General features: G+C 42.8%; 5 protein-coding genes across 11 annotated transcripts in view; 3 read left to right on the forward strand and 2 right to left on the reverse strand.

Annotated features, from left to right (window-relative positions):
- The window catches only part of cldn2 (claudin 2), a 6630-nt gene extending 3798 nt beyond the window's left edge, over window positions 1-2832 (reverse strand). Inside the window, exons 1-3 of one of the 2 annotated variants that reach the window (XM_061056361.1) lie at window positions 2700-2832; window positions 562-959; window positions 162-303 (exon numbers count right to left, since the gene is read on the reverse strand). The gene's annotated coding sequence lies outside the window, so the exon portion shown is untranslated. Of the gene's footprint in view, window positions 1-161; window positions 307-497; window positions 960-2699 lie in introns of both variants that reach the window. The other variant, XM_061056362.1, reaches the window with a different exon arrangement.
- A 5259-nt stretch (window positions 2833-8091) lies between these two features.
- On the forward strand, window positions 8092-52061 carry clip2 (CAP-GLY domain containing linker protein 2). 3 transcript variants are annotated; one of them, XM_061056357.1, is made up of 18 exons: window positions 8092-8620; window positions 11581-11808; window positions 23259-23752; window positions 29732-29856; window positions 31081-31294; window positions 35096-35293; window positions 35383-35486; window positions 35711-35771; window positions 37156-37206; window positions 38969-39319; window positions 40756-41331; window positions 41416-41473; window positions 42358-42441; window positions 44207-44363; window positions 47277-47436; window positions 49359-49547; window positions 49667-49730; window positions 49827-52061. In XM_061056357.1, the coding sequence occupies exons 2-18, from the start codon at window positions 11694-11696 to the stop codon at window positions 49841-49843; spliced, it is 3018 nt and encodes a 1005-aa protein (XP_060912340.1). In that variant the 5' UTR covers window positions 8092-8620; window positions 11581-11693; the 3' UTR covers window positions 49844-52061. The 3 variants fall into 3 exon arrangements, with proteins under 3 accessions (XP_060912340.1, XP_060912341.1, XP_060912342.1); XM_061056358.1 differs by having other exon boundaries at window positions 49667-49726; XM_061056359.1 differs by lacking the exon at window positions 37156-37206.
- Window positions 52062-54227: 2166 nt separating this feature from the next.
- On the forward strand, window positions 54228-89212 carry gtf2ird1 (GTF2I repeat domain containing 1). Of its 3 annotated transcripts, none has more exons than XM_061056125.1 (27): window positions 54228-54610; window positions 61547-61677; window positions 61947-62088; window positions 63502-63678; window positions 63905-64088; window positions 65522-65829; window positions 65955-66050; window positions 68089-68172; window positions 69528-69711; window positions 71834-71859; window positions 73385-73511; window positions 75095-75138; window positions 75425-75505; window positions 76335-76460; window positions 78421-78474; window positions 79547-79627; window positions 80249-80432; window positions 80530-80591; window positions 81586-81657; window positions 81793-82084; window positions 82724-82752; window positions 82872-82919; window positions 83018-83095; window positions 84440-84632; window positions 85078-85115; window positions 85201-85307; window positions 86503-89212. In XM_061056125.1, the coding sequence occupies exons 2-27, from the start codon at window positions 61552-61554 to the stop codon at window positions 86569-86571; spliced, it is 3012 nt and encodes a 1003-aa protein (XP_060912108.1). In that variant the 5' UTR covers window positions 54228-54610; window positions 61547-61551; the 3' UTR covers window positions 86572-89212. The 3 variants fall into 3 exon arrangements, with proteins under 3 accessions (XP_060912108.1, XP_060912107.1, XP_060912109.1); XM_061056124.1 differs by having other exon boundaries at window positions 54235-54610; window positions 85198-85307; XM_061056126.1 differs by having other exon boundaries at window positions 54236-54610; window positions 81817-82084; window positions 85198-85307.
- Window positions 89213-91709: 2497 nt separating this feature from the next.
- On the reverse strand, window positions 91710-110774 carry dtx2 (deltex 2, E3 ubiquitin ligase). 2 transcript variants are annotated; one of them, XM_061056133.1, is made up of 9 exons: window positions 110201-110774; window positions 108067-108655; window positions 105316-105374; window positions 102497-102766; window positions 99404-99471; window positions 99010-99177; window positions 97828-97989; window positions 96692-96781; window positions 91710-94399 (listed from the first exon to the last, which is right to left on the reverse strand). In XM_061056133.1, exons 1-9 carry the CDS (start codon window positions 110508-110510, stop codon window positions 94118-94120), a joined length of 1998 nt encoding a protein of 665 aa, XP_060912116.1. In that variant the 5' UTR covers window positions 110511-110774; the 3' UTR covers window positions 91710-94117. The 2 variants fall into 2 exon arrangements, with proteins under 2 accessions (XP_060912116.1, XP_060912117.1); XM_061056134.1 differs by lacking the exon at window positions 102497-102766.
- Window positions 110775-137055: 26281 nt separating this feature from the next.
- The window catches only part of tmem132e (transmembrane protein 132E), a 476115-nt gene continuing 469325 nt past the window's right edge, over window positions 137056-143845 (forward strand). The window contains exon 1 of the mRNA XM_061056116.1: window positions 137056-138226. Within this exon, the coding sequence (XP_060912099.1) occupies window positions 138166-138226 (61 nt within the window). The 5' untranslated portion in view covers window positions 137056-138165. The remainder of the gene's footprint in view (window positions 138227-143845) is intronic.

Here is a 143845-nt window from a genome sequence, read left to right on the forward strand (position 1 = left end):
CTGATTACCAGATGCCAAAAACACCCAGCGTTCTTTAAGCTTTAATTCAAAGTGTTTGTTTCTACTTCTTACACGCAGAAACATTTCACATCCTCATGAGATGGAAATATGTGAAAATCTGACGCACACACACACACATGCAGCTGGCTTTCATGCATTACCTTAAAAATCCTGGAGAGGAGTCAGACGCTGGACAACGATTTTGAATCTTCGCTGCAGGAGCTGAAGTTGATGAGGATGAGGAGGTGGAGGATGAAGATCAGCTTGTATGGATATCCTGCACTGGTGAACCTGTTCCTATTTCTCCTGCACACACACACACACACACACACACACACACACACACACACACAGAAAAAAAGAAAAAGTGTCCCTGCTGTATCAGACTCAAACTGCCTCCTCAGACCTTGACATAATCACAGCTGTTGTTCAGGCACTTTAAAATCTGCTGGCTGCGTTTCAGACTAAAGCGAGCCAAAAAAAAAAAAAAAAAACACTTTTTAGAACAAATGCTTTTCAATCCTCTGAGTTTGATTCACCACTTGTTGCATAATAACCTACTTCTTACTTCTAACAACAATGCAGCAGAATAGACTCTGTTACAGGCGGAGGTCCTGCATGTCGTCTCTCGTCTCGTCCGTCTGTCTGACTCAGATGCTCGGCTGTCTTTGTTTAAGTGATCTCTGTCCCTCATTCAGACCTTCGCCTCCTGTCAGGTACACACACACACACTGGAACAGTCACAGTGACACACACACACACACACACACACACACACACACACACACACACACACACACAGGTTAATCATTCCCTCATCTCTCCTCATTTCACCAAAAAACAGATCATCTCTGCAGCAGCTGAGTCCAGAAAAACACACACACACACACACACACACACACACACACACACACACACACACACACACACACACACACACACCGTTCAGCAGCAGACTCCTGTGAGATAAATGAATATTCAGGATGTTAGTTTTCTGTTTTATTGAGAGAGAAAATGATTCATTCAGCAACTTTAAAAAAACAACAGAGGAGCTTAAAAGAGTTTCCCTTTTATGTTCAGAAACTAGAAACACTAAAAAAAAGTAGCTTGTGAGCATTTTTTTTTTGTATTTTTTAATTAAAATCAGTGATGGAATAAAACCGCCTGAAGCAAAGGAAGTGTGGACGGAGGAATAACTTACATGCTTTTTTTTTAATGCAATCTTTCTTTCTTTCACTGAAGCCTTCTGCCTAATTTTACAAAATAAAGTTCTGACTCTCGTGCCTGTTCTGTTTGTTCACAAATTAAACCAACTTTAAGTTTCTCAGAAAAATACAAAATCAGCAACGTTATGATGCTGCAGAGAAGCTGATATGAGACGCCATGTTGACTTTATTTCATCATTTTATGAACACAACATGGGGGGGGGGGGACGGCCTAGCGGTTATGTTGCCCCACATGTACGGAGGCTGTAAGTCCTCCAAGTTGGCAACCAGGGCTCAAATCCGGCCTGCGTCTCCTGTTCCGCATGCCTCTCTCTCTCTCCCTGATTTCCTGCTGCGTCCATTGTCGACTTAAATAAAGGCATACAGCACCCCGCCAAAATAAAATCTGTTTGAAATGCTATACTACTTTAAAAGCTATTTCTAAACCACCACTTGTAACTTTGTGGTCAGACTTAGACCACATTGACCAAGACCAGGACTCACCTGAGACCAGAGTGCTCAGAGGCCGAGACAAGGCCAAGACATTTAGGGATCAAGACCAAGTCAAGACCAGGACCTTTAATATCTCTGAAAAATCATCATCTTGTTCATTCAAAAAGAGACGGTTTCCTTCTTATCTTGGAAAAATAGCCTCTCAGTGGTGGTCTTGACCGGTCTTGATTTAAAATACAGAGTCCGCCCAGTCTGAGACCGAGACAAGACTTTCAGAAAGTGGTCTCCAGACCAGTCTTGAGACCAAGTTCGAGAACCACAACACTACAGGAAATGTTGGGAGGAGAGAGAGTGGAGGATGACCTGCAGCAGAGGACCGATGTCGGATTTGAACCCACGGCTGCTGCAACCAGGACTATCTCGACATGTGGGGGCGTGCAACATAACAGCGAGGCTATCCTGTGCCCCGGACGTGTTCAGCTAAATGTGACTTTTTTTGTTTTAAATCAAACGCAACAAAATAAACAAAAAAACCCAAAGGGGCATCTTCAAGGCCTTGAATTTGTGTGGCAATTTCCTTTTTATTAAGATATCTATCTCATGATTTAAAGAAAGGGGGGGGGGGGGGGGGGGGGGGGGATGTTGTGGGATGTTAGCATGTGTGGTTGTTTTGAGAAACCAATATTATGAAAATCAAGGAATCACAAAAAGATGATTTTATACATTTGATCATTTCCCACTTTTTCCAAAAAGTTTAATCAATTTTCTAAATAATTTTGAAAATTTGTCTTTTTATTTATAACAGTTGATAATAACTGAACAGTGTTCTTGTTTTTATGATTTTTTTGGTTGGCAAACTTCATAAACTCCATACTGGCTTCGTTTCCTCCTGCTGTTTCATATTTTGAATTTACCGTTTAATTAAGCTGACACCAAAGTTGGCCGCCTCCTTCACGTCCCCATCCGTCAGCTGTTTGACTGCTTGTCCATCTGGAGACTGCTGAGAGCCACAAAAACATCAAAACAAACAAACAAACTTACCATGTCGGTGTTTCCTCAGGTGACAGATAAAGACACGTGTCCTCTCAGGTCGGTGAGTCTCAGTGTCATCCACACTGATTACATGATCCATCTGTGTGTGTGTGTGTGTGTGTATCTGTTTTGGTAGTTATAGTCACACCGTTTGCCGTTGATCCGTTCCTGGAGCTCAAGCCGTTTGTTTCTAATCCTTCACATAGCAGCAGCAGCATCATAATGGGATTAGAGCGTAATCCAGTCACTTCCCCTACAAAGTGGACTGAGGGGGGGCAACGTCCACACACTCAGAAACACTGAGCCATTATTATAACCCACAGAGAGGCTTTATCTGAACAGGCCGCATATTAATGAGGCGGCTCAGGTCGGCTTGTGACCCCCCTTTGTTACACTGTTGTGACGGCCTACTGGTCAGATATTGTGAATGAAAGATCGGAAATGAGGATATAATGGTTCTTAATGCCAATCAAAACTTCACAACTTTTGGTATAAGTACTCAAAACGGGTCGATACCTCGCTATGGGCCTGGGACCACAAACATGGTGGTCCCCCCCTTTTGATTGTTCAACACGTCAGACACAAACTATTTGCACTGACCTGTTACCGTAAAGAGTCCTCTCTCTTCTGGGAACAGGATTATGGCAGTCAGAGTTTCACATTTTTCGCACATTATGTCAGAGCGATTAACATCGTTTAGAAATCAGAGATGACCGAACATCAGGATCAGAATCTGAATCAGAATCAGAATCTGGGTTTATTGCCAAGTACATTTACACATAAAGGAATTTGACTTGGTGTATTGGTGCTAAACAATTAACAAGGAAATAAAGCAGAACTAGCAACAACTTAAATAATACAGAAGAAGAAGATATTACAATATATAAAATAGAATTTAAAAATGTAAAATATAAAAAACACAAAATGTACAAAAGGTGTAACGTAGGAGCTGTGCAGTGGACTATGAGAAAAAAAATCTTAATGTGTGTAACTTTATTTTGTCATTGGATCATCTCTGCATAATCTCAGTTACTGACTACAACTTTTTGAGGCTTCTGGTGTTTTGCAGAGAAACAATCAATGATTCAAAACTGAACTTTTTAAAAAGTATTTTTTGGACATTTTTGTCTCTTATTAGATCGGACAGCTGAAGAGAGACAGGAAATGTTGGGAGGAGAGAGTGGGGGGACGACATGCAGCAAAGTACCAGGGCTGGATTTGAACTTTGAATTTGAAGTAGCATCTCCATGGCGTCTAACCAGAATCCTCCTATGGGATGTTTTCATTGGATTTTGGATCATTGCAGAAAATAATCTCTGTGTTAAACACACGTTTCTGAAGCGTAGGCGTTTTGTTCAGCAGGATAACCTTCACAGATGAACGCCATTTTTATGATGTTTGAAGCGTTAATGCGGCCGACAGAAGTAAAAAGCTAACGTTATGCTACAAGCTAACTACGCCACGGTCGGATGATTGTGACGTCACTAGCGTTACGCTTCAGACGATCTCCGATAAACTAATCCTCGTAGCTTAATAAATAGTTTACTAACATAATATTCACCTTAACCTAAAGATTAAACCTACAGGAGACATCTCCGACTAGTGAGAGAGTTCCCGCCCTCTGTGTCCGGCGTGATGACGTTTAATGTCCCCGACGACCGCTGTAGTCACATTTAGCCGCTTGTTAGCAACCGCCTTTTTAAAGACGAGTAAAAACTTCAAACTTCACAAGTGGAGGTATTACCTAACGTAGTTTATGTGGTCTAACAAAACACCAACATCTCTTCAGCTTGTGTTAACCACAGACCTTATTTCAGGCGTCTAACCACAAACACATTCAAAATCCCCGTTGACTTTTAGACGTTAGACCTCATGGCGCTCAAATGCTAACTCACTTCCTGGTTTTAGGACTCATTCCTGTGGCGCTCTATAGCCTCCACACATGGGGCGCAAAACATAACCACTAGGCTATCTGGCACCCCGATTCAAAACTGAACTTTGAAGCTAAACTATCAAACTTTCACTCGGACCGAACCATAACGATCATGTTTAATCGATCTTTTCACCCGTATGCGTTTAAGATATTAAATGATAAATGATTTGAATGATGAGACAGATGAATGTATGTTCAGGTAATGACTATGATGGAAGAGGAAGTTGTGAGTTTGCTGGACTGGGAGGATGGACTCACTGCAGGGCGGAGGGAGACTCAGGATGGGGATTCCCTCTCGTGCATAATTCAGCCCGAGATGATCCCGGCCCAGACTGTTCCTAAAGTTAGACAAACGAGATGAAGGGAGGAGGACGGAGGGTGGATGGAGGAGAGGAAGGGAAGGGAAGGGAGGGTGGGTCGAAGAACTGAGACAAACTGGGTGGAGTGGGATAGCTCGGTATAAGTCGGCTTGTCAGGTAATTGAAGGCGTGGTTTAGGCGTGGTCCTTGCTCCCAAACGTCCCAAAAGTTAATACATTAACTTCATTTTTTGAATCGATCTATCAATCTTTTTCTTTGGTGTCATGGTCTGGTCACAACAGCATGCTGCAGCAAACACAGGGAGTGAGCATGGCCGGCTGCTAGCCTCTTCATTACTCAGCTGTGGCGTGATGGATTCAAGGCAGGAAGTAGGCTTGAAAATGAAGTGGGATCTACAACACTGATTGTTAAATGGTCGAGTCAGCTGATTGGTCATTCACAGCTCTGCAGCGTTCCTGTTAGCGGATAGCTACCCGAAGCTTCTGAACAGGGGTTTTCAGCTTCCTCCCTTAGGACCAAGGTTTTTAGTCCCAAGGTGCAGAGAAAAGTCCAAAGGCTTACCAGTAAGTCTTAAAATATTTAAGAGAATGACTGAGTTTGTTGCAGAGAAATTGAGTTAAAAGAAAATATTTGAAAATGTATTTTTTTGAAGATTTTGAGCAGCTCTGAGGTTTTCATTTGAGGAGGATGTAGTTTGTAGCTCACACCACTAGATGGTGATAATGAGACAGAGGTTTTTCTCAACAGTTTGAACACAGGGTTCAAGGACTTTCTTGAGTTGATATCACAGGGTTTACATGCACATGATAGTTTTTAAAGGAATCAAGAGAAGAAGAAAGCTACAGGAGCCCGGATAGACACAATTAATAAAGAGACAAGGCTGAAACTTATATTGTATTTTAGTATTTTAAGATTTCCATCCATCCATCCATTTTCTTCCGCTTATCTGAGGTCGGGTCGCGGTGGCAGCAAGCGCTGTAAGTCAACCCAGACTTCCCCTCTCCTCAGCAACGTTTTCCAGCTCCTCCTTCCCTGCAGGCCAGAAGGGATATGTAATCCCTCCAGTGAGCTCTGGGTCTACCCCGGAGTCTCCTCCCAGTCGGACGTTCCAGGAAGACCTCCAGGAGGAATGATCTGAAGGATGTCAGACATTGAAGAACCGCTTCCTCTTTTCCCAACTGTATCAAACATTTACCTTTTTGAACCAAACCTTTATAATAATCTAATTTTACAATCACCATAAACCAAAAAATCACCCTAAAATAAGAGCTTGGATTTTGTCTCTTAAAGAAAGCGAGTCCCCACAAGGTGTCTGTGTTTCCAGATTAATGTCCCCATAAAATGCAAATCGACAATAAAGGCTTTCTGTTCTGTTCTAATGTTTTAAACTCATTCATGAAACTCTAGAGACATCTAGTGGCCGACTGAAGAACCTACAGTTACTCTCATTTAAAATCTCACTCTTCTAAAACCAGCTTGTTTAAAATGTTTTATATAGCGGTCTCATCATGTATATGACGTTTTGCTAATCTAAAGGTGCTGACAATTTATTATTAAAAAATGTGAAAATAAATCACAAAAGATAAATTCTTACCAATCCTGTTTTTCAGCTCTCACTCTAAAACAAACATTTGCTCATTCATTCAGACGTTTATTGTGTCCAACTCTTGTCTGCAGTATGAAATATATAACGACCACCTGCAGGGCTATAGGAGGATTTGAGACTCTGTAAGAAGACCTTTTTGTGTTTCACTGGCAGCCGAGTGGACTTGAGGGTGTGACCAGCCTGCTAAGTGCTGATTTGTGTTGTGTGGTTGATAAACACAACAGAGAGCATGAAAGGAGCTGCAATAGTGTGTGTGTGTTAGTGCTATACTAATAATGTAAAAAGACAAATCAACTTTATTTGTATAGCGTGTTTAAAACAGCCTCAGCTGCTTTACAAACAAGACATAATAAAACAGATAAAGACATTTTACAATGATGGAGATCATAGACAAACATAACAACACTCAAAGGAGCAAGTTTACATTCTGCTCCTGAATGCTCTGGATTTGTTTGGACCAGAGACGGTAGGCGGTTTTAAGGCGACCGGTGTTTTAACTGTAGCCTCGTGATTTGTTCAAATCTGACCTCTGGCTACTTTCCTCCATGTCATCACCACTTTTTCTCTCCCTGGTTTCTGACATCATTTAGTGTCCTATCTCTAAATAAATGCATACAAAGCCAAATGAACAAGTTCATATCTTGGTTTCACAGGATATATTATATTATGGGACTTCAGGGACTCCATATACATCATTAGTGCAGTGCATTAATAAACAGAAGTATTTCGCGGGTCAGCTGTCAAACTGGGACACTCCCAACAGCAGACAAGCTGGCCAATCCCAGTGTCCTCCCCAGTACCAACTTTGGGATCAGCTGACCAATCAGAACGTTTTAAAATCTAACCGGAAATAAACCCGACGATCAATATAAACGGCTTTGGCCCCGCCCACAATGTTGGAGAAATATGAGAATGGGTCGCCCACGCGCCTATATGAGTTCACGTGCTCTCAGTATCCATTGATATTAATCTGTTAGATTTAATTTTTATCACTTCTATTATCAGATATCTAAAATAAAACTGTAAACTTCCATCGGCTTGCCGGCTTGTATTTGGCCTTTACCAAACTGCATTCACATTTTATCTAATTTATATATTTTGACTTATTTTCGAAAATTTCTTGGGAATTTATGGGAATTCACATCATAAAGAAACCTTAGGGACTACTTTTGAATTCGGCTTACTCAAAATGTTACAAATAAAAATGTATTCGGGTATTTGTTTGTCATATCTCAGTGTTACACCAGCTGTTGTCCTGTCTGATTAACTGTAAAATGAGGAAAAAATAACACTAGGTGATGCTGTCATTACTTGGCTGTTAATTAGGAAAATTAAGTTTTTTTTACGGTTTAACTTAAGACGAATTATAGAGTAGAAGCAGCAAATTAAAGTAGTGATGACTCATGCTTTCATGAGTCATGTCTTTTGACCGATAAGAACTGGCCAAGTTAAATCCTCATACTCGTCAACGTAGATCGTCACGGGGATGCGCCAGACCTAGTTTTACAGTCATCACACCCCCAGGAGGCTCTGCTTCCCAGCCCCCTTTGTTCAGTCTAGCCGGTGGGTTGAGTCAGAGGGAAGGCTGTGCTTACCCAACAAACCCCACACCACTGTGGGAACACGGACAAGAGCGTAAAGAGACCACCGAGACTGTTTGCGTGATACATTTTGCAACCAAGACGAGCAGAAAAAAAAAGTTGGCTTTGAGTGTTGCTGATGCTGCATTTCGTTTTCGGAAACAGTCGGGGACGTGTGTGTGCTCAGTGATCGGCTGCTAAGACAGAGATACATGTCGAGGAGACATCGTCGCCCAGCTCTCATCCTGACAGAAATGAACCCATCACCGGTGCGCTCCTCCTGCTCCTCCTGCTCCTGCTCCGGCTGCTGACACTGTGCAGTTGTTGCCATCATCCGCTGATCCACGCTGACTCTCCCTTTCAGTTTCTGCTCAGCATCCATATTTGCATCCCAGGGAGTGGCAACCACTAATCCCCCCCTTTTCGCCTGGGAAGAAAATTGAAAGTTCACCGGCTTCATCGGACGCGCTATTTCCCCCCCACCCAGAAAGGTGAGCATTTTGTTATTGTGATAATGCGCCTTTTGTGGCATTTTTGTCTGCAAGGGGCTCCGTATTGAAGTGAAGGGCAGCCTTATGGACCACGTTGCCGCAGTAGAGCTACAACAATAGATCAAACTGGCGTTGTGTTACATTTTGTTTTGTGCGTGGAGGTTGCGCATTATCATCACAAAGCTTTTCATCCCGTTTCGAGTCAAAGAAAATAATCAAGGAGTCAATTTGAAGAATAAAATCCAGGCTTATTTGGAGGAAATCCTGCAGGCCAGAGGGAAACCACAGCTTAGGGGAGAAGGGGAAAGGGGGGGGGCCCTGAAATATCAAATTAACCACAATTCTCGCCTCCGTTAACAGGATCCTCTGCTCTAAAATAAAAAAAAACAGCCACCCTATTTGTTTAATGATGTAGCTGAGGGGTAAACATGACAGAAACAGATTAGGCCTAAAATCTGCTTGCTTTCTTTCCCTAATACACCCTGCCTAGTTTAAGAGCCTCCAGCAGATGTGTGTTGTTTATTGTAGGCTGTAACAGCATTACATCTTCTTAATGGGCTTTGGGCCGTGATTTGGAGCACGGCCTACATTGCCTGTGTGATGTTGTAACTCTGGTTAAATTGATAAATTGACTATGAAGGGAAATATGAGGCGATGAGGTGTTAGTAATAATGATTAATGCACGGTGACAGACGTAAGGAGTGGCTTTATTCTAATGAAATACCTTTAAATGTCACAGTGGGATAACAAAACTTAAAGACAGTTTTTCTTCTTCATGTGTTGAATACTTGTAACAGTAGTGTAGTAGTGGTATGACACTTTTGGAAGAGAGCCTGATACGTCTCATTAATTTTCAGGTTTTGTTGTAATAAGCAGCCAGCAGCTCAGACGAGAGCCAAAAATAGGAGCGCACAGTGACGCTTGGACGTTTTTCTGTCACTGTTACCTGTGAAGTCTCCCAGTGCCAGGCGGGAGTGGTATACTTCACACTCCCACAAATCCCCCAGCGATGATCCTTTTTGTTGCTTGTCATGTTTGCAGAGATTAAAGTAGAAAAAGACGACAGGGGGCTATAAAAAAAAAGGCAGTCACATTATTGTAACAAAGAAAAAAATCTCATTATAATGCAAAGATTTCTTGTTCTGAGTCGTCTTGTGATGGTTAGACACGAGTTAGAAGTTCAGCATCGACGTTTTCTTCTTTTGTTTCATTTGAAGGATTTAAAGGAAGAATGATCGACATGTTCCACATAAATAAATCATAAAGTCTGTCCTGTGTAAATGTGTCTCTGAGTCATGACTGTCTACAATGAGGGAGAAGCTCGAGTCCCGCTGGCTGTGTTGTTGTCAGAGCCGTGTTTACATGGACGGGACGGCCGGCTCCTCCCCTTGTGTATAAAAGCTGTTTTAGTCAAGAACTAGAGAGAAGAAGAAGAACATACTCACTGATTATTTGGATGTTAGTAAGAGTTTTTAGATCACAGTCATTGTGAAGTGAAATGTGAAGCTACGAGCTAACTAAAGAGCGCTAGCATTAGCATGCTAACACAACAATGTGAAGCTACGAGCTAACTACAGAGCGCTAACATTAGCATGCTAACACAACAATGAAGGACACAGGTGATCGCAGCTCGAGACGAAGGCAATTTTGTCCACACTTTGCGCTTAATGGTGTTTAATTACAGGACCTGTGAGCATGTTTTAGTGGAGAGATGTCAGAGTAGGGCTGAAGCTGTACAGGGTTCGGTGCCTTGCTCAAGGGCACCTAGGTAGTACTTGGGAAGGGACCTCTCCATCTACCAAACTTCAATTCTGGTGACCCTCCGTGTCCCTACAGACTGAGCTACTCGCTGACCCTTTATTTCAGGTCAAATGTTCCGATACCAAATGTTTTAAAATCTCTGTTGTTTGAGTTATCGATGGTATCAAAAAGAACTGCTGAAGCTTTAAAAACACTACATCTATTTTATTAGACAGATGCAGAGGAGATGCAAAACTTCTGCACACCAATGAAAGCAATCAGGAGTTTGCTTGTAATTTTCAATAATTGAAATCAAGAAATGACCCAATAGGACTCCTGTTTTTGTTGCTGTGGAATCAACCACCGTCTGGTTCATTCAAACAAGTCTGCAGGTTGGGTGACACATACATGTGCCTCTTTTAGATCGGTCTTCATCATGTATATTTATCAGTTATTTCTTGGGATGTACCGATTGTGGAAACCAGGACGGATACCGATCTTTAAAGTCTTTATCTGTGATTTTTCACACTTAAATATATAAATCAAGTATCTCCTCTGAAAATAACTCTGTGAGTCATGACTGTCTACAATGGGTGTAACACCCGAGTCCCACTGTCTGTGATGTTTTCAGAGTTTTCAGAGTCCTATCTTCACTTTGTTTACATCGCCAGGACGGCCGGCTGACTCCTCCCCTCGCGTATAAAAGTTGTTTAATTGAGGGACTAGAGAAAAGAAGAATAACATACTGTACTCACTGCTTAGCTGTGTTTCTAGATCACGCTCATTTCAGGTAAATTTACATGCAGTGTGAAGATACGAGCAGAATAAAGATTGCTAGCATTAGCATGCTAACACAACAATGCAGCGCGAGTTGTTTTGGTTTCATGCTGGTGCTCAAGGGCGACATCTGCTGGATCAAAAAATCACATAGAAAGACTTTAACACAACAATTTAGCTGATTCTGATGTTTTTTTCAGTCTCCCACCATGCTGACATTTTCTCTCATGTATGACCATGAAAACAGAGTTTGTTCAACAGGTGATTTCTTCTTTCCTCTCTGAAGCAGCAGTTATAGATGTGCTATTATCAGCATTAAAAAGATTTGAAACAACAGATAAACATCGACTACTGACGTCTGTTCATACCACAGTATTTCCAGATTTCTCTTTAATTCTTCTCTTTCTAATCACCGCCCTCTTCTTCCTCTCTTCTTCCCTCAGCTGAACATGGAGAGTGACAGCTGCCACTCCCACATCTAGTGCCTGATCCAGACGCCTTCATCACCCGGGGAGGAGCTCTCAGGTCCTGGCCGTCTTCCCCTGCCTCTCTGAGAATGAATATGCTGAAGTCCAGTGGACTGAAGATCCCCGGCCGGGGGCCCAAACATTCCAGCCCAGTGGGAAGGACCTCAGCGGGCGGGACGTCCAGCCCTGTGGTCCCTAAAGACAGTGAGTTATACACTTCCTGCTTCTGAAAAATACGAGGAATTTCTTTCTTCCAGTTATCCTGTCTCGTCACCGGAAGTTTCTCAGGCCGTTACTCTGTGTCATGACTCAGCCAACCACAGCTGCTTTACATTAAACACACACACACACACACACACACACACACACACACACACACACGGTTTAACTAGTGCATTTTTTTCTCTTGGGTTGGCACAATTTCTCACAGATGGACCGGGATGTATACCTTAGTTTGTTAGCTTGATGCTAATACATACTGGAAATTGCCATTAACTGGCTAACTGAATTAGCATTGGGATCATTTTAGAGAACAATCTACTTAAACAATCATACTCATCAAACAACATCATATACACTCTCTGGAGACAAACGTAAAAAAAAGTGCTGACTCATGCTGGTCTGCTCTGATCCAGCGACGCTACACGACTCGCTCTTTATGTCTCAGTTCATGGGACGTACCTCTCTGCTGCCCCCTTTGGGTGGTGGTTGGTAACGCGTTCATGGATGCATTTAATCCCGCCCCCATTGTAGCTCCTGTCTCTTGTTTTAAAGAGGAGGAGTTGAGCATGTGCAACTTGTAATGATATTCAATGGAGAGGGTTCAGGCCTACCAGAGCACTGAAGACAGCGACGTAAACAGAGAAAAGCATGCAGCTATCCAATACCAAGATGGAATCTGTGAATCTCTAAGACATGGTACACTATGAGCAGTGTTCACAAGCTGTAGTTTTATGTTCACACTTGAAAGAAGCGTTATAATCAAAATCAGTTTTGTTCACAAGACCGGACTCGAGACCACTTTTTGAAGGTCTCGTCTCAGAAACAAAATCATTTTTAACTCGGTCTTGTCTCGGTCTCAGACTGGACAGATTTTAAATCAAGACCGGTCAAGACAGGCTGTTTACCCACGTCATGACTTTGATAAGAAGGGAAACACCTCTTTCTAAAAGAACAAATAACTACAATTCATTTGTAACCTAGTTTGATTTTTATCCCCTGCAACCTTCCCAGTGTTGCGGTCTAAGATGGACACACCCCCTGCGCACAAGATGATGATTTTTCTGGGATATTTATGGTCTTGTCTCGGTCTCGATCCCTAAATGTCTCAGTCTTGTCTCCGTCTCTGAGCCCTCTGGTCTCTGTTAATGTGGTCTTGACTACATCACTACTTGAAAAGCATCATCGACCTCTCGTATGGAAGTCTAAAATGACAATACAGTTTTTAGAATAACCGAGATTAAAAGATGATGTGGTAAATAAAACCTTTAAAGGATCAATCTGAGGATGTTCTTTGTGTCAAAAATTACAATTTTAAAAAACAAAACCGCTGATGAATCACCCCCACTGAGAAGGATTTTCTCTGAATTCAAGGATACAAGCTGAAATCCCAAAAACATCTCGATGAGCACACGTTTCTTTAAAATGGAAACTTCTTTTTTGTGTCTATGTGTGATTTCTTGACGATTTAATGAACGTATCAGAAACCCTGACGTGAAAAAGGCGACATATTGTGGACAAACCGGTGACCTGGCAACTGCTGAAAATCCGACTGCTGTGCTTACCCAAAAAATAAAACATCTGTGTAAAACATCCGAATGAAAATGACAATCCCCCTCTCTGCAGAAAAGTAATCACAGATGTCCTCGGACCTTTAAAAGCAGCCGCTGTGTTTATCCCTCTGCAGGTTTTTTTTAGCTCACATGACAGAAACATCCCACCGGCCTCACACGCACATGTGAGATCTGCCTCCGCTAAAATTACAGCTTCACAAGCAGCTCTTTGCAAAACACAGCAGAGTAATAGTCAGGCTGCTTTGTCTGTGTGTGTGTGTGTGTGTGTGTGTGTGTGTGTGTGTTTATCAGAGGCTTCATGTTGAGGGAGAAAAAACAACACAGCTGAAGTTTTAAACAGGATGTGCTTCCTTTAGTCCAACCTACACTCTTTCTAATGACTTCTGTGCCATGCCAGTTTGGTTTTCTATAATTAGATTTTCTTCATTTGACGACCAATTTCAGAGGCTAACCTCAGGAACAAAGATGATGTCATTCAGCTAGTTTCGGCCTTTTTAAAGACATTTCAGTATCTTTGGTTATTTGTTGCACCTATATGAACTGATGTAGTTTGTTTTTAAGCTCCAATGGTTGTCAAATTTGTCAATACTTTTTTGATACCATGTGTTTTTAAGCGACACACTCTTAAACTGTTTTCACATCTGCACTCCTGAAAATATCTAGATCATTTCAGGAGGACTGCTCCAGATATTCTCCTGACCTGGCTGTTCACATATAAACCGTTCACGTTTCTCAAGTCCTTTTGGCGTCTCATAAAGATGTAACAGTTACATTGATGTGTCTTAAAAACAGAGCAGGAGAGCAGTGACACTGTCGAGATTGCATGAATACAATTGCAACCATTTGGTTCCAAAATGTTCCCAGTGACGATGTGCAATCTTTTGGGAATAAATCACTGGAAATGCCCGACATGAGTGCCTATGTATATATATATATATATATATATATATATATATATATATATATATATATATATATACATATATATATATATATATATATATATATATATATATATATATATATATATACATATATATATATATATATATATATATATACATATATATATACATATATATATATATATATATATACATATATATATATATATATACATATATATATATATATATATATACATATATATATATATATATATGTATATATATATATTCTGTGGAAACAGAACAGGTATCACTATTGTTTAACTTCTACTTAAATCATATTTAAGTTTAACCAACCTTTAAATCAACATTAAAATAAAAAGTTATCGTGCAAAAAGAATCCTCCCTTCTTCAGATGAATCATATCCCAAACATAATATCTTTAAAGAATCATGCAGCCCGTCTTTGTGTATTAAGAGAACTTTTTCATGCCCACTCAAAATACTCAAAAGCTGCAGCATCACTTTTCTAAAATGAGAAAGTTTGGCTCTACTTCAGCCGTCATACGATATGTTTATCTGTGAGCCATCCTGCGTGCGACCTCCTCCCTCTATCCGAGTTATTGTTTGTGTTTTCTTTCTCTTCCGAGCGGAGGGCAGAGCGGCTCAAATGGAGTCTGAAATCGTCCTGAACTCGAGCGTTACGAGCTCAAAAAGCTAATCCCTTAATGTTTCATGCAGGACTGAACCTTTTAGCCCGTCAGCTGTGAGGTAGCTGCTGTCCTTATGTGAGGAGGAGAGCTCATCTCAGACTCTTTCTGCTGCTCATTACTTTACTCACATCCTGTTTATCCACCAAACACAACACACAGGCATGATGAACGGAGCTTTGACTTTCCCTGATGTTCCTTTTTTCTGCATCAAACATCCTTAAAGCTTCCTAAAATCTGCATAGTCATCGTCATGTTTTCAATAGGAAGATTGATAACCTGAGCATAGCATAAAGTCAGAGAGCAGGGGAAAACCAAGTGACAATCTCAGGTGTTGAAAACCTTGAAGTCAATGCTGAAGTGCAAAATCTGCAGTTCCTTTAGTGTCCACTTGAGGCAGGCTGCAAAAGCAAAGGAAACCCCACTAGGTCCCATAAAAAAGGCTGATTTTTACACAGAAATAAACATGTTTCCATCCTGGTTAAAAAAGTTGATTGGGTTTTTTAATACCAAGCTATCGGCAAAAACATTAAAGGGGTATTTTATTTTATTTTTAAGATTTATTTTTGGGCTTTTTGGGCCTTTTATTGGAGAGATAGGACAGTGGATAGAGTTGGAAATAACTGAGAGAGAGAGAGTGGAGAATGACATGCAGGAAAATGAGCCACAGGCCGGATTTGAACCTGGGCCGCCCGCTTGGAGGACTACAGCCTCCACACATGGGGCGCGCACTAACCACTGTTCCACCAGCGCCCCAGTGGTAGTTTTTTTTAACACTTTTGTTTTGATTATATTAAGACTAATAGTTTGGCACAGTTAGGCATAGGGGCGTGGCTAAATTGACTGACAGGCGAGTTTGCCAGAAAGATAGTCTTCACTTTAGCTTAATCTCGTTTTTGACCTCAAACTGTCTGATATGTTTTTTTTTCATCCTTTGGAATAAAGCTGGATGATGAGCTTGATGAGCTAGTTGGGTGTTTTTGGTGACCACCATCGTTTATGCTTCATATTGCTTCTTCAGAAACCAATGGGTGACGTAATGAAGACTATTTCTGTTTCATACAGTCTGTGGTGAACACCAGGCTTTGTCCAATGGCAGTAGCTCTAATCTGACCCCGTTCCTTTAGGTCAAGAGTTTATTAGTCATAAAAACAATGCAGATAACCATGTTGTCTTTAAGTTGTCACATTTGTTGCAGTATACTATCCGAGTGAAATCCTAATGTTTTGGGGCGATCCATCAGTGTGCACTTCAGAAATCAGAAACAGGTCTGTCGAATAATCAACGAGCTCTTGATCTCGTCTCGTCTCTGAGTCTTTGTGAAGCGACCTGAAGTGTTTCAGTTTCTCTTGATGGCCTTGAAGACGAGGTTAACATGATGCATTCCTTCTGTTCTCTAAGGTATCCTGTTTGTTGCTCCAGGTTGTCTTTAAAACACCAATAAGAAACCATTAGGACGATACTGAAGCCTCAGTGAGTGGATACAGAGATTAGTTTCCTGCCCCTGATCGTCTTTAACCCTGACCTGGCCTCGTTGTTTGTTGGTTTTTTTACAAGGAAGATTGTGAGAAGGGGCCACCGCGTCGGAAGCTGGCAGAGTTTACTTTACAGAAGTGTTTCCAAAGAAAGCCGTAGTCAATGAGCGAGAAAGGGGGAGGAGTATCTGAGCCTTCCTCCGAGCTCCTTCTTTTTGAAGTGAAAATAGCCGAGCTGTCGCTGTGCCACGTCTCCTGTGACCTTGGAAGTGAGTTTCTCAGCAGAAATATCTCAGTCTCTGTCGGAGGCTGCTGGTTACAGCTTCCTGCAGAATCTACACTCCTCACACATGCTTTCACATTCTGCACACCAAACGCTGCTTCTCTGTCATCCTATGTTTTAGACCTGCACAGTCGTTTTATTCTTTATGATGACTCAACAAGATAAAACCACATCATTGGCAGGTTTTACAGATTTGTTACCCTCAGAAGTTACTCCCCAATGATGAGAAAAGTCCATCCTCTCCGTCTTCTGCCTGCTCCACTTTTCAGAAAATGTGTGCTCAAACAGGCCGTTTGGAGATTTTCCCTTCATGACATCACAAAGGGCAGTAGCCCCTCCCCCAGGTGGGTGACACTCCCACAGCTAGGTGTTTGTTCTGCCCTCTGAGTCTGCCTTCTCACCGTAAACAATAGGACATGGACACCCGAGCCCTTCCAGAGAGGGGGCGTGGTCAGACACAGCTCATTTACATATTTAAAGGTACAGACACAGAAACAGCCTGTTCTGAGCAGGGCTGAAATAGAGGGGTTTATAGGCATCATCAAATACAGGATCAGAGTGGATTTAGAACAAGAAACTTCACACACATGTTTTGAGGAGCTCTGAGACTTATTTAAACTGAAGAAGAAGAGGAGGAGAATATGTCACCTTTAAGGTACAAGGTTTCTACCTCGACTTAGAAAGTTTAGTTAACTAATCCAGTAACTTAAACTGGACAAATGAAGGGATTTCATCACATTAATGCGTCGGCCATGAAAATCTCACACTGATACATCGTCAACCCGTCCTGCAAGACAGCAAGCAAATTTTAAAAGGAGAGCAACGTAATCTGAAAAACCTCAAATCCACAAAAGGACCACTCTGATGTTTTCAGCATTTCGTCATAGTCATTTCACATTCGATGTTTGATGCTGGATTACCTTGTGAGAATGCGTTCTTTATCTGCAGATTATATCACATACAACGGCCTCAGTGGTTGTGTAACTCGTGACCAACATAAGGATGTAGGTTTGCATAAAGGGGGCGGTTCAGTTCTTCTAAATAACGTTACAAAAGGCAAATTCAGCTGTTTGCTTCACGTACTGCTCAGGTGACAGAAAAGTCATTAAAAGGATAGTTTGGTAACTTGTATGAGGTACTTGTCAGTGGTGAGTTTATGGGCCACAGGATAAAATGGTCAACTTTAAGTAGAGACCGGTTGGAGAGCAGGCAAGCGGCAACCTCCCGTGTTGACAAACAAAGTTCAAAATCCTTCAGTTTGGCGAGTGTCCACTAGAGGCTGGCTGCAGAAGCACAGGAAGTCACATACACACCCATTCTAAAAATGTTCATTTACAGCATAAATTTTCATGTTTACAGCCTGGTACAAAAAAGAAATAGGTCTGATTAGTTATTGTCATGAATGATTGAACGATTAGTGTTAGCCATCGTTAGGCGAGTAACTTTATATTTTGACAACAAAACTCATTAAAAATGCCCGACGCGCAGGCCTCCATTAATTCCAGGTAATGGACACCTCGTTGGGGATTAACCCTTACTCTTATTGAGTCATTTTGCTGTATCATATCAGACCGCATCGTGCCATATTGTCACATATCATATTGTATGATGTATATTTAGGTAGCGCCTCTTAACACCTGTATGTGGTCACAGATAAAAACCTAAATGCATGAATGTATTACCTCAAAAGAAGGGCAAGACACCTGATAAACCCTTCAAACAGAGGACACTTAACAGAAACTGTTCAAAGTCAGAAACATTGAAGCTCAGCCCCCTCCATCTGTCTCACTCGGCCTCGCACAGCTGCTACGACGGCGGCACAATATGAGCCCTGACTAACCGATAAACCCAATTTAAAACAAAAAAGAACAAGTTGGAGGGCGAAAATGAGTGTCATTGTGGAGAATGATCATAAAAAAAGCAGAAGATAAAGAGGCCACAGAAAGAGGTGTGTGTGTAACAGAGGCAGAAGAGAGATGGGGGGATAATTGGGGGAGGGGGGGGAGGAAGCTGTGGAGGTCTCATTGTGCCGAGCTGATGAATAGTGGGATTCAGATGGTGGTGGGAGGTGGCCAAGCACAATGGTGAAAGTAAGGGCTGTGTTTTCCAGTCTTCCTTCTGCCGAGGATCCTTTTACCCTCGCCTGCCTGTTGCTGCGGCAACCCAAATCATGGGGTTAGCTCAGGTTTTTTAAAGACCGGCTTCTGGTCGGCTGGCCCGGGGTCACATGTTGCAGTGGTTGATCCAGCGTTTCATCACAAATAATAATTATTGTACTGTAGGTCTCCTTCTGCCCTGGCTGGGCAAGACGCTGATCACACACTTAAAAATAAATGTTAAGGACGAACAGGAGAAGTCGTAAAGCTGCAGAAACATTACTGAACAACAAATCAAAAAAGTTATTCTATTCATAACTTGTGGTAAAAAGGAATCGTTAATATGTCAAATTAGCTACACCGTGCTTTAGGCTTTTTGGACTTATGATTGTGTAAAAGTCGTGGTTAAATATCAGCTCGCACGACCAAAGCTCACGAGTTATGTTCTCACATTGTACTTACTGTCAAGCACAAACACCCAGCTCAGAGAGAGAGAGAGAGAGAGAGAGGGAGAGAGAGAGAGAGAGAAAGAGAGAGAGAGAGAGGGATAGAGAAAGAGAGAAAGAAGAGAGAGAGAGAGAAAGAGAGAGAGGGATAGAGAGAGAGAGGGAGAGAGAGAGAGAGAAAGAGAGAGAGAGAGAAAGAAGAGAGAGAGAGAGAGAGAGAGGGAGAGAGAGAGAGAGAGAGAGAGAAAGAGAGAGAGAGAGAGAGGGATAGAGAAAGAGAGAAAGAAGAGAGAGAGAGAAAGAGAGAGAGGGATAGAGAGAGAGAGGGAGAGAGAGAGAGAGAAAGAGAGAGAGAGAGAAAGAAGAGAGAGAGAGAGAAGAAGAGGAGAAAGACAGAGCACTTTTTTTTCCAGTTTATGAAATTGTCACTAAATTTGAGATTTTTTGAATCGTTTCCCAAATCGTTCAGGCCTTCTCTACAAGTTCCCACTTTGTGTACTAAAATTGTTCATCATGATGTAACTTTAATTATCAGCAGTGTTTATCTTTAAGAAAGCATCATTTAATGATCATCATTTGATCATGTGACTTCATCAGAGACTCCTTTGAGGTCTGAGATGGTAAACAGGTTAGCCTCAAATAATGAAAAAAATATTTTAGATTAACGAGATTACTCTGTATCATTCCATCATATTGACCCTTAGTCTTTAGCAACGGTGTCATTAGCATGCGGGTCCCTCAGGTACTTTCCTGAACTCTTTCTGGTGCTCTTCAAGGTTTTTCACCGTCCAGCTGTGAGTCCAGCTGCTGAGTGTGAAACATTGTGGGTCAAACACACAGAGACAGAGCTGATGGTGATGCTGCATGACAGCCTGCCCCCCCCCCCCGGGCCACTCTCAGTCTGACACGTTAATGAAGGACCTGAGCACTCCTGTGGTCTCTGAACGTCAATATCTCGTATTATTTATGTATTTATTTAAGTTATTAGGGGGGTAGGGTTCTTAGAAAATAAAGACAAGACCCGAAACAAATCTAAAAACATTCAAGATATCGTACACATCAAGAAATAAAGAATCAATACAGATATTTATTTATTCTTTAACAGAATAAAAATGATTCACTTAATGCAGACAAGAGCAACTGTGCTGCAGCTTTTAAAGGGATAGTTCTGTATTTTTCCTGTTGTTGTTGTTGTTGTTGTGGATTGAGTCTGAAACTGGGGGGAGAGAGAGAGAGAGAGTGGGGAACGACCTGCAGGAAAGGAGCCACGAGTCGCCCTCTTGAAGGACCTCTGTACATGGGCCGCTCCCTCACTGCGAGGCCATCTCCGCCCTGATAGTTCAGTATTTTTGACTTTGGTTTGGATACGGTACAAAGAGGACTTGCTGATGTTTCATCCCTTTCTTTGATAATCCGGTCTGAGTGCCGGCACAGAAGCTGGTTCTCTACATCGGGGTCTTTCTTACCACTGGCACTACAAGTCAACCTGAAACTGATTGATGATGTCAGTTTGTGATATTACTGCATCCCAATTTTCTAGCAACAACTGTTCAAAGATTAAACGTCTTGACTCAGCAGACTCAGAGTGATGGCTGTAGTGTTTGTTATTCCAGCTCAGTCTTCCTCTTTAATAACGGACACACAGCGTATTTTAATCAAGTCAAAGAGCAGACCGGGGGAGGGGGGGTCGGTCTGGACGCTCATCATGATGCAATAAAGAAACAAACAGTGCAAGCTGAAAATGTACTCTGAAGAAAAGTTCCCGGTGAGACATGCAGACTGCAGGTGTGTGAGCCGCTGGGATCCTCTGATCCTGATTGATTGAAGTCCCGCCCACTGGGTTCATGGTCATGAGCTCACAGTTTACAAACAGGCATCAGCTGGTCACCCGGGATCTCTCCTGTCCTGGTGGTGAAGTGTAGCGCTGAAAATTCCTCAAAATACTTAAATAGTCATCGATATCTGGGTTTGTTTTTCTGAAAATGAGCTACATGACGTGGTAGAAACAACCCCACCTGCAGCCTCCATGCAGGCACTGACCGCCATGTCCTTACTCACTATAGACAAATACCTCGTGCAACCGTACATACTTGAAATGTCTGGCCTTAAACTCTGCAGTAAAGTTCACATCATGTTGAAGATAATCAGTGTGAGAAACTTTCCCCCCGAGCTGAACATCTTCCCCCAGACTTTATCATGAAGTGCAAACCCTTTGAAGTTTAGCTCATTAGCATCTCTGCTAAATGTGACTCAACAACATCACAACATATGGGAGCAACTGAAGCGTAGAGCAACAACCACTGGGTGCTCACAAAAACAACACCACCCCCCCCCCCCCCGGGCCCTCTCTCAGGGTGTCGGGGGAGACAGACAGCGCTGGCACCGACTCTTCCTGCACACACACACACACACATGTACACACACACACACACACATGTACACACACACACAGATAAACACAGACTTTCACTGGCAGTGCGGTGCAGCAGACCGCGTGCTAATGCTGCCCTGCTCGGTTTACAGACGGCTGTGGAATAAAAAAAAATAAAAAAAATCCAGCTCATGTGCGTCTAACAGGCGATATCACATCGCTGCATGACGGGGTTAATCACCGGCACATCACAGATACCGACTCTCTCTGACCCACTTTTCAGGAGGAATTAGAGTAACGCCTAATCGTGCACAAAACGCACTGTCGAGCTGCATGATGCCACACAAGCAGGTTTTTTTTTTTCTTTGCTGGCATGACTACTGGACTGTGAACGAGGGTGCTGTCACAATGTATGCAGTGTTTAAGACTCTCTCTCTCTCTTTGTATCACTCTATAGCGTCATTTCTGACATCTTTTTTGTTTTGTTCTGTCCTCACTTGTCGCTGTCACAAAGTGGCTGAAAGTGAAGAGACAAAGAAGGGAATCACACATGAAACATTTTTTTTTAAAGGAAAACACTTAAAACAATCAGAATTATGTAAATCTGTCAAATCAGTCATGAATGTGATGTATGGATGAGTGAAGTGCAAACAAAAGCAAAACCAGCTGCTGGAGGTCTGGGAGGAAAGAGAGGAGAGAGTCCTGATGGACTCAGGTGAACCCATACACTGTAAATATTAATAGATGAAGCCTTAAATGTTTATTTACAGTTTTTTTATTTGGTTATTTCTTGGCTGATGGTTTTGGTTAATCTGTTCCCATTATTTTTGTTGTTGTTTTGTCTAAAAACTTAATTTGTTTTTGACAACAAGTCCACCATCATTCACTCATTGATGAAAACATTTAGATTTTTCTCTGAATAATGTATGAGTAGGACCAGAAAAGTTTTTAACTTATTCATATCCCTTTTGAACATGAACTTTATTATTTGAGTTATTTATTTGTTGAGGATCCAGTTGTTGTTTTTTTTCCTTTTTATTTTGTGTTTGTATTTTCTTAACATGTTCAATAAATTGACTAATAATAATAAATAAAATAAATTAGAATTTATGCTGTAAAAACGGCTTTTTTGCCAGTCATGTGTATGTGACTTCCTGTGTTCCTGGAGCCAGCCTCTAGTGGACACTCGACGAACTGCAGGATTTTTGCACTTCCGCATTGGCTTCATTTTTCAAGTTTGGCCGCTTGGATGTTCCCCGTGAACTAATGGCCTTCCTGACTCCGCCTACTGTCTGCCAAGCCAGGAAGCCAAACACACCAAACACATGCAGACAGACAGAGAGCAGGACGTCACATCACTCTTTTTATTTATTAAACCTCCTCTTCCTTTTCTCTTACTGAGTCATCTGTTGTGCTTTTTCTATCGCTGTGTCTCCTTTTTTTTTAAATGTAAGACTATCTATCCCCCTCTCTTTCTTTGTCTGCAGGTTTTATCTGTGTTATGTTCTTCATATCTTCACCCTGAGTTTGATCTTCCTCTTATCATCTCTCTGCAGCATTATAAATAACATGTAACACGTTTTCTGTCCTCCAGACTGTCCACTGAAGCCCACCACACCGACTAAACTAACCGAAGAGGGCGACGATGTTTTGGGGGACTACACGGTGGGCGAGCAGGTCTGGGTCAACGGGGTCAAACCAGGAGTCATCGCCTACCTCGGGGAGACCCAGTTCGCCCCGGGACAGTGGGCCGGCGTGATCCTGAACGACCTAGTTGGCAAGAACGACGGATCAGTGGGCGGCGTGCGCTACTTCGAGTGCCAGCCGCTGCAGGGCATCTTCACGCGGCCCTCCAAGCTCAACCGACAGCCGGTCGGGGAGGGGAGCGACAGCCTCTCCACCGAGTCGCTCTCTGCTCTGAATCTGTCTCATCTGGGCGGCGGCCCCCAGAGGGTGGTGGTACCGCTCAGAGAGGGGCTGCTTAACAGTGCAGTGAAGACCGGAAACGAGTCTGGGTCCAACATGTCCGACAGCGGCTCTGTGAAGAAAGGAGGGGATAAGGATTTACGAATCGGAGATCGAGTTTTGGTGAGTAATTTAGTTTGTATTTGAATCAGTGGATTATAAAACAGTGAATATCTTAAAGGAAGAATGATCGACTCATCAATAAATCATAAAGTCTGTCCTGTGTAAATGTGTCTCTGAGTCATGACTGTCTACAATGAGGGAGAAGCTCGAGTCCCGCTGGCTGTGTTGTTGTCAGAGCCGTGTTTACATGGACGGGACGGCCGGCTCCTCCCCTTGTGTATAAAAGCTGTTTTAGTCAAGAACTAGAGAGAAGAAGAAGAACATACTCACTGATTATTTGGATGTTAGTAAGAGTTTTTAGATCACGCTCATTCTGTGTCAGTTTACATGAAATGTGAAGCTACGAGCTAACTAAAGAGCGCTAACATTAGCATGCTAACACAACAATGTGAAGCTACGAGCTAACTAAAGAGCACTAACATTAGCATGCTAACACAACAATGTGAAGCTACGAGCTAACTAAAGACCGCTAACATTAGCATGCTAACACAACAATGTGAAGCTACGAGTTAACTAAAGAGCACTAACATTAGCATGCTAACACAACAATGCAGGACACAGCTAATGTGAAGCTACGAGCTAACTAAAGAGCGCTAACATTAGCATGCTAACACAACAATGTGAAGCTACGAGCTAACTAAAGAGCGCTAACATTAGAATGCTAACACAACAATGTGAAGCTACGAGCTAACCAAAGAGTGCTAACATTAGCATGCTAACACAACAATGTGAAGCTACGAGCTAACTAAAGAGCACTAACATTAGCATGCTAACACAACAATGCAGGACACAGCTAATGTGGAGCTACGAGCTAACTAAAGAGCGCTAACATTAGCATGCTAACACAACAATGCAGGACACAGCTAATGTGAAGCTACGAGCTAACTAAAGAGCGCTAACATTAGCATGCTAACACAACAATGCAGGACACAGCTAATGTGAAGCTACGAGCTAACTAAAGAGCGCTAACATTAGCATGCTAACACAACAATGCAGGACACAGCTAATGTGAAGCTACGAGCTAACTAAAGAGCGCTAACATTAGCATGCTAACACAACAATGCAGGACACAGGTGATTGCAGCTCGAGACGAGGGCAATTTTGTCCGCACTTTGCTCTTAATGGTGTTTAATTATGGTGCGTTCTAACTGATAATTCCTTCATGTGAATGTGAGTGTAGAGGGGTTGGAGGTGTGTCTCTGGAGGAGAGCTGAGGCTTCAGTATGGTGGAGGCGTGGCCTAACAGCAGTTTGTTTTGGTTTCATGCTGGAGCTCAAGGGCGACATCTACTGGATCAAAAAGTCGCTCATTCTTCCTCCCGTCCCGTCCATGTAAACACGGCTCTGACAACAACACAGCCAGCGGGACTCGAGCTTCTCCCTCATTGTCTAACACTTATCATTACCAACACAGAATATGGTTAATTTCTCCACCCATGCAGATCTTGGAGTCACAATTCTTTTAACGCCTTGATTGATTATTTAACAATGTATTTGCGACTAAAAGCAACGAGTTGATCATCTTAAAAGTCCCAGTGGAAGATGAACGACTGTTTTATGATGCCCTAAGTAAAGACGGATTCATGCGGTGTAATGTGATACGCGGTCGATCCCCAGAGGAAAACTCTGCGTCTCTCTCTCTTCTGTCCATCACTGAAAGTCTGCCTTCACACATCTTCTGTTGTATTTTTATCCTCTTGTGCAACCTGGTGGAAAAAAAAAAAGAAAGGTTATTACATAATGAGTAAAAATAACTCGCTTGGCTGAGATCATTCTTTTATCGGCTTTATCCTCATTTTCCCATTGACCCTTATTAGTGTACACAGGAATTATTGGCCCTGGGTCAGATTGCTTTTCCATTAACTGATGGGCACAGGGGATCGTAACATCAGATCCTGTGCAGCTGCACACGGGGGCAGCCCGAGAAGCCTTCCTCCTGCTCAATATTTGTAAATCACTCCGGATTACTTTCAGCACTTAAGAGAGCAGAGACGATGCTGACACATTGATCAGTGGATCCATCTATTTCCTTAAGCGTCTCCCGTGTAATCTATCTCACTGCTGCGGGGGCAGCCATGCAGTTGTGTTACGCCCCCTCCTCCGCTGCTGGAAACGCAACACCGCCATCACATTTTTGGTGAAATTAGCACAAATTGCGGACTCAGATTACGCTTCATGGGCAGAAAACAAATTTTTCTCCTACTAGGTATTGAATTATGTGTATAGTAGCAGGAGTAAGACACACTTTTTGGTTGAAATAAAGAAACTGCAGGTTCCACAAGCGGGCTTGCATAATATCCTAGGGGGGTTAAACGTGCACTATGAGCTCTTTAAAGTCTTTATCTGTGATTTTTCACACTTGTAAATGTAGAAATCAAGTATATCCTCTGAAAATAACTCTGTGAGTCATGACTGTCTACAATGGGTGTAACACCCGAGTCCCACTGTCTGTGATGTTTTCAGAGTTTTCAGAGTCCTATCTTCACTTTGTTTACATCGCCTGGACGGCCGGCTGACTCCTCCCCTCACGTATAAAAGTTGTTTAATTGAGGGACTAGAGAAAAGAAGAATAACATACTGTACTCACTGCTTAACTGTGTTTCTAGATCACGCTCATTTCAGGTAAATTTACATGCAGTGTGAAGATACGAGCATAATAAAGATTGCTAGCATTAGCATGCTAACATAACAATGCAGCGCAAGTTGTTTTGGTTTCATGCTGGTGCTCAAGGGCGACATCTGCTGGATCAAAAAATTACATATAAAGCCTTTAAGGTATGATGGTTACCGACTGCTAAGAGCTGTGATGAGAAAAAGGATTAAGGTTAAAATAAAGTTCCAAAACTGTCTGTTGGCGACTAAACAGCAGCCACCTAGAGGTTCGCTTCAAGAGGTTGTTACTCTGAATATTTAAAAAAATAAAAAAAGAGCTGCCTAAATGTTTCCAGATGGAGAGACAACCTCAGCGGCTAAACACATGATTACTGTCACCGCTCGCCTCCTGATGTCTGAGCAGACCTGCCTCTCTGCTGCTCAGTATGTAACCAGAGTGCTAACGGAGTCTTTTGGAAAGGTTAAAGGAATGTTTTCTGTCACTTGTTTTTGCACGTGATATGGTTCATTTTTATATTTTCAAAGCTGCTCAAAGGTGCAGTATGTAACTCTGACACCTAGTGTTTAAAATGGGTACTGCAGTCTAAATTCTAAACATCATAGAGAGCTGTCCCCCCCCCCCTCTCTAGAGTCCATGCTCACTCAGGTCACCATGTGGTGGACTCTGAAGCTTCAGTGTTTATCCAGCTCTGCATGGGTCTGTAAACCTTTCTGTGTTCTAACCTCTCTCCATTTTTCAAAAGCATCTCCAATATTGATCCTAGTTTGAGCACGTTTCTGCTCGTGGAGCTTATTAGAAACATGCAGAGGCTTTTTAGGTCGGGTACAATCACTTCTATCTGAACCACTTCTCTTGCTTCCATCGCTGCAACACCTGTTGGTTTGACCTGCAGTATAAGTGAGGCACTTAAAACAACAATATAGACTGAATTTAGTGGATGCTCTTTGATCGAGCACTGCTGCCTCCAAGGACTTTTATATTGCCATCACAGCCTGGTGATTGGCTGCCAGCTGGGGCGATCTGTGGACCAATTCCAAATTTCTTTGTACCTGCAAGTCATTTAGACCAAAGATTTTAAATGAAAATGGCAACAACAGGAGCCAAGACGGGGCGTGTGCGGACTTTGACGCTGAGTCACTGAGACATGCCACAGTCAGGCTGACGGCTCACCGTCTCAGTGTAATGTCTTGTGACACCAGAGTATTTTCTTGCCACGGTTTCTTCCTTGGCGTCAGTGGGTTTTGAGACGAACAAGTCGGAGGAGTGGACCACAGAGAGCTGAAGAGTGACTCACACAAGCTAAACCCAGCAGTCTGTAGTGTTATATACGGGACCTGTTTGCACACACATGAGAACCTTCTTCTCCAGGTCATGGTTCTTAAATGTCAACAAATGTGAAGATTTTTTTGAATGTTAAAGGACCAATCTGTAAGATATCTACTGAATGAGATGATAAAGGTATCTTACTATCTGATCATTAAGGAAACATGTTGAAGTGCTGGCTTCTCTGACAACAATGCAGCAGCCAGTATGTCCTCCTAAGTTTAGATTAGTTTTAGACGCCCCTCAGTTTGCCAGATATGAGAGCAGTTATCAGGTCAACAGGTGTTGCAGCGATGGAAGCGGGCAAGAGAAGTGGTTCAGATAGAAGTGATTGTACCCGACCTAAAAAGCCTCTGCATGTTTCTAATAAGGAATAAGCACTTTTTTAAAAACTTAATTTGAGTGAAACATTTTGTGCTCAGCGATTGTCTGGTTGTAGTTTGTTGTTCTTGTTTTGGTATTTAGTTCCTGCCATGCTTGGTGTTTCTCTTTGATGATTAAGAAAAACCACTCGGAATTTTTTGCAAGTCTTGAAGATTTTTTGTGTCTCATCCACACGTGTTCACCATGTGAGAGTGACACACAGAAGCTGGACTGCTGAGATCATTATAACAGATGCTGTCATGTTTTCTGACTGCAGAGAGCTGCAACATGAGACCATGTGGCAGTCTCGGAAAACAGATACTTCTCTGCATTTCATTGGAAAATATTGGGTTTGATTTTATTTGGATGCATATCTATCAGTGGGGAAAAACCTGCAAGACACAAAGTGAAACAAATAACCTCAAAGAAAAGCTTTTCAAATTAAGATTTTATTTTTGTAACCAGCTGAAGCGGATAAGAGAACACGTTTTGGTTTGTTGGCTAGAAATATCCACAGGCTGAACACAGATTTCTTTTTTAGGCGCCCTGGTGCTCTGGCAGTAATTGGGGTAAAATAATCAACCTAAAAAAGCATGAAATGAAGCAATTAGAGCGTCGCCTCTACAGGGCAACAGAAGTGTGTTTTAAAATCCCTTTTCTCTGCTTCCATAGACTAAATATTTGAGTGTCTGTTTCAGGAGGAAAAGTGAACAAGTGAAGGGGAAAGATATTTCAAACACAGCCCTGAGGAGAAGGTTAAATCAGCACTGAGGCGCACCAGCGACGTGTGAGCTCAGATGTCACCCAGTTTAAGAGTTTATACATTTAAAGGCAGGGTTGGTGATTTCCTCCAGATCCACTTTTTAAGATTTTGGTGTAAATTGTCTTTAGATCCTGACAGACATTAATAACTCATGTTCTCTGAAAAAGGAACAAAGAAAATCCATCATCTGTATCAGTTTGTAAGTCTGTAAAAACTTTGACCAATGTCTGCCACGAGGTACCAATCTGATGAACCAATCACACGCCTCCCTGTCTCCCTGCTCGCTCTCTACCTCTTGCGTACTCTAGCTCACACTCAGAGCTCGTCACCGATGACTTTAGGAGTTTATACTGTGAGTTTACTGACCGCTGAATGAGACATGAGACAACGTAGTTTCTACACAATGACAGAGACGACCTGAGGTCCACTTCTGGAGCTAACGCTCGTGCATGTAAGTGAGGGGGCGTGGCTTTAGAGGGAGCACAGAGGGGAGAGGGGCGGGGTGCAGACGGAGCACTGAGGGAATGCTACTTTCAAAATCATGCTAGTTTTTTCGATAGATTACCAACCGTGCCTTTAATTTGTTGTAGTTCAAAAGCAAAATAAACCCAAATGCTCGACTCAGATCAGTAGCGGAGGTCTTAACTCACAAGGAATCACAAGGATACAAATCCAGGGAAGGAAAACCGACTTAAAGGGGTCAGACTGAGGCTAAAATCCATGCTAGGCCACATGTTTCCGCTTGTGTCCATTGTTTATGCTAAGCTCACCAGCTACTGCCTCACAGTTTAACTTAAGGCTTACTTTATTCCAAATAAACCACAACATCCAGTTTCAATGATGGTGCTTAAAGGGTTAAATAGGATCAGCTAGCAGTGGGAACTTTAATCACAACCTTTCCTCCTCTGTTGCTGCAGGTGGGCGGCTCTAAGATGGGAGTCATACGCTACATCGGGGAGACAGACTTTGCCAAGGGGGAGTGGTGTGGGGTCGAGCTGGACGAGCCCCTGGGGAAGAACGACGGAGCAGTAGCTGGTACAAGGTATACACACACACACACACACACACACACACACACACACACACACACACACACACACACACACACAAACACACACACACACACACACACATTGTGTATGCTTCAGGCTCCCTAAATTCCTCTGCTTTTCCCCCTAAAAGGAAACGGAGCGGAGGACTGTGGCTCCATCTGTTCACTCTGTTTGTTCTTTGTCCTCTCGTGTGTTTGTCCATGAAATCACAGCGACTGACCGTCCAGCCCACCGCTGCTCTCTGCCGCTCACTCAGCCGGATTTTATACTTTATATTCATTGAGCTTCTTCTCATCCAAAGATCCCACAGAGATTTTACTACTTAATAAAATGTTTAAAATGGTCACAGACTTTTAAGCAAATTTTTAAAGCCGACAAGAATTCAGAAGCACGTTCATTTATTTTTTACCGAAGTTTGGTTCAAAGATTTGACTTTATTGTGAAATTTTCACCAAATGTTATCAGAATTAGGGCGGGCAAACGATTCAAATTTGTAACCGCCTTTAATCCCTGAATTTTAGTAGTTAATTATGATCAATTGCATGTTTGAAATTTCATTATTTTGCATTTAAAAATAAAAATGGTTAGGCTTTTAGAAGTTTTTAAGTTTTAAAATGTCTTAAGCTGAGAGAACTTTACTTGCTGTGTGCTTTTATTTTGAAACAAGAAATCACGACCCCAAATTTCTAAAAATCTTCAGAAAACTTTCAGCTCTTTAGAGTTATTGAATTAAAATGGTGGACAAGTTTAGACCTCAGATGGAAGAAAACAAATATTTAAAAAAAAAGTGAATCTCAGACTTTTTGCAGCATTTCTTTTTTTTTTCATTCACAAATTGGCGACCCACTGGAAATGGCTCCACGACCCACTTTTGGGTCCCGACCCACCAGTTGAGGACCACTGCTATAGTGTGTCTTCGGAGGACAGGACAGTGGTAGAGTCAGAAATCAGAGAAAGAGAGAGAGAGAGAGAGAGAGAGAGAGAGAGAGTGGGGAATGACATGCAGGAAAGGAGTCACAGGTTGGACTCGGGCCGTCCACTTGGAGGACTTTAGTATCCATACACGGCGTGGGCACCAACCACTCGGCTACCCCTCAGAGCCAGAATAATTTGCACCTGTCAGGACTTTATTTAACCTGCTTGTATTGCGGTACGTAACTGTAAAGTTGTTTTTTAAAACCCTCTCCTCTTCTCCCTCCTTCCTCTTCATGCAGATATTTTCAGTGTCTTCAGAAGTTCGGCCTGTTCGCTCCGATCCACAAAGTGATCCGCATCGGCTTCCCGTCCACCAGCCCGGCCAAGGCCAAGAAGAGCAAGCGGATGGCCATGGGGGTCTCCTCTCTGGCCCACAGCCCCAGCAGCTCCTCCATCAGCTCCGTCAGCTCGGTGGCCTCCTCCGTGGGCGGACGCCCGAGCCGGACCGGACTGGTAAGAACGCGGCTGTGAAGATGTTTTTTTTGGTTGTTCACATGCGACAAAACAGTTTAGGAAACATGTTGACGATTCATTTAGAGCTGCATGTTTTCTATTTTACAAGACACTATCTGTGGGCGGCAAAACTACAGTACAGGGAATATCGAACATTTTGAAAAGAGTGCCGGTGACGTCAACAGCGCCTTTCTGAAAAGTTTACTTTTTTTTTTTTTTTTTTTTATTTTAAATTTTTTTTTTATTATGTGCAATAGAGTGACAAACTGGTGACATATACAGAACAAAAAACAAACAGACAAGGTCAGGACAACAACTCCAAAACACAGTAAAAAAAAATAAATAAAGAGATTTGAAAATCAAATCAAAAAGTTGGAAAGTTTAAATATTTTCAAACTTGAGCGTTCGGCCGCTCTCTGCTGGGAACGCTCTCTCCTTGTTGGGAACCATGGAAAAAAGACGCTGGCGTCGATCAGGACTATGAACGGGTTCACTGTCTGACTTCTCTCCTTTATCTGCTGATCTGTTAATAATTCTCCTTTTGACTCTCTGACTTTGCATTCTGCTCGTCTCTGAAGAACGTGCAGAGCGCTGTACCTTTAAGACAGACAAACATCCCGAGGAGTTATTGGCAACGGTCTATACAGAGGAGACTTTCGGGGTATCTCACATCGATTTTTAGCTGCTGGTCAGGAGCCAGATCTGGGATGGAGGACACTCCCTTTACTCTCCTTAATTGTTGGCAGCAGTTTGAGACAGCAGTAAGAGAAGAGACTCTTAAATCATGAAGCAGAGCACGCTGCACCAAACGGCCCCGACTTCTTACTGTCATGTCTTTAAAGACTCAGACTGCAGGGGCCTCATTCACCGACACCTTCCAGCGTTTTTTCTTAAATTTGTTCTGAAGAAGATCGCAAAAAAAAATGTCTTCAGCAGCCGACTTGTCACATCTGTGTTCTTAAATCGATGAATGCTACGTCCTCATATACTGGAAGTTCCTGCATCTTTTTCCTTATCAGCATAGAAAAAAACGCCTCCTCCACAAACGGCTCCAAACGGGAAACATTAGAAAGAAAAGAGCGGCAGATACGTCGAGCAGCTAAAAGTGAAGTCGACGACAGTGAACCCAGCACGAGTGCAAGAGGCGACGTTAGCGCGCCCGCTAGCAATAAACGACGGAAAACTGTCGGAAAATATGACTGGAGGGACGTCCAGTTTGGATTCTTGTTATTCTCTTGGCGCAGAGAAGGAGCCCAAGCCGCAGTGCGTGCAATTAAGGAAATAAATAATATGCATATCAGGCTCCTGTGTAAACTGTAGATGTATGCTTCTGTATTTCAACATGGCTGTAACGGTGCTACATGGAGATCCAGATGTTCTCTGTGGTGGTCCATCACTCACTCACTGTGAGAAGTTTGAGATCCACTACAAAAGACAGTCTGAGTGTGTAGCCTAACACGCTAACGCTAGCTAGCTGACTGGTATTAAAAGTGACATTTTGAAGTCTCACTTCCTGCTCCTGCTGGAGAAAAGACAAACCCATGTTGACAGCGTCTAACACCTTTCCTCTCAGACTTGTTAAGCACTCTTCTTCTTCTTCTTCTTCTTGTTTTGTGTTTTCTCGCTCGTTGTTGTTGCACCACATCTGTTTATCTGTCTGTGTGAAGTCATGTGAGGAAACACTCCTCTCCGTCTCACTCGCTCATCATGATCTTAATGCTAACCTGTGTTTTGAGTTTCACATCGATTAAACCTCGATGATTTAGTTTTATAGATCCTGTCTTTCTTCTCTCGTTTCATGGTTTGGTAATCTGTCTTTTAAAAACAAAAACGCTCTTAGGGCGGTCACACTGGCCATCTGTACCGTGCTGTACTCAAACACGATAATCAAATCGTCAAACGGGCGAGCAAACTTATCACTGAGTCTCAATCCGACCTGTCAGATCCAGACTCTTTCCGAGCTCTTAACTCCACGACTGTTCTCATCCTTTAAACGAGGAGGTTCGGCTTGTTCCAGGTTCAGGCTGTTGGTTTGTTTCTCCTCCTCAGAGGAAAACAAAACGCTACAGGAACGTTTTTGTACCAGCAGCTGGAGCACATGCTGAACAAAGCTAGCACAAGATGATGCACTTCAGGATGTTTTAAACTGTTGAGTGGATGTCTGTGTGAGGACTTCTCTATGACCTGATGTAATCGACCGTGCTTGTTTTGATGTATCCTGTCTGCTCTTGTATGTAGCTATTGGGACGCTGACTCTCAATAAAGAAACCTGAACCTTGTACCTTAAGAGCAGGATGCAGATTTATTTTAAAGAAAAGTTTAGAGTCATAGCTTGGATTTAAACTCCCCTTCCTGAAGACATTAGGTGGACACTACCTGTTTTGAAATCTTTGCATAAACACTTTTATAAGAAGGCCTTTTGAAATGATTGATGGGTAATCCATCACAGTTTTTGTTCCTGATGTGATTCATTCATTCTGGCTGATTTTTTAAATGTTTTCATGTTGTATCTCTGAACCTCCATGGAGAATAAAAAAAGTGTTGAACTGGTCTCGAAGATCAGGGAGAAATCCTGTCACAGAGCACCCTCTAGTGGTCAAAGAAAATATTGCACCATTAGCCGGGGTGAAAGTAGACATTAGTAGACTCTCCTTGGCTTCAGGCCTCCTTAAAAAACACTCAGCATCATCTTTCATACGTGTTTATTTACAGGACTTCATCCACAGGACTTTACATCTCTGTCTTTTCTTTTAAACATTTGATTTTTGTTTTCTGTGTTTAATGCTGGAAGTGCGACCGTGTCTGGTTTTTTTTCCCAAAATCTTTTTATTAGTTTGCACAGATGATAAGAAAACATACAGTTGACATTGTACTGTGGTCATCTTTTGTAAACTCCATTCCTGCCTTCTCCCGCCGCCCATCCCAGTTAACCCCGTACCCACCCGCCGAGTCAGGAATCCTACTCCCACTCCGGAGGGATAGCCTGTTTTCACAGTAGCCTACCCAGGAGTCTCATTCCACTCATGCATACTAGGACAAGGAGCAAGAAGAGAGAGGAAATAATAAATGAGTAAAGTAAATGAAGAAAAAACCATTAGAAACTAAACTTCAAGATAGTTTGTGTCTGGTTTTGAATTTTGGTTCTGGCAGGCAGCTGCTGCCTGCTCTTTCTGGTGACTGAATCTGTTAGTGGTACAGAGTACCGGACCGTACCGGCCTACTCTCCCCCCTGACCTTTAGAGACGTTAACTCTGGGCGCCAAAACTCTAGACAAACTCTAGACAAACTCTAGACAAAGGGGCGTTTGAAGGCTGTAAGTGTTGCTTAAAGTGTACTGAACTTTTCCTGTAACATACCACATGTTGAGTCCTGACTGAAGACTGGAGGTTTGATTCCAGCTCAAGCCGTACGTTTCATCCTCTATCTCTCCTTCAGTCACAGAAAAAAAAAAAAATGCCTGTAAATTATACAACAATGATTAAAAATACAAAGGCGTAGCTAATCTTCAAGGTGGCTGAATTCATTTCAGTGTTTTCAGAAGATCTTCAGCTCCCGTATTTGGAAAGTTGAAACACACCTCAGACCGAGACTTTGACTTTTCATGATCAAATATTTAATGTGTTCTAACTTTAAAGCAGTCTGCATGTCAAGGTCACAAACACTTCTTCCCCGTCTGTGTTTTTGAAGATGTTTTTTTTCCACAGTAATACTTTTAAATATTTTAATCTCAGGCAGATTGTGATCTTGAGGGGTTCGAGTGTGAGTCTGTAACTCGTGTTTGACCTCGTCTGTCCTCTCCAGCTGACGGAGACGTCGTCGCGTTACGCCCGTAAGATCTCGGGCACCACGGCCCTGCAGGAGGCGCTGAAGGAGAAGCAGCAGCACATCGAGCAGCTGCTGGCCGAGAGGGACCTGGAGCGAGCCGAGATGGCCAAAGCGACGAGCCGCATCAGTGAGGTGGAGAAGGAGCTGAACATCTTCAAGGCGCAGCACGTGCAGGTGCTAACACAGAAACCCTTTTTTTTTTAAAAATCTGTTCTCTGAAGTACTGCATGTGTCTTTAACAGCCTTCCTTTAACTTTCCACAGTACATGACGGAGAATGAAAGCACCCTGCAGCAGGTCAAAGCCATGATGGCCTCCACACAGAAAGACAAACTGGAGCTGGCCAATCAGCTGGAGGAAGAGAAAAGGTGACATCACAGCTGTTTTCATTAGCATCATTAGCCGTTTTAGCATTTGCACTCCTGAAAAATTCTAGAGGATTTCAGGAGGAGTGCTTCTGACAAACAACCAGATAACAGTGTCACATGTTTAGTTTAGAAAGAATGAGTAAGAGAGTGAGAGAGTAACCTTTTTGCACACTCAGACAATCCAAACATGTTTATTTGAGGGATCCTCTGTGTCCGCTTTACAGGAAAGTGGAGGATCTCCAGTTCAGAGTGGAGGAGGAATCCATCACCAAAGGAGACCTGGAGGTAATTATCTGCATTATAAACACATAACAACTCTTCTTCTTCTGTTTACTATAACCAGCGTGTCTTTAAATATCATCGAGGGAGACAGAAGATATACCGGACGTTAAGGTTTGATGTGAGAGTGTTTCCTTCAGTGCACAAAGATTTTAAAATATATTCAGATCAGAGACGAGGAGTTTAGAGACACTTCAGGAGGGAGACGATGATCTGGACTTGAACCCTTCCTTAACAGATTGACAGCTTCCCCAGACACTGACCTCAGAAAAAAACACATATTTTACTAAGCTCTCAGCTGGAGGAGAATTTTGGGGCAAAAGTCGGGGAAAAATACGGAGATTTAAAGAAGTGTGAATAAATGGTTTATTCAGCGGAGGTAATGTGACCTGAATCCAAATTTTGAAGGTTTGCAGAAAAATCTATGAGATATGATATCAGTCCTCTCACCTCGGTGTGCTACGTCCAAACCAGAAAGTTAAACATGTAGACATTTCTCTGGTTTTTATTCAAAGTTTGGACTCAAGAAGAAGCAGAGATGCAGACCTGAATTCATATTAATAAATAAAATATCTGTCAGGTCACCTATCCTCCTCTTCAACCAGTTTAAATAAGTCTGAGAGCTCCTCAAAACATGTGTGTGAAGTTTCTTGTTCTAAATCCACTCTGATCCTGTATTTGATCATGTCTATAAACCCCTCTATTTCAGCCCTGCTCAGAACAGACTGTTTCTGTTTCTGTACCTTTAAATATGTAAATGAGCTGTGTCTGACCACGCCCCCTCTCTGGAAGGACTTGGGTGTCTCGGTGCTTTCTCGCTCCATGTCCTATTGTTTACGGTGAGAAGGCAGACTCAGAGGGCAGAACAAACACCTAGCTGTGGGAGTGTCACCCACCTGGGGGAGGGGCTACTGCCCTTTGTGATGTCATGAAGGGGAAAATCTCCAAACGGCCTGTTTGAGCACACATTTTCTGAAAAGTGGAGCAGGAAGAAGATGGAGAGGATGGACTTTTCTCATGATTGGGGGGTTTGTAGACGGACTAGAGACACATGTTAGTTTTCTTAAAGTTTGCATCATGTGTGACCTTTAAGTGTCTTTTTATGAGATGTACTAAATGAGTAAAGAATATAAGATGTTCATCTGGACTTGTCAGGTGGGTGTGGTTTACGATAAGAATAGAAATCAGACAAATAGACTTGCTGAGTGAAATCAGTCGGTCTTTCTTATTTTATGGTAACAAGACAAATCTTTCTATTGAGAGTGGAAAACAAGATGGCCTCCTTTAATTTAGGGTTCAGTCATGTCTTTAAGTCGTCAGGCACCAAAAGACAAAAAACAAAACTCTTGATTCATATACAACATGCAGTAAGGTCTGCTTCTGCCAACAGGGAAGATGCTCTCATGATGCAGCATCCTTGAGGTTGGGTAAGAGAACCAAGGTGATGACAAAGGGACTTGATCTTTTTTCTACCTTTTGATCCGCCGCCGAGCTATCTCAATTCCTGACTTCAAATCGAAAAAAACTTCAGACGCTGTCAAGGACGTCGTTAACCTTGCATAGACTCTCTTTACTCTTTCTCTCCTCTGTGTGTGTGCTGCTGAAATCTGAATGCTGCTCAGAGGAGATGACACCTGGGGCACCGTGCAGCGGGTTCCTCTCTCTTAATCTCTCTTTTTGTTTTGATTGGGTACGAGTGTGTGTGTGAGGATGTTTCCAGCCGTGTGTGTGTGTGTGTGTGTGTGTGTGTGTGTGTGTGTGTGTGTGTGTGTGAACGGAGTGTGTTTGGCTGCTTCTAGATGATCAGAGAATGGCCGTGCTCTCGTCTCATCTTTTCATCCTTTTCTGCACCAATGTTTGGACGGTGACACATTGATTCTCCGGCTCCTTTATTTAATAACTCTCGATGGATTGGTTTGGTTAGATGGTTTGAGATGAACTTTCAATCATTCATAAATAAAAAAACAAACAAACTGTAGTTTAGTTTTGCTTGGAATTGCTGGATCAGGGCACAACATGTAAATAGTCCTAAATGACTTGTCTGCAGTCCTGCATGCATCCTAACCCTGAAGACATTCAGTGGATGAAACAAAGTTAAGAGGGAGCAGGAGGCTGAAAAGTTAGGGACCAATTTTCAACATTTCAAAAACTAAACTTGTCTGTAGTTGAGCATGATGCACAGATGTTTGTCAGTGTTGGATTTTGAGTTTCCAACATTTACAGTTTTTACGCAGCAAGAACAACTGCTGAGGTAGGGATCTTAATATGAACTCAAAACTTCTTAAGCCTCGTCCACACGTAGGCGGGAATTTAAAATAATCCCGTCCACACACAATCAGTTCTCAAAGACATCTTCGTCCTCTTGAAAACGTAAAACACACTGTTATGGCACGCCAATGTGACATTCGAAAACAGTCCTCTGCAACAACCATTTCATTTTACAAAGTCGTCCAATCAGGCGTCTCTGCTCGTCGACATGGTGGGAGAGTAACTGTGCATGTGTAGTTAGCAACGTTAGCACCAGCGCTAGCTTGGTGACGTCTGTCATTGCACTTATCTCATGAAAACAAAAGTGAAATCGCAGGAGAAACAAAACTACACATAAATTCCCTAAAATTAAAAAAAAAAAAAACATAAATACCCTAAACGGAGTTTCTGAACATCTTCACCTGCCTGGAAGGAGTTTTACAAAGTGACTTAAAACGCAGATTGCGTGTGTTTGAAAGGTTGAACTCTTCCTGCGTCCAATGAACAGATCAGACCTTTCTCTTACAGAAACAATGGCGTGCTGAAAAGGGTTCTGATATGTAACAGCGAGAGTCTAATGAGTAATTCAGGACTCTTAAAGTCCATAAATAAAACGTTTATGTTTAAAGTGTAAAATAATCTCTTATCTTAGGAGCGAAGCAGGTCGGACAATGTGTCACTGTTTGCAAATGTCTTGTGATTCATTGGTACTGTATATTTACTGGAATGCACTTGGATTTTCTTTCATTTTTGCAAAGACCTTTCAGGAGTTTCCTTTGATTTTCCTTTTTTCCTGAGGCCTGATTTCTGCTCCCCCTTTTCTCTGGAATGACCTCGTTCTGTTGCAGGTGTTTTCCACCTGTTACTGCAATTCAAAATGTGACATATTCCTTCTGCGATCAGAGAACAAACTTCCAGCAGATTTGATGGATTTTTGTTTCGTTTTTTCTCCTCAGCAAACCACGGTTGAGGAGCAGAGTCGTATCGTGCAGCTGGAGGAGGAGCTCGGCCTGCGGCGGGCCGAGATCGAGAACCTGCAGACCAAACTGAGAGGAGCCGATGCAAACTCGACGAACGGCGGTGAACTCGCCCCGGGGTCGGACGCCCAGCCGGAGACCCTCCACCAGCTGGCGTCGGAGAGCAGCGAGCTCAAAGAGAAGTATGAGACGGCGGCGGCGGCAGCGAGCCGGCAGGAGGTAGAGGCGCTGAAGGCGGTGGTGGAGAATAAGAACCAGGAGCTCAGTGAGATGAAGCTGAAAGTCCAACAGGCCACCAAAGAGAACATGGACATGATGGACACCTGGAAGGTATTCTGATGATTCCTTTTTTTAAAAACGTCACAAACTATTTAAAAAACTTTAGCAGAAGCTGGAGGGTCACTTCAGTGAGCTCTGAGTCGTAAAAAGTATGCATGCAGAAGAGGCAAAAGGTTGAAAGTCAGAGAGCAGTATGTTCTAATTAATTTCTTTCAGAGTTTTATTAGCTGAAAATTAATGTGAGCGTTGTGTTTCTAAAAACAGCTGACGGCTACAAGTGTAAAAAAAACCTCAGTGTTAGGTGGAGGCTAAGCGAGGTGAGAAACCAGATGCAGAATCCAGACAATGAAGAAGGTCACAAAAAGTGCTATGAATTAAAGTGAGAGTCTCGAGGTCAGGGGGAGGGGAGGGTCTGAGCGGTGTGCCAGGGAAGAGGAGCAGAGCAGGTCAGACAAATAGCCTGAGGAAGGCTGACGAGCCTGAGTCCAGAGATCCACGGGATGAGAGGTGAACCAAGTCCAGAGATCCAGAGAGGGAGTGATGATCCAGAGTGGACGCAGGAGTTCAGCTGCAGGCAGAGAAAAAACAGGTGTAAGTGAAAAGATACAGAAGTTAGAAGAGACTTTGCACGAGATCGTCTGGTGAACAGAGTCGACGATCTGGGCAGAAGGGGGGCAGAGGGGGGGCAGGTGAAGTCCAGTATTTGGAGCAGAGTTGATTGTAGATGATGTGCAGCTGCAGCCCAACTCCTGCACACCTGACCACAAACACACACACACACACACACACACACACACACACACACACACACACACACACACACAAACACACGGTTGTGACTGGTGCATGTTGTTCTCTTGGGTTGGCACAATTTCTCACAAATGGACCGGGATGTATATTATATAGTTTGTTAGCTTGATGCTAACACATACAGGAAATTGCCATTAACTGGCTAACTGAATTAGCATTTGGGATAATTTTAGACTTTTTATACATTCATGCCTCCTCACAAAGCTGACATGCTCTGAACTCCGGGTTTCATCACTGATGTTAAATCCTCGTCACTGTTTCTTGTATGTCTATCTCCATCAGTCAGATGAGTTCAGGGACCTTTGACCTTAGTACCTAACTTGAGGCAGAGGGCATTGTCTGTCGTTGCGAATATGAGTGTGGCTGGTTGTCTGTCTCTGTTTGTCAGCTCTGTGATTGGCTGGTGAACAGTCCAGGGTGTAACCCCGCCTCTCGCCCAATCACAGCTGGGATCGGCTCCAGACCCTGAAGTGGAAAAGCGTAGTAGATAATGGATGGATGGATGGCATTTTAATTGTATTCAACAGGTTATCTGCCACTTAAATTCTCAGGATCTTTTGTTTCTCAGAGTTTGGGAAATTGATCACCAGATTTTTTGTTTTCCTTCCTCTTGGATCTTCTTCAAATCTGAGATCGGCTGACGCAGTCCAGTAACTCTTCCCTCTTCCCCTGTTCAGGCTAAATTTGACACTTTGGTGAGCGACCACCAGCGCTCCCTGGAGGAGCTGAAGGCCACGCTGAGCAGCGACCGTGCGGCTCCAGAAGGTCAGGAGCAGGATGCCCAGGAGCTGAGGACCGCTCTGGAGAGCCTGAAGATGGAGCACCAGCTGGAGGTGGAGAACCTCAAGGCCAAGCACAAGATCGAAGCCGCCATTCTCACCAAGGAGCGCGAAGACTTCTGCTCTCGACTGCAGGACGCCAAAGAGCAGCTGGCAGAGGGGAACCAGGCGTCGAGGGCCGAGCAGGAGGCCAAAGGCGGCAAACAGGCGCTGGACGTGGCCGCGGATAAGCTGCAAAAGGCGGAGCAGAGGCTGGCGGAGATGGAGAAGCGTCAGCTGGAGCGGGACAGGAGCACAGAGGAGCTGAGAGAGAGGCTGGAGCTGTCGGAGAAGAAGATGAAGGACTACCAGGCTCTGCAGAAAGCTCAGGCCGAGAGCCAGGAGGAGATCCAGAAACTGGAGGAGAAGCTGAGGGTGACGGCCAACCAGCTCCAGGCCATCCAGGCCGACCGCTACACGTCCAACGATGCAAATGTGAGAGGATGAAGAGAAGTCAAGACGTTTCTGATGTGCACACAACTTTAATTTAACTCGTGTCACTGCTCTATCTTTTTACAGGTGATCGAAGATAATGAAATATCAGACGAGAAGATGAAGCTAAAACAAAACATCGAAGGTAACAAAAGTATTTTTTTTTTTTGGACTGTCAAATGGTTCAAACATTGTTTTGCATGTCCACACCACACACCAGACTCTGCACCTATAGAGACAGAGCCTTTGGTGTACGAGCCACCCACCCTCTTGAACACCCTCCCTGACCTGTCCCCATTACATTTGTTTGTTCTCTTCACCATGAAAAAAATCCTGCGGTCCTTTGAAAGTCACTACATAAAATCAAAAACAATCAAAGCATGATGTTGACATAATACAAACAGTTAAAGGTGACGTATCCTCCTCTTCTTCTTCTTCAGTGTAAATAAGTGTCAGAGCTCCTCAAAACATGTGTGTGAAGTTTCTTGTTCTAAATCCACTCTGATCCTGTATTTGATCATGTCTATAAACCCCTCTATTTCAGCCCTGCTCAGAACAGGCTGTTTCTGTGTCTGTACCTTTAAATATGTAAATGAGCTGTGTCTGACCACGCCCCCTCTCTGGAAGGGCTTGGGTGTCTTTCTCGCTCCATGCCCTATTGTTTACGGTGAGAAGGCAGACTCAGAGGGCAGAACAAACACCTAGCTGTGGGAGTGTCACCCACCTGGGGGAGGGGCTACTGCCCTTTGTGATGTCATGAAGGGAAACTCTCCAAACGGCCTGTTTGAGCATACATTTTCTGAAAAGTGGAGCAGGCAGAAGACGGAGAGGATGGACTTTTCTCATCATTGGGGGGTTTGTAGACGGACTAGAGACACATGTTAGAGTTAGAGGAACATGGTGAAGTGTGTTTAGCATCAAATGTGACCTTTAAGAACAATGGAAAGGAAGAAGGGTTAAAAAAGTGCATTCTTTGTGCATTCATCCTGGTTTTCTTGAACTCTGATTGTTGTTTTTGTCTTTCTGCAGAAACGATGGAGAAGTTGTTGAAAAGAGAAAAAGAAGTCTCCACTCTCACGTCCCAAGTCGAAGGCCTCAAATCCCAGATCGGAGGTAAATGTCGAGGAGCGTTCGGACACCTTTTCACAGCTCTGTCACCTGATACACTGACATTTTTTATCTCAGAATGTTTGAGTGTCTGTGGAAAGATCACATCTTTTCAAACCCAGCAACAGAACCAATAAAAATAAGAACTTTTAAAGTGTAGCCTGCAGGGGAGCTCACACGTCTCGTCCTTCATCTCATTCATGTTCTGGTCCTGTGGAAATCTTCATTTTCTTAGTTGAGCCGTGCGACCGACCCCCCTTCATGTCTCACTACTTCTGCTCTCACTTAATTTTTTCCGTCAGTCACAGCGAGGACACCGCTCCGTCTAACGCGCTTTGATCATCGCTGTGAAATCTGTCGATGAGCTGATTCTTACAAACTCCCGTTGCATCAAAAGGACCTGAAAGAGTCCTCAGTTAGCTCTTAAAACCACACTGACACACTTTGAAGAAAACATGAATCGGTTGAAAAATGGAGATGAACAATGAAGCAGACAGAGGAAGAGTTTCATCATTCCAGAGTGGGGCTCCTTTTTTAACACGACTTCATCAGCTCGGTTTGAATCCTCGACAGGCAAAGTTTAGTAGATATTTAAGCTGGACATTAGAGCAAAATACTTTCACAGTGCGGTGTATGGCAAACATTAAAGTCTTTATATGTGATTTTTCACACTTAAATGTAGAAATCAAGTATCTCCTCTGAAAATAACTCTGTGAGTCATGACTGTCTCCAATGGGTGTAACACCCGAGTCCCACTGTCTGTGATGTTTTCAGAGTTTTCAGAGTCCTATCTTCACTTTGTTTACATCGCCGGGACGGCCGGCTGACTCCTCCCCTCGCGTATAAAAGTTGTTTAATTGAGGGACTAGAGAAAAGAAGAATAACATACTGTACTCACTGCTTAACTGTGTTTCTAGATCACGCTCATTTCAGGTAAATTTACATCTGCTGGATCAAAAAATTACATATAAAGCCTTTAACGCACAGATCTTTATAAAGGGATGCATTAGTCGTATTTGGTTACCTGAGCCTCGTTTCCACCGAGCGGTTCAGTTCAGTCCGGTTCACATTTATTTGTGTTTCAACTGTCAAAAGTTTTGAATTGTACAAAAACGAACTGAACCGTACCGTCCTACTTTCTTGCTTCCCTTCTGTTGGGGTGCCAAGCGTACCGATCCGACCCTAAAGGCGGTACCTAGACACACTGCGGTCTGCTGATTGGTCAAAAGAATCCTCACTCCCCGTGTGACAGCATCTGTAAAACACAACGCACACGATCTTTAAATATCCTGTGGATTTTGAGAGAGTAATGTCAAGGTTGTTTTTTTGGGGGGGTTTTTGTAACTAAAGTCAGCGTGTAGCTCCGCCCCCATGTACGACCTCAGAGGTGCTGCTCTTTGTTGAACGCCATTCTTGCCCTTTGTTTATGGCGTCACGTTCTTCTTCTGTACACACAAACACCACTCCTCTCCTGCTCGTGTTTTGACAGATTAGGTGGGAAAATATCTCAGATTTTGAGTGTTGGATATCCCCTCATAACAATCAAAACGTGTGTGTCGTCAGTGTTTTAACAATCAGAGATCTATTTATCGCCCGCTGTCTCATCAAAGGAGGTCATGGCTGATTTTTCATCACATCATTTAGTTAACATAAGTTCCCGCACTTCCCTTCATTGAAAACGATGTAAACACTTTTTAAATAAACAACAACATCCCGGCTGATTCTTTTGGAAACATCACAAACCTCCTCCTTTTCTTTTCTCTCTCTCCAGCGCTGGAGAGCAAAGTCCGCTCGGGGGATAAGAAATCTGAGGCGCTGGCCCGGGAGAATCTGCGCGTGGAGGCAGAGCTGGAGTCCATGACCAAGAAGTCCCATGATGCATCTGGGCAGCTGGTCCACATCAGCCAGGAGCTGCTGAAGAAAGAGAGGTAACGGCAGACAGCGGTTTAATCGATTGAACAAACTCGCCTCGGCAGGGAGTGACAAACGATGCATGAAAATACATCACATGATCAATTTGATAATGGACGCCAACTCGGACGCCACGGGCTTCATTGTTTGAATTATGATATTTAATCTGGTGATGTTTCATCGGGGTTAAAAAGTCTATAGTGCTTATCAGCTGCGCCAGGAGTCACATTACAATCAGAGCTTTTGTTTCCCACTGCAGCCGGCCGTGCAGTTAATAAACACGCTCTCTTCGTTTATCATTACAAGTGTTTAAAACTTGTGAGCAACTTTTAATGCAGTTTCACCGTCCCGACACCCGAGCTAACGAGAACACGGGGACTTCTTTCTCCTCTCCTCACTTTTTAATCTAAAAGTTCCTCGTCCCTCTGGGGAAATATTTCCTGCATTCTGGCTTTATGGTGAGTATGAACACGTAATAAAAAAGTTAAACAGAGAGCAATTAAGATCATAAATAAATATATTCTTCTGTGGAATAAGACGAGCTCAGCGAGGAGATGCCTCGATGTTTAACTTCAAACCCTCGTTGTTGTTTATTCCCCTCACACTCTTCTTGTGTGATTGTTTATTTAAAAGCATTTGGACTGAAGATCTGTTCAGTCTCATGATTATTAAAAATCATTAAATACACTTTAATAAACTGAGGGGGTCTGATGAGTTGAACTGAGCAGATTTTAAATATTTTGGATTTTAAATACTGATCAAATGTGAAAGTTGAGATGTGCGATCTCGTTGTCGAGGGTTTCCAAACTAAATCACAGCATCACAAGTTTATTATGACGATGAAATGAATACATGAAGTAGTTATTAACACACAGACAGACATCAGAAAAAAACATGTTAGTAAGAGAAATTAAAAAAATTAGAGAATTGAAAAAAGACCAAGTACTTTGAGTTTTCTGTTGTATCTTTCATCACAAGAAGTTCACTGTTTTACATTTTAAGATGAGAAAATGTTTGAATGCTTTGAACTGCCTGTCTTGTATGAAAAGTGTTGCCGTCTGCAGGCTTCATATTTTGTGTGTTCACATTTTTTTCACCTCAAGAGATAAAAAAAAAACACAGACTTCCAAAAACAATTCCTTTAAAATCTCTGCTAACTGAAGCAGCCATTATTTATCCACCGGGGTGTAACAGAGACGTTGTCACAGGTAGTTCTTCATGCAACAGGAGGATCCCACCCTCACACACACGTTCACACACTGCGCTGGAGGAACTCACACACTAATGCTCTAATTGAATTACACTCTTGGCTATCGTGCTGCACCTCGTCCATTATTGATGCTTATGACGGTAGTAAATGCTAAAAGGCACTTAAAAATAAGCGCCTCAGGCCATATAATGTTTTTTATCTCTGCATCATCTCGACAGCAGTTATGTTCAATAAAGGTATAGAGCGTTAGTGCTTTAGGATGAGGATAACATTAGCTCTCTCTTTATGCTCCTGCTGCGTCTTCAGGCTGTAAGGGAAACAAACCAGAACATCGCCTCGAGCCTCGAGATGATCAATGTCAAAAACTCTGTCGCTCATTTCTATCCGTCTTTAGAGTCTCAGATACCGACCATGACGCAGACCGTGGGCTTCTGATGCTCCCGCACTGTACAAAACTCAAATCTTGGAAAGTCAATCTGTTTCATTTCAAGTCAAAATATCTCACTGCTGGGGCGCTGGTGGTGCAGTGGTTAGTGCGCACCCCCCCATGTATGGAAGCTGTGGTCCTCCAAGCGGGCGGCCCAGGTTCAAATCCAACCTGTGGCTCCTTTATTCTCTCTCTCTCTCTCTCTCTCTCTACCCGGTTTCTGACTCTACCCACTGTCCTGTCTCTAAAGTAAAGGCATAAAATCCACAAAATAAACCTTAAAGTCTTTATGTGTGATTTTTCACACTTAAATGTAGAAATCAAGTATATCCTCTGAAAATAACTCTCTGAGTCATGACTGTCTACAATGGGTGTAACACCCGAGTCCCACTGTCTGTGATGTTTTCAGAGTTTTCAGAGTCCTATCTTCACTTTGTTTACATCGCCGGGACGGCCGGCTGACTCCTCCCCTCACGTATAAAAGTTGTTTAATTGAGGGACTAGAGAAAAGAAGAATAACATACTGTACTCACTGCTTAACTGTGTTTCTAGATCACGCTCATTTCAGGTAAATTTACATGCAGTGTGAAGATACGAGCATAATAAAGATCACTAGCATTAGCATGCTAACACAACAATGCAGCACGAGTTGTTTTGGTTTCATGCTGGTGCTCAAGGGCGACATCTGCTGGATCAAAAAATCACATATAAAGCCTTTAAAAAAAACCCAAATAAATCTGACTACATCATTTACATATATATAAAAAAACATTTTAAATGGAGCCCTCTTAAAGGATGCTTTAAATAATTCCAGTGTAATGAAGGCCGGATGTTAAAGGAGCTAGCCTCTCTTGGCTACTTGTGGATTCTAGTTCACAGGAAACGACTGCTGGATGTATGTACGGTTCACCAAAATCTGCATGCAGGCAAACAGCCAGAATAAGAGTTTACACTAACTCAGCACGGAGAGTTTGACTGAGTCAAAGGACATCCATCCATCCAGCAGCCAGTATGACGTGTTCAGAGACGAGGGCCGCCTCCACAATCCCCACCGGCCACGCTGGCTCACATTCTCCTAACAAACTGGATCGGTAAGCGTTTAAATAATAACGACCTCAGAGCGAGGTCTGAGCAGATGTACGGCTCGACAGATAAACACATCGCTTCTCTAATATTACTGCAAGTCAATGCCGTCCCGCAGGTCAGGAGGAGCTCTTGTGGGAAATTGGTTCTATCTATTTTCAGTTTTATGAAATGCACATGCTTTATTCATGTTTTTCCTCTGTTCCTCAGGAGTCTGAACGAGCTGAGAGTCTTACTCCTGGAATCACATCGTCACTCCCGAGACATGGAGAAAGATCTGACCCGAGAGGTGCACAAGGCCGAGTGGAAGGTCAAAGAGCAGAAACTTCAGGACGACATCAAGACCCTGCGTGACAAACTGCTGCTCCTGGTGAGAAAAAAAAAAACACTGATGGAGCTAACTCTGCTTCCAGCTACTGTCCCCCTTTTTTAAACACATTTCCTCTATTTCCTTCTGCGTTCTTCACATTGAACAAAATCTGAATGAAATATAACTCCAGGAAAACAGGCGATAAAAGCTTAGTCGTCACAGACAAAACCCAGCGTTTGACATTTTATCTGATCATGACCATGAATTGGTTGAGATTTTGGGAGACGTTCTAACAGAGCTCAGCAGTGACTGCCCGCTTTTTCCACGCCCTGGTTCCTCCATTGACGTTTGGAGGAAATCCTTTTATCTATATTTTTTAATCCTGGAACCATGGCAACCAGCTACCCGAATACTCTGGGCAATAAATCTGTTTTTCCCTATGCTGGGGAAAACAGAGAAAAGGGCAAAAGGTACAAGACTGAGAGCATCATTATTTCTGGGAGTAAAGGGAATACGTATCCGTTGACATTACGGCTGATGTGATCTCTACTTGTGGTACTACATTGTTTAGCCCTATAACAAAACTAAAGAACCTTCTTGTTTCAGGACAGATCTTCTTATTTAACTTTGGTCAAGAAAGAGAATTTCTCAAACTTTACATCTGACCTAAACCTGTGATATATATTATTTATACATTTATTTATAAAGCACATTTAAAAACAGCAACAGCTGACCAAAGTGCTGTACAATACATTAAAGAAACAACATGAGATCACAACATCCACAGGAAAGAGAGAAATATATATGTATACATACATATATAAAGAAAGAATATATATAAAAATAAAGAAAGCAACAAAGGAAACTGAAATAAACTATCTATTCAGGACCAGAGGACTCAAATGCTAAAATGTAAAAATATGTCTTGAGACGGGACATAAAAGAGTCAACCGAGGGTGCAGACCTGATGGGATGATGCATATATATATATATATATAGATAAGGATGATTATTGAACATTCAAAAAGTGACCTACATCTTGACACAAGTTAAAACATTCACCATCCAAATCAGTGCAACAGAGGCAAAGATAACCTGACTTCAAGTGTTTGTTAAAAACTCAGAATGTTGGATCCTGCAGTTCTCAAAAATGACTACCATGATTTAAAAACATCCAATCTCATAGCTCTCTTAAAAAACCTGTGCTTCTCCACACTGACCTACAGGAGTGTTCTGGTGCTGCTAGCTTAGCGCACACTGCTGTGAAGGCAGCTGCTGCTTAATATGTGCACTCTGATGATCCCTGAGAGAAAAACTGCTGATGTTAAATGTGCTCAAATAATCATCTTTTATATTCCAGATGTTTTGCTCACACACACTGAAGCATGAAGGAATGATTACAAAATGAGTTGCTTACAAGATTAGTTTACAAAAGATGTTTGTTTTTAGCTCGGAAGATGAAGAGCATAGAAGAAATTTTTATTTTCAGCATCAGTTTACGAGGACAACTTTAAAACAGAAGTGTATTTCTGTAATTGGAATTAAATTGTGGAATTCTTTAATTAATGATTTGAAGGGTTGTGTTCAGATATTTCAGTTTAAGAACAAAGTTATCAGACTGTATGAAATTGGCAGTTAGTGTGTTTTGTTTGTGTTTTCCGTCTTATTTCTGAGGAAGTGAAGACTGAATTGTCAGATTTGGTTTATGTTGGCATGATATTCATTCAGACCATCCAGACATTTATTGTTTGCTTTTTGAGTAAGGGGGCCGGCAAAACAAGATTTATTCTTCTCCCTGCTCCTTTCCGTACATGGGATAAAGTGTGAATTGTTTTTTCTTTTTTTTTTCTGTCGTGTGTTTTGACATGTAGGGAGCAAATTAAAAAAATAAAATGAAAAATGAAAAATGAAAAATGAAAAATGAAAAATGAAATGAAATGATTAAACAGCCGTTATCCTCCCGCCTTGTGTGTGTGTTTCAGGGTCGTGAACGGTCCTCCCCAGACCACCGGCGGTACTCCATGCTCGACCCCTCCGCCCTGGACTCGGAGGTGAGCCGCCTCCGCCAGCGGCTGCTCAACACCGAGGACGCCCTGAGGAACGCGCTGGAACACAACCAGCAGGTCGACCAGCTGGTGCTGGCCATGCGCAAGCATCCAGAGAAAAGCCCGGTAAAAAAAAAAAAACTGCAAAGACTTTACTTTCTCTCAGATGGTAGAAAACGGGGTGAGCTGGGTTTTTAGTCTGTGATGGGACGTCTTTCACAACCGTTGTCTGTGGTTTTTTTTAGGCGCACGGTGCAAATTCAGCCAATGGGATTCATCATCAGGAGGCGGACGGCACTCGAGATGTTGGTACTCTTTCTTTAAATTATCATCTATAAACATGGATATCACTGAAGCTCTCCTGAACTAAATCACTGATCCTTTGATTTTTTTTTTGCTTTTCAGGGTCAACACTGATATGAGCAGAAGAGACGAGAATAAACCGGGACACGCAGAGACTCTCACGACGACGTTTCTCCTGATTCTGATGCAAAACGGACAACCTGAAGAAAAAAATTCCCGTTTACACTTAAAAAACCAAAACAGCGACATCTCTATCCTGAGTGAATTTATGTGTTGTTGCAGAACGCTTTCTATTAGCCAATCATGAAGACCGCTTAAAGTACTATACAAATACAAACAAGGACATGGACATGAAGATTTATTATCGGTACAGCTCCTGCAGAGAAAAACAAAATGGCGACTTGTGATGCTTTACACTAGTTAGAAAGACCAAGCTGCCGGGAACTCTTGAGACAATTCTGAAATTTGGATCCGAAGACTAAACACGACCGATGGACAACGAGCTGGAGAAACTGGGTCTTTTCTCGTCTTTGTTTTTATTTATTACTTTTTTTTTTTTTTTTGCTCCTCAGCTTTTGTAACGATACTTTATGGATGAGCTGTGTCGGCCTGTGATACTCTGAGCGACTCTTTGAGGATGATACTGACGAGTTTTTTAACAGGGGGTTTGTCTCATTGGTCACCTTTAATAACACCTGATCAGAGAATTAGTGATGAAGCCTTTAAGGCCCTGACACACCAAGGAGGTCGTCGGTGCAGTCGGTGAGATGAATCTCTCTGATTGGCTGTTGGGAGGTTTCATTTCTCTCCAGCTCTCCTCACAGGTTCAGGTTCTCCCCTTGAGCATGTCTCTGTAGTCTCCATGCTTTCACCCATTAGTGCGGTTTCTCCTTATTTGTCTCCTCCTCCTCTTCTTTTCTTTTTCCCACTAAAAGACCAAGAACTGACAACGCCAGCGCCATTTTCTACTTTTTATCAGACATTATTCTCCATTAGTAGACGACCTATAATACGAGTGGTGACCGACAGCGGTGTGAAAATGGTCTTCTCGTATCATAACAACGGACTACCGCCCCCTGCTGGCACGGAGAGGTATTTCCTCTCACTGCATGAGCAGAACGTACGTGGTGGTTGGCCGTCGGCTGTAGTCTTTGCGGTGTGTTCAAGTGCAACTTTTTTGGCCACTAGTTCGTTGCTGTCTGCTTGGTGTGTCAGGGCCTTTACAGTTAGCTCAGACCAGGGTTCAAGGTCCTGGTAAAATGACCATCCAGTATTTATACCAATTTTCCCGTTTGGGGTCTCATGGGGCTGGAGTTGATCCCAGCTGTCATTGGGCGAGAGGCGGGGTTACACCCTGGACTGCTCACCAGTCAATCACAGGGCACCAGGAAAATATGTGGTAGTCAACGATCCAGCCTGAGAGCTCATTCAGTTCTCAATTATATACCAACAACTGCTCGACATATTGTTCACAAAATCCTCCACTAGCAGAGAGTCACAAGCTTTGACATTTCATCCACTAAATCCTCTCTTCAGGTGTTGGAAAAGGTGACTGTCAGACCAAGCTCCTTAAGAAAACAGTCAGTCTTCAGCCTTTGCACATCAGTGGACTCCCTGCTGGAGATTATTCCCTGGGAGGGAGGGGGGAGGGGCTGCTGAATCAGCTCTATGTCATGTTACTGTATGTTTATAGGATGAATATAGTGAATCATTCCAGACTTTTTTTGTGTTCTCTTTAAACCGTCTGACCCTCTACCGACACACCTCTTTACTCCATCAGCTGTTTTTATTTACAGTGTAACATGACAGACTTTGATGCACCAGTATTAATTCATTAATTCACATAAGATACAAACAACCGCAGCCCCCGCTTTGAGCCCATTTTCATGCTGTATGATAACGTCCTCTCTGACCTTTTTGTCGAGCTACTGAAGGGCTGTCACAGGAGCTAAAAAAAAAAGCCAAACTATGGATGTAAGATGTTACGCTCAACATCTGGATTTTCCCATTTATACTGTAAGTCTTCCAAATATTTTTTTCTCCATGTGTCTAAACGAGGACTTCCTGTTTGCAGATTCTTTTGCTTTACAGGAGACATCGCACCCGGGAGGTGAGCGGTGAGCGGCGGGGGAAATATGGGGTCTCCTGAGCAGAACATGCAGGGGCTCGAGCTAAGATAAAGCCTGCTTCTTCTTCTTTTTTTTCTTTTTTTTTTCTTTCCCCCACATTGGATATTGTACATGGCCTTTTTTCAGCTGGAGGGGGGTCGTACCCTTTGGATTATTGCTGCAATGGTTTCGGAGATTGAGTCATTAAATATTAACAATGTTGGCGAGGGCTTGGTGGTGTTTTATTTCATTCTCGTGTCCCTTCTGTGTGTTTGGTTTTTTTTTGAGGGCAAAGGCACCAGGAGATCAGAACGCTTTTTAAAGAGCGGTGTTAGATTTCACCACACTAAAAAGGTTGGTGGGGGGATTTTCTCTTATTATTTCTCCATTCCCTGAGCTGCTATCTCGTAAGGGCTTACACTTGTAAATCCTGCCCTCGTCTTGGGTAAATATTTGCTGGATGACGCCCAGAAGAGGAGACAGTAATTTATTTATTCCCCCCCCAAAAAATGGTTCCAAGCACTTTGATTGCTCAGATGAAACATGAAGACGTGACATGTTTATTTACAATCTTTTCATTTCTAACCTCCAGACGTATCTGCAAATGTCAGGTCTGATCCACACGTCCCCCGTTTCTTTGCCAGAGGGGCAGAGCGGTTATGCGGCTGACATTTGGATAAAGAAGTGATTAATTATTCACAGAATCAGAGGAAGAAGTGCGAGGCAGAGAGGCTCCTATAAATCACAGTTTGACTTCATATCTGATGATGTTTTAGAGATAAATTAAGGGTCAGATTCCAGATTCATTTAGTCACATATTTTAGAACAGGGGTTCCCAAACCTTTCAGCTTGTGACCCTCCAAAATAAGGGTCCCAGAGACCCCTACTGACCCTGGAGGGGAGGTGGTTAACATATATAACGCACACACAATAATGGGCCGATAAAACAACAATAGAATTCAATAATTTAGTCAATTATTGTAAGAATGGTTTGAAGAAGATTACAAGTGATTCTAATGTTTAGACTTTAACACTGAGTGGACGCAGCAAACGTAATAACCAGACACTCAGGTGTGTTCATGTTTATGTGTAAAGAGCAGCAGACGCCTGCTCTGTTGCCGTCATGTGCAAACTTAAATTTTAGGTGTTTGAACAGTTTTCATGTCACTTGATGGTTTGGTTTTTATTCAAAATTTAATTATTTTTTGTGTGTTTTTTTTTACAGTAATGGTTCAAATATACAATTTCAAATGATTTTAATTTTTTTATTTGTTTTTTTTGGAAAGCAACTCTTAACCCCCTCGGAAGGGTCCCAACCCCCCTTTTAGGGACCACTGATATAGAGGAGTATACATGTCAAATGATTATTATAAATGAGTTATTACACATTTATTAAACAATGTCCTTTTCTCAGGATTTGAACTTTAACCTAAATTTACTTTTTTAAGAGATGACAAGAAGTACGGATGAGGATAAGGGTCAAGTATGAGAAATAAAAAAAGAGAAGACAATATTTCATCAAGCTCTTTGATCTAAAACGTTTAAATGTCAAGAATACATTTTTAACACAATCGACTCACAAAATAGTTTTTTGACTTTTTCTCAATATTTCACGACATTTCGGTTTTATTCTCAAAATAGTTTTTTTTTACTTTTTTACTTATTCTTAAAGAAATATTTTGACCTTATTTTCAACATTTTTTTCAATATTTCGACTTTATTCTCTGAGAAGTATTTTCAACTTTACTGTCAACATTTTGACTATTCTAAAAATTGCAAATTTTTTCAAAAAATGTAAACTTTTTTCTTGACTTTTTCTCAATATTTCAACTTTATTTATATAAAATTGTATTTGGACTTTATGCTCAGCATTTCAGCTTCATTTCTTGACATTTTGACTTTATTCTCAAAATATTTTTTTAGCTTTATTCCCGACATTTCGATTTTTTTCTTCTTTACATTTTTGCTTAAATTCAAATTTGTATTTTAACTTTTTTTTCCGCAACATTTTGACTTTATTGATTATTATTCTTGAAGTTGTATTTCAACTTTATTCTCGACCTTTTGACTTTTTTCTCTACATTTAAAAAAAAAAAATCTTCCTCCTATCAATAATTATTTCTCATGTCTGGCCCTAATCATCTTCCGTACAAGATGGCAAAGTTGTAATAGCAATAAAATCCAAGCAACAGCAATAAATCAACTTTGAATAAACCTTTAAAAATAATCTGTAACTCTTCCTGCAAACTGCTTCCTGCAGTCTGAGGGATTTCTCAGAAAGTGTGAAGTTGCATCCAAGTGGCAGACAGAGATGACAACAGGCTCAGTCCTGATAATAATATAAGAATAAATTACATTCAGAATATTTCCCCGGCTGTGTAAATGTTGATCCCTGAGGCTCTGTTTTTTTTCCTCCGTTAATCCTGTATGTAAATCGCAGCCAATAGATGCTGTTGTTGAGTTGGGCTGGGATTAGCAGGAGGCGAATGAGTTTCAATTTTACTGGATTACAGAACAAAGAAAGGGGAAAGGGACACCCTGCTCTGTGAAGGGGGACACAAAAAGAGAAATAAACTTGGAATAAATACACAAATAAGACACCACAAAACGTGCCGTCGAGGTGGACAGTGTGATGATCCGGATTATGATGTTTTAGCAGAAACTGCGGCGACATTGTGGATGTGAATTGTGAGCGATTCTGATGGATTAAAACGGGGGAATAATAAAACCTATTCCGGGATTGACAGCAGCAACAAGGCTATTTAATCGCTAATTAAGGTGAGATTTCGCTGCCTCTTTTTATATTCATCAACATTATTACAGTTTGGTTGAAATCGGAGTGTCGGTTTGTGTGTGTGTGCTGTTAGAAATTACAGATTATAACCTCATTTTCTGGGCTGGGGGAGGGAGATGAAAGGAAAAGTGCTAACGCTAGTTAGCAAGAGAGAGGCTAACGCTGGGGAGCTAGTTAGCTCTGGCGCTAGTTAGCACAGGAGCTAACTAGCTCAGGAGCTAGCCTGCCCAATGTTATTGTGAGCCCGTTAGCTAATTATCAAACGGTGATTAGTTTAGACAGACGTTAATTAACGAGTGAAGAAAGGTCATGTTAGCGGAGAGGGGAAGCCTCCCTGTAACCTTTGCGAGTGGACATTTAGTCTGTGTTTTATTATTATTAGGATTCAGCTAAATTAACCTCTCATGTGTAATGCTAATCACTGATAAGGTTATCGAGCAACAAAAGCTAAAGAGCTAAAGTGTAAACAACGAAGCTAACAACAACAACAACAACACATTTAAACTTATTAAAACTGCCTTTTGTAGTTAATTACAGCCTTGTTACACCTTATTAAGAAGCTACAAACATACATAAGATATATAACTGTCCATTTAGAACAAGAGTGAGTTTAATAATGAATAATCTTATCTGGTTTAGTGAGTTTTATTAGAAATATAATCACAATTTAAACTCCAGTTAACTTTACAGTAAACTGTCTTTTTTATTTATTTAGGATAGACAAGGTTACTCTTCTCCACAGGCATCAGAGGGTCGTTTTTGTTGCCCCCCCCCCCCCCCCCCACAACCAGAGCTGGTTAAATTAATAATGGAGGCATGGAAATAATAATAACCAAGTTTTCACCAAACAGTTTCTATGTATGATACAACAACACTTTACATTAAGGTCACCATCTCTTCATATCTTCACTGACAATATTTCATCAGTTAGAAGACATTAATACACATTTATAACATTCATAACAAACAAACACAAACTCGAAAAGTGTCTGACACAAACAGCAGCTCGACATAAATATTTATCTTCGAGTAGTTGAGAAAAATAAAAAAAAAGTACCTGCAGCAACGAGATCAGAAGAAAAACATAGATTTATACCTCTGAATCCATTTCATATTTAAAGACCATCTAAAATATCACAAACACTTTCAATTAAGGGCCACAATATTCACCATTAACTAGTTGATTATTAGAATGCTAATTAGCATATTGGCTGCTTATTAATCATTATTAAGCGCTTATTAGTACCTTTTGCTATATGACCATATTCTATAGCTCATAGGTCATTGACTTAGAGTTTTCCCTCCTTATTACTGCTTATTCATGGTAAGTTAGGATGTGTAATGTGCTTTTGCTTCGTCTAATTTATAAGGGGATTCGACTTACAGCACTCTGTTTTACTTTTATTCTCCCCTTCTCTCTCTCTCTCTCTCTCTCCCTCCAAAAAAAACGGTCACCCTGCCTCTCAGCAGCGTGCTTTGAGGTGAAATAGCACAAACCAATTTTCTTGTAGCACGTTCCACATGTCTCACTGAACAGTCCTGCTATCAGGGATGCACAGATGTGTCGGTTCAACATCAGTATCGGTTTCATTTTCAAACATGGGAGAACATTTTAGTCATTCCGGGAGTCTTGCAACTAGAAGTCATAAACCAAATTTCGCTGTCCGAAATCGACAATGTGGATAAATTACTTCAAACATCTGTATCGTCATCATCATTTTCCCAATCATCTCTTGAAACAAATAAGAGGTAAAGAGTTATAAACAAGTTTAAGGATCAAAAAAAGAAGCTGCAGTTTGACTCTTTGCTCTCTGATAGAAGTCATTTCAAAACCTGCCGCCTATAAAACTTTGTCCGTTGTAACTCTTCAGATTAAATCCACAACACTCAGACGGATTTGTACACACGCTCGTTTCCTTTTGGCAGAACAGACCTCGATGTAATTTATTGAGCCTGTGCAGGTTTCTTATCCTCTGTGGTTCCAAGACGAGTCCTGCTTTTTAAAGGAGTTTCTCGCCTCTCTCATGTGATGTGAACTTTAGAGTGATTCTTTTTCAGGGACCAGAAGCTTTCATCTCATTAATTTTTTTACAGCTCATGACCATAAAAACATGAGCACACAATAATAACAAAGTAATAGTGCACGGCATGGTGGAAATACAACAGACACTACTTAAACGACAGCGGGACATTCTCTGCAGGCTTATTGTCACTGAAAACGTTTTTAAAACATACTATGCTGTCCATCCCAACATATGAAAGTAGATAAAAAGAAGAAAAAGAAAGACACTCTGAAATTCTGCATGGAGGTTAGGCCATCAAAGTCTCTGTTTGTCACCACAGAGCCATGTATGTGCATTTTTAAAGCCTTCAAACTGTCTGTGTCTTTATGAAAATGAGCACTGTGTGTTTATCACTCTTCAAAAAGGCGCAGATTTTACAGATGACTTTTGGCATCTCTGATTTTAACAACAATAATAATGTATAGATAAAAGGGGCAGTTCATAGGTTCCTCTCTCTGTCGTTCATGACACTCACATCCATCCATTATCTATACCACTTTTCCCGTTTTGGGTCGCGGGAGACTTGAGCCGATCCCAGCTGTCATTGGGCGAGACTGGACCCTGGATTGGTTGAAAGTCAATCACAGGGTTGACCACAGAAAACTCCTGATATTTCCAGGAGGGGTGCATGTGTCAACGCAAAACTGAACTTTTTCACTCGGTCTTCCCCTGGAGTTTCTTCTTCCAGACCCCTGGTATTTGTCCCGTGCTCAACTCTCCTGCTATTCAATGTGTAGTCTGCCATGACGACTCTCTGATCATAAACAGTGTCACATCAAATGGATTAAAAACATTCCAGTGTCAGGTTATCATGTAAGTACAAGACAGGCTAAAAATGTCCTTTAAATAATAATAATGTATTATCATAAAAAATATCCACTCTGCGCTCGTCTTTCTGCACGACAGCAATTGAAGCTTTTATTCTTCGTATGTTGAGCGTGATCTCTCTGGTCTGTTCTTGACCATTGAATGCTTCCTGGCATTGCAGCAGTTAAAAATCAGAACAGCAGTGATGAGGACATTCCCTAAATGTCGCAGCCTGCAGGCTCCGGGTGTAAACAAAGGCGTGATGTTGTTGTTTGCTTTGGTGAGAAGTTAGATTTTGTGCTGTCACACCACTCCCTCCCTGTCTCACTGTGACGCTACTCGTTATTGTAAAAATATCAGATATATGAAGTGAAGGAAACTGCGTATTTAATGTACAGATGCAAACTTTTAGCGATGCAAACAACTGAAAACAGTTCTCAAACCTCTAAAAGGTTGCAGAGGTCACATCTCAGTGACACCGCTCTTAAACTCTTGTTCCTTTTTTTGCACTCAGCAGGAGAAACAGAGAAGTTGCACTTTTGTGAGTAGGCTGCAGAAAACACCTGTAACAGTTTGAGTTTCAGACGATTCATTTCAGCACTCAAAACATCCGGTAGAACTTGTGATGATGACCTGAAATGTATGAAAATAAAACACAGATAACTAAACACATTCTCTGCAGGGTCATTGTCACTCTAAACATATTCACACATACTACACCGTCCATGCCAATATATGAAAGTACTTAAAAAGAAGAAAAAGAAAGACACTCTGTGTGAAGTTCTGCATGGAGGTTAGGTCATCTGTTAAGTCTGTGTTTGTCAGCAGAGAGCCATGTATGTGCATTTTTAAAGCCTTCAAACTGTCTGTGTCCTGATGAAAATGTAGCACTGTGTGTTTATCGACTCGTTGTATCACCTGAAGTTCAGTGGAAGAGTCAGAAATGGTCTGCAGGAATGTGAAATGTGTTTTAAGAATCCATGATCTCCTCCTCTACACACCACTAACTCCTAATTTCTACATGCTCCATCAGCACCGTGCACTATGCCGCTGTTCACTGCCACACTAGTCAATACTCCTTTTTCCACAGCGAGCGCAGCGGTCCAATCTCTGGAGCGTGTCAGCAGTGCCGCTACACTCTGCGAGTCTATTTTTCGACGTAGGACGCTGCAGGCATTCGTCAAGATGGACAGAATAGAACAACCCGGACAGGAAGTCAGACAAAGAAACTCACAGCGCGTTCGGTCAATTTAAAAATAAAACACAACATACAGACTCCTGATCGTATTTTTCATCACTTCATCAACATGACGTCAAAACAGGCACCGAGTGAACAACAAATCAGCAACATGTTGTTTTGATGTTTTTCTCTCTTTATTCCAGCGTGATCTTGTAGTTCTCCTGTGATCTTGTAGTTCTCCTGTGATCTTGTAGTTCTCTTGTGATCTTGTAGTTCTCCTGTGATCTTGTAGTTTTCTTGTGATCTTGTAGTTTTCTTGTGATCTTGTAGTTCTCCTGTGATCTTGTAGTTCTCCTGTGATCTTGTAGTTCTCCTCTGATCTTGTAGTTCTCTTGTGATCTTGTAGTTCTCCTGTGATCTTGTAGTTCTCCTGTGATCTTGTAGTTCTCCTGTGATCTTGTAGTTCTCCTGTGATCTTGTAGTTCTTCTGTGATCTTGTAGTTCTCCTGTGATCTTGTAGTTCTCTTGTGATCTTGTAGTTCTTCTGTGATCTTGAAAATTGGGAGTAAGAGTTGTCAAAAACTCCTTGTAGTGCTTTTCCAAGCTTACCACAGCACCTGCTTTACCTGCTACAGATTGAACAGCACATGCATCAGCCAAATGCAGTGCAGCCATTTGTTTTTTGTTCCTGGAGTGTGTGACCGTGACCTCCACCTGTTTTTAGATTTGCTCTGCTCAGATTCAACCCAAGCAGAGGTATAATTAGCCTGAATGGGAGAAAACAGCTGTGTAGGTGTGTTCAAGGTGTATTATAAAAAACCTTGTAAAAAACCTTGTCAATTTTTCTTTTTCAAGATAAACAGCAGGGTCTGAATTAAAATGTTTAAAATCATGCAAGAAAAATCATCCAACCAGAGCAGCTGGTCGGGCTGTGATCAGCCGTCTTGCCGCAGGACTAAAAACACGTGATTGGAAATTCAGCCTGACTTCAAAATTTAGTCGTACAAATCAAAAAGTCGAGGCTAAATCGGGCTGAAGTTGTTCAGTGTAACGTCTGCAACACTCTTAAAGTCTTGCAAAATGCATGACATCTCTGTAAGTGGTCATTTTTCTTAAGATTCTTATCAAGGAGGCAGTAAAATCTAGCTAACGGTCTCGACTGAGGGAAGCAGAAGTTACATTTCTTAACCTACAGAAACATTGTCAATGGACACAGGCTCCTAAAGCTCCAACTAACCTCAGTTCCCAGCTGTTTTTTTAGTGCAGCAGCTCAAAGAAAAACTGAACTTTATTCTAAGTGACGGTTTTGGCATGCCTTCAAAGTTTATGTCTCGACTGTCCAGACTGCATCTAAAAGATTCTTGATTTATTAAATTAGTTTCACACAAGAACGTTTTCTGAGATGAACTATAACAGGGCTGCAAAATGATCCCAAAGCTTCCTCTGGCTCACAGCGTTATCCTGAGCTGACTGTTTATCCCCACCTTCCTCCTCCTCCTCCTCCTCCTCTCTTCTCTCTCTTCTTCCTCCTCTCTCCTCTCCTCTTCCCCCTCCTCCTCCTCCTCTCTTCTTCTTCGTCTCCCTTTTAAACATGCGAGGGGAAAGAGGCCGGCTATTTCCAGGCTGTAATAATTTAGGAGGGGGCTAATGTTTGCTGTGGCCTCAGGGGAGGCAGATTTAGACGGCCAATAGACTTGGCACAGCCAGACTGTTGCAGCTGAACCCCACCACAACACAAACACACACACACACACACACACACACACACACACACACACACACACACGCCCGCCCTCCTCTTTCTCTCGCTGCCTCTGCCTATCTCTCTCCGCCTCTCTGTGTCCTCTCTCTATTGAGTCAGTGGTTTCGGGCTTGCCAGAGGCGAGTATAATGGTTCCCAGTGTCTGCAGAGATTAAAGGCCAGGGCTGCATTGTTCAAATGCCCCGAGATTAGTTTCCAAGGAGACGGGTTTCAGTTGCCATGAGAACATAGTGCCTGGCTTTAGCCGAGCCGTTTTTCCCTTTTAACTCTTCCTATCCGTTTACCACTATGGACATCGTAGTTTGTGGGATTTGGAGGTTTTTGGTATGAAATTTCAGTTTAATATGCAGAATTTTTATGTCATTTTAATGCAGTTTTTCCATCCAGGTCCAGTCGTCTCTTACTTTAATACCTCTCCGACAACAGCAAAATCAAATAAATCTGCACATTGTTTGATAAAAAATCTCATTAATGACATTTAAGACAACATGTCTAATCTTAGGGTGGTTTCACATTAGGGACCCGGGCCCTGAACCGAGTACACTTGACCCCAAAGTCCGGTTCATTTGATCAGTCTGACTCTGAACACAAACGTAATCGTACCGTACTCGGGTACTGTGCCAGAGTCCGCTTGAAGAGGTGGTCATCGTTGCATTTTGTATTTGTATCATGTTGAAGTTTAAAACCCGATCAGTGAACCGTCTCAACAACTACTGGATTAATGTCATATAATTCCAACATTCTTGTCCCCCTCCCCATAAATTGTAAGACGTTTTGTTATCCCGTCTTTTCCCCTCCTTGAGAGCTAAGTAGTAAAAGCTGTCATGTCTTTCTGAGTTGTTAGTGTGGCTGCAGAATCTGCCGTGTGAGTGAATCCTACAAGGTGAATAAGAAGCCTCTCCTCTGTTTTACATCCTTCTGACTGTCCTCTTGATTGCACGCTAACATTTGCTTAAAGTCAAACTAAATGTGCCCCTCAGCAGAAACTGCTTTGAATGCAGCCTCGTCGTTGCAGCGTGCGTTCAGGGCTCACACACACTGGTTTCTGCCCGTGTGTGTCGCGCTGTGGCCCGTCTGTCTAAACTGTGTTTCATCTGGTTCCCCGCAGAGGCCATGGCTCAGATGAGGAAGCTGGCATGCGACGGCATCAGGGCCAACTCCCGGGGCGAGCTGCAGGTCCCGCTGGTGTCTGCCAGACAGGAGATCCTCACCAGCCTGGTGTCTGCGCTCGACTCAGTGGTATGTCCCGGATCATGCAATGTTTTAAAGATCTTACCCTGTTGACTCAGGATGAGGAAAAGTCCAACTGAAAACATGCTAATACACAGCTTTGTTATATTTCTGTTTCTTGTTTATAATGATAAGCATCAAACTGAACAGGGTAACAGAGAGGGGAATCTAAAATCCAGTTCTTCTAGTTCTTCTTTTGAATTCATCTCTTGCATGCCTTCCTGAAACATTCTAGTATTGACTTGTGAATAAACGATTTCTGTGTCTCTGTTCTGCAGTGCATGGCGATGTCTAAGCTCAACGCAGAGGTTGCGTGCGTCACGATACACGAGGACAGCGTGATCGCAGTCGGCACGGAAAAGGGCAGAGTGTTCCTGAACTCCAGGAGGGAAATCCAGACAGACTTCTACAAGTTTTGCCGTAAGTTTTTTGCTGATCCCCTATCATTGAAGCTGCAGCAGGAACGAGGCGAGTTACGTCAGATCATCAGACGCCATCTGTGTCATTGTCAGGCTTGTTCTCCCTGCAGGATTTTGCAGATTTTGTGATCGCACACATGCAGAATCAGCCACAATAATGCAGCATGTCTGCAGTCAAAACAGGAGCACTTTCACCATTTTTATCTTCAAACACACAGTATGCATATTCTAGAAAAAAAGGATTCAAAATAAAATCTAAGGAGGTAGATTTATGCTAATGTTGCAACTCTTGCTCGTCATTTAGAGAGGTTAAACCAAAGGTCATAGAGGAGTTAAAGGTCACGCTGCATTCAGGAACATTCAGGATCTATTGTTAACTTCAACCTCAAGTTCGGACTTGAGGCTCAGTATTCCTTCCTGTGCTTTGTGAGAAAGTATTCCAGTCTTAATCAAAGTGAAAATCTCCGTCTATCAGCCTTCATTTCTTTTAAACAAACTAGTATGCAAGTTAGTAAGCTGAGCCACCTGTTGACCTCGAGTGGAAATGTAAAAACGGCCGATCATTTTCTGAGACTCACTTTAGAGTTCAGCTTAAAGGAAGAATGTGCAGCATGTTCCACATAAATAAATCATAAAGTCTGTCCTGTGTAGATGTGTCTCTGAGTCATGACTGTCTACAATGAGGGAGAAGCTCGAGTCCCGCTGGCTGTGTTGTTGTCAGAGCCGTGTTTACATGGACGGGACGGCCGGCTCCTCCCCTTGTGTATAAAAGCTGTTTTAGTCAAGAACTAGAGAGAAGAAGAAGAACATACTCACTGATTATTTGGATGTTAGTAAGAGTTTTTAGATCACGCTCATTCTGTGTCAGTTTACATGAAATGTGAAGCTACGAGCTAACTAAAGAGCGCTAACATTAGCATGCTAACACAACAATGCAGGACACAGCTGATGTGAAGCTACGAGCTAACTAAAGAGCGCTAACATTAGCATGCTAACACAACAATGCAGGACACAGCTGATGTGAAGCTACGAGCTAACTAAAGACCGCTAACATGCAGCTCGCGCAAAGGACAATTTTGGACCACCAATTGCGCTTAATGGTGCTTAATTATGGTGCGCTCTGATTGATAACTCCTTCTTGGAATTGCGAGTGGAGAGGGGGTTGGAGGTGTGTCTCTGGAGGAGAGCGGAGGCTTCAGTATGGAGGAGGCATGGCCAAACAGCAGTTTGTTTTGGTTTCATGCTGGAGCTCAAGGGCGACATCTACTGGATCAAAAAGTCGCACATTCTTCCTTTAAGCTACTGCGACTTCAGTATTGCAAATCATTTAGCTTAAGTTTCTGTGCACGTTCTTTAAATGTTTTTATTTCACTGGATTTTGAATGTTGTCGTGCACTCTGTCATCTGGCTTCAGGGGCGCCATGTCTTCAAAGTCTGACCACATCCAACGCCCATACCAAAGACCAGGAAGGCGATCACAGCAAACCGAGTAAGGACGGTGATCACGGGAAACCGAGAGCTCCATCGGACGCTCAGTCCAACGTCTTTGTTCTGAGGAAGATGGTGGAGGAAGTCTTCACTGTACTTTACAGTAAGGAGTCATATCGTTTAACCTCTGATCTCCTTTTTATGCCTCAAAACGCTTTCATTCCGTTCATCGTTGACACGTGCTTCAGAATTACCTGGATAGAAATACATTCTTTCCAAATAATCAAAATAAAAGACCAAATAAAATGTTTTTTTTGTTATTCAGGAGCTGAGAAAAAGCTGTTTTTATTGAGATTTACTTGCATATTTATTTCTGGTGCGTCGTGCAGGTGAGGCTGTGGGGAAGAGCAGCCTGGTCCCTGTGCCTTATGAGTGGATCCAGAAGGACCCCGGCTGCGTGGTGGCTAACGGTTTGCCCGACGGAGTCACCCTGAAGAAACCCTCGGAGTACGACACCAAGACCCTGATGAAGATCCTGGAGCAGAGCCACAGAATCCACTTCACAGTCAAACGGTACGGCCTGCACACTAAGAGGTCTTTGTTGCTGCTTTTAATCAGATTATGAGAAGCAGCTGTTTCACATCCGGTCGCTCTGATATGGAAACAAAAATTGAGTTTGGGAGTCTCTAATGCTTTGCAGAGATATACACGTTTGTGTGATGGGGGGGACCGAGCTGTGTTTGCAGCTGGTTAGTGGTAGCAGACAGGCTCTGGTGCATTAGTGAGGGATTGTCTAGGTTTTCATTCAGCTGTAAGAAAACTACTTTTTCATGTTTTGCACTCCTCTGAATCTCTAGAACATTTCAGGCAGACTGTTCCTGAAATCTTCCTTTACTTATCTGCTCATAAAACGATCGTTTCACTCTCAGGTAGCTCGTGGTCAGTCTACCTCTGGATGGTTATGACATCATGACTAATAATCAAATCCCCTATGGAGAAACTGTTGCGCTCCATGCCTTTGTTTTCATATCAATGCTACATGTAGATCAGCATATTCAAGGTATCAGCAACAGATTGGAGAAGAAATGCATCATCTTCTCTTGCACTTGCGGTACATTTTTCCTGAATATTTCCTGCTGCATTCTCACATCATCTCACCCCGATTTCATGCGGAAAAATAACTAGGGGGCTGTTCAGGAACATTTGGCTTTTTTGCGTTCACACATGCAGCTCAACCGGAAAAATTTCAGGACGTTTTCAGCTGTTTTTTGAAAAAAGCTCAAGTCTCATATTCGCTCCTTTTACTAAATCTGGTAAGATCTGAACAGCTCCCCTTTTGTTGAAGCCTGTTAATAAGCTGTCTGAGGAAGCTGGTTAAATCCATGGAGACCTAATCTGAGGCGTCTGTCAGGAATACGACGCTCATCCTGACTGGAGTTCATCAAAATAAATCAAGAGCCCCGGAGTTACTCAGTGACTTTAAAAACTCTTTCAGACAATTAACACTGAAGGAATCCCGTAAAAAAAAAAAAAACAGCATCTTGGAAGAAGCTGAGCAAACAGTAGTGGCAGCTCTTCTGGCAGACGCTCCTGATGTCCGATTTTGGCTGAGGAGGAACTATTGACGCCCCTCCTGTGAACGATTGCAATGCCTCCTCTTACTGTCTAATCTGGACACTATGCTATTGTTCTATGTATGCGTTAAGAGATTTTAAGTTGACATTTATATCCTCTGTCACATCCACAGTTACAGTTTCAGTTTGTGAGAAACACTGATTGATTTAAAATGAAACTTAACCAGTTGTTGGCGGCATCAAACCAAAGTGCAAATGTTTAGTTTTTTAAGATAAAGAGAACTAAACTGAAGGGAAGAAAGTGAAGAAGCTACAGATAAACATCGTCAAGGAGATGTCAAAACAAACACACAGATTTGTTTTTGACAGACACTCTGATGGATCCTCAAAATGACCTTTTTCTTCTTCTTGATTTTGTGTGTCTGTCCGCAGGCCGGCAGAGGATTTGTCTCGAGAATCCAAGCCCAGCTCGGACGTCAATCACAATTCCGCCTCCGCCGTCATGACGCCCGGCGGCCACAGCGCGGGGAAGACCTCTGCGCCGGGGGTCGCGCCATCGAGCCCCGCCACGTCCAGTAACTCTGTCCTGTCGAGCTTCCTGTACGGCATGCCCATGTCCTCCAAACCTCACCCCGATGGGAAGCTGGATTTTAAACCCATGTCCCTCCTCAACCTGGGCAAGGACAGAGCGGCCAACTGGAGCGCAGGGGCCGAGAAGATGTGCACGTCCATCAAGGACGGTGAGAGTTTCATGATTGGTTTACGGGGTATGACTAGGAATCTACTTTTGAGCAGGGGAGACGGTTTGCTCCATAACACCTGTTCACATTTCTGGCTGAAATTCAAGTGAATTTTTCATTTTCAGATGAGACCGCGAGGCTAACCGGTGAGCAGGGTCAGAGCCCTCCTGGTATCCACATCTCGAAGAGGCTTCTCTTTTCTATCGTTCACGAAAAGTCAGGTAAGATTGACGTCTAACCGCCGACATGTCATGCCTTTTGTAACCATCTGTGGTGCAGACACTGACACAGCAGGAACAAACATGTGCACAGCCTGGTTTAAAAAATGATCTCCATCTCTCTGCGCACATTAAATGAAGGCTTAATGTTCTGCATATTTGCATATTTAGGGGCGGGGCTGAGTTGACTGACACGTTGTTGCATTGTAGATGCATTGTAGTCCCGCCTCTTTGCCTGTTACTATGGTGATTAAAAGTAAGTTCAGCTCAGCGTTTTCAATATAGACCTGCAGTCATGGGGTCCAAAATGGCTTCTCAGAAATCAGTGTGGGCATGGTATATTTATCTTTATCTTACAAATAAAGTCTGTAAATAAATATAACTCTATCATAGATTATTATTATAATCGGACCCCGATTCATACAGAAAAAATGGAGACCAGGAAAATACAGGATGTCACACAGATTTTTACCCAGAGCTTTATTTGTGGTAAATACCCCCCATGAAAATAATTAAAGGTTAATAATAAAACAAACAAAAGAAAAGGGGCCGACCTCGCAATGGGTCGTCTCTCTCTCTGCACCTCCCCCCTAAAACTACCTAATGAAAACAGCTAATGTAGAGAAAACAAAAACGCTGTAAAACAGGACTCCCAGTGGTCTCCTAAAATAACAAAACTCAGCAATCTAAACATGCAAAGGTAGGAAAACAAATATCTGAGAAAACATGGAGAGCAAAGAGCTCCTCACCTTCTGCTGCTCAGAGTGTGCCAGCCTGAGACTCTGCACCTCCTGCCACCCTGTACCACCTCCTCCTACGTGCTGCAAGCACAGGGAGGAGGGAGAGGGAGAGAGAGAGGGGGGGAGAGATGGAGAGAGAGAGAGAGAGAGAGAGGGAGACCAGTGAGCGAGCGAGCCCATAGAGAGGGAGAGATGGAGACCAGAGAGACAGAGAGAGGGAGACCAGAGAGAGAGACCAGAGAGAGAGAGAGAGAGGGAGACCAGCGAGCGAGCGAGACCATAGAGAGAGAGAGAGAGAGATAGCGAGACCAGAGAGGGAGACCAGCGAGCGAGCGAGCCCATAGAGAGGGAGAGATGGAGACCAGAGAGAGAGAGAGAGAGGGAGAGAGAGAGAGAGGGAGGGAGAGAGAGAGAGAGAGGGAGACCAGAGAGAGAGAGAGAGAGAGAGAGAAAGAGAGAGAGAGAGAGAGGGAGAGAGAGAGAGAGGGAGGGAGAGAGAGAGAGAGAGGGAGACCAGAGAGAGAGAGGGAGGGAGAGAGAGAGAGAGAGGGAGACCAGCGAGCGAGACCATAGAGAGAGAGAGAGAGAGATAGCGAGACCAGAGAGAGAGGGAGACCAGCGAGCGAGCGAGCCCAGAGAGAGAGAGAGAGAGAGGGAGAGATGGAGACCAGCGAGCGAGCGAGACCATAGAGAGAGAGAGAGACAGAGAGAGAGAGGGAGACCAGCGAGCGAGACCATAGAGAGAGAGAGAGACAGAGAGAGAGAGAGAGAGATGGAGACCAGAGAGAGATGGAGACCAGAGACCAGAGAGACAGAGAGAGAGAGGGAGAGAGGGAGACCAGGACGATATATGACGTCGTAATAATTCTGCATCTCTCAGTTTTTCAGTCTTACATCTCAACTAAAGTCAACAAAAATGTCGTATTGTTAGAGCTCTGATACGTCGTCCTCCCTGACATAATAACAGAAGTGAACGTCTGCTCTCCCAGACGAGGATTTGTGCACTTAATTTAGCGTCCCTCCTGTGTTCTCCTGCTGAATGTGCAGGCTCACGCAGAAAGCCAAGTGTTGTTTACCGAACAAAAGAGCTTAACGAACGCTAACGCTCAAACATTAAGGGGTAAGCTGCTAATATGTCAAGAATAAGCCCATAAGAAGATTGCACTTTCCCCAAGTTGATACTGAGTAGATGAAGAAGATTAATGTTGGATTGTTTTGCCTAACCACATTGAAATAAAGCCTTTAAAAATCAGCGGGCCTCTTGGGTTTTGAACGGAGTTGTTTTTTGGGTTTTTTTGCAGAAAAATGGGATTCTTTCATCCGGGAAACTGAAGACATCAACACGCTGAGGGAATGTGTCCAGATCTTGTTCAACAGCAGATACGGTAAGGGAAGCCTCGCTCGATTTTGCATATTTTAATTTTTATTTTGGACATGTTGTACATGAATATCTCTCTGCCTCCTCAAAGCTTTTTGTTGAAGCACAGCACAGAGATGATGCTGCTGTGTGTATCTGTGGATGTTGAAGGATTGGGGTCAGTGTTTTTGGTTTGATCATCTTTTCCTCCCTGATATTCAGGACCCTAAAATAGAAAAAAACAAGATGGTTTCCAAATGAGGCGAGATCACTTCCTGAAATTTTTGCATTGTTTGTGTATTTAAACGTATTCAAAAGACTGCACTGAACCATTAGATACCGTGTGTGTGTGTTTGTGTGTTTGTGAGAGTGTGTGTGTCTCTACAGGCAGTTTCCACAAATTAAGGAAAAAAAACCCACATATCCACATTGCGGCTCGTGGGATCTGTTTCCAGACTTTTTGATCCCGGCCCACAGCGCCGATTATCTTCCCCTTAAAGTTGACTTTCTTCTTTCGCTGGAATTATCCTCCCTCCTACAAACCTTTCCATGGGGGTGTGCACGCCACTGGAGGCTGATTTTCCTCATGCAAATTCATCCCAATGACACACTGTGGTTCTGTAGCATCATCCCGCCTCCTCAGCACTGCAATAATATATATAAAAACATTTGAGTTCTTTTCGTCTTTATTGGAAGTCTAAAGTCGAAGTGCAACTTTCCTGGATGGAACAACTCAGGGCGCTCTCACAAGAGGAAGAGTCCAGTTTGTTTGACTAGTTAGAGCTTGCATGACGTTCTGTACAAGAGGTCACCGTGCTCAGGCCCGGTTAGTTCTGGAGCAGTGTGAGTGCAGGCCAGCGGGGGAATGGGCTTCAGTACAGTACGGAGGAACTTAGCCTCGTGTGAGAGCGCCCTAAGAGGATTTTAACTGCAGTTTTTAACAGTTCAGAGAGGCGCAGCTTTCCTGCTGGTGGGCGTGGTCCCGGCACATTCAACCGACACGCCCACAACATCAAAGAGCAGAGAGATTAGTTATTTTTCATCATTTTGAAATGTAATTTTTTTAATTAAATTTTTATTTTTTTTAATTTTTAAGATTTATTTTTGGGCTTTTTGTGCCTTTAATGTAGAGATAGGACAGTGGATAGAGTTGGAAACCAGGGAGAGAGAGTGGGGAATGACATGCGGGAAAGGAGCCACAGGCCGGATTCAAACCCGGGCCGCCCGCTTGGAAGACTACAGCCTCCATACATGGGGTGCGCGCACTAACCACTGCGCCACCAGTGCCCCAAATTTTTTCACTTTCAATGCAAATATTTTGTTGCTTTTAAAATACTTGTTTTCTATAAAAAAATGTTCGATCCCTGTGTCCTCTCCCTCCAGCTGAGGCTCTGGGTCTCGATCACATGGTGCCTGTTCCCTACCGTAAAATAGCCTGCGACCCCGGGGCCGTGGAGATCATCGGCATCCCTGACCAGATCCCCTTCAAGAGACCCTGCACCTACGGAGTCCCCAAACTCAAACGCATCCTGGACGAGCGCCACGGCATCCGCTTCATCGTCAAAAGGTGATCGACGCTTAGCATGCTAAACTTAGCTTGTGGTTAGAATTTATAGATGTTATAGGAATCAGTTCTGCCTCAAGATGTTTCCAGAGGGAGCACATGAACGCCTTCTTTCTTCTTCTCTAATTAAATTAGCCACTCGGCGCAGATTATAGTTCACTCACTCGGAGCTTCATCGCCGTCCAGCTCCTCTCCAGAAAACTCCAGCGTGGCATCTCCTCTGAATCATTTAATAAGCAGCGAGCGAGCCGGCCTAAGCCATCTGTCCGTTTAACGCCTGTTTTCCTTCAGCACACCGAGTACCCGCTGACTGCTTCACCGTCTCCTCTCGCGTCCCTGATGACTCTCCCTCAGTCGCCAGCATATTGCCGCTGCTCGGCTCATCCGTTTGTTTGAGCTAATTTAAACGAGCCGCCATGCCCTGTTGTCAGATAACGAATCCAGCAGGCAGCTCATTACTGTAATACAATTAGGGAAAGATGGGAAATGTGATTAATGTAGAATTGCATCAGGTTGGCATTGTCACCGAGAGATGTTCCAGATGTGGGGGCTTGATGTTCTCGTCTCGTGACAGCCCGTTTTCAAATCTTAATTAACCGATCATTTATCCTAATCGTCGGCAGCTTTAACTGAAACCTGAAGTTTGTTTTCATTTAAAGCTGAAACTCTCTTATTCATCGTTTTTTTAAGTTGCAACCCGTTCAAGGACAAAACCACTCTCCTCTCTCAGGGCCAGACCATCAGCAGCAGCCATGACTGCGTCCGTCCTCGGCCACTGGCTCGGCCTCTCGATCTGCCCGGTCCTCTCCCTGACAGCATCTTCAGTATTTGAGTACACTGTAAAGTAGAGTACACTAAACATCTTATTTAAAGGTTATTTTGCACGGAAACAAGACGTTAATGATTTTGATGATGCCCTGATTTTTTATATCAAATTACGGTAACTTTAGTTAGAGTTTACATCATCAAAAGAATCCTGAAAACATTAATGACTAACTTCCCCAGGTGTGTTTTAGGTGTAACTATAACATCCTGTTGGCAAGGTATTCATAGTTAGGCATGTGTCTGACATTATTCTAAGCTGGGCGCGTTGTAACGGAGGTTTAAAGTTAGACTGAGACAGCATTTCCAACATGGCGGCGGCTGTCACCAATGGGCTTTCTATGAATATGTACAGCGTATGGGCAGAACGCTGCAGGGCTACCAGGGGAGGGCTGCTCTCCAGTGCTGGGAGAAGAGAGTCTATGTAAGAGATTTCAGCGCCTTACAAAGCCGTCTGGTGAAATTCTTGGTTTCATATCGGGGAGCTGTCGCCTGATTTACAGGACAAGCCGCTTAGCGCCCTCTGCAGACTCATCCTGGGATTACTCCAACACACGTTTACCTCATGAGCTAAAACTTTGCCCTCGTTTAGTCTGAGCATCCAGTTTTAAAAAGGGGTATCATCAGAATCGGCTTCATATTTCTTTGTCCTTTTCAATTGTGGAAAAACCACTAAAATAATTATAAAATATTAGTCATAGACGATGATTGAACATATTTAAAACCCTGTTGGGAGAGGGACTGTAAAAGTTTCCCCGTGCTACTTAAAAAAAGAAGTCACAGTAACAGCTGCAGACCATCAGTCTTATTCACCAATGACCTCGATATGTAAAATTAGGTCATGTGGCTTAAGAAAGGAAGATAGTGAAGTAATTATAGATACTCCCATAAACTCAAAGAACGATAAAAAGGAAACACATTTCCTCTCTCCCGTCAAAACGTTTAAGGTCTGAAGTGAATAGTTTCACAAACGAACGTAAATAAAGGAGACTTTAGACTGAAGATTAGGATCGCAGCAGGAGAGGAATGTCTCTGACAGGCTGAGCAGAAACATGTGCCAGGAGGAGGAGGAGGAGGAGGAGGAAGTCCAGAGAAAAATTCCCATCCACAGATGTATTTTTAGTCGGAGGGATTGAGTGATAAGAGAGGAATGAGTCAGTGGCTCGATTGTTTCCCTCAGACTGATTAGTGAATGTGCTCAAAGAGCTCTCCACATGTTCTCTCTTTGCATCATCATTTCTACCCCGAGAGCTCAAACCCTCCCTCAAACTAAAAACTTCTCCCTCTTCTTTTTGTGTTGCAGGATGTTTGATGAAAGGATTTTCACAGGTAAGACTGTGGTTAATCATCTTAACTTGAATATGAGCTGTGGTTTCCTCTCATTAATAAAACAACGTTTGCTGTTTTTTCTTTTTTTTTGCCTCTGTGTGACGTCTCATGCCAATGTCTCTAATTAAACTGGAAAATATGCCACTTTATCTCGAACAGCGGGGAAGAAGTGTGCCAGCAGAGTGGGAGGAGGATTTCTAATTGAGTTATATATTTCCTGAGACTGAAGGCTTTTGGCTTTGTGTCCTCCAAAAGCTTCAAACATGAATGTTTCCTTTAGCTTACAGTATCAACCTGCGGCAACTCTGCAGACTTATCTCTGCAGGCTGTCTTCATCAGTGGCCATTTTAAAGTATGTCCATGTAGCTAAAACTAGTGTAGAGCAGCGTAAAGTAGAGCTGCATGAAGTAGTTACTCCTTTAAATGTTTTCATAATGAATCCTGTTTGAGTTACATTTTGATTCAGGTGAAACATGTTGCACTCTTAAGGCCTCGTGTCCACCTAGCGTTTTTTTCTGGGTTGAAAAGCGCTGGCTGTGCGCTCGGTAGTGTTTGCATGATGCGTTGAGAAAAGAGCTGCACGTCCGTCCTGTCTCTATGACAACAGTCTGTTGACAACGGACGATGTACGATTTTTAACTGAATCTTTTTTTATTTGAGATCGTTTATTTCCCCGATCAGACACAGAGTGAGGAGGATGTGGGTACAAGACACGATCTGTAAGCGGCTAAACTACGGGGAATATCGTACATTTGGGAAAGACAGCCGGTGACGTCAATAGCGCCGTTCTGAAAAGTTGAAAGATTTTCAACCTGAGCGCTCAGAGCGACCGCACAAAAAAGGTCAGAGTGATCGGAAAAAAGATGCTGGGCGCTGCGCTCTTTCTCCAGGAGGCCACCAGCTGCAAACTCTCTCGACTCCTTGAAAACAATTGAAAGAAGACGCTGGGTAGACTGGGTGATAGGTGTGATATAAAACATGAAGAACAACAGATAGACATGAAATCTCATATCCTGCATACCAGTTTCACTCAGGACGGTGAACATGTGTGGTCACTGTTGCATCCAAAAAAACTGAACATTCAAGCCTTCAGAGCAGTTCAGTTACTGCAGACTTTTAAGGCTCTGACCCCCCCCCCCCCCAGCACACTGACAGCTGACTGTAGGAGATAACAGTCATTTGTTCCACCAGCTGATTGGTGTGCACAAACCTCGACTTTTTCAATTCAAAGAATAAACAAAAACAAAAAATGGGAGCTAATTTGGCTCCTCGCCTGAGTGGAGTCTGCGTTTCATGACACTGAGAATGATCTTTTCAAAGGGAAACTTTCAGCCAAATGTAATTATTTTGGTACGAGTCCATGTGCGCCTTTGTGGAACTACCATATTTGTCATTTTTGTTTGCAATTAATTAGAGTAAGCGGGCGAAACAGAAAAGTGCCCTGTCAAGTATTTATATTTAGGCGTTGTGTGGGCGAGTGGGATGAAGGAATTTGTTTATCTCCTGTGTCTCGTTTTGTCGAAAGCTGCTGGCAAGATTGCAAGAGAGGAGGGCAAGCATGACCTGGGCTCCACGCTCGAAGACGGCTTCCCCGACGGTCTGAGCATCCCGCCCACTGCCGCCGAGCTGGTCAGCAATCCTCACAGCAGCAGGTCAGAGGTTCAGCCCACACACACACACACACACACACACACACACACACACACACACACACACACACACACACACACACCTACACACACAGACACTCGATAGCAACCCTGAGGACTTTGTGTTTTCAAGAGGGAGGAAATATGAAATGCTCTCAAACATCCGGCTTTAGTCTTAATCTGGACTGAATTAGAGTTTAAAAATGGTTTTACTGAATTTATTTACATTTCCTACACAGGTGCAAGCTGTGATTTGCTTAATTCTTGCGACAGCCCTTCATTCATATTTTGATTTGGCCTCATTTTAGGGCGCCTTTTTAAAAATATCCTTTTTATTCCTGCTCTGCCAGGCTTTAGTGAGAGTAGGCCGGCGAAAGAAACAGAATCACATTCATCCACAAATGTAACTGACAAGGATGAAAATCTTTTAAATCCTTGTGCAAGTTCACTAAATATTCATCAGGCCTCAAAGCCTCTTTGGACTCACTTTGTAGAGACTTTTAAAAAAAAAACCTCTCATATCCTGGCACCTTCTGTACACTTGAAGACTTTGAAAGGTTAACATTAAAGGTCACATATGAAGCAAAATCCACTTCACCATGTTCCTCTGACTCTAACATGTGTCTCTAGTCCGTCTACAAACCCTCCAATGATGAGAAAAGTCCATCCTCTCCGTCTTCTGCCTGCTCCACTTTTCAGAAAATGTGTGCTCAAACAGGCCGTTTGTAGATTTTCCCTTCATGACATCACAAAGGGTAGTAGCCCCTCCCCCAGGTGGGTGACACTCCCACAGCTAGGTGTTTGTTCTGCCCTCTGAGTCTGCCTTCTCACTGTAAACAATAGGACATGGAGCGAGAAAGCACCGAGTACACCCGAGCCCTTCCAGAGAGGGGGCGTGGTCAGACACGCTCATTTACATATTTAAAGGTACAGACACAGAAACAGCCTGTTCTGAGCAGGGCTGAAATAGAGGGGTTTATAGACATGATCAAATACAGGATCAGAGTGGATTTAGAACAAGAAACTTCACACACATGTTGAAGAGGAGCTCTGAGACTTATTTAAACTGGTTGAAAAAAGGATGATGATATGTGACCTTTAAAAGAATACAACCGGTTTGAAAGCAGTTTTGTGAACCTCATTGTGTAGTGTGCACTTCTATATACTCAATTCTTTCAGCTCCCACAAACTGGCAATCCCTTTTATGATATAACGAGAGGTGAGAGATATTCACCACCAGGCTCTTCTGGAAATACTGTTCTGTTTACAAGGTTTTCTGCTTCTTCCGGTATGATGCTGCAGAATTGGTCTTTCCTGTCCGATGCACTAAGATCATTTTAAACTCGTATGACTCTGAAGGAGACTGACTTAAACTGCTCGGGCTAAGTTTTATGACACAACAGAGACTCGAGATTTTGAGAACACCACAACTCGAGGAGAACCTTTAAGATTTGTTTCTGATATTGGACTAATGTCTGCCCCAGTGAAAAGCTTGAAAAGTCTTTTGATGTGGTGTTACTGGCATACGTTTGACCTGTAAGTAATTTTTTTGGGGTCACCTGAGTTTGTTTTCTTCAATTTCACAGATCAACAAGTGCATGTGTGAGCCCCCTGGCTGACTGTGAAGCAGGTATGTGCAAATAAAAAGCAATAATACACCATAAATCCCCCTTTTTTGTTAGGCTGTGCTGTAAGAAGTTCAAGCCCCCAAAGTATCAAATTAAAGTTCTCAAGCGATGTTAACAATCCCTGGAAGCCTCTCAAGAACATTTCCCATCATGTTTTAGCAGTCAAGTCACTTCAAACACATTCTATCGCCTACTTAAATCTGTTTAACACTGCCATAAAACACAGTGCCCCACACACACACACACACACACACACACCGATGGGAACGCTCTGTTCAATCCCCGCAGGTCCTTCAGGAGATTGCATTCCTTTGAAACGGATTAAAACGGAGCCTCCAGACGGGGAAATCGTTCAAGTGATGGTGCCAGGTAAGTGTGTACACGCTCGACAGCCATTCTGCTCCTTAAACTACAAAAAAGTATCAGGTGATGAAGTGTTGTTAGATTATCACTGACATATTACAGGTCTCTGATACAATGCCAGGAGTCCAAAATATGAAAACCTTGATGTCAAGGGATTTGAAATAAGTTCATAACATAACATATAACCTATGTTTTTAGGTATTTATCAAAACAGCTGATTGAATATATACAGCACAGAGTCAGAATTAGGGATTAAAGCTCAAAGATATCTACTGAGTGCTTTTAAGGCACCCCCCCCCCCCCCCCACACGGCTGTTTTGGACGCCCCTCGGTTTGCCAGATATGAGAGCAGTTATCAGGTCAACAGGTGTTGCAGTGATGGAAGCGGGCAAGAGAAGTGGTTCAGATAGAAGTGATTGTACCCGACCTAAAAAGCCTCTGCATGTTTCTAATAAGCTCCACGAGCAGAAACGTGCTCAAACTAGGATCAATATTGGAGATGCTTTTGAAAAATGGAGAGAGGTTAGAACACAGAAAGGTTTACAGACCCATGCAGAGCTGGATAAACACTGAAGCTTCAGAGTCCACCACATGGTGACCTGTGTGAGCATTCACTCTAGAGAGGGGGGGGGGAGACAGCTCTCTACAATGTTTTGAATTTAGACTGCAGTACCCATTTTAAACACTAGGGTCAGAGTTATATTTTGCTTTCCTTGGGGACTGGCAGAAAAAATTACCAGGTAAAGTCGGGGTGAGAAGTTCACCTGCAGCTCACCTCAAAAACTGTGAGAAGTTTTCAGGAGTTTTGTTGAAGTGTGAAACTTTGCTTCTCCAGAGCCGACGATGAGCGAGGAGGAGCCGAACGAGCCTGTGGCCGAGTCGCTCGCAGCCGCAGCGTGTCCACCTACCGCCTCGCCCCCTGCACCCTCTGCTCCCCTCCACTCGATGGAAAACCATGCAGGTAAGCTCAACCCCGTCACCCCCCCACCTCCTTATACCCCTACCTTCTTCTCACTGCAGCTTCTGGACTACCAGTGACACCCACCCAGCGCCCACCCATGCACACCCTGGCTGTTTTTTTTAGCCAGCTAAATAAGCTGCCACACGTATGAAAACACTTTCCTCACTTTTTTTTTCTTCCCCCCCAACCTCCCCTCCCACTTTAAAAACTCCTCAGCCACTAGTAACTACAACCCCAACCCCACCCTTAAGAATCCCCCCTCCCCAACTCTGGCCTGTAGCTCTTCTCTGCTCCCTCTCCTACAGGTACTCTCATCTGTAAAAGGCAGAGTGCATCAATTGTAGCATTTTTCCTTGACTCTGTGATGTCAGATTGCAAACTTTTACCTTTGCAACAAAAGTTATTAACCCAGAACTTCCACCAGATACGTGTGCATTGCGTCTCCGCTCCGTTACAGCTCCTTGCTCCCTCGTCCGTCAACACCCACAGTCTACGTTCTCAGTGCGCAGCCGGACAGCTGGAGTATCGAAACAAAGGAATTCCTGCAGTAATTTAACAGATTCACTTGCGACAGCGCTAGATAATACGATGTATCTATATCTATGTATCTATTTTATGTTGTTTCGGTGTCTGACTTCCTGTTTCACTTGATCTTTTCTGTGCTAAATTGATGCGCCGTGCTTCGACATTCTGCAAAAACAAAAGCCTAGTGTATCTGCTACAGAGCGCTCTGGACTGACGGAGCTGAGACGCAGCACAGCCAGAGGAAGCACACACATTGAAGAAAGTGAAAATCACCTCCGCTGCCATAACAGAGCAGAGACGGACCGAACACACATCTGGTGGAATTTAATCTTAAGACTGATGCATGATGCATTTTTTACAGATCTGGAGTCACACCGTCCTCTAGTCCTGCTGCCCCGACTGATTAGAGTTAGTTCTTATGTTAGAGAGCCAAAACTGCTCCTGAAAGATCCTCCCTCCCTCCCTCCCACACACACACAACAGAGGAGACTTAGACCAAGTGATCTGAGTAGACTTTACTCTCTTTCTTAAGCTCCCTGGCATCATTAGCTAACTCTTTCATATGAGTGATTAATGCATAAAACTGCAGATTGTAGAATGAGTGAAGCGCTTTGTTTGAAGGCTGGAAGTTAAGCTTTCATTTTCTGGATACAGAAACAAAACAAACAAATGTGCTGCCAATCAAAAAAACAGCTTTTAATGAACCAAATCACAAAATGCACACGAGGCATTTCTCAGAGGTGAATAAACAAGAAGAATGTGGAGTCTACTCAAAGTGATCTTGGGGGCGTAGCATTACGACGCTTTCAGGAGGCGTTTTGTTTTGCTTGATTTCATTTCATTGTGCTTTATTTAAGTTTCTTTTTCTTTCACAATTCACCTCTAAAGGAGACGGAACGAAGGTAAGAGCAGCAAATATCACATGTAGCTTTATTTGCTGATTCAGATTTTCTTTTGTGTCTGTTTTTGCATCGTGTGTGATGAAGAAATATGGGAGCGGTTGAACAAAAAGCAGAACTCGGAATAAAAGGCTGTCGGGCGCTGCTCTTTCTCTGAGCCGACGCCTGCTGCTGCAAACGCTCTCTACTCTTTGAAAACAATTTAAATAAAAGAAGCTAGCGTTCAGAAACACTAGATGGACACAGGGCCTTACACTGGACTGAACTTTTTTTGTTTTGATTAGATTTGATAGGAACGATGCAACACAGCATAGCTCCATCAGAGAGCATCGAACTGATGTGTTGCACAGAGAGTTTGTAGCTTCTGCTAGTTTTCTTCACAGAGGGATCAAATAAGCAGCATTCAGAGACGTTAAACCACATATACAACTTTAGTTTCCTCTTAAACATTTAAAACCTGAATGATAAAAACACACATGTGAGTAAACAGCTGTTGGTTTGTTTGCTCCTCTCATGTATCTTCTTTCATCCTGCAGCTGAAGCTCTGTCTCCGAGTACGACCTCCCAGAGCATAAGAAGGTCCTCCGAAGGTACGCTGAGCCGACTCTTCTTCTCTGAGCTAAATGTGCTCAATCTTTTGCTTCATGACCGTCTCATTCATAACTTTAACGTGACATCACACACCTTTGGATCAGCCCACCTGGCGGGCAAGAAAAGGCTTCATACTGTTGCTTGTTACAGTTGTCATCCAAGTGTTTTAAATGAAGAATGTGCGACTTTTTGATCCAGTAGATGTCGCCCTTGAGCTCCAGCATGAAACCAAAACAAACTTCTGTTTGGCCACGCCTCCTCCATACTGAAGCCTCCACTCTCCTCCAGAGACACACCTCCAACCCACTTGCAGGCGGCGGACAAAATTGTCCTTGGCTCGAGCTGCAATCCCCTGCGTCCTGCATTGTTGTGTTAGCATGCTAATGTTAGCGCTCTTCAGTTAGCTCGTAGCTTCACATTGTTGTGTTAGCATGCTAATGTTAGCGCTCTTTAGTTAGCTCGTAGCTTCACATTGTTGTGTTAGCATGCTAATGTTAGCGCTCTTTAGTTAGCTCGTAGCTTCACATTTCATGTAAACTGACACAGAATGAGCGTGATCTAAAAACTCTTACTAACATCCAAATAATCAGTGAGTATGTTCTTCTTCTTCTCTCTAGTTCTTGACTAAAACAGCTTTTATACACAAGGGGAGGAGCCGGCCGTCCCGTCCATGTGAACACGGCTCTGACAACAACACAGCCAGTGGGACTCGAGCTTCTCCCTCATTGTAGACAGTCATGACTCAGAGACACATTTACACAGGACAGACTGGATTTCTGCTGTTAAATGTCGCACATTCTTCCTTTAACCAGTTTTATTTTTATATGAAATACAGTTGTTGTTGAATGTGATGCACTAGTGGACAGGGAGACGCGCCTGGGTTTCTGTTTAGGGAGGCAGACAGCAACAAACCTTCACTGTTCTTCCTCTCTGTGTGGATTTATTTTTTCTGTCTTACACACCACTCGGTGCTCGTTATGGTCAGGAAGGAAGTTTGAAAGACTCTTCAATGACCCCACTTAAAAAGCTGCTCATTGTGTAAATGTCTTTTCCTCTGTTTGACTCTCTCAGCGGGCAGTTTGGTCGAGGACATCGGTGAAATGATCCTGCAGCTCCGGAGACAAGTGGAGAGCCTCTTCAGCATTAAGTTTTGTAAGCTACTCACGTTCACAGCGGGGGCGTCGGGCACTAAAAAGATCTTAATTTCTCCCACATGTACAGCAAGTGAAACGTTACAGCTTTTATGGTCTTTTCCAATATTAATATTATCACTTTTAACTTTTCTTTAATAATTGAACATATAAGAGTTAGTCGGCTCAGCATGGGGCAAATCTGAGGGGAGGAAGAAGGCGGGGGAGCAAAGAGATTTAAAGCATCACTTTCAGTCCCGACCTATTCTCTCTACAAACCCCCCAATGATGAGAAAAGTCCATCCTCTCCGTCTTCTGCCTGCTCCACTTTTCAGAAAATGTGTGCTCAAACAGGCCGTTTGGAGATTTTCCCTTCATGACATCACAAAGGGCAGTAGCCCCTCCCCCAGGTGGGTGACACTCCCACAGCTAGGTGTTTGTTCTGTCCTCTGAGTCTGCCTTCTCACCGTAAACAATAGGACATGGAGCGAGAAAGACACCCAAGCCCTTCCAGAGAGGGGGCGTGGTCAGACATTTACATATTTAAAGGTACAGACACAGAAACAGCCTGTTCTGAGCAGGGCAGGGGTTTATAGGCATTCATAAGTTTGGTGCTTCTTTTTTACGATCTCCTCTCCCTCAGCCGAAGCTCTGGGCCTTCCTGAACCAGCCAAGGTGCCGTACTCAAAGTTCCAGATGTACCCGGAGGATCTGTACGTCACCGGGCTGCCGGAGGGAATCTCTCTGCGCAGGCCAAACTGTTTCGGAGCGGCTAAATTACGCAAGATCCTGGGTGTGAGCAGTCACATCCAGTTCGTCATCAAAAGGTGAGAGGTCATGTTAGCAGAGCTTCTGAGAAGGATGTGACAGTTTTGATTCTCTGCTTTTGTAAATGTTTTAAATCATCTTCTCGTGTGTTTACAGACCTGAGCTGTTAACTGAGCAAGTCAAACAAGAGATGCCTTCCATCCCCGTCTGTGAGCCAGGTACCATGCTCTTAGATTTGTATCGTTTTTTTAATTTAATTTTTCAATACAAGAAACTGAAAGTTTAATTTCATGAACGCGACTTCACTTACTGTAAAACTTAAAATATAAGCCCGGGCTTGTATCTCTTTCAAGCTATGAAATGACCCTGCCTTTATCTGGCACCGGCCATAGTCATCAAATACGTCTTGACTGTTTTTTTTTTGTTTTTTTTTCCAAAAAAAGCAGATTTTACTTTAAGGTCCACGTCCTGTTAATAAAATCTAATCAAACGTCTTTGCTCCCTTCATCCTCGTCTGTCATAACCTCAGGTGTTCTTACTCCAGCTGTGTGTTTCTTAAATCTATAGAGTGTGAAAAGCAGGTCATTTGTTATAGCTGAGCTCAAAAAAAAAGAATCTGTACTCACAACACTACATTTCCCCTGATGCTTTGAGGTTTAAAGGTGTGATTCTCAGTAATTCTAGCACGTCTTTTCTCTTTTTGAAGGTTTCTTTGCACCAATATATTTTTCCTGAAAGAGCAGAAACTCTTCCCGGAGGTCGAGATTATGAGATTTAATTACTTTCCCAGTATCTGCGCTCTCAGTTTTTTTTCTATCCAGCGAGTCATTTTTCATTCCTATTCCAATAGCAGAATACATTTTTTAAGGATATATGCATCATGCAATATTTTCTCTGCAGATAAAGTGGTATCTTGGCAGTCAGGAGGAGGCCTGTGTGGAGAAAATCCTCCCATCTGGTCTCACATAATGCCGGGTTTAAAGATGCTGTTTGCACTGTCCTCTGCATGCTTGAAACGACGAGGTCAAATTGAGTCCATGTGCTATTTTTGAAACGGCTCTTCAGAGGGAAAAAGGAAAAAGTCCTTGTAGGGATTTCCTTCGGCTTTCGCTACCTTTTTATTTGTGACAAAGCTGAGCCGCTCTGAAGGTTTGTTGTCTTCAGTAAATCTTTCTCTTAACCTTTGAATGTTTTTTTTTTTTTTTTTCAAAGAGCTGGACACCAAGGACACAACACTGCTAACAGAGGACGCTGCAGCTCTATCCAAGAGACCTGGATTCTCAGGTGGGTTCAGAGTTCTCCTCTTGAAGCCGAGATTTGAACATAAAATCAGCTTCTTTGTGTTGACATTCATCACCCTCTCACTTTTAAAAAACACTTTTGTTTGAATGAACATTTCAACTGGTTTTAACTTCAAAGTGCCGTCGGGTCTCTCGTCTCCAGAGTGCCTGGAGTCCAAGCTGTCCAGGATTGACCTGGCCAACACGCTGCGAGAGCAGGTCCAGGATCTGTTCAACAGGAAGTACGGCGAGGCATTGGGCATCAAGTACCCGGTCCAAGTGCCTTACAAGAGGATCAAAAACAACCCCGACTCGGTCATCATCGAGGGCCTTCCCCCCGGCATCCCCTTCAGGAAGCCCTGCACCTTCGGCTCCCAGAACCTGGAGAGGATCTTGGCGGTCGCTGACAAGATCAATTTCACCATCACCAGGTGGGAATCGACCTCACGAGATCACTGAGACATCAGAGACTTAATCTCTGTGTTCCCAGGTGACACTGTCAGGTTCATGGTAATCTGTCTGTGGTGTGTGTGTTCATTTTTAAATATTCTACAGCTTAGACACAGAACAACAAACATTACTGATGATGTCATAACTTCAGAGAGTCGATCGGCCTGTTCAGACCGCCGTTTCAAGCTGAGATATTTACGCCCCTATGACCTTTTGCCTTCATCTGATTGTCACAGAGGTGTAAAATACTCCCCCATCTTTAACTTCTAAGGAGGTAGTTACAGAGGAGAGCAGCGCTGTGTGTGTGTGTGTGTGTGTGTGTGTGTGTGTGTGTGTGTGTGTGTGTGTGTGTGTGTGTGTGTGTGTGTGTGTGTGTGTGTGTGTGTGTGTGTGTGTGTGTGTGTGTGTGTGTGTGTGTGTGTGTGTGTGTGTGTGTGTGTGTGTGTGTGTGTGTGTGTGTGTGTGTGTGTGTGTGTGTGGAGCTCCTGAATCGGTGAAACACAATGTGAACTCAGAGACTGGGACACCCCGTATAAAGACTTGATGACGGCTGATCTATTGTAAAATGTTGTATGTGAAGACGACGAGCTGCTCTCATCACCTTCTTTCTGTCTCTGCAGACCTTTTCAAGGACTCATTCCAAAACCAGGTCAGAGCAGGATTTGTGTTTTTTTTTTTCCAACATCAAATCTCAAACCACAGAAATGAAGCTCAGACCACAAATCTAAATGTTGTGAAATATTAACTTTTATTCTCTGTTTTTATCAGCACCTCGACGCGTCACTTTACTAAAGAAAGCCTACGCCTCGATTAGCGGTGAGTACAACGACTGTTTGGGACATCTTTACTGCTGTTACCTCATGAAGAACTTTTATCTAAACCACGATCCATCCATCCATCTTCTCACCCGACAGACGACGACGACATCAACCGCATGGGGGAGAAAGTCGTCCTCCGAGAGCAAGTCAAAGAACTGTTCAACAAGAAATACGGTAAGGAGACCGGGGGGCTGGTGTGTGAGTTCTTGTCTCCTGATAATTATTTATAAAGATTTCAATAGAGAGAGTATGAACTGAAGTTTCTAGAATCCAATACAATCCAACAAAAATAAAACAAAAACAAAATCAAAAAGCAGATGAACTCTAAAGCATTTTTAACATTTGATTAATTTGCATTTTAAGGTTTTTTTGACTAACTGCACAATTTAAACTCATCACTCAGGCTGAGGCGCATCAGTGTTTCATGTTGATTCTCGCTTTGCATGTTACAAACAAACATGACCCTCTTAAATTATAATTACCTTCCCTTAATTTAAAAAAAAATGTTGAATACCAAAAGGAAGACTTTTATTTTTAAATACCCGATATCTACAAATGTAAGGGTAGAAGACCTTATGAACAATGGATTAGTAGAATAAGGTCTGTATCAGTAGAGAGAGTATGAAGTGAAGGCGACCACGCCCTCTCCTCTCCTCTCCTCTCCTCTCCTCTCCTCTCCTCCTTCCTCTCCTCAATAAAAGAGTCAAACGGACAAATATCCTCTTAAACTCGGGACATTTGGACTCAGCATAGATCTCTACAGTTAACTGAAGACACAGTGGAGTGTGGACTTTGATATGAGGCACGAAATCTGGTTGTCCTGGTAGCGCTGATAGCTTAGCGCTGATGTTGTGCGTCCCATGTACAGAGGCTAAAGTCCTCGTCACAGCGGCTGTGGGTCGGGACGTTTATTGCCTGCCTATAAAAATGAGAAATTAAAATTATAATATTCAGAAAATAAGCACCTAAGGGGCGCTGGTGGTGTATGGAGGCTGTGGTCCTCCAAGTGGGCGGCCCAGGTTCGAATCCCACCTGTGGCTCCTTACCTGCAGGTCATTCCCTGCAGGTCATTCCCTACTCTCTCTCTCCCTGATTTCCAACTATATCCTCTGTCCTATCTCTCCATTAAAGGCACAAAAAAAGCCCCAACATAAATTTTCTAAAAAAAAAAATATATATATATATATATATATATATGTGCAACTAAATGCAGCAAAATCGAAGAATATGTTAAATATGTTCACTTCATTTTGTCTCAGGAACGACTTCCTGTTCGCTGCTTCATTCATAAAAATAAAAAGGAAACCCTGTTAGCTCAAATGTTGTTTTTTTTTAATGCAGCTGACGTTAAATCTGTGCATGCATGAATCACTTATTTTTAGCAGAGGTGACAGAAAAACAGCCTCCATCTGTCCCCCGTGTTTGACGATCAACAAGCTTAACCTCTGTCTTAGTGTGTGTGTGTGTGTGTGTGTGTGTGTGTGTTTGATCTTTTTTTTGCTCTTGCTGTGTGTTCAGGCGAGGCTCTGGGCTTAGACCGCTCCGTCGTGGTCCCGTACAAACTAATCCGGGGCAGTCCAGAGTCTGTCGACGTCAGTGGCCTTCCAGACGACATCCCCTTCAGAAACCCCAACACCTACGACATCGTGTGCCTGGAGAAAATCCTTCAAGCTGCCGACGACGTAACGTTCAACATCAAGAGCCAGCTCCAGTGAGTGCAGAGAGAGAGAGAGAGAGAGAGAGAGAGAGAGAGAGAGAGAGAGAGAGAGAGAGAGAGAGAGAGAGAGAGAGAGAGAGAGAGAGAGAGAGAGAGAGAGAGAGAGAGAGAGAGAGAGAGAGAGAGAGAGAGAGAGAGAGAGAGAGAGAGAGAGAGAGAGAGAGGGGCACCTGAATATTCAGCAGCTGGATTCATTTCAGTGGTTAAGCTCATTATGGTTTTATTTATGCTTTTGGCTTTAAATCCAACCTCTGAGAAGTGGCAGGATAAACCCTCGGCTGCAAAACGATATATTTGACGCTGAAGCAGTTAAGCTCTGATGATAGAATTTATTTTCCTTCAAAGGTTTTAATTAATTCTCTTTCTGTTTTTTTTTTCTTGTCACAAAGAATGAAATGAAGTGAATTTCATGTCCTGCTGTTTTCTGTCTCCCCCACAGACCGTTTGCAGAAATCTGTAGCCAAGCTTGTAACACAGGTGAGAGTTTGAACGTTTCTTCAGGTTAAACGTGCCGTCAGGGTCAAAGGTCAAAAACAAACGTCTGCTTTTGTGTCCGCAGTAGGAACGAACGCCTCCACCAATCGACGGAAGCGCAAGAGAGTCCAGGAGAGCAGCCGAGCACCCGTCTCCTCTGACCTGGGGATATCGACCAATCAGATTCCAGTGATGGTAAGAGACAAAGTCAGGAGTTCTTATGAGGGCGTCGCTTAAAGCCGTTTACGACGCGCGACCACAAAACGATTTATGTGCTCACTGTCTGAGTCAAGACGGTTGATTCCAGTCGTCTCTGAAGTTAAAAATAAATGTTCAGGGGGCGCTGGTGGTGCAGTGGTTAGAGCGTGTGCCCCATGTATGGAGGCCTTGGTCAGTCAAGCGGGCGGCCCAGGTTCGAATCCCACCTGTGGCTCCTTTCCTGCATGTCATTCCCTACTCTCTCTCTCTCTCTCTCTCTCTGATTTCCAGCTCTATTCTCTGTCCTATCTCTCCGATAAAGGCACAAAAAGCCCAAAACTAATTCTTTAAAAAAAAAAGAAATGTTCAACTTGGGCGCAGCGCTGCATGATGTCACCTCGGCGTGTCCAATAGGAGGGAAGATCAGGTCACAACAGACGGTGTCCCACGTCCCTGAGCTCTAGATTAAAGACCGACCAGGACATCGGAGAAACCTGTTGTGCCCTTAGAATCTCATGAGACCGGGACCAGGCTACTTCTCCTTTGCAGAAGAAAGAACAGGGTTTAACCTTCCCGAGCTGTAGACCATCGTTTCGGTTACCTAGCAACCATCGATCCTATATCACATCCTTAACCCGTCTCTACCTTCCCTGTCTTCTTTCTAACACCTCTCAACTAACTCTCTCTTTCTCTTTTCTCTGGTGGGTATGACGGGCGGGGCGAGCGAGCACAAAGGGGATTTTACCTCTGAGACACAGAAACTGTCCAGCAAGTCCAGTTTCCTGTGAGACATTTCTCACGAGATGACCTCAGCGCGCCGCACTTTTGGCTTTTCTTCTCAGCGCTCAAACGCTTTGTGCAGCCCCCTCCCGAGAGCACACAGCCAGCGCTTATTTGCCCGAAAAACAACGCTAGGTCGACACGGGGGCCTTAAACTCCCCTATTACAGTCGAATCATCACGTCTGCACAGTGCGGTCTTTTACTTTAACTAACAGCTGAATGTTCAAACTGCGTTCTGAGGCAAGGTCGTCCACCTCTTTGTGCTAATGAAAGCTTCTCCACCGATATGTCTCTGACATTTGTCTCTTCTTGTCTGTGTGTGTGTGTGTGTGTGTGTGTGTGTGTGTGTGTGTGTGTGTGTGTGTGTGTGTGTGTGTGTGTGTGTGTGTGTGTGTGTGTGTGCGCCTGCAGCAGTGGCCCATGTACATGGTGGACTACAGCGGAGTGAATGTGCAGGTTCCCGGGAAGGTCAACTACTGAAGGTCGTCAAACCTGGACTGCAGCTACGGGATTAAAGGAGGAGGAGTCTGTCGGGACTCCCATCACACGCGACACTAACACTTTTATCTACGGAGTGCTACGACTAAAACAATCTCTCCAGACTTGAGTGCAGAGAGCTGAAGGCTTGACGCTGTGAATGACCAAGAAACAACAAAGAATGTATGTGGATGAAAATGTCGCAGGGCTAAAAAAAAAAAAACAGCGCGGCTCGTTTTCTGTCTCCTGCCTCCTCACAGTGCCAGCAGGACAGCGATCACTTTTTTAAGTTTCCTGTTCGAGCTGATAAACGGCAGTCATATTTGTTTTTTTTGTTTTTTTTAACCGAGCTGAATGCCCTCGCATTACTGAAATGTCTATCCACTGAGTCGTGTTGTTGGATCCAGCACTTGGTTGAAATGTATTACTGACTAAAAAAAAACAAAAAACTGTCTTTGATAACAATCTGGTTCCATAACATTCAGATATTTGTACTTTTTATTTATTATATTTATTGAAATATAACATTACGTGCAGGGATGTAAAATACATTATTCTGTTTCACAGCTCCTCGAGGAGCCATCACGACGCTAACACACACACGCTACCAGTCACTCGCTAACCGCGCGTTAGCCGCTGATATCAAACAGCGGCCATGAAGTGTCTTCATTTACATGTCGGCTTTTTGTCCTCTGACGTCGTCGTGTGCAGGGTGGGAAGCTTTTTTAAATCCTGTTTTAATGCTGTCCAAGGGCTGGGAAATATGCAGATATACGGAGATATTAGGGTGAGACAATATCGTTTTTATCCACGTCGTTTGTTGAGTTAAAGTGACGCCTCTCTCTCTCTGAGCCAAACTCAAAACCCGCCTTCTTAACAAACTACACAGCTGTGTGTGATGTAATTATTTATTTTATCATATTTAAGGAGCATTTTCTATGTATTATTATTTTATATTTCACTAATAGCTCGTTTATTTTTATGTCATTTTTCATGTGTGACGTTCGGCTCGTGTGGATTTGACCGAGGACCGATACTATCGTGTATCGCCACTCAGCTAAAAAAACAATATGGAGATATGATTGTAGGTGCGTATCGCCCAGCCCTTTGCTTTACTGCCGTGTTCCTGTTTGCAAAATCTAAAACAAAGAATCATCGTAGTTTAATTCAAAGCCTGATCCAAAGGTAGCTGGACGGGTTGATGCTCTTCAAGACGTTTCACCTCTCCTCCTCCGAAAGGATTCTTCAGTTTTAAACTTTCTGGTCGGACGGAGCGAGAAACTTAAGCCTCTGTGGATCGTTAGCATGCTAATGATCATTAGCTGAGTCGTTAACCTAGAGTCGTCATCACCCCCAGTCGTCTGTGAGTCGGAGTCGCATCATAGTTTAGCTAATTCTCAACCGATCATGAACTGGGAAAGCTAAAGTTAGCATTGGACCAATCGTTTGATCATTCATTAGGTAGCGATGGCACCAGTCCAAACAGCTAACGTTAGCATTGAACCCATCCTAGGCTAACTACTCGTTTAGCTCGCTATCATTAATGCTATGACTTCACACCTCTTCTACGCTATCATGTTTCACCATGAGCAAACATAATGTGTTTCAGAGCTAACGTTAGCTGTTAGCAATTTTACGCTGCGTTCCATTGTACTCGAAACTCGGGGAAAGAAACGACCTCCGACTCGGGAAAAGTGCAATGGAACGGCAAATTCAAGTCGGACCTAGTCGGTAGAGGTGACGTCACAGCAATATGGCCGTCCCCTTGAAACAGGACTTGGAGAGGATGTAACTGTCGTGATTTGACGTATTTCAAACTAAAAAGGGATTGAACCAATCACAAGATAGAGGACGGGACAAAACGTATATGGATGAATTTGATTGGCTTGTTAGCTTCGACAGAGATTTTTAAATCGGTCGAAAAAATTATTTATAAATGAAAAAAAAAAGTTTTTAATTGAAACATTTAAGCTAGTCCTTGCGCACATCATTTAGCTAGCTAACGTTATGAGTTTACGGGAAATTGTAGAAAGCTTTACATAACAGCCATGCATTGTATCATCATTTACTAGCTAACGGTACTTTGCAAGCTAGCGTTACTATTGGCGACGAGTTTTCCTAGCTGTTATAACTGTCGAGCTGTAATGCTAGCTTCTAAGTGCTTGAAAACTTGCGTTAGCTGAAACCAATTGTAGCTTTCAAACATTCCTTACGTACATTACTGTAAGCTAGCTTATTACCGTTAGCTACATGTAGCTTAACTTTGAATACAAATTGCAAACCTGCTACACGCGGTAAAACAGCATTTCAGCTTCCCACCTCGAGCGCGACGCCAAAAGGAAATTAGCCGCTGAGTGAAAACGGCGGATTGGGTTTTGTGGCAACGTGCAAGCCATCGGAAATTAAAGTGAAAACTGAACCGTCTGCAGTAATCACAAGACCTTCAGCAAACGGCCTCTTCTATGTTAGCAACCACAGAAACGACGTGTAAAATATCTCATTAAAAGTCAGCCTGAATGTAACATGTAAAGGAAAGAATGGTATGTTATTCTGCGATGACTGTCTCTGGACTAACGATATTTAATATGCTGTACCTTAACGCCAATTAGGCCTTTGAAATAAAATGTGTTGCCTTGCACTTTCATTTGGTTGGTGTTTATTTGTGAATTAAAAAAACTTCACCACAGAGGTTTTTTGTCTGGAATCCAAAAAGTCAAGCCAGAAGATGTTTTAGTCATTTATTCATTTTAGAAAATGTTCAAGAAAAGAATGTGAAGAAAGCTGCTAATCAAGAAGTGGAGCCTCATTAGGACTTTAATTCAGCCTGCATTCTTTCTAATGACCAGCAGGGGGCGTCTCCACTGGTTGCAAAAAGAAGTCAAATAGTATTTAAAGGGATACTTCACCCATTTGCATTAAGCTTTGTATCATTAGAAACCTGGTAGTATTTTTGAATGGTCGTGCATCCCGCCTTAATTTCCCCCTGAGACGGGTAAGCTCCGTCTCAGATGACGCAAAAATCAGCATTTTGCGTCATCGGTGGTGAAACTACAACGCTAGTTCCTCGTGTTTTCATCACCACTGAAGCTACAGACCTATCACAGATCAGTGGGTGGGACCTCACTCCCAGAATCTAAAAGACACGTCCGCCATCTTGCTTGGAAGCTATGCTAACAGGCTCTATGGAGAAAGCTGAGAAGAACCGACAATGGCGGAATTTCTATTAATATGCTGTTAAATATTTTAATTAAGATCCCACTTAAAGTCTTTATATGTGATGTTTCAAACTTAAATATAATATAAATTAAGTATATCCTCTGAAAATAACTCTGTGAGTCATGACTGTCTACAATGGGTGTAACACCCGAGTCCCACTGTCTGTGATGTTTTCAGAGTTTTCAGAGTCCTATCTTCACTTTGTTTACATCGCCAGGACGGCCGGCTGACTCCTCCCCTCGTGTATAAAAGTTGTTTAATTGAGGGACTAGAGAAAAGAAGAATAACATACTGTACTCACTGCTTAACTGTGTTTCTAGATCACGCTCATTTCAGGTAAATTTACATGCAGTGTGAAGATACAAGCAGAATAAAGATCGCTAGCATTAGCATGCTAACACAACAATGCAGTGCAGGTTTTTTTTAGTTTCATGCTGGTGCTCAAGGGCGACATCTGCTGGATGAAAAATATAAAGATCGCATATAAAACCTTTAAATGAAGAATGTGTGACTTTTTGATCCAGTAGATGTCGCCCTTGAGCTCCAGCATGAAACCAAAACAAACTGCTGTTAGGCCACGCCTCCTCCATACTGAAGCCTCCGCTCTCCTCCAGAGACACACCTCCAACCCCTCTCCACTCGAGTTCACATGAAGGAGTTATAATTAGAACGCACCATAATTAAGCCATAAGCGCAACCGAACCAATTTTTTTTAATGGTTATTCCATCATGTTATGGTCGAGTGTTTGTCTGTTGAGTTGCATAAATCACAACTTGAAGGCTCTTGAGACGACTTCGACTTCTCTTGTTTCATCTTCTGTTTTGTATTTTTCTAATGTGTAATGGTTTTAATGTTCTCTGGAGGTCGGGTACCTCTCAGCAGGACGATGGTTAATCTATAACGCCGCAGGGCAGCCATTAGCTCACCTCTGAACGCTCACACAACAGCCGAGTAATAAAACGACCACACAGAGAAACCGGGGTCGACCTGAGGGTTTACACGATTACAATATCGACCTCGGCGCTCGAGGATCATTTAGCTCTCTCTTCATGATCACTGCAGCATCATTGGATGTTACCTCTAAACCAATCACAGAACACAAACGGCAATCATTGTCTGATTGATGATCTGTGATTCCTGTCTACACCCCCTCCCCTCTGTGCTCCCTCTTAAGCCACGCCCCCTCACTAACATGCAGGAAGTTTACCTCAGCTCGTCTCTGTCATTGTGTAGAATGTCGTCTCATGTCTCATTCAGCGGTCAGTAAACTCACAGTATAAACTCCTAAAGTCATCGGAGACGAGCTCTGAGTGTGAGCTAGAGCACGCAAGAGGTAGAGAGCGAGCAGGGAGACAGGGAGGCGTGTGATTGGTTCATCAGATTGGTACCTCGTGGCAGACATTGGTTGAAGTTTTTACAGACTTACAAACTGATACAGATGATGGATTTTCTTTGTTCCTTTTTCAGTGAACCTGAGTTATTAATTTCTGTCAGGACCTAAAGACAATTTACACCAACATCTTAAAAAGTGGATCTGGAGGAAATTAACAACCCTGAATTCAAGCAACTTTCAGGCAAGACCTCCTCTGTCTGTCCGAGTTTAGCGCCCGTTCATCTCTATCGAACTGTAAAATGTTAGCTGAGCTGCAGCTTCACTCGGGGTCATTTCACTCGTTTGAGCATGAAAAAGAAAACGATTTTAATTTGGTTTTCTTGCAATTTATCACTAAATAACTCTCTCACTCTATCCACTGTCCTATCTCTAAATAAAAAGCATAAAAATACAAAAAAAAAAGAAAGATTTGGGAATCCAGCTGGCGTTTGTCCCAGTTTAATCCGAAAGATGAACTTTATCCGCTTGCTTGGAGATGTATTTAAGAAAAAGAATTCTCGACGTCAGATGAAACCAAAGCCAGAGACGGAGTCAGGATTCATTTCTTTATTGCAGACTTTTTTTTTTTTTTTTTTCCAGTTTTGCTTGTATACATGTCAGACTGAGTTCAGCGCCTGTACTGCAGTACTGTGAGCAGATTAATGCGTGTGGATACAGGAGGTGAGTTTGGAGCCGGTGGGGGGGCGTCGGCTTCACGTGTCTTGTTGAATCAAGACGAGTTCCTTGATTGTCACACTGTGTAAATGTTCCTAACCAGAGCTGCTGCTGCTTCTTCTTCCTGTCTGTTTGGACAGAAGAGTCGAGGTCGTCAGAGAGATTTTCCTTTTTCCCTTCTCACAAACTAACAAGTGACACAAATCATATCTGAAGAAAACGCCTGTGGGCTCATTTTCTGCAGTTTTCAAAAAACAGGACAAATCTAAATGGAAGTGCACGAGTACGGAAGCCCTGAGAGGACACACATCCATACATTTTATTCAACTCCGCTCTCCGGTAATAACCAGTCAATTTAGATTTTTCTGAGATCTGGACTTATTTATCTTTATATCGGGGGTAACAACGCTGGGTTTCTTACTGACCGGTCTCTAAACTAAGCGTTATCTTGAGACGACTTAAAAAAGCAGAGATGAAAAAGATGACAGCTGATCCGTTCAGATCCCACCCCCTTCGGTTCACGATCAAAAGCAAACCTCTAAAATTCAAATAAATGCACTACTAATGGGGACGCAGATGGCCTAGTGGTTAGGTCTCGCCTCGTGTATGGAGGCTTTAGTCCCCCAAACGAGCAGCCCGGGTTCTAGACTGTTATTCCCCACTCTCTCTCTGTCTCTCTGGTTTCCTACTCTATCCACTCTCTCTCTCTAAAAAAGACAAAATGCCTAAAAATAAATCTTTAAAAAAATAAAGGACTGCGGTTAAATCCCCGGGGAGTCTCTGTGAAAATAAAAGTCGTATCTGCTTTTCAAGTAGGTACGGTTACTTTGATTTGATCGCTGCCTCGGCTCTTCTCCGTTTCATCTCACGGTGTGTTTATGGTTCAGGTATCAGCTGGTGACTGCGTCTTAACACCAAATCACAAACTTAAAGTCAGAAACTTAGTAACGGGCTGTTTCTAGTCTGTGCTTGATGAAGATTTAGTCCCTTACAAATGTCCTGACTGTCTGGTTCACACATCACGCTCTGCAGACACACACACACATCCGCTTAATGGTGTGTGTGTGTGTGTGTGTGTGTGTAGATTACAGCCAACTCGTGATGGAAGGATTTCTATTTAGTGTTTGTAAAAGATGACGGTAACATACCGTTATTGAACTGATGCAGCTTCTTAAAATCAGACTGTTCCTCTCAGATTCCTAAAAACACTTTTTAAACCCAAACAGAGTTCAGCTTCATCCACCAGCCTGTGTGATGATTATTATGATTATTATTGGAATGAGAGCGATGTGTGTAGCCTACAGTGAAGGATGTGATACATCATTAACATTCATGGAGACGTGTTTTGATCTGTAGTGCTTTTGAAGTCGAGAAGTTAAGATTGTAAATATCTTCTTTTTTTTTTCCACAGATACTAAAAACTGATCCGATCCGAGCCGGGAGATTTGTGATCTGCTGTCTCACTTATAAAATGTATAGAAGTATGTCCCTGTCGGGCTTCCGTAGCTTAGACATCAAATCAGTTTGGGGATTAAAATCACTAAAATTAAAAACAAAGAGGTGTTAAATGTGTTAAAAGAAACGGTTCTCCTCCTCCTGGACACAACTTGTTTTTCTTTTTACAATATTTTCGTTTCTTGTTTTTATTTATTTACATCATTTCAGTTATTCCCCTCCCCCCCGTCTCGTGGAATCGGCTGATATATACTCCCTCTGCTACGAGAAGTTTCAGCGTCTTTGTGCCGAACACAAAAAAAAAAACGTTTCCACTTCGATTGCATAACTTTCCCAATTCTGAAAACAAGTTAACTGCCCTTTAAAACAAAAAGAAATCACACATCATGTCAGCTAAATGCACGGTCACAACTAAAGTGCTTAATGAGATTTTTGATCCCCGATGAAAGCTGCCATCGTCATGGAAACTAGACGAGGGGGATACAGACGAGGCGTTCGATGAAGAAACAAGAACGAACACAAAGAAATCTCCAGTGTGTGTGTGTGTGTGTGGAGGGGCCGATGAAAAGAGGCTCGGGGGGGTTAAGAGGAGCCTCAGAGTTCAGTCTCCTGGAATATGTGAGGAGCAGGAATGTAGTGGAGCATGAAGCACTCTGCGTTCTGCTCGCGTTTTCCCCCGTACGTCCACTCGATGAGGTTTTGGACAGATGTTGACTTTAACGTTATAACAGCGGAGGGGGGGAGTGGAGGTTGCAGGAGGTCCACCCGGGCCGCAGAGGGTGGAATATGAAGGGTTAATTCAGCAGCGAGGAGGAGTGTGGAGCTGTGACCTAGCTGCTGCTGCCGCCGCCCCCGCCACTGCCACCGCCGCCACTGCCACCGCCGCCCGGAGCTTTGAGGCAGTCCTCGTTAACGCCCTGAGAGGCCAGCTCCGACAACACATTGTCCAGGTAGTTGGGGTCGGGGTAGCCGTGGCCCGACAGGTTGGACATCATCTCCGTTTTGTGGTGGATGCCGTTCCACACCACCGTGTCGGGCTCGCCGGTGGTGCTGGAGGTTCCCACGGTGAAGATGAGGCGCCGCATCCACGCCACCTTCAGCATCTCGAGCACCTTGGACAGAGAGAGAGAAAACATCAGAGGAAAACCTACAAAGACAACGCTAATTAGAAAACACCCGTAACATGCTTTTTTTCTCTTTCAGTTTTGAAGTTACTCTGACGGACTAATCAAACTCTTTAAAGGTTACTGATTATTCAAAACACACTTCTCCATGTTCCTCTAACTCTAACATGTGTCTCTAGTCCGTCTACAAACCCCCCAATGATGAGAAAAGTCCATCCTCTTCGTCTTCTGCCTGCTCCACTTTTCAGAAAATGTGTGCTCAAACAGGCCGTTTGTAGATTTTCCCTTCATGACATCACAAAGGGCAGTAGCCCCTCCCCCAGGTGGGTGACACTCCCACAGCTAGGTGTTTGTTCTGCCCTCTAAGTCTGCCTTCTCACCGTAAACAATAGGACATGGAGCGAGAAAGCACCGAGTACACCCAAGCCCTTCCAGAGAGGGGGCGTGGTCAGACACCGCTCATTTACATATTTAAAGGTACAGACACAGAAACAGCCTGCTGGAAATGCTGTCTTAGCCTAACTTTTCAGGGCGCACTCACACTAGCAAAGTTGTCCCAGACTGAGATCATTAATGGTGGAAGTGAGGATAATAACTTTAAATTAGTCATAAATCTAAAAGAAGAAAGTAAAGTATTCTGCTGAGGTTTTTTTTAGACTAATAAACACTTTTATGAGTTTTTAATGAAAAATGTCCCTCATTCATATTTGATTCTTTAACCCTGATGTGATAACAAAAAGTGTCACTGTGTTTCACTTTCCTATGAGTTAGTGAACTCGGCTGTAAAGAGAAAACAGCCTTCATTGTCTTTTTAAATCGGTCGTTAAAGAATCCCTTAAAGATGGATGTGCCAGTTTTCTGCGTCTCTGGAGTGAAACACACTCAGCGCTCAAGTCTGTAAACAAACACTGAAGCTTTCAAGAGGATGATGTAATGTCTGTTGATGAAGGAAAACAAAGCCGTCTAACTGATGGAAATGAACCGAGCATCTTAACACTTAAGTCTGATTTTAACTGACGAACTCCTCGCGCTGTTTTTACGACCCTGACACCACTCCGAGATGTTCCCGTCGTGTTTCCTGTTGAGGTGGGAGTGTCTGAGGAACGACACGGGGGGGGGGGGGGGGGGGGGGGGGGGGGGAACAAAAAAAACACTACAACTGGAATAATTTGATCCAATTCTCCTTTAGTGGATTACATCAGAGATTATTTATAGAAGTGTGCAGCTGCAGAGAACCAGCGTGCGAGGAAATGAGCCACTTAATCGCCATGGAAACAAAAGACAACTTTCATAACGAGTGTTTCTTCATATAATCACAGAGAAACGCTGCAGGTCCTGGTGGAGCTGATGGAGCTCGGCCTCTCTGGGACAATATGTGAATGAACGAATCAGAGGTTAGGGTAAAGCATGAAGAATAATCGATCCCCGCCTCCTTCATCTGGAAATCCCGGAGTGTTCTGTTTGTATCCGAAATGACTCAAATTCAAAGTCGGTAAAGTAACTCTCATGTTCTCTGATGAGTGGATGCAGTCTGAGCTTTCCTTTTTTTTCCCCATCTATTGTTTTTTTTGAGTCCTCCTGTCTTGTCATGCATGTGTTGCATTATGACATTATGTTCTAGAGGTAACCGTGCTGAGGCCCGGTTAGTCCTGGAGCAGTGTGAGTGCAGGCCAGCAGGGGTGAAAGGGGAGGGGGGGGGGGTAAGCATGCTTCAGTGGGATATGGAGCAACTTCTCCTAGTGTGAGTGCGCCCTCAGTCTCATGTATAGAGGCGCCGAGGTACAAACGAAGAAGAGAGCAGATTTATAAAATCTGGCCAGGGACAACAGATGAAAATTAGCCTTTTCGCTAACTCTGGCATATTTACTGAAATGTTTATCCCTGTAAATGTCCCTGTAAAATAAAATAAATAAAATAAATAAAATAAATAAAATAAATAAAATAAATAAAATAAATAAAATTCAAAACAACTCCTCAGAGAAAACTATGATGTAGCAATCAGGGAGAAAACATGAATTAAACCGCTAAACCAAATAAAATCAACTCGATCTGAAATTTAAACTTTAACTTTGAATTGTCTCGTTGTTGTTTATTTGGTCGGCTTAAGTTTTTAGCTGCAGCAAAGTCAAAGTGTTTCCGGTAAAGTTTGAGAGAGAAGTTGAGAGAAGTTTGCTCCATGAATTCTCTTGTGTGTAGTGCAGCAGTGTTGAGAGTTTGAGGCGTGTCTGTGGAGCAGATGTGGTCACAGCTGTGTGTCTGAGTCGGGATCCGTTTCCTCACCTTCCTGCCCTTGTCGTTGTCCGGGAGGAAACAGAAGCGAGGGAAGCCTCTGCAGGTGAACGGCTGCCCGGGGTTTGGATGCTCTGGACCCTGGAGGAGAAAAAAGGACTGAGTAAAAAAAAACAAAGTTCTGATGAATGGAAACATTAAAGGTTTGATATTAGAGGTCTGATCTGATAATAACCGAGCTCTGGATTAACAGTCGACAAAGGGCTCGATACTAATCTGATCTTTTGACTTTAAGTCAGTGACACATGAAGCTCTTCGTTAGAAAGTTTCCCCAGAAGGACAAAAACAAAAAAGAGAGAGCGTCACAGAAACCTTGACAACAAGAAAACAAGTCCTGAACTTTTGGAATAAAACTGGAGTTCAAACTTTTTAATGCAGTGTCTCTATTTCAAACATCTCCTCATCTGTCATATCGACCAGAACACCAGAAGAAACTCTTCATTTGTTGGAGAAAAGAGGATTATTTTAAAGGAAGTCCAAAGAGAAGGGAGTCCTTAAACTTAAAGCCTTTCCGCCTGTAAAAACTGTAACAGGAAATCCTTCAATTAAGAACTCAAAGCGACATGTCTCACTCACATGGAAGAAGTTTCAGTGTTTTTTTGGCTCACTTTTTTATTTTTAAAGTTTTTTGAGGAGCTTTTTAAGCCTTTATTTAGAGAGCGTGGGGAATGACATGCAGAAAACGAGACACAGGTCGGATTTGAACCCAAGTCGCCTGCCTTGAGGAACATAGCCTCTGTACACGGCGCCCGCGCACTAACTTTTTTCCATAGAGAAGAGGGGAAGTTAAGACAGTTGGACAGTATTCAGAGGGCAGGTATTCAACAAAAAAGAAAATCAAAGAAAGGAGGAACATTTCAAGATGGTGGCGAGTAAGAATGAGAGGCGGTGTATGAATATGTTTCTATGGATGGGTAGGTTTGTGTGCATGTATTTTTTTTGGCTGCTATCATTTTTTTGCGCACTAACCACTCAGCTCCTGGCATCCCGGCTCCTACTGATTTTTTCATGCAGTAACCATCGTCTCCCCAAAACATCTCGCCGTATGAAAACCTCCTTTTGGGGCCAGATTTCGAACTGAAAGTTTGACCCCACCCAGAGCTGTCCCCCGTAGCGTTCAGGCGTACCTGTAAGCCCGGCGGTATGCTGTAGATGATCTGGATGGTCCCACAGTCCGGGTGTCCCGGCAGCGACTGGGCCACGCTGTAGATCTCCATCTTTCCTTTGGGCTGCGTGCCGGTCTTCTCTCCGTAGATTGTCTTACACGAGGGGCACTGCAGGCTGCCGTCCTGACGAGGAAACACACCACAGGAGAGATGTTTAGAACCGCTCTCATCAATACAGACTTTCAGAGAGCTGACTGTGGGTAACATGTGGATCATGATGTAACTGTGATGATCGTCGCACATGAAACTTGATGTAATCATGTGACTGACTCAGACAGGAAAGAGACATAATGAATCAATAAATACAGGAATCTGTGTGTGTTTGTTAGTCGAGTTTGTTGGGCGTCAGACTTGGCGAGTGTGTTGCTGTGGAGTGAGTGCCGTGCTGATTGTGAAGTTTACATGAGCTCATATTGTTGCTTTAAGAAATTTCAAATAGTTTTGCTGTGGCGCAATACGATGGAATCAAAACCAACCGGAGACAAAGTGGAAACACGCGCAGGAGGAGACTCACCCAAGGCGATGTTATTTAGGTCGCTGAGAGTACTGGACGGGACACACCCGATAGTGCAACATAACTTTACCGTTTCATTTTGCCAAATGGAGGCTAAAACACTCGAGCTAACGTGGGGATTCAAGGCAGACTATTCAGATCAACACACACAAGACTCTGCCAGGTATTTCTGAACTTAGTAACATCTCAGCTAACATGTACAGAATGTTTTAATATCTGTATATTGTTCTACGTCTTTCTTCTCTCTTCTGAAATGTGTATGAGCGTCTGTGTGTGTGTGTGTGTATGACTGGTTGATTAGCTAGTTAGCTAAATCTGGTACAAATCATCTCTTCTCTTCTGAGACTAATGTTGTCTTTTTGTACACTGTCCCTGATTCAGCGTTGTCGTCTGTTTTCTCACTCGATTTAAGCGACTTTGGGAGCCATCCTCAACAATAAAATCTACTGAAAAAGACTGTTGTGTTGCTCAGAAAATTGCAGAGGGTTGTCGAGTAGTCATATGCAGGTGGGGTGAACTTTGAAATAATTATTATGGGAGCTCAAGGTAAACGTGTCTCTACTCCATGTGCGCTAAACCGCACTGTCCCTGATTCAAATAAACGAATAAACTGTCTGCAGTCTGCGTACCTTTGTTCCGTTGTTGTACATGGCCAGCATGCAGAGCATGTGCAGGGTGTGTCCACATTTGATGAATTTGCCCACAGTGTCGGGCAGGATGCTCTGACCCCCCTCTTCTGAGACCGCTGTCTCGTAGCCGGACGCATTGGACAGTTGATCCATGCAGATGATGCAGTCCTGAGGGGGACACGGGGAAAGTTTGATTAATGTCACACATGCAGTTTTATTTAATACAGTTTTTAAATGTCTCTTTTCACCTTTTTTTCCACCACTGTCAGGTAACAATTGACCCTAAAAAATCTGTGTCAGAGCAGTCCAGTAATATTCAGGAGTGCATGTGTGGAAACGTCTAAACACTTTCTTTTTTTTTGGTTGATGTCTGTGTTGACTGTCAGACGTTTACCTCATCAGGTACTCCGGCCACCACCTCCATGTACCGCTGAATCACTTCTTCAGGTCGCTGAGAGGAGGCTGAACGAGGGAGAAAAGAAAGAAAAGACAAAATGATGAATGAGCAGAAACAGGACAAAAAAAAACAAAGTCCAACAAGCTGCCACATGAAGAGAGAAACTTGGTTTTCTTAACACTTTGAAACATGACCCTTATACTCAGGATTTCTACACATCATGTCTCTGCTACAAAGTCCAGGTTGCTGCTAAAAAAATCAAGCAATGGACTTTAGACAGGAAACAAAAACATGCAAACAGGTGAAGCCACAGAAGCAGTCTGAGTGTATGATGACAGAGTGAATGTGATGAACAACATGAGCGATGGAGACATTTAGTTCAGGTCATTCTCTCAAACACACACACGAGCGTCAAGTCTGTTTAGGAGACAAACTTTCCATCTGAAGCTAACCCAACGCTCTTCATCGAGTGAGTTTTTAGGTGAATAACACGGAGAGACAGCGACGCGTCTTTTGACTCCACATTCTGAAGGTGTTGGAGCTCAGCTTGTTGAGAAATCAGATCAAATAAAAAGTACTAACTGAGACGTTTCAGGACATTTTGTTTTCCTGTTTTTCTCCTGTTTGATTTTGAAGTGCAGGAATTTAAATTAAAAGTGACGGCCAATGAGAGCGGAGGACATGTCATCATGATCAAAACAAACGGGAAGAAATGAAAAGAGACGTAATATTTCAGACACCACACAGACCGCCTTTATGTTTTAAATTAACTTCTAAATCAATCATGTTTCTAGTCACTAAGTTTGACAGTGACTATGATGCACAATATGTCCAATACGACGGCATCAAGGTCTTCAAAAATATCTTTTGGGCACAGAGAAAGTCAACAAATAGTGAGCTGTTGTTCCAGTCTGAGACACTCCTCTTTGCAACCACCATTTACTGTAAATCAGACGGAGCCTTTGAGTGTGTCTGCTTCTTTTCTTTTCTTTGTTCATTTATGTCAATTGTCTATTACTTTCAGTTATTGCAGAAATGTTGTGGAATGTTTGTGTAGTGTGAAAAGAATAATATATAATATGAATTTGTAAAATGTAATGTCACAATATAAACTGTGGACCCCAGGAAGAATAGCTTCCCGCTATGCTGAAGCTAATGAGGATCCAAATAAAACAAACAAACAAACTGTAGAAAACATGGACACTGGCTCGGTGATGTCGCCCGTTTGTTTCTGAAGAGGCGTTATGAAGCCAAATGATGGCGGTCGTCATATTGGAAATACTTAGTCTGCCTAACTCAGTCAATCCAGAACTAGACAAAGTTATGGAGGCGGGCCTTAAGAGTTCTGGTCAACAGCTACAATGTGCCCACCTGTCAGTCAATTCAGCCACGCCCCAAAACATGCAAATTAATGAATATATTTTAGGCTTAATGAAATATAAATGTGTGAGTTTTAGGGCCGTCATTTTTATTTTCATTTTTTATTTTTTATTGAGCCGTTTGAATTCAAACATTCGGTCTCTCAGCGCATCAGGCTGTCTGAAGTAGTTTGTAGTTTGATCCAGCAGAGGGCGCTCTCAGCGGAACTTGACCATTTAATGCACTCTTGAAGAGTGTTGTGTTGTGACAAAGCAACGGGCCGGGGCGTGAGTCAGGACATTCAGACTGACATGAGGGAGACTCGTCTCTCTGCAGACAGCAGCCGGCTGCTTCAGTGTAGAGACACGGGGTCGCTACAGACAGTCGTTCTCGTCAGGAGGTAACATTGTGAATAAACAGAGAGCTGCACTCGATCCCAATCAAGCGTATTTACTTGTTTTTCTGGTGAATAATATTAAAACATAAATCAGTCCTTTTGGATTGCCTGAAGGCTGTTTGGTTTTAGTCTCATTATTACAACAGTAAAGTTAAGAAAAGTTTTTGTCTGTACATTACGTGTAATTTTATACCTTTGTTCTAAGTTTATTTAAATAGAAAGTGACAGCACTAGTGAGTTTAGCACCAGGCTGTAAACATGTTTGTATCTACTGTAAAAACTGGCTTTTTAATATCGCCTCTTATGTGACTTTCTGTGCTTTTGCAGCCAGCCTCAAGTGGACACTGGAGGAACTGCAGTTTTTTTGCACTTCCACATTATTTGCTGGAGTTTGCCGCTTTCTATCGCCATGGAAATGACTCATTCATCCTGGTAAGTCGTGCCCTGGAGCGTAATCTTCCTAATCAGCTGCTTTACTCTAAATACTTACTAAATTGGAAAACAAACTACAAAGGGAACACCACGCTGTGTCAAAAAGGACTTAGAAAAAACTGTTGAGACCATGAAGTCGTTGGGAATGTTTGCAGAGGTAATGATCCAGGTCAGGAGTAAACTGGGTTTGTTATTGATTTAAACACAGCAAGGCTTCATGTTTAAACCAGCAAGAGCGCACGTGAAAAAGCCAGTTTTAAAGCAACCTTATATGAACTTTACTTTTAAAACCGAGGTGCTACGCCCACTTCCTGTGTACAGTCTGTTATCCAGACTCATGAGTGAGGCCTTGTATCCTGCGCTGAAGCATCTGGGTTTGTTTTTCAGGTCTTGTAGACGCTGGTTACGCTTCATTAAATCCTGTCAAATATTGAAGTTTTGTTATAAATACTAAGTCTGGAGTCACACAGCTGAAGGCAGTGTTTGCACTGTTCCACATTTGTCAGACTCACAGCACCTTTTTTTTATTTTAACACCATTGGGGGAGGGTGGAGGGAGGGGGGGGGGGCTAGAAGGTGGTTTAAAAAAAGAAATTAGCTGCTTGTTAGATCTTTGAGAGCTGGAAAGTTAAGTGTGGGAAGCCGGATTTCACGGTGAGTGAGCTGCTGGAATTGGAGGCTGAACGAGTGAAATAAGAAATCGGGGAAGGCAGAGAAGTCGGAGATAGCAGACGAAACACAAGCAAGGGGTTTCCAGAGAAGCGTGAACACACACTATGAACCCATGAGGACAAATGGAAAGCGAGCCGATGTGGGATGAAATGTTGGTCAAGCCTGCGGAGATGGGGCAAAAAGAAAAAAAAAGGAAAGAGGCGGATGAAGGGTCGGTGGCGTGGTAGCTACCTCTCCTGTGCTGCCTCTTTGCTCTCCTAACTGAACTGCTGCTGCTGCTGCTGCTGCTGCTGGGGGGCTTGCTGGGCCTGCTGGCTGGGGGGAGGAGAGGAGGAGGAAGAGAGAAAGGAGCAGGCTGTTGCTGCTGCTGATGCTGATGCTGCTGTAGCTGTAGCTGTAGCTGTTGATGCTGCTGATGCTGCTGATGCTGCTGCTGAGGGAGGGGGGCAGAGGTGAAGTGCACGCCGAGTCCCACTGCTGACATCAAAATGGAGGCCATGCCTGGAGCAGGGGGGGAGGGTAGGGGTTGGGTGGGGGTTTAGGTAGGATGGGATGGGGCGGGCAGGGCGGGGCGGGGGGGGCAGGTGAGGGTTGAGAGCAAGTGGAGAGATGCAGGAGCAGAAAGGAACAAATCAAAGGTATGAGAAATGTAGCAGCAAACTGATGTTCTCCACCGTGTCCGTCATTCATTCACACAAAAACAGTCATCAGGTACCTTCAAAACAAACTGACCACGTCTTTACATTTAGTCGTGATTAAGTAGTCGACCACAGATCTCCGTTATAATAACTACAGGTAATCAGCAAACCTGTAGCCATGCTGGAACTATATTTGCACAAACACTTTTATTCAGATTTATGTCCAACATTTATTTTTTTTAAGAAATGATTGATTTGATTTGTGTTTTTTATTCATCTTACTGCTTGAGACTTCTCTCTCCCCTAAGCCCTGATTGGTTGAAACATCTTTTTTATATGTGTTTTATCCTGTTTCAGTCAGTTTTAATAGAAGATATACTTCAATCAACATTTCACTCCTGAGCTGGTGGGGGTTCAGTTCTTGCTTGAGGTCACCTCTGCAGTGCTCAGGAAGTGAACTGGCACCTCTCCAGCTACCAGACCAACGTCCAGATTTGGTCCCCCCCCCCCCCCGAGGTCTTGAACTGGTGTCCCTCCTGTTCCCAACCCGAGTCCCTACAGACTGAGCTACTGCCGCCCTCATAACAGTTTTCTTTCCCTCTCATGTGTTGTTCATTTCTACATCAGTGTGTCATGATGGAGGTCGATCTTGCTGGCTGGAAACAAATCTACCTACAGGTACAAATAAAGTTACCTGAACCTGATAAAATTCAGCCTGAGCAACATTTGTAAAAAAAAAAAAAAAAAAAAAAAAAGTATATTTCTGTCTCTCTGCTTGAGGCTGGTTCAGTCACCGCTCTACAAAGCTGAATGTGTGTTAGATCTTCCTTCAACACTGACGGCGGCAGAAGTTTGTAATGGGATGCGTTAGAAGCTAAAACTGAAAAATAAACAGCGTGCATTAAATAGAGAGCCGATTAGCTGTAATATTCATTACCCACTAATGATCATTAAATCTCCACATTTGGAGAAGACACCACACGAGTGACCTTCCATTTGAAACGATTCACCAAAGTCACGGTGCGGCGCGTCGCTCACTAATGAGGTTCTGCTCCAGCAGCTTCCTGCACGCCGACTCTTTTCATTCAGTCGGCTTATCACAGCCCACAAACGGACTTATAATTAGAGAAGCGCTTACTGTGCATGGCAATTTGACCATTTTTGCAGCAATAACTATTTTCCTACCCACAATATTAAAAGCCTGATGTGCTACAGTATCATGCTACGCTTTAAATCACACTTTGAGAGGGAAATGAAAGTCATAAATATTTAGAACGGCCTGGAATTTAAATTCTTAAATGTAAATTTAATCATATCCGTCCAGTATGCGAGGATTTCAAACATCAGATACTTTTAGGATTATAGTGAAATTGTGACATATTTTCACCGTTGGTCAACTCTATGTAATTTTTGTCTGGTCGATAAAATGTCATTAAATAAAGAAAGGTCAGAGTGAGCTGATGTGAGAACGCAGCAGGATCTTCTGCAGAGAATTCAGCTCGAGCCAATAGGAGGGGGGATGACGTTTATATCCTGTTACTGCTGCACGATGCACAGTGTCTGCACGCCACCGCTACGATCTCCAAGCATGTAATAAAACTGCTTTTACTGGAGAGTCTGTTGTTCTCCGCTCTTTTGCTGACAGAGCATTGATATAAAGGCAAATATTTTCATTATAGCGGACTCTGTTGCTACGTCCCGCACTTTCTTGGAGACCCCACCGCACCCCGTCCTGTCTGACAGGGATAGTCTCCCACTGTGAGGAGAATATGTGAACAGACAGGTCAGGAGAATATCTGGAAATGATCTAGATATTATCAGGAGTGCAAATGTGAAAACGGCTTTAAGTTATCTGGTGGCGATTTGCATTATATTTTGATGTCTGGAAAATGCAGCTGTTTGTCAGTAATACATGAATGAATGTATACCACCCGTAGAGACATCATTCATTAGATATATAAAAATCAATGTTGGGTGGAGCTGTGGGACAACTGGTCGTCTTACTGGTTCAAACACAGAAAGCTCAAGTTAATCATGCTTTTCATTAAGGAGGAAACTTCTTCACACTGTCTTTAAAACAAAGCCTGTGAGGAGGCTGCTTTCATGAGTCCTGACAGGCTCAGATTCTTTTGTGCTTCATTGACAGGACCCCTCTCTTTATAAAAAAAAAAGGACATAATGGTCACCTTAGGGAGTGTTTGTTTTATTTTTAAACCTTTTGTCTTCCAGCTTTTTGTGGCACGCTGTTCCAGACTGACACTCACGGAACAAACGCAGAGAGAAAAAGCACATTTAAAAAAACATGCTGAATAAAAACCTGCAAACTTCTAAAAAAAAAAAAACAAAGAAGTGTGCAGCAGAGAGAGACGTGAGTAGAGGTCAGACAGGATGGATGGTCAGTGACCCGTTTACCTGCCAGGGCGGAGCTCACACTGGTCGATCCGTTCAGCTGCACAGAGATGGAAGGAACACTGCAGGACAGGAAGCAAGGACAGGGACGCTCAGTCAGTGAAAACAGGAAGAACAAAAATAACCGTTTCAGATTATGTTCATCTTCACAGACGTACGGTGACATTTGGAAAAAACTTCTGGCACAGAATCAAAACAAGATGACTAAGCTTTACTGCGAATCAGCTGAGGATGATGATTTGGATTCTAGAGCCGGACCGATTTATCGGCATATTAGCATATCCAGTCACTATCGGTATCGGCTAATTTTATCGCAGATATAACTTGATTTATTCACCAGCGAAATCGCGTTTCATTGTATCAAACTAGCAGTTCTCTTTCACCAGCAGAGGGCGCTGTATGGATTACAATAAGCATCATCACTCTCCAGAGTGTCGAGCGATGATGCGCGTACATGAGCAGTTACTTTCAAGTCGAGTGACCATCTTGACTTCATTATAAATATTTTCTATAAGTTTTTGATGACTTCTTTTGAGGGATCAGCTCAATAAAAGTGTATATCTATGTATCGCTTTAGATCGAACATAGATTGCAGAAAGATATCGGCCGATATATTATATCATTATATATATATTATTATATATATTATTATATCATATTATTTCTCTACCTAATATTAATATGGCCTCAAAAATTCCATATCGGTCGGGCCCTCGACGATTTATATTCACTTAAGATAAGATAGTCTTCTGATTGGCTAATAAAAAACGATAAGGTTCGCAGATTGACTTTTCAGCAGAACCAACACCCTTAATGATAAGGAATCTGAACCTAACAAATCTGTTATGATGTGAAACGACCTTCTGCAAAAATGAAAGAGAAATTGTCAATAAAGAAGTATGATGGAGCACTTGACCTATCCAGTATGTGGCGGTAAATAGACTTTTTTTTGATGGATTTGCATATTATTTTATATTATAGGATTACCAAAGTCTAAAAAAAATACAAAATCAAAAGACTCCTAGATTATTTTTTATCAAACATGACGATGAAAAGCAGCAAACCCTGCCTGATTTATGAGAGGACAGACCAGTTCTTTCTATGTGTGAGAAGTAACTTATAACACTCATTTATTATTTAACTCAGCTGTAGTTGCAGCTCAACTTTGTCAATAAACAGTTCAGTCTGTAAAATGGAAAATTGTTTGTAGAGCTCTGAGGGAATTCTTCTTGCGCCTGTTTTGTCTTATTAAGAGCACAAAACACAAAATTTAAAACAACAAAAGTTTCAAGGGACGAAGAAGGAAACTGCAAAGATTGCGGTGTGTTAACAAAACATCTTAAAGTCCACGTTAAGCATTAGAAAATATATATTTTATGTTTGTAATTAACCATCAGGACAAAAGTTGTCTCTGCTCCGAGATGTTGTGGGCGTGTCTGTTGAATGTGCTGAAACCTCCGACCCCCTCAAAAACGCTGTCACACAGACGCAGTCCACCCTCACCCCCTTCTACTGAACAGTCAAGGCCCACAGACCCCCCCCCCCACCCCCCCACAACAGAAAGACGCGCCTCTCTCAACTGTCAATGGCCCTGTTCATCGTGCAATTCCACCACAGCACCATACTGACTCTCTGTCGTCATTACGCCTTTAGACATTCATATAGATTCCATAACTGCGTCATATTGGTCTCACAGTCTGTGAATTATTGTTGCCTTGCAGCTTGCACAGTGGGAGCCCTGATAACCTATCGACAGAAGGAAGCAGTTGGCTATCTTTCTGCTAGCTTATGCAACATTTTCAAAGAATCCCTGAACACACCACCATGCATCAACTCAACACAAATAACTATGCAAATGGAAAATAGGTTAGAATAACTCAATTAGACATCATAATAGAAGTCGTCATTTATTCTTTATAAAAACACCATCCAGTATAATAATTGAGAACTGTGAGCAGTCATCTGGAAGAGGGCGAGTGTGTGCTACAATACGCAGCATTTCACATCCCTATTATTGATTCCAGCGGCTGGTGAAACACTAAATTAAACTTAATGTGGAAGAAAATTAAAGCTCAGAGCAACTGTACGTTAACTGAATATTCATGCCAGCACTAAGTAAATAATGTGTTCTGGAAAGCTTTTTTCCTCCGCTGTTAGGAAAAAGAAAAGAAGGAAGGCTGGAGATGACACAGACTAAAAGTCACAGGACAGGAGCCAAAACAAACAAACCACTGCAGGGCTTGAAGCTCAACATCAGTGTGTGTTATTCTTGTTTTACAGGATGGGTCAAAGTGGAGACCGACAGGAAAGATAGAGGAGGATGGGAGGAAGGGAAGGGTGGAGACGGGCTACCCTGATATGAATCCCACGGCGGCAAACTGACCCTGCACTCATGAGGTCCCAACTCGGAAAATGATGAAATTCAGTGGAAAGAGAGTTGGAAAATATCTTCTAAACCAATTTTGCTGAGTTGACAGACTTCATGTCATATAACAGAGCCACAAGGCTGGCCACAGAAATGTTTTTAAATTCCTTAACCCTAACCCTAAACATTATTGCATATCCATTCTTGAGCCATTTGTAATTTTCAAACGGTATGATGATGCAGTGTCTAACAGTTGTTTTAACAAACATGAAGAAGTCAGATTTGGAACTATTCAAAGAGCGTGTAAATTAAGGATGACTCTCAGAAACATCTATCTCTCGTTGCTTTACTTAAACCTCTTTCACCCACACACACAGGTAGGTACCAACCTTAACCCGTTGGCACTGGCGGAGCTGCTCAGAAGCGGCGGAGGCAGCTGACTACCAGAGGGCGGTGGAGGCCAGGGGCTGCCCCAGGACATCCCCCCGACAGAGAGGGGTCTCCTGGGGTAAGGTGAGTAGACAGAAGTAGGGTGAGCTGCCACAGCCCTTCCTGTCCCTTGCAGACTGGGCCGGTTCAGGCTGCCAGATGAAAAGGAGTGCCGTGAGCGGCTTGGCATGGGTCCTGTGCTGCTGTGGCTCAAACACTGCTGACAGGAGCAGGTGGGACCCGAGGGGATCGCCGGGGGGCCAGAGGAGGCCAGCGGGTAGGGGAGGTTGCACTGCCGTCGAACTTGCCGCCTGAATCCGGTGGCTTTGTTAACCTGGGCCAGAGACGTGAGATCCACAATGTAATTATATCCGTGCGGGCCCAAGTCTGCTGTGCCTTGTCGGGCCTGATAGCTGTGCTCTAAAAGGATAGAGGTTCGAGTCTCATATGGAGTCCATCCGCCTTCGTCGTTGGCCCATTCCCAGTAAACACCACTGCCCAGGCCTGAGGACTGGGCAAACAGGGAGCGACGCACTGATCGGGTCTTTCCTGGAAACAACATCAGATAATTTACGATTAACACAGTGGAGTAAAACTACATTTTGAAAGAACTTGCGTTAAAGTTGCTGGATGCCCATACTACACACGGCCGAAGTTTGAGCTCATGAGGTAAACATATGTTGGAGTAATCTCAGCATGAGTCTGCAAAAGGATGCCACACAGCTTATTCTGCCAATCACGCGATAGATCCCTGATAAGATTAAGATTAACTTTATTGATCCCGCGAGGGGAAATTCAGTTTTTTACACTCTGTAAGTCATGCAACACAAACATAGGCTGAAATATACACACACAGGGGTTTGGTGCCTTGCTCAAGGGCACCTTGGCAGTGCTCAGGAAGCGATCTGGCACCTCTCCAGCTACCAGACCAACTTCCGTATTTGGTCCGCACCGGGACTTCAACCGGCGACCCTCCAGTTCCCAACCCAAGTCCCTACAGACTGAGCTACTGCCGCCCCCCAATAAGGTTCAACGTAAGCCGTTTAAACCTCTGACATAGGCTCTCTTCTCCCAGCACTGGAGAACAGCTTTCCCCTGGCAGCCCTGCAGCATTCTGCCCTAATGAAGGCTTCCAGAGAGCTGGCCAATCAGAAGAAAGAGGGCACCAGGGGAGGGACACTCAGTTTACTGTACATTGCACATATTGCACAAGTTTACTTTTTTTTTTTAATTTAATTTTATTTACCATTTTGTTTTGTACCTTTTGCACAATTTAGAATGTATAACTGTAAATATTATTTATCTTATTTTACCTCATTTTATTTTATCTATTTCACCTTATCTTATTTTATCTTGTATTTTGTAGGTTGTATTGCACCGTGGGACGGAGACAAACGCAATTTTGATTCCACTGTATGTCTGACATATTTTGAAATTGACAGTAAAGTTGACTTTGACTTAAAGACACTGACTCTGAAACAAACTGTTTCAGGCAGAGGCTGAAATGACAGTTTTCACTGACTTACAGTATCACATAAATAAGGAGGTTTTAGAGCTGCTAATCATCACAGACTGACAGCATGAAGGTAGAAAATGAGGATTATAAAGGATCTTTAAATAAATATGTTTTATGGATGGTTAGTGAGAATAAAGAAGTTTGATTAGGGTCCTTAAAGTTGAGAACCCTAATCAGGAAAGCATCAAAGAGATCTTAATCCTTTGTGACAGCTTATTAATTCTGCTAATTTATAACTTTTTACAAAGAATGATTAGAAAAGCAGTGTGTCAACAGCTCTGTTGTCTTCTGTTCAAACTAGTAAACACAAAACAGCTGAGCTCTTAAAAACAATACGAACAGTGTGACGAGCTAAAAACAGGCTGTGTGGATGAATTAGCTGATAAATGAAAGTATTTTAAGAGTTAGGTATATCTCCACCTTCACATTGGGTACTTTCACCTGGCTGATGTTATCTCTTTATGTTGTAATCACTCATCAAAACAACAACGCTCATGCTAACTGAGTAGCTAACGTTAGCATGGCCCTTTAACAACACTTTGTGAAACGTTGTTTTGTTGGTTTTACGTCAGGCTCACCTGTGTCCTGTCGAAACTGCTTCAGGCTCGGTATGTCGATGAGATAAGGCGACAGGCTGGGGTCTGATTGTCCCAGGCAGATGCTGGTGGAGCCGGGTCCCCCTCCTCTCTGGCCCCGCGGAGCCAGACTCCGCTCGATGTGTGCGCTCACCTGGCCGCTGTAAGGCCTCCAGTGCCCCAGGTCATCCTGCCATTCCCACACCGCAATCATGGGCTGAGCTTGCCCCGCAGATCCAGAGGGTGTAGCGGACACAGACGGCCCGTTTCTAGACCCGTTAACTCGGGCACAGGAGCCAGACACAATCGCCATATTCCCCCGGAGCCAGCTGAAGCTAACAGGCTAACGAGCTAGCTCTGGTTAGCTTCTCTGATTGTGGCTGCGGCGGAAAGAGAGAAAGAAAAAGCCAGCGAGGCTAGCTGGGCTCGTTAAATAATGCCATTTAAATATGTTAACACGCTTCTGAGTAAGCTACGAAGAAAGCATCAACGTGAAGAGTGAAATTAAAATGCATGTTGACAAAGCTGGAGCGTTGAAGGGGCTTAGCGCTTCGTGGGTAACGTTAGCTTAGTGACAGCGTTGCCAGGGCTCCTTCCTCCTCCCCGGCTGCCTTCAGGGACCGTCGGGAAAATTGGAATTCAAAACACGTTTATATAAACCATAAAATAAGGACTTTTTAAAGCGGTCAAAGGTCTGATATATTGCAGACGCACCGGATTAATAAATTATGCAACCTAAGGAAAGTCAGTGACGCAGATTTAGTTTCACATTTACAGATTATATAGTTTTATTAGAGGCTATTTCAGCAAATTCATCCCCATAGGGCTGGGTGATATATTTTATTATATTATTATATTAGTCTATATTATATAACATTTCATTATATTACACTATATTGTTCATATTGCACTATATTATATTATATTATACTACATTATATTATATAACTGCACTCTGCATTACTGTGGTACAACACTGCCTCTCTTCTCTGCTGTTTACATTACTTGCTGCTATTTATCATACCAAGTCACTTTAATCATCACTTGTCACTTTATCTTGTCATTCTCTGCAAATACTCTCACAATTCCATGCATAGTTAACTTCATCATTCATTTTGCACTTGTATATACCCCCCGTTTTTATTTTTATTTATCTTATCTATTCTGTTAAATGTGTATTTTTGAGCTTTCTTGTCTGTGCTGCTGCAACGCTGCAACGAATATCCCCTCTGGGGATCAATAAAGTATTTTCCTATCCTATCCTATAGCCTAACAATTAAATCTCTGATTTCTTTCCCTCAACAAACTCGATTTACGTTCTTTAATCAATGTTTTTCTCTTCTTAAAAATAACTACAAATCACAAAGAAATGACTAAAAACAAGTTTTGCTTTTATTTCAAGTCCCGGCACGGACCAAGTCTGGAAATTGGCCTGGTAGCTGGAGAGGTGCCAGTCCACTTCCTGAGCACTGGCGAGGTGCCCTTGAGCAAGGCACCAAACCTCCCCACCAGCTCAGGAGCGCCCACTGTGTGCAGCCCCCTCACTCTGAGACCCCTCCATTAGTGCATGTCCATAGGATCCTGTTAGTGCATGTGTGTGTAGCATGTTCACTAGACAGAGTGTAAAAACGAATTTCCCCTCGCGGGATCAATAAAGTATAACTTATTATTATTATTATTATTATTATTATTATTTGATCAATAAAATGAAGTGGATTTCCCTTTCGAGGGTTTCTAAAGTAACCTTATTTTCTCAAAGGTGCAATCTGTAATCTTTAAAAGTGAACTATGCAGGATCAGGCTTCAGCAAAAGTACAGATAAGGCAGAGCTACTTCAGCAAAATACTTGTGGCTGGATGGCAAATACTTGAGGCCAACCGGCCACTCAGGAAGTAAACAAGGGGGGAGGATGTGAACTATACTGTACATGAACCCTGGGGCAGCAGAGGAGTAAGTTAAAAAGAAAATCTAGATTTTCATTTTTGAAAATCCTCCCAAACCACAAATACGATTCATCATTAAAATCAATTTATCTCCCAGCTGTAGGTCCCCCATGTCATTATCATTACAGTTGTTAATATAAGACTGATCCGTCTAGCTGTTGCTGCTAATACTACACATACTTTTACCATTTTTACTGACATTCTAACTATATATATCAAGTGCATTCATTGCTGTTTCATCTCTCTTTCTGCATCTCCCTCTATTCCACTTTCCAAGCCCAACACAGTTTTCTGCAGACGGCTCTTCAACATGAGTCTGGTTCTGCTCTCCTCTTAAAAGGAGGTTTATTGTTGCCACTATTGATTTGCTCAGGATGGATTAATGTTGGGTCTTTGTAAATAAAATAACACAGAGTAAGTCTTTTACCTGCTCTTTTTGTAAAGTGTCTTGAGATAGCATTTGTTATGAATTGGCGCTTTACAGATAAAGATTGTGATTAAAGACTGAGGTGCGATCAAAATATAAAAATGACCTTACTAACCTCTTTTACCTCTTCTGTGTAGCCTACACTAACCCTCCCTGATAACAGGATGTTAGTGTGAATGTGATATATTAACAGCAAACATGTTTTTAATCAACCACAAAACAAGAGAAAATCTGCATTCTTTATTGTTTCAGGGCTCAAACTCAGCACGCACAACCTTCACCACTCGTAAACATGTATCTTACAGGATGCACCTGAAGGTTGCATTCTTCTTCTTTACAGCAAACTGCCTCATTGTCCTTCCTCCATCTCTTTCTCTGCTCTTCCATTGAAAGGAGTTTAGATCCCTCTCAATGGTAATGCTGCCCCCAACTGGAGATGGATAAGTATGACACAACAGTCTGTCAAAAAAATCTCAATAAATGTGTTTAAAAATTCAGACTGCACAAAATGCAACAGAACAGAAGTAATCCGTTTGAACAGCACACCTCAGTGTTATGACTGTTTTTATAATCAAAGTCTGTGACAGTGCTAAGGTGTTCTTAAGCTGCCTGAGGGGTAGGGGGGTAAAAACAACAACAACAACATTGGTACCAGTTGCATCATGCAGTGATGCACCAGGAAGCAAAATGTGTATTTTGCATGAAGCACAGCCTGAACATAACTGTATCACATTTTCTCTTTTGGAGGGGGAAACCTGCAGGTGTTTTTTATCCTGTTTTCTCCACCGGAAAAATACCCTGAAGATCCCTTTATCACATTCCCTCAACATGAGGAGCACCCTGCAACGGATTTCATAATTTCTAATCAATCACAGGGACATTAATAAGGACATTTCAAACATTGAGCCCCAACTACGATGGTCAAATTGTTCAATACTTCAATATTTTATGATACCATTGAAAAGTGTTATAGTTTTTATGATGCATAGTTTTGAAATTTACCAAAGTTAAAGTAACGACAGATCTTCAGACACATTTTAGTCCCAAAGCCGCAGCCGGCAAAAGACAGCGAGGGAAGCTGTGGTCACATTCACAGGTCGGGTAATATCAGCGTCTCTCGAGTCGTTATGATGTCGCATAAAGACGCAAATGTTACGTTCATGTATCATACAAACAGATAGAGAGCAGAGGAAGTGCCATCAGAGGTGACAGTGTCTAAATTACACATTTAAATGATGTCACTCTGCTCTCCTGTCTAGTAAAGACAAAAAAAAGAAGTTTGTCGTAAATGTATATTCCACAATTTCAGTTGTTACATTATCAAACCAGTTATTTATATCGTTGGATCTGGAAGATACAGTTGTTTTTTCTTGCAAGATATTTAGACAGTTTGGCTCTAACATAGCTCTAACCCTCCAAAGGAGCCACCTCACTCATGTTTTCTCCACCTGGTCGCCATTTTATTATGTTTTCTGGATTGTAACTACATCCTTGGAGGTTGATTTATCAACTTTTCTGGGCTCTATAGTCCATCCTGTAACTCCCCTCATTGCATTAGCTCCATGTCAGGGCATCAAAGAGAGCACACTGTGCTGTTTTTCTGCCATAAGGAGATCAATCCTTCAGTTTTCTGTTACCTACAGCTAATAAGTAAATAGCTTCTGGCCCCAGTATAACATAACATGGCTAGTATAAAATATTAAAGATCCAAACAAAGCGAGATCTGATTTTTATGGAGCGGCCTGGGAGAATATCCGTCTTCAGTTTATCTGCCGGTTGTTCATTAAGTTCACATAAAAGATAATAGAAGTTGACAGCTCTGACACCGCTTTGAACAGTGTTTAAATTAGAGCTCAAGGGGGATTAGAGCATATTCCATTTAACCCCGGGAGCCGACACATAATCAATACCCAGTCCAGGCCAAGTTGTCTCAAAATGACAAATGTAATAATAAGCCCCAAACAAAATATTAAGCTGCTGTTGCAAAAACAAAAAAAGGCTTCCATTGTTTCAGTTCTGCCTCTGCAATGTAACTGGGACATAATGTTGTACTACATATATGAGGACATGGCTTTTATTCAACATCTGTGAGGGTTTCATCTGCAAGGCTACATTTAAAATAGTGTCTGAAATACAATCCTGCAATCTGAAGACTCCGTTTTTATTTTTTTAAAGATAAAGTTCAGCAGGACTGTAAGACTCCACAGCTTCTTTCCGATGTCTTTGACAAAGTTGTCACAAGTAGAGTTACATAGAAAGTCATATTAGAAGAAGATGGCTCAATTCTCAGGATGCTGCTCAAATTCAAACATGCAGATGAGAAGCCATCGCGGTAACTATGTTGTGTTTCATCTTGGACAATGTATACCATCTGACTCTTATTGCTGTAAATATTTCTTGTACCTATTATTGATATCTTACTTACATTCCTATTTTATTTGATTCTTATTTGTATTATTACATTTCTACTGCTATATTGTATATTTTGGAGCAACTGTAACGATTGAATTTCCCTCTGGGATTAATAAAGGATTTCTGATTCTGATTCTGATTAATGGCGGCTTGTCGACGTCTGAGCTTCTAGCAGATGGTTAATTTTGCTTTCACAGCTCATAAAGAGTCCTCGATATTCATTTGAAGCCGTTTCAAAACCAGATAAAATCTCCACACAGTTTTAAATGATTCAAAGATCTCTTATTGTACTTATCATTTTACTGATCAGCAGTATAGGTCAACTTTAGTCTTACTAAATGTAAATATCTCCTACACTTTTTAAGGCCATTGTTCAGGTTTTTAAAAAAAACATTTATTCAAACTTCTCCCATCTCGTCTTTCATGAACCTGTGTCTCCATCAGCACAGGTTTACTTCAGAGCACCTCAGCAGTGAGGAGGAATGTGAGGAATGTGAAGAGAAGAAGTGGAGGACTGCTTTTTTCTTTTTTTTTACACCTGTGCACACCTGGCAGGTGTTTGGGGAGTACAAATATTTGGAGATACAGACCTCCCACCGCGTGTGAGCGGAGCTTTTTCACCGCTTTCAGACTGCACAAACATGTTTGAAAGAGCAAATATCAGCCTTTTATATTTCAGTCTATCCGGCACAGAGCAGGGCCATGATAAGCACTACGATGGGGCGTTGCAGGGAGAGGAAAGCCTGGCACGCTGCCTGGCACACTTTGAACACATGAGAGCTTAAAGCAATCAAAGGGAGCACTTTTTAATGTGTTGTCTTCAGATTCATTTTTGCAGCGACGACGTCATCAATCATCAGAGCGTAAAAACACTCAAATCCCAACCATGAATTAGACCCATCCGCTTCATGGTTACTTAAAAAGAAAGATGCTTGTGTTGATGAGAAACTTTTATCAAGTAATCTAACAAACAGGAGTTAGCAGAGGAAAGACCTTGAAGGGAGTGTTTGCATAGTTCAAATCGTTTCAATCCATCTGAGTTATAAGTGTACAGTTTGAACAATGCCTCCAGTTGTTGCAGATGTTTTTCTGCACCAAAGCTGTACAAAGACATTTACAGTAACCTGGTGGGGGGAGGGGGGGGGGGGGGGGGGCATGAAAGCTTTTTGTGTCTCACCTATTTGTTCTGTTTTCAAGAGCAGAATTGAATGGAAAAAAATATCAGAGGGTTTTTTGTTGACTTGGGTATTCAGCTGTATTTATCCCAGCCAGAGTACACGGGCGAAGAAAAGAAAATAACTGCACCAGAGTGAGGCTGAGATTGTCTCCTCACAGTAATGGTAAGCTAAGAGGTAATGGATGCCACTTCTGAGTTTATTTCTATTTACAGACCACTCAACAGCACATACAACATTTATCCATTTACACTATGGCTGTCAGCATTATAAATCTCAATAACTTAAGGTCTGAAATGAATGCATTTTTATTACGATTAATCTCATGCTATTTTGTCCCTTACGGCTCACCGTAGATACTCGTCCTCAGTGTCTCCCTGTAGTCTCAGTGATGTAAAAGAAGGACACTGCTGCATCTTTGAATGTCTCATTTGACTTTAACAAACACATTTTTCTTAAAGGTGCAGAGGGACTCTGCAGATCACATGGAGTTTGGAAGTTCATTCCACCACCGGGGGGCGACAGAGGAGAAGAGTCTAGTCAGCGTCTTAGGACCCTGTTGTGAAGGTGATGATGAAACACATATTCAACTTTCTGTCTCTCTCTTTTTGGAGAGAAAATGAATCGTCATTTGCAGGTCAAAAACATTAAATCGCATCAGCAGTGAGGCCTGATCACCTTGAATGGAGATCATCACAATGCGATTGTAAAGGAGAATTGTTGACCCGTTTAGATCTATTACCAACACGGGGTTTAAACCATAACTATTGGAAAGTCTTTCACTTTTCCAGCATATCCTTAAGAAAAATGACATCCAGAGCGTTGAAGAAATCTAATTTTCTGCACCACAGTTCAAGAACCTGCAGGTATGGAGACTTTGCGGTCAGGGCCCTTGCACTTTAAATGGAGTCAGTGACATGAATGAGCCCCACTGCATTCAAATTAAAACGTTTTATGGGGCCAGGCCTATAAGGAGAGGCGTTCAGTTGAGGATAAAATAATGAAATATTTCCTGTCGAGGAATCATGGGTCCCGGTGCAGCGGAGAAGGCCACGGCTGGCTTCAGAGGAGCAGAACAATCTCCATTAGCCGGTGGCTCTGTGCCCACACTGGGGCGATCAGTATCAATGACGAGAGCTCTCCCTCACTCTTGTTAGTGTGAATGAGTCAGGAGGAAGCTGCTCGGAACAGAGCCTGAGGACGCTCATGTATTCCCAGTGGAAAATCCTTCAGGAGTCTTGATGGGCTTTGAGACAAACAGATTGACCTAAAGTTGTGATGAGAGTGGCCATATTATGCTCATTTCACCTTGTATTTTCATGCTTTAAAACCACATTTGCACAATTTCCAATGTCTTTATTGTGCAGCCTCATTTAGCCTCTGCTTGACTCTTGGCTCTTTCAGGTACTGTCTCTTTAAAGTGCTTGTGAGGAACTTTCAGATTGCAGTTAAAAGGCTTTAACAATTTCTCTGTAAAAAATTCAATCTTGTTGTTGACTGTCTGGTTTTGCTTTTGTAACTCATAAAGAGACATCACCCAGACACATAAAAGGTATGTCTGAGTAACTCCTCAGTCTACAGGCTGCTCAAATGCCATGGTGATTTTGTGACATCACAAAGTCGCAGAACTCCTTATACGGTCATATTCCCTCACGCCCACATTCACGGCGACACCATTCACGGCGACACCATTTACCACCGACCTACAATGCTGTTTGGAATTCTCTCTCAAAACAACTGAAGCCCCAGTCCCACCTTCACCTTGAACATGTGACCCCACAGAGGACCACAGAGGACCAGGGGGGTGTTAACGACTCAGCTGACGACTCTCATGTGATCCTTAGCATCCTTACCATCCTTGATCATTAGCATCCACAGAGGTTTAAAGGTCACATATCCTCCTCCTCCTCTTCTTCAGTGTAAATAAGTCTCAGAGCTCCTCTTCAACATGTGTGTGAAGTTTCTTGTTCTAAATCCACTCTGATCCTGTATTTGATCATGACTATAAACCCCTCTATTTCAGCCCTGCTCAGAACAGGCTGTTTCTGTGTCTGTACCTTTAAATATGTAAATGAGCTGTGTCTGACCACGCCCCCTCTCTGGAAGGGCTTGGGTGTACTCGGTGCTTTCTCGCTCCATGTCCTATTGTTTACGGTGAGAAGGCAGACTCAGAGGGCAGAACAAACACCTAGCTGTGGGAGTGTCACCCACCTGGGGGAGGGGCTACTACCCTTTGTGATGTCATGAAGGGAAAATCTCCAAACGGCCTGTTTGAGCACACATTTTCTGAAAAGTGGAGCAGAGAAAAAACAGAGAGGATGGACTTTTCTCATCATTTGGGGTTTGTAGACAGACTAGAGACACATGTTAGTGTTAGAGGAACATGGAGAAGTGGATTTTGCACAATGTGTGACCTTTACATTTTTAGCTACGTCCACCAGTTAGTTTAGAACTGAAGAAGCCTTTTGGAGGAGAGGTGAAACATCTTCAAGGTCTTCAACCAGTCCAGTTGCCTTCGATATTTACCATGACCTGACTGAGAACCATCGCAGACACATACCCAGAGTTCTGGAGAGGTGGCCAATCAGAAGAAAGTGGGCTTGTAGGGCAGGGAACTTACAGCTCATGTGAGGAGTTATGAAACGGACCAAAATTAATATTAATGCCTCTAAATCAAACCAGACCAGCAGGAAGACGACTGAATTTTTTGACATAAATTTTTTAATGCATTAGTTCGATACAAATCAGTCATGTACTCACACGGTGCAGAGGTTTGGAGTTGAACCTAGGCCACCTTCTTCATGGATGACAGCCTCTGTGCATGGTGTGCATGACATATCCACTAGGCCAGGGGTTTCCAACACTTTTTTCCTTGGTACAACCCCCTCTTCTAGGAGCCACAAGAAAAAAAGTAATTGATACAATCCTATCACAAAATGCCTTTTCGCTTTTTCTTACCAAAATATATATTTTTTAAATTCCTAGTAATGTTTCAACATGATTATATTTAATGTTTAAATCTAATTTTGACAACCTCAGAGCAATCAGAGCCTTGGGCCCCCACATAGAACTCAGGTGCCCCCCATTAGGGGTACACAGATGCCAGGTTGGGATTCAATGCTCTATGTTTGAGTTTTCTTTTAAAGGTGAAGTTTCTGTTGTTTTCGACGCCTTTTGGAGACTTTTTTTATGCAACTGTCCGACAAATATATTAGGGCTCGCTCGGATGTTTGTTCCACTTATGAGCACAAATTAGGAGACTAATACCCGTCCTGGTAGTGTTTCTCATGAAAAGATTTATGTGTGGTTGTCCAGTGCACAGGAATCATCAACTTGTGACCAGGAGTGTATATTTTGTATAATTTCAAACGAAGGAGAAGTATTTGCTTCAGATGTGAAAGAATTGTGGGCTTGCAAGGAAATGGATGTTGTTTTCCTTGTCCGACACGAGGAGATGTGATGCCCCTCAGGGAAAAGTGTGAGTGAGTGTGTCCGGAGTGTCTGACATGCCAACCTGTCATCAGCGGTTGTCAACATCATCAATCAAGCACAGATCTAATCCATCTCATCCCCCTCAGCCTGTGCTGCATGCAGCCAGCTCCAGTGTCATATACCTGAGCAGCGCCACAGGAGCCTCCCAGGGATCATGTTTGACAGACCGGCCTGAGCAATGCAGCACTTTCCACAGAGACTCTCGAGGTTAAAACGGGATCCATGCCTCGGAATTATGCAACCACACTGACAAAAATCTTGGCGTGGCTTTACTGTCAGTCATATATCGAGAGAGGGAACGATCCTCACAAGTCTTTTGAGTTTCACCACGATGTGATTGGCTTTGAAAAAAAAAGGCTTCAAAGGCGGCTCTGGAAATAAAGTCTTTGGCAGGGACGGGCAAGCTGCAGCATACATGGATTCACAGCATGGATCCCCCCAATGGCGACCCGAATTCATGGCAAATATTTGTGTTAAAAAATGTCAAAACATGTCAAAGAAAATCAACAGAAACACATCAAACCAGTCATGCAGCACTGTGGTCTCTCTTCACCTCATGCTCGATGTTTTTTTGATTTCATGATTTACTGGAAAATACTCCATAAGTTTTGTATCCGTCCTTTTATTTTCACAGCATCAAAACATGTAGCTTTGTTTATCACATAAACTGTACATAAGAAATCTTCTCAATTTAAAACACAAACATTTAAGAGGAGCAGGGAACAGTGCAGTTTAACACCACTGAAGACAGGATAGGAGATAGGACTGTGAGGTATTTATAAAAGGGGATGAAATGCATCAGAAAAACCTCAGGGTGGAACTGATCCCCAAAGTTTAAGCTACCTGGGTTTATAGTTCAATCAGCAGGAATGCGTCCTTTTGCATATGATCATCACCTTTTGACATGAAGTGATCAGAAGCCCGCTGTACCCTGATTGTATAAAAGTCTTGGTGGGAAATCAGCTCACACTGTATGATTGAATCTTTTTACGATGCAAGTCCAAAAGCTCATTTACGGGTAAATATTTCATTTCAATCTTAGAAAATACAATCAAATCTTTACAGACTTAACTAGTGATTTCCAGCCTTTTGGCATGGTCTCCTCTTACAGTAAATCAGAGTGCTGTTGTCATGTTTAAGGTGTTTATGTTCACAAATCCCAGCAGGGAATTTTCTCTCCTCTCGATCAGTTTCATTCAAACTTTAGAGGTCAAAAAGGTAAATCTCATATTTTAAAAACATGCATGGATTTAGAGACTGTTTTCAAAAGAATGAAAACAGATCTGTGAATCTGAGCATTAATCATCTCGTGACCCTTCAGATTTATCTCGTGACTCTTTAAGCCCCCGTGGGTTTGAAAACATCGGACTAAAGCGGCTTGCTGTGGTCAAACACGCTCCACCTGGATGATCTCTGAATGTCGTACCATCAAAACTAGTTCCCCAATGTAACTGAAGCCAGACTGTTGCCGAGCAACCCAAACATTCTACTGCTCTCTCTGGCTGCTCTGTTGGTGTCCATGGTTACCACAGAGCAGCTACTTTGTAGTATGAACAACATTTTACTGGTTCATTAGAAGAAACTAATTTGATCATGAAACTAGAGTTATGATAATGCGTTAGGAGGATTCACTTCAGTGTCTTTAGCGGTAGGTGTGGTTGGTAGGAGGAGAAGCAGGGTCAGTACAGATGACACACCTGAAGCACATTTCAATCACGAGTGTGGATATTAGTAATGCACCACTATCTCCACTCAGTCAGACACGCTCTGTTGAGTTAGACAAGTTAGTGCCAGTGCCTCGTTGAGCCATCTCCTGCCTTGTTCCTATATATCTATGCGAGCGACAGAAATGGGGGCGTCAGGGTTAAAGCGGCGCTGCGTTGTGTTGCGTTGCACACGGGCAGTTAGGACACTCCAGAAGGAAAAAAACAGAATCAAGCTGATTTTGTTGTTGCATGCCGTTAGGACAGGCTGAAAGAAAAAAAATTCTGTCCGTAATATTCCTTCTGTGCTGTAACCAGAGCTCTAATGAAGATTTGTCATTTTGTTGGATCTCAAACAGCTTCAGTGGTCCTGCAGATTTATTCATGGAGACATTTATGTGGAGCGATTTGTAAACTGGATGCAGTCTTGACTGGCACCTTTTTTTAGGAAACACAGTTTCATGTACAACGAGGTTAGCTGTGAGTACATGTTGCTCGGGAATGAAACTGTTGGTGCGAATAATTATAAAGGAGACACAGCTACAGGGACTTACTGAAGAACAGAAATATCAATAAAAACAGTTGTATTATCATGCCCTGTGACTCAACAATTTCCAGGCCGGAGCTTCAGTTTCCTCCTGAGTCGTAGAAGCCCGAGAAAGAGCGAGGATCTCTTTCAGTGTTCTGACCTTTGTGAAAGACATTTAATATTGTTTAACTGAGTATGAGCATGTGAGGTGTTAATTACCACCAGACCTTTAAAGGCTTTATATGTTCACACTTAAATATATAAATCAAGTATCTCCTCTGAAAATAACTCTGTGAGTCATGACTGTCTACAATGGGTGTAACATGGGAAAAGTTGTAAAAGTTGTTTAATTGAGGGACTAGAGAAAAGAAGAATAACATACTGTACTCACTGCTTAACTGTGTTTCTAGATCACGCTCATTTCAGGTAAATTTACATGCAGTGTGAAGATACGAGCATAATAAAGATCGCTAGCATTAGCATGCTAACACAACAATGCAGCGCGAGTTGTTTTGGTTTCATGCTGGTGCTCAAGGGCGACATCTGCTGGATCAAAAAATCACATATAAAGCCTTTAAGTGCTGTGGAGAGTGCAGACAGCAGTTTCTTCACCTCCTGCAAAATGATCTTCCACGTTGTCGCCTTGGACACTAATTGTCTGTAAGTATTTATTATTTTGTGTTCTTTGGTGTAGCAGCGCAGTAAGCTAGCAGCATGACTAAGCATGCTAGCTAAGCTTTCTTCTGCACTATTTTCTGTTTGTTAGTCTCTATTGTACTTTTTGCAATTTGTGCTTTATTACAGTTTTACAAGAAAAAAAGAAAAAAGTAAATAAGAACGGAAATACTGTGAACTCTTCAATAAATAACGAGAAAAGTTACGGCTTGTAATTTTATGGAGGACTTGTTAGCTAACTGGCTAGCTCTGAAGATAAACAACTCATTGCAAGGACAGTATATTCAGCCTTGCGTTCACAGTGAGTACATATTGAGAGAATCGGGGTTTCTTGAAGCACTGTATCCTGTTCTCTTAATATTCTGATAAAAAAAAAAAGCCGCCCCCGCCGCCAGCCGGAAAACAAACTGTTTGTGAAATGCTTCAATAAAAAGGCTGGTTTCCCCTTTAAACAAACATTTTATCATTCCTGGCAGATGGCAGACATCTGTGTGATCATGAAAACAACTTCATGCATCTCGCTCGTTGGATGGAGCTTAAAAAACAAAACCTTGTGATTGTTTTCCTCAAGGTGCGATTTGTGGGGCCCCGATCAAAGAGGAGCTGAGTTCACGAGCGGGGGGTCAAGGTCAGCGTCGGGAAAGGAGGGGGGCGTGTGCAGCTCTTGCATGATAAGAAACCCCCCCCGATCTCACAGCTGCAGAAACTTTGTCTTCTTTAAAGGGAAGCTTGTAAAAAGAAGAGCTCACCTACATCGTTCATCCATTTGTGCCAGAGACGATCTGAACCAGATAAAAGCTTTTTTTTTTTACGGCGCTAAGTGGGGAAGTAAGGCTTTCAGTAAACAAGGCTTTCTGATGCAGCTCTTCCTCCTGTCCCTCACAACTGTAAAGCTCTCTCCAGAGCATTTATTACCTTATTAGCGAGATGTCTGATCCTGTGATAGAGGCCTTTAGCAGTCCAGGTACTGTGTTTTTGGTTAACAGTGTCTCTGCGCTTTGCAAAATGATAGAAGATGAGATGTATTTGGAGAGGATGTGTGTGTTTTTTAGAGATGTATCGACAAGAATAGAACATGCTCTTCCTTTTACCGGCAGTCCATGACGTGCAGCACGTTGCCATCGTGTGAATCCATATTTTTCTTTCCCACGGGAGAAAGTCTCAAACTTTTCATTGTGTTCCTAAAAAAGGTGACCAGAAATTCGATTCCCCGTTTGATAAGTGGCCTTTAATAAACTTCTGCAGTTATTGCTATACGCTCACAAAATGAGATTAACCAACACATTTATGTCCAGCTGCCTGAAGTGCAAACATTAAAGTGTCAGTAATTTCTTCATGCACTAATAAAAAAACAAGTTGACAGAGTTTAACAGCACAAATCTGCCCATTGAACCACGGGCAGCTGTTCTCGAAGCGGCTTAACATCATCGAGCGACGCCAAGAAAAATTGTGGGTAATTGTAGAATAAAGTCTTCGACAATCTTAAAAGATTGAGAGGTTTGTTATGGGACTAAACATGATGTCATCGGAGACATGGATAAGAAAAAACTGGAGCTGTTATCTGACTCTATAACCTCTAGGATAACGCACTTGTAGCATGCGGGTTACTCTAAAGCTGAATTCAAATAATTATCAGATCAAATTAACAAAAGAAGAAATTAGGTTTCGTCTCTAGGAGCGCATATCCCAACAAAAAACAAACATAGGCCATTTTAAATAATAATAATTGTGTCGCAAATTCAATCATAAAACGATTTCAATATGACAAAAAAAAATGTAGACATTGACGTTCACAACAACACCAAAAAAACGTCCTCTTTCCAAATTGGAAAGGTTATTTTAAGTCCATTTCTTTCTGTGGTCCAGAAGGTTGTTCAGTCCTACCACACTTGTAGGTTGGGGTGAGTTGATGTCAGTTCAGTTAGCTCGCCATCTTGATCATGTGGAATGGTCACATACAAATAAACCTGAGTGCAGAATAATTTAAAGGGGACATATTGTGAAAAATCCACTTCTGCAGTGTTTGTGAACATATATCTGTGTAACCTGAGAGTCTACTGACCCACAACATGTGAAATAAACCATCCAGTCCTTTGTTTGTGGTCTGTATAAGTCTTACAACACAGAGACAAATGCTCTGTTTCAAATGTGCTCTCCTTGTGATGTCACAGTGGGATTCTGGTAAAAAATAAAAACCTTCCCCTCCCCTGGTATCTCCACCCATGGACTCCACCCCCAGACTAGAACAAAACTTTTGAGCAGGTCGGCCATTTTTATTCTCTCTACAGAGGAGTGATGTCTACGGGGAAAACTCGGGGGGGTCATTCCATTTAAAGAGACACACACACCAAAACGGAGCGTTCTGAGAGAGCTGGTTTATACAGGGTCACAAACCTCCTCTGGTGCTTGATTCATGTTATATTTTGACTGAAGCACAGCACAGATGTTTCATTTAGACCACAGGGGGGCTGTTTGAAAAGGTGGAGGAGAGGACTGTTTGAAAAGGTGGAGGAGGGGGATGATATGTCCTCTTTAAGACATCTTTCATCTTGAACAGACACCATCGATTTTCTCCCTGCTGTGCCAGCGTGAGTTGGAGCAGAAAGAAGAAGTGACCTTGTGCCACGGATGTTTATTATTAGTGTGTTGAGCTCTGATTGGATGACAGATTTGAACAGAGTTCAGGTGAGATTATGGACTGTTGTAAGAAAAAAACAGGGAAATGAATGAATAGATAACGAATAAAATGAAAAACAAATTATCATCATTTGTGGAGGTTCACACAGGTCACCCCTCCGGGATGGAAGAAAACTAGATGGGTAAATCTAGATCTAATTAATTAACCCGGGTTACACTTCAATAAACTGCTTTGTTGCTGCATGAAATCCTTTTTTTCCATTCTGAGAATAACGATCAATTCAATCCACATATGATTCATGGAATAAAAAGAATCATGTCAGCTTCCTCTCCCTGGCAGATTCTCATGTCTTGTTGCCGTGAAACCGCACGTTTCACACAAATGTCACACTGTGCTACAAGGCTGTCGACCGCTTTCTCTCAGTCCTGCAGCAGACGGCACGCTGCGCTCCCCGCTCTAAACTCCAATCCGTGGTGTCTCCTTTGTGTGCAATCTCAGAGCAGCTTTGCCATTTTTACTTCCAGGAAAATACAGAAAAATTAAATCTCCTTCCTTTTTTCCACGAGGCCGCCTATAGAGGAACTATGATATGGCCGTGAATCTCAAGCTGTGCCTCGGCCCTGGAGTGTGTGTGTGAGTGTGTGTGTGTGTCCAAATGGTGGAAAAATGTGAAGCAGAACTAATGTTGGAATTATCTCCTTGAGGGGGAAAAATCAACAGAGTGCTGTCACTGCATCAGGGCGACCAGGTTACAGGTCAGCGAGGCTTCCTTCAGCAAAAGGATGAAAGGAGAAGATGGACAGTATTCACTTCAAACTAATAAAAAACATGACCTCTGCTTCAGTATTTTGTGAAAGCATTGTCCCGCCAGCAGGGCCTGGGGATTTTTCTCAGACAAGAAATCAATTTCTGTATTAGTACATTTGAGATGAAACCAACCTGCTTCATCAGCAACATTATTCAGAATAAAAATCTGCGACTGGAAAAGCAAATAAAGCCACTCACTTTAGCTGGAAGATTTGATTATAAAGGAATATTGTTTTCTTATTAATCTGAGTGCATTTACTGGAAGACAGGATTTCAAAGCCATTATAGTGACCATATGGCCGGTTGCAATTCCCCCCATTTTGGCCCCACCTTTAGATGTGATGTGATTGGGCTTATATCTGAAAGAGCAGGACTCCTCCCTGACAGGATCCCTTTTAAAAGTACTCCTCAAAGATTAAAAAGACAGAATATGTAGCACCACCTGGAGAAGATCTTAAAACGATGTCGAGCGAGCGAAACCCATTCAGAGGCTGTTTGCCTCATTCTGTCACTGTGGGAGTTTATACCGCTCGCTGAAAAACAAAGCTCAGATCTAAGCCGTGCATTAAATATGAGTGAGAGTGTCAGTATCAAGCCAACGAGTCTGAGACACTGTGCAGTAGAAACAAGAGGCTCAGTGATGATGGACTGGGCTGATGTTCTTACACAGTGATTGCACTTTCATCTGACTTCACGTCTTCAGTTTGCTTTGATTGTTTTTTTTTTTTTACATCTCAAATCTTTGCATTTAATCTCATAAAAATATGTATACTTAGATTTCCTTTAAGCTTTGTCTTTTCAAGTATACACAAACAGAGAGATGATTTGACAAGATAAAAAACGTACATGTGAGCAAAGGTAACCAGAACCTGATGTAAAGCTTCATGGGATCGATGAGCACAGAAGAACATGTGACATGTTCCACATCAATAAATCATAAAGTCTGTCCTGTGTAAATGTGTCTCTGAGTCATGACTGTCTACAATGAGGGAGAAGCTCGAGTCCCGTTGGCTGTGTTGTTGTCAGAGCCGTGTTTACATGGACGGGACGGCCGGCTCCTCCCCTTGTGTATAAAAGCTGTTTTAGTCAAGAACTAGAGAGAAGAAGAAGAACATACTCACTGATTATTTGGATGTTAGTAAGAGTTTTTAGATAGTGGCGGCTGTAGGTTCAGTAGGTGGAGTCAGTTGTCTCTCAACCGGAAGGTCGGGGGTCCGATGTGTCCTTGGGCAAGACACTTAATTCTACAATTCACTTAGCAGACTCTTTTATCCAAAGCGACGTACATCAGAGAGTAAGAACAACACAAGCAAGGATCTAGAAAAAAGGGAACAATGTCAGTAAGAGCAAACGATCAGCTTTGAGTCTGATTGGACACACAGGTGCTGACAGGAAGTGACCAGAGGCAAAGCACAACATTGAGGGCAGTTCTTGAGAGCTCTAATCAGTATAGAAACCATCTTATAAGTCGTCGTTATCAAACAAAAACCATCGTCATTACCATCATCATCATCAATAATATGGAGACCATCATCATTAAGTTAGTAGGTATTCATGAAAGAGCTGGGTCTTTAGCTTTTTCTTAAAGGTGCAGAGGGACTCTGCAGATCACATGGAGTTTGGAAGTTCATTCTTAACTTAACCCCAAGTTGCTCCCGCTGCTTCGGCATGGACAATATGAACGCCCCAAATTCAAAGGGCTTTGAGTAGTCAGAAGACTAGAAAAGAACTTCCCAAATCCCAAGTACATTCTGTGTGAATTGACATGCAATGGGAAGCTACTAGCTAACCAAAGAGCGCTAACAGCAGCTTGCTAACAGCAACACAGGCAACAGGAAATTGCAGCTCGAGTAAAGGACAAGTTAGGCTCCTACATTGCCCCCAACTTCCTCTCCTAATAGACATTCCCTCTTTGTGGAGGCTCCTACATTGCTCGACTTCAGAGCAAAATAAACAACAAGCAAGAGAACAGAAGATCATATCTGACAAGTTGGACTACTGACAAAGCTTCTGTATTTGAGTTCTTGCTGATGTATCTTTTAAAACAATCGTTTAACAGGCGCCACACAAGCTGAAGATTCACAGTGTGAGTGCAACAGGTCGTTCTTCTGCGACGACAATGAATCTGATTACTTTGTTTTAGCTCCACGTGCTGATCTCTCGGGGACCTCAGCGCCGCTTTTAATTGTCTGGAAAGATTCCTGCTGTGCACTTACACATGTCGACTTGTTTCCTGTTCCTCAGCAGGTCCTCGAGAGGTTAGAGATGTGTGTGAAATAAGCAAGGACGAACATGCATATGTATGAGGCGAGACACAGGAAGCCGTGCATATCTTCAAATAATAATGCTGTTAAATTAATAACAGGAGATCCTATGGATTTATTTTTTCTCCACTGGTGGAATTGTAAAGCAGCGTTTTGATGGGCAGGTTCATATATACCTTAGTGTAATGTTGTGTTCTGCATTTATGCACAGAATCACACATTCATGACACAAATCCAGGCTGTTCTGCAACACACGATGCATATCATTATTTATTCATGTTTGTGGAAGTACAGTAACACTAAATATGTTGTTTCTTTTCAGTTAAAGAGGATAAGAGGATTTTATACCACTAGGGGGCAGTGCAACAACGTGTCACCATGTTCACTGTATAAAGTTGAAATGGTTATTGTGTTAGCAGCAGTTTCATACATGTTTTCAGACACCTGGAGTCCTACATGAACTAAGTTGTTTTTTGTGTTTTGCTCTTTCTCTCGAGGTTAATATCTACAAATAGATGTTTAAAAAAAAGACAAACCTGAATGCTTGATCACTACAGCAAGAGGATCATGGACGGGGTTGCACCAGCTTTGCACGAGTTCAAACGTAGCCTAGTTTAGATGCAAGTTCCAACTTGTACAATTTGACACTCTAATGTTAAAGGTGTTGCACCAACTGTTGCACTTTTATGATGATGATGATGATGATGATGATGATGATGATGATGATGGTGTTGTGTGATAAGGACGATATACAGGATGGTTTTGATGATGATTAAAACTCTCGAGAACAGCTGTCCATGTTGTGCTTTGCCTCTGTGCACAAAAAAATGCTTCTCTCTGATTGGCCTGAAACAATATTTTGGTTCGTTTGGATGTTACACTCGACGAGTTGAGATAAACCTTAAGTCTCTGTGGTGCAAACGAAAAAAATGACACAACTCAAGTCAGAACTAGTTTCAACGGAGGGTTTAGTGTTGACCTCACAGCATAACTTAAAACGTACCATACACTAAGCTGGTGCAGCAGGCCACTGATTTGCTGGCATAGTTTGAGTCCAGTTGCCCCATGATGGTGAGGGTCTGTTTGGTGCTGGGCAGTGAGTGTGTGGTGGGTTTGAGAACGTCTGCGTCTTCATGCAGATACAGGAAGTATTGCAAGAAAACCGAAATGTTCAATTTGCAGGTTGTAAAACCAAAAAAAAGTAAGGTCTACAAACCTCCATAAAGATGAGTAAAAGTGTACATTCATGTCTCTGAGTTTGTCACTACCAGAAAACCCTTTTGCATCACACATTCCTTTCATGCATCGGTTATTTAGAAATAGTAATAGAAGAAGAAATGACACCTAAGAGGACCAATATGTAAGACAAAACAAAAGCACCAGATGTCATGCTGTTGTCAAGGGGATACTGAAATTCACATAGCAGAGGGGCGCTAGTGGCTCAGTGATAGGTGTACGGAGGCTATGGTACTCCAAGCGTGCGGCCCAGGTTCGAATCCGACCTGTGTTTTCTTTTCCCGCATTTCATTCCCAACTCTCTCTCTCCCTGATTTCCGACTCTATCCACTGTCCTGTCTCTCCAATAAAGTCACAAAAAGCCAAAAATAAATCTAAAATCTGACATATTTAACTGATCCAGTGTGGACAGCGAGCGACCTTTGCGGCGCGATGTAACGAGATACCCAACTCTCATGTACTGGTAGGACACAGATCATTGTAATCACTCACTCACATTGTTTATACTGAGTCATTGAACACACACACACACACACACACACACACACACACACACACACACACACACACACACACTGTCTCATTGTGTGAACAAGGATGCAGATGTTTTGAGATGTTGCTGATGTTGCCGTTTCCACCCTAATTTCTTTTTTTTTCACATCTCTTCCCATCAGCTCTGAAACGTTTCAGAGAATAGATGTACCACGCTCTGATAAAAAAAAACAAAAAAAACAGCCATCACGATCTACGATGTGAAGAGAGAAGCAGAGCTCTCCAACAGAGAAGAGATACATTCAGAAAAGTATTTAGTTCTCACATCATTAGGTTTCTGATTATACAGTCAAAGCGTGGTTGAAGGCAATTATGTTGCCGGAGCATGTGCAGCATTTTAAACTAAAAATGACTTTTAGACGCCTTAAAGCTTGAAGTCATTGCTCAGACTGAACATAAATTAAGAAGTTAAATTTACACTGAAACTTCTCAACATTACACCGCTGTGACTGAAGCACACTGCTGTATTTAATGACCAGTATTAGTGGGTGAAATGCTCCATGATTTGCAAGAATTTGTAACAAAAATCACATCTGTACAAAGTTCTTGAGTGCTTTTTAGGTGTTTAAAAATAAAATTATTAAGATTAAACCTTTAAAAAAAAATCTCAAGATGAGGGAACTGAATGTACGATGAATGACACTCATGAAATGTTCTTCAAAGAACATCAAAAGTGTCTGAGCACCTCATTATCATATCACACTATCACAGTGAGTTCTACAATAGAGCTTATAACTCTGTGCACGTTTCTTATTCTCCACAAGGAAAGAAAGAAAGAAAGAAAGAAAGAAAGAAAGAAAGAAAGAAAGAAAGAAAGGAAGCTGAGAAAATTACATTCATACATGAAGAGATACGATTTGCTTCTAAAGTTACAATAAAAAAACGACTTCTGGAGATGAAACATCATCAGATTTTTAAATAAAAATGCCAATATTCGGGGCACATAGCGGTTATGACACGTGCAATGTGTGAAGTCTGTGGTCCTCATTGCAGAGGCAAAAGGGTTCAAGTCCGGCCTTGGCCCTTTGCTGCATGTCATAAAGATAAAGATAAAGATAAAGATAAACTTTATTGATCAAAAAATTGATTTAATTATTTTGATTTTTTTTTGTCACAACAGCTCAAGAAACAGGAATATAGTTATCAAAAATAACAAGAAGTTAAAAATCAAATATATGTACATCAGTTAAATAAAGGGAGAAAAAAATACAATAATAGAAAAATACAAGGTATGTACACTTCCACTTGTGTCATCTCCCACTCTCTCCTCCCAACACTTCCTGTTTCTCTCATTTTACATCGCAGACACAAGTCTTAAAAAGTAAAGATTTAAATTTAGAAGTATGACTTTTTTTTATGTCATAGGATACAAAGATACATTTCAAAGTGAAATGCACGGACAAATCATTATCAGTCATGTCATACCTGCAGCAGTCTGGGCTCTCCTGCCCGCCGGCTGCTGGTTCAGTGGGGATCCACAGTCTGCTCCTTCACCTACCTGCCTGCTGCTGCTGCGCGGCGGCTCAGGTGTTCTAACTGGAAAATTGCATCTGACTTGATTTGCATAAGTGGTGTTGATAAATTAGCTGCTAAAGCGTGTGAAAGCTGCTCTCGTTGCGTTTCCGAGGCTCGGTGGGACTTATCGGGCTTGTTAGCCTCTTCTGGCAAGACAATGAGATCTGCAGGGTTCTGCATGACAAACAAGGCGACGAGGAAGGGAATATTAAAAACCGCTTGACGCAGGACATTAATGTGAACACGCTTTGCTGTGTTGTTAACCTGCCTGTCATATCTGTAGGAAAATAAAGATGAAGCAAAACACGAAACAGAAACGTCTTCTAAAGCCTTTTCATGTCAGACATTTTGACATGAGGAAGCAGGAAGGCACAAGTGCAATCCCGGGTAAACCTTGGGCGACCTTGTCACTGAGTATTGCGGGGTCAGCAGTGTGCTCAGCTGGTACATTAATGGACCAGAGCCACTGACAACCAATGTTATGATAATGCTTTAAAGGATTGATTTGGGGTTAATGTCTTTTAGTGTTAGGTGAGGTTAGTAGACTGAAGAAGCAGGGTCATTGCTGACGTTACACCTGGGGAGGTGGGAGGGGGTGGGGTGGGGGGGGGGGGGGGGGGGGGGGGCGGTTCTGACTCATCAGCCTTCATTAGCTCCACCTGCAGATATGTGGGATGTGCATTGAGATGAATGGACGCCATGTGGAAGAAGCCAAGAGGTAGGGCTGGAAATCTTAAGGTGTCTCACGATTCGATTTAGATTCTTTGGGTTTACGATTTTATTCAGAATCGATTTTTGAATCACAATGATTCTGGATTCATCGATCCATGGATTCAAAGTTTATTTATGAATTAGTAGCCTCCATAATTCAGCGTCTACTCCAGTAATCTGTGAGACTGGCTGAATGTCTTTTAACTGAGTTAAAAGGTTAGCATGAGCACTTAGCAGGGAGTGACTGATTAGCCAAATTTTATTTTTTTTGGAAGTTATGAATCGATTTTAAATCTTAGAAGAGAAGAATCTCCATTTTTACATAAATCAATTTTTTCCCCACCTGTACCAAGAGGCGGGACAAATAAGAGTTAACCTTATTGGTCTCTGACACATCACCACGCCTTTTTAACCTGAACATCTAATGACTGAGTGCTGGGTGGCCAAGGAGGCCGAAACTTTTATTTTCTGTCCGAGTGAGCTGGTTGAGACATGAACAAAGTGACCTGGTGGCATGAAATCCACACATGCATCACACACACACACACAGGAATGTGTGAGACGCTTTAAATGTTTAAAAAGGAATTGTGGGACGGCATTATCTCATCTCTTTGGTAAAGGATGCTCCAGTGTACCCTATGCTAAAGGAGGTTATAAAGGAAGCATTGACCCACCTTTCCTTAGCTTTTGGAGAATTCAAACGGCTCTTATCATGGCCGCCGCTTAGATGCTTCCGGGGTCATTTCACTCAAGTTAGGAGGAGTGCAATCAAGTGGAGGGAAACACATGAAGAGCAGGATGTAAAACTAGACATCAAACACCTCGGGGAAGAAGAACTACAAACTGAAGCAGGAAACACTCAAGACTAAACAAAGACGTAAGGAGGAGGGGACACACAAAAACTACAAGAACACAGGGATGAATGTCAAAACTACTTTCAGGCTAAAGACCTGCAGCAGCCAGTGGCTTTAGTCGTGCAGCCAAGACCCCCGCTGAGCCTTGAAGTATCAGAGCAGGACCACACAGAGGGGGGTCGGGGGGGGGTTCTCTGATGCTATTATCACTGTTCAGCCCTCCAGAGGCATCACGGGCTCTTAAATGCAACACTGAAAAAAGAAAAGAAAACGACGGTTGCCCCCTTGAGAACTGTTTAGTGTTCACCTCCTCCCATCTTGTAATTGCTCGTACAGACGATAACGTGCCGTGTCTTGAAAACAGCGGTACAGCGAGCATGCAGCACGGAGGAGATTAGACTCCTGGGCTGACTTAGAGGCATGCTTAGACGATTACTACAGATGATCCGTAACATGTCAGTAAGACTTCCAGCAGGAAGTTGTTGAGATTCTTCTCATGTTAGAAAAGTCTATCAAAATGTTCTTTTCTTTTTAAAGCACAGAACTTGAATAAAAAAATCAGAGATGCCAGCACTCTCTTTCTGTTACATCCTTCATCCATAAGAGTGAAATTTAAAGACATTTAACAAAAACGATAAGCAGCAAATTAAACAGGAGTCATAACTTAAAGGTACAGCAGAACAGAACTTTTAACATTTAACATTTAAGTCACATTTATAGCACTTTCAAACATAAATAAAAATGTCCAAAAGCTCATACCTAAGGCTGTATAAGGACCATAAACCAACATTTTTATTTGGGGTGCAACAATAGGTGTTTTCATACCAAACAGTTCCAGGGACTTTTTGAAGAGGAACCATTCACACCACCATTTTTATTTATTTCTTTATTTTACAGGGACATTGCACATTAATAAACATTTCGGTTAATATGCCAGAGTTAGCCAAAAGGCTCATTTTCATCTGTTGTCCCTGGCCAGATTTTATAAAAGGCTCCCTAAAAAAAACAAATTCAAACATCGCTTAAAGCTACAAAAATATAAATATCATGACAGTAATGAAGCAGACACAGGTGAAAATACATAAACCATGCAGGATACACATAAAGCAGCATTTGGTTAATATAAAAAAATGTATCTCATGCAGGACAGACGTGGAGCAGCAGACAAACAATGTACCAAAAAAACCCCAAGTATTAGTAAAAGCACGTATCCAATAACCTACTAAAGTAAATGTAATGTGCACACAACAAGACAACATGTAACACTATATACAATGAACACGTACAAATTACACAAGGCCACATGTAAAACATTAAGTGAGTTATACCTGAAGCTCACCTCAACAGACAACTAACGCACGCAGGCCACATTCATTAAAAAAACAGGACACTCCATGGTACCAACTCTGAAGCAGGAGCTAAAAAGGTTCCTCTAAACGGGGTTCTAGGAACTCAAACAGTTCATAGTTCCTGTGGTGAGGAATCAATAAAAGGAGGGTTCCAACAAACAGTTCCTAGAACTATGAAAAAGTTCCTGCAGTCCGAAAACGCAACGCTTGCTGTCCTTGCGCGCTGCGCGACAGTTAAAACATTTTCCACCTGAGCGTCACCTCTGCGCGTCCAATAGGAGGGTATAGCTCAGATCATAAAAAACGGTGTCTCACTTTCCTGAGCTCTAGTTTAAAGACACACCGGGACATCGGCATGAAACAGTTTTGGGCGTATCGGTTGTGTTTAAAACACATCCTGACGAGCCCTGAGGAATTCATCGACCCACACCCTCTTTTTCTTCTGCTGCTCGTCTCCCTCTCCGCAGCAGAAGAAGAAAAGTCGGGGCCTTTTTTCTCAGTAGTGGACACATGAAGATACTTTCCAGAGTATTGTTTCGGTCACCTAGCAACGCACACTGTTGGTTTTTGCTCTGCGCCCTACTCCGTCCTATCTGAAAGGCCCCTTCACGCCCTTTACATAAGTATACCCACGTCATGTATGATATAACCCTAATGGAACATCTACATAATGACACTTATATATATCAGCCAGCAGCATTAGTATTCAATTTGTGAAAAGGACCACCATGCTAGATAATTGACCTATTAGCTTCGTAATTTAACCTCATTATTACCGCCCCATGTGATGGCAGACACTTTGCATGACCTGAGAGAAACCGTGTAGGTGTTCTGGTCAGGTTAAAGATGGCTCCCAGCACTGACTGATCCAGCATGCACAGATACAAGAGAAGGAACGCAGCCATTGTACATTTAATAAACAGCACATGTTTAATGTTTAATAATGCTCTTTATTCAGCATTTATCTTCTTTAGTGTGCTGAAGCTGTAACTAAAAGGTAGACAAGTGAGTGTGTGTGTGTGTGTGTGTGTGTGTGTGTTTCAAATCTTCACCTCTAAACAAAACAAAGACCCGGTGCAGGACTCCAAGGGGGGGGGGGGGGGGGGGGGGGGGGGTACATGACTCGGCTCTTCCTCCGGTAGGTTCTTTTCTGATGAGGAGGGGGCAGGGTAGGCCTTTCACGTGATTAATTTTGGTCCGTGATGCCCGGTTTGAGTTTCATCAAGTTAGCGGGAGTTAAGCTGAACTAACCCGGATGGAAGCTGTCTGGATTTCAAAGTAAAAGCCTGAAAACTTTAGTCTAAACCAACAGCAACATAGTCTAATATTCATACTGAATGTAACGCCACAGACCTGGAGTCAGAAAATGCTTTAAAGGAATATGAGCTGAGGTTTTAAATGCATACGGAAGCCCTGAAGCACACATACAGCCATGCATTTTTTAAATCATCAATCATGATCAGAGGTGTTGCTTCTCAACAGGCAACAGCTCGGGACTGACCATCTTTAAACGATAGCTCAGAATGTACACATTTTACAATGACAGTAGGAAACCTAAGGGGGCCAAATCTCACATTGCTCAATGTTGTTGCACTGCTAAGCGGTCCAATAATCCTGTGAACATTTTTCATTGGTCACTTAAAATCGCCATTAGTGTCAGATTATTTTTAACATAATGATGTTGTATGCTGGTCGGAGGGGCTCGCAGTAAAATGGCCACTGATCAGGATATTGAGTTAATCAAGAAATTAGCTCAATGTCACAGCAAAACCAGCGTTGTTCTCACGCAATACGGGGGTAAATAAATCGGGATCTCGAAAAAACAACCAAAATTTACTCGTAACTAAGGGAGCAGATTTAGCAAAATAAAATATATGGATTAGTGTCCGCTCAGGGCTTCCATAGATCTCGTCCAAACATGATTCAAATTAAATGTTTTGATTCAGAAAGGAGGCCTAAGACTTCCCAGCACCTGGAGGCCACAAGTGAAAATATATTATTAAGAAGTTACAGGGCTCTCAAACTCAAAGTGAATACTGCTTTTACTATTTTTGGGCGAACTGGAAGAAGCTTCAGGCGATATGCTCCATTTGCTCACATAAAGTGACAGTAGAGTCATTTTCTGCTTCTTATATTTCTGTCTACATTATGCACTTGTCTACTTTTAAAAAACAATTCTTAATGAATTAACTGATCTTATACTCGTTTAATTATGCTTTAAATTAAAAAAGTGCCTCAAGGTTTTTTTTTTTTGCTTCTACAGATTTCAAAAACCTTCGTAAATACATGAAAACACACTTCAAATAAACTATAGATTTAACAATTTAAATGATGATCATATAAAATAGATAATAATTACATGTTGGAAATAATAGACCTTTAACTATCAGTGTTATTTATACAAATTCCGATTTTATTCAGATGTCCTACATACTGAAAGTTGTGTTTATTTTATGTTACTTTTTCTGCAACAAATGTTGCGCGTTTATCCGTTTTTATTTTGAAAATATTGACCGGAAACGCGTTTTTCAACTTGTAGGTGGCTTCACGTACTAGAGCTGCGTCTGTGTGTTCATTTTAAGGTGAGCACGTTTAGTTTGGAGCGGAGTTAAAAAGCCGGACAGAGACGGCGCGTCACGCAGGTGAAGTGTAATCAGGCAGGTGTGGATTCAAACACAACAAACCGGAGAGTTGGTGGGACTTGGCTGTGAGTCAGACTCCCGGTAAAGCGGCACCGGAGATGCCCCGCTCCGGTTTTCTGGCGTGACATGACAAAGTGAACACGGAATAAGAAAGTGTCAGGAGTTTTTTCTGCGTGTCTGAAGCTTGCGTGCTAATTCCCATTTGCGTGGACTATTTCCGAGACCTGCGCGGGTTCTGTTCTGCAAACCGGGGGACCCTTTTCTGGCATGTCTCGCCGTTTCCAGCCCAGAATGTTGCTCCTCTCTCTCTGCTGTGGATTTGAAATGAAACCGGAGAGAAGTCAGTGACAGCTTGAAGCAGCGCGCTGCAGATCCGCCGGATTGCCTTTTTTTTTCTCGCCCCTTCTCCCTCCATCCATGATTTACGCAAGGAATTTCATCTCTGAATTCTTAATTGGCGACAAAGACAGACTAAATCTACTGGTGTTTCTCCTCTCAGTGTTATTTCACGAGTCTAGCCCTGGTTTTGGGTGGTAGAGGCACGCAGGATCCGTGTGTTTTTCAGCCAGGGCGCGCGTCATCTCTCCACTGATGCCCCATTGATTTATGATTTTTTGGGGGGCTTCGCGCACGGACTTGGATGCGTTTCAGGGGGACATTGGGTTTCACCGCCTCCCTCAGTTGGACAATTCGGAGCTGGATACTTGTAACTTTCTTCCCACATATGGAAAAATCTCTTTTTTTTGCCTGGAGAGGACGCGGTTTGGCCGTGCCTTTTGGATTGTCGCTCCTTAAAAAACACAAGAGAGACTGAAGCTGGACTGTAGATTTGTTCTCTGAGGCATCGCACATTTTGTCCCGCACATATCAGTGCACACACATTTAAATCTATTACGCATTATCCAACTTAAGGACCCATCGGACAGAACTGCAACAGCATCGTGTGGAGGCTTACCACCTGCACTGAGGGGTTTTATTTCTCCACCATCGGGGCGCTACTGGAACAACTGGGATTTAAACATCCGCCTGCTGGGATTTCTAACCATGTCAGGTGTACGGGATTGCAGATGGACTCTCCTCATCTGTGTGGCGGCGCTTTCATATGGTGAGTCGTCCCCCCCCCCCTCCTCCTCCTCGTCCTCCTCGTCCTCCGCTCCTAACCTCCCACATTGCCCCCCCACCTCTACTTTCGCTCGAGCAGGCTGTCAGGAGCATAATTGTGTTGCATAGAAAAGTGATGATGCCAAATTTCTGCAACATGCATCTGCAGAGGTTGCTGCATGATCTGGTTGGTCATATTTTGGATGATTGACACACACACACACACACACACACACACACACACACACACACACATCCTAAATCCTCTTGTAACTCAGTCTCTACAACTGTCTCAAAAAGAAGCTGTAAACCCCTGCAGGAGCGTTTTGCCACTTTTTTAAAAAAAATTTCCTTTAAGGGGACTTTGAGATCAACATTTGGATTTGCAGATGTGATTTAAGTCGCTGCAGGATACATTCAGATATCTGAATAATGACGACAACTACCTTTAATTTTCAGAGCAAAATTCAAAATCCAAGATACAGAGTGTTCCACAAAGGCAGCAAATAGGATGCTATATCAATATGCAAAGATATTTGAGAAATACAAATATATAAAATGCAATTTAGAGATATTTAAATCATGCATGATATAAATTCTACAGAGGGCAACAAGGTGATGCTCAAACTCCCAATCCAGCACCACAGGCACCCAAGAGGAATCTTTTTTTTCCCCTTCTGTGTGGGACAGATAAGATCGGAGCGGAAACACTCATCTTACATCACGTCACAGCTGCTCACTTGTGAGAAGGACGGACAGACTTACAGCATATTACACAACTGTCTACCATCTCCTCTGGCTTTCTTCTTCTTCTTCTTCCTGTGTGTGTGTGTGTGTGTGTGTGTGTGTGTGTGTGTGTGTGTGTGCGTGTGTGTGTGTGTGTGTGTGTGTGTGTGTGTGTGTGTGTGTGTGTGTGTGTGTGTGTGTGTGTGTGTGTGTGTGTGTGTGTGTGTGTGTGTGTACGTGCACAAAGTCGCCTCTTACACAACAGATAACGCCACACTTTGTCCTACATGGAGTGACGTGTGCGGCGGCAAAGTGTACCAAATTCCAAACACGTCAAAGATGATTTTCTGACATGTCCTGGTGATCTGGTTGGACTCTGAAATGATAATCCTGCTTTAATATCAGAAACTCCTTTTGAGTGATGCAGCAGCACAAGAACACTGTATCCAGCTGAAATCACTGTGTGGCATTGCAAAGCTCTGGTTGATGGAGTAGTTCAGGTTTTTAGATGTGGGGCTGCAATAGCCAGGCTAAAATGTCATTTAGCAACTTAAAAAAATTCCCATTTTAAAACCAGTAAACATCCCAACAATTTTGGGGCTGAGCTGCATGTGTGTGCATAAATGGCTGAATTCTTCACCCCGACTTCCTGCCGGCCCTCGAGTGAATTTTTCAGTGTGAAGCCGGGGTTAGGCGGTGTGTGAAAACAGCAGTAAACAACTAAACAAACCCTTCTGACATCTCTCCTCCGAGGGCATCCTATATGGGATCAGCTGTTCATGTTAACGTCTCAGGGAATAGACGGCAAACACACAAAAAGATCTGTCTCTGTGTAAAAAAATGGGAGTGTGTAGGGTTAATGTTTGGTGCAGCACGACTGTAAGCAAGACAGTTAATCTATAAAGACGGTGACGAGGAAAGATGTCAGATGTACTAAAAAATGCATCAGCTTTGAAATGAAGTTTGATTAGGTCAGTTTGTGGAGATCTACAGCAGGGTGAAGTGATCAAAATGTAAAAAAACATGCACATTAACTGATGTTGGTTTGTAGTTTCGGACTTTCTTTTAAAGATTTGTTTGAACCAAAGCGTTGCATAGCTTAGCGTCTGTGTTTGTACTCAAAATGCCGTCTGATGCCGAGTGAACGAGGATCAGAGGGACAGCAGAGCTGGACTTTTAGATTAAGGTGGTCTAACTGGGGCACGGACTTCTGCAGGGGTGGCATGAAGTTTGTATGCCCACACACACACACACACACACACACACACACACACACACACACACACACACACACACACACACACACACACACACACACACACTCAAAGAAGCTTCTTGAACATTCTCGAAGCTTACTTTTTTAAAGGCTTTATATGTGATTTTTTGATCCAGCAGATGTCGCCCTTGAGCACCAGCATGAAACCAAAACAACTTGTGCTGCATTGTTGTGTTAGCATGCTAATGCTAGCGATCTTTATTTATTTTAGTTCCCCAATTAAACAACTTTTATACGTGAGGGGAGGAGTCAGCCGGCCGTCCCGGCGATGTAAACAAACTGAAGATAGGACTCTGAAAGCATCACAGACAGTGGGACTCGGTTGTTACACCCATTGTAGACAGTCATGACTCACAGAGTTATTTTCAGAGGAGATACTTGATTTATACATTTAAGTGTGAAACATCAAATATAAAGACTTTAATGTTTCAAAAGAAGATTTATGTCTACAGTGATAATTCAGAAAAAGGAAATTTGCCACATTGTGATGGAAAGAAGGCGACAAGGAGCCTGCAGCTCAGCCCAGATTCATTGTAACATAAGTCCAGTGTCTGGCATGTCTGTCCCTCTATGTATAGGATTTTGGGGTCCCGGATTCAGATTTCTGGATCCGCCCCCGTCTGACGCTCCATCTACTGCAGACACAGTTTAGACAAGTTTCTCACAAAACCCGACTTTGCAAAAGTCTGAGCTCTCCCTTTAAGATCACTGCTAACAGGCAGTTTGATGATGAATCTTGGCTGTAAGAAAGCTGCAGTGAACCCCCCCCCCCCCCCCCCCAAATATTTACTGCATAACCATCCTTTGCATCCATATCGTCTTCCCTCTCCTACTCATTTTCTCTTAAGTCTCGCCTCAATTTCATTACCGCACAAAAGAAAAACCGCCTACGTGTGCACTGGAGAACATACTCTCCTTGATGGCTTTACTTCTTCTCCGAGGCTCTGCGAGTGGTCGAGTGTGTGCTGCACCGCTCTGCCTACACAGAATCCCACCGCGAACGCCTGTGGTCAGCCGTTGCTTAGTGCAGGGGGGGATATCCACCTTCCTTCCTGGACAATGGAGGCGCTGCTGTCAGAAGTAATTGCAGTTACAAATTTGGCGCATGGCCGGCTGCCCCCCCCCCCCCCCTCCCCCCCCCGAGGAGGGTTTCAGAGTCTCTTGGCCTCAAAGACCTCGAGTTCCACACATACTCCGACTCACTCGCGCATACACACACACACACACACACACACACACACACAGAAGCCTCGCAGCAGTTTAAAGCTCTCTCTCCTTGTCACACTCGTATGCTAAGTAAACACATTTGTAAGAATACCTGAGGAGGGAAGCGGTGGACTTGCTGGATGAAGAGCTAAGCAGACAAATCCCCAGGTGTGAAACAGCAGTAAGAGCGGCTCTGGGGAAAATCCAACACTCTGATGAATCTATTATTTCTTAAACTTTTCCACCTCTGATTAATATTTATACACATTTACGCCATCACGCTAACAAGCTAACCATTCAGATCTCTGCAGGGTCCGGTTATATAAAAGCCTCACAGGTTAGCTTAGTGAGGAATAGAGCTGCTCCTCCAGTTTGAATGTGATTCAGCTGATTTTTTTATTTATTTTTGATGCTGAAAGGGAAATCCACCTTTCCTCTCTTTCAATCGTCCTCCTCCTCCGCACAGAGGTCAGAGGTCAGGTGCAGAGTGGCATTCCTGGAGCTGATAGGGGATTAAGATTTTTCAAGGACACACTTCAGTCCGATGTGAGAGAGCGTTTGAAGATGAGTTTTCTGGTTAATCATTGTGCTGTGATGTGTCTCACTGAGAATAAAGATAGAGGAGGAATTAAGGACCTTAACCATATAATATGTCGAATTTTACGCCATCTTATATGTAACAAAAACATTTTGTTGAGTGCTTACATTTCCTCAAATATTTCCAACAGCTATCAAAGCCAGAGAAATCTGTATATTTTTTTTAATTTTTTTAAGATATGTGAGATTGGACAGCTGGAGAGAGACGGAAATGTTGGGAGTAGAGAGTTGGGGGTGACATGCAGCAAAGGGCCCAGGCTGGATTCGAACCCACGGCCCCTGCGCTGAGGACCATAGCCTCTGTACATGGTGCATGCGTCATAACCGCTAGGCTGTTAGCTCATCTGTAAACATATTCTCTTCCTCAGGTCGGTTTCGCCCGGTCGCCTTGACTACGGTCAACACGGAGTTCGTTTTCACCGGGGGGGTTGGGGGGGTTGGGGGGGTGGAGTGAGAGAGGGAGGGAGGGAGTAGCAGGGAGAACTCCCATGATTCCCCGCCAGCCTCGACGTCATCTTTTGTTGTTGTTTGGATTGAGCGACCCCTGGTGGTGGATTTTGCATTCTGTGCGTTTAACTCGAGCCTGCTGTTGTTTGAAAAAAAAGGTTGTCAATATTTTTACTTTCATGCTTTTGATTCCAGTCATGACGTTAATCCAGAGGTGCTGTGGGAGAAAGAGAGACGGCAGCGAGCGGCTATAGCTAGTGGCGATTCTAGAGTCTGTTGGGGCCCTAGGCAAAAATCAATTGGGCGGGGGGGCGGCGGCGCTCCAACCAGCGTTCACCACCACCATGTCTGCCAGCCAACGCATACTACTCCTCCTTTTCTCTCCTATAGACGGATAATTCCTCCTGACAAACTTTGGTTTTCACATCAACAATGCACGCGACACTTAGCAAGGCAACGAGAGAGAGAGCGATGTCAGATGGGGCCCCCTTAGGTGGGTTTACGACTGTCACTGCAAAATTTGAACATGCAAGATTCAAGATTCAAAATGTTTATTGTCATGTGCACAGTAAGAAACATGTTTCCCTCTACAATGAAATTCTTTCGTTGCCGTCCACAATGAATGCCAACAATAAAATATTAAAATTAAACATAGCCAAATAAAAACAATAATAATATATATAAATATACAAAAAATAAGGCATATTTGTGCCGCTGCTTTGGTTTAAGTTTGTGAGCTGTCAGGAGCCCCCTACTGGTTTGGGAGACCAATCAGTGCCTCTGTAAATGGGGCGCCACCAAAACGCTAGGCCTTCAGCGCCCGCCATGTTTTATTTTAAGAGTCAAAACATGTCACTCACTGCCAATCTCTTCTGATATCTGTTAATGTGCCAACTATTATCACACACACTGAATCACTGAAAATCAACCATCAGCAAAAAAAAGTCTCAAATGTGCCAAACAAATTGTTTAAAAAAAATGTCTTAAAGAAATCCGTTGCTGAATAATGTTCTGTCAGAAGGCTAATCAATAAATCGAGTCATCTCTTCCCCTCCGTAAACATTAACCTTGTGGGAAACAGCGGAGGCACTTCTTCACACAGCCAATTCATATACTTGGCGTCGAGGCAATTATCTGCTTTTATAAAATTGATCATGAGCTCTCGTGGTTTACCAACCCCCGAGCTTGATCCTTTCCTCGGGGGGGGGGGGGGGAAATCTGTAAAAAATGACACGTAGGAAAGAAGATTGCGGTTAACCTGGATGAATTGCTTTCTTGAATAGACGATGAGGACCGGTGTTTAAAATCGAAACGCTATAGGTGTGGGGAGTGCACTGATTGAGTGGCTGTGATTACTGGGAGCTAGTGTTT

Source organism: Labrus mixtus, chromosome 14, assembly GCF_963584025.1.
Source record: "Labrus mixtus chromosome 14, fLabMix1.1, whole genome shotgun sequence".
Lineage (NCBI taxonomy): Eukaryota > Metazoa > Chordata > Actinopteri > Labriformes > Labridae > Labrus > Labrus mixtus.

What these genes read in the sequence shown, in the direction of transcription:
- clip2 (XM_061056357.1), top strand. Translation starts at nt 11,694, where the DNA reads ATGAATATGCTGAAGTCCAGTGGACTGAAGATCCCCGGCCGGGGGCCC. An exon ending in GGTTGGGTAAGAGAACCAAG is followed by an intron (nt 37,207 to 38,968) that starts GTGATGACAAAG and finishes TTTTCTCCTCAG; the next exon opens with CAAACCACGGTTGAGGAGCA. An exon ending in GCTAAAACAAAACATCGAAG is followed by an intron (nt 41,474 to 42,357) that starts GTAACAAAAGTA and finishes GTCTTTCTGCAG; the next exon opens with AAACGATGGAGAAGTTGTTG.
- gtf2ird1 (XM_061056124.1), top strand. Translation starts at nt 61,552, where the DNA reads ATGGCTCAGATGAGGAAGCTGGCATGCGACGGCATCAGGGCCAACTCC. An exon ending in CTCGATGGAAAACCATGCAG is followed by an intron (nt 76,461 to 78,420) that starts GTAAGCTCAACC and finishes TTCATCCTGCAG; the next exon opens with CTGAAGCTCTGTCTCCGAGT. An exon ending in CAAGAGACCTGGATTCTCAG is followed by an intron (nt 81,658 to 81,792) that starts GTGGGTTCAGAG and finishes TTAACTTCAAAG; the next exon opens with TGCCGTCGGGTCTCTCGTCT.
- dtx2 (XM_061056133.1), bottom strand. Translation starts at nt 110,510, where the DNA reads ATGGCGATTGTGTCTGGCTCCTGTGCCCGAGTTAACGGGTCTAGAAAC. An exon ending in GCAGTTTCGACAGGACACAG is followed by an intron (nt 108,656 to 110,200) that starts GTGAGCCTGACG and finishes TGTTGTTTCCAG; the next exon opens with GAAAGACCCGATCAGTGCGT. An exon ending in ACAACGACAAGGGCAGGAAG is followed by an intron (nt 94,400 to 96,691) that starts GTGAGGAAACGG and finishes TCTCTGTCCAAG; the next exon opens with GTGCTCGAGATGCTGAAGGT.